At 45.1% G+C, this 126,906-nt stretch overlaps 2 protein-coding genes across 12 annotated transcripts; both read left to right on the top strand.

The window, feature by feature from the left end:
- The first annotated feature begins 30,330 nt into the window (after positions 1-30,330).
- Positions 30,331-102,766, top strand: WDTC1 (WD and tetratricopeptide repeats 1). Of its 6 annotated transcripts, none has more exons than XM_033840143.2 (16): positions 30,331-30,350; positions 49,657-49,804; positions 51,180-51,263; positions 82,337-82,383; positions 82,827-82,938; positions 85,709-85,899; positions 88,343-88,525; positions 89,690-89,784; positions 90,117-90,232; positions 91,545-91,620; positions 92,208-92,316; positions 93,112-93,285; positions 96,370-96,605; positions 98,038-98,218; positions 99,160-99,352; positions 100,760-102,766. In XM_033840143.2, the coding sequence occupies exons 2-16, from the start codon at positions 49,757-49,759 to the stop codon at positions 100,955-100,957; spliced, it is 2,043 nt and encodes a 680-aa protein (XP_033696034.1). In that variant the 5' UTR covers positions 30,331-30,350; positions 49,657-49,756; the 3' UTR covers positions 100,958-102,766. The 6 variants fall into 6 exon arrangements, with proteins under 6 accessions (XP_033696034.1, XP_033696044.1, XP_033696028.1 ...); XM_033840153.2 differs by lacking the exon at positions 30,331-30,350 and adding an exon at positions 30,777-31,196 and having other exon boundaries at positions 92,211-92,316; XM_033840137.2 differs by lacking the exon at positions 30,331-30,350 and adding an exon at positions 30,778-31,196.
- Positions 102,767-111,399: 8,633 nt separating this feature from the next.
- On the top strand, positions 111,400-123,544 carry TMEM222 (transmembrane protein 222). 6 transcript variants are annotated; one of them, XM_019938363.2, is made up of 7 exons: positions 111,400-111,612; positions 117,870-117,954; positions 119,251-119,282; positions 120,779-120,875; positions 120,961-121,082; positions 122,071-122,209; positions 122,452-123,544. In XM_019938363.2, the coding sequence occupies exons 1-7, from the start codon at positions 111,416-111,418 to the stop codon at positions 122,527-122,529; spliced, it is 750 nt and encodes a 249-aa protein (XP_019793922.1). In that variant the 5' UTR covers positions 111,400-111,415; the 3' UTR covers positions 122,530-123,544. The 6 variants fall into 6 exon arrangements, with proteins under 6 accessions (XP_019793922.1, XP_019793921.1, XP_073649730.1 ...); XM_019938362.2 differs by having other exon boundaries at positions 120,961-121,091; XM_073793629.1 differs by having other exon boundaries at positions 111,401-111,612; positions 122,096-122,209.
- The last annotated feature ends 3,362 nt before the right edge of the window (positions 123,545-126,906 follow it).

Genomic DNA, 126,906 nt, shown 5'->3' with positions numbered 1-126,906 from the left:
CGCACAGGCTTCAGTAATTGTGGCATGTGGGCTTAGTAGTTGTGGCTCACGGGCTTTAGAGCGCAGTCTCAGTAGTTGTGGCGCATGGGCTTAGTTGCTCTGCGACATGTGGAATCTTTCTGGGCCAGGGCTCGAGCCCATGTCCCCTGCACTGGCAGGTGGATTCTTAACCACTGTGCCACCAGGGAAGCTCCCTGAAGTACCTTTCTTATCACACCCTATAGGAGGTCACATGCTACCCACATGACATTACTGGTGATGTTATTACCTTTCATCACTTGGTTTAGTTGGTGTTTCTCCACTGTAAAGTTACTATTTTCCCCCTTTCCCTACTCTATTCTTTGGAAGTGATATCTAATCATTCTCATTTGCATTTCCCTCTGCAGTTGGGAGTTCCTGGGAGAATTACCTCTTCGTCCTTTGCTTATGTTTCAACTTGTTTGCTTGTCTTTACTTCTCACTGGCTTCTAGGTGTTATTTATATATAAATTGCAATTATCTTTTTCCAGAGAGTCATTTCGTATTTTAATTTTGTTCATAATGTCTTCTGCCATTTTTAAGTTTTTAATTTAATCATATTTACAAATGGTTTCCTTTAAATCTCTGTGCTTGCTGAACTAGCTTTTGAACACCCAGCCATGACTCAGCAATCCCTAAAAAATCGTTGGTTCTCCTGACTTGATTCATGTTGCCCTTTTGCCTCGAATGCACTTTCTCCTTTTCACTGCCAAACAAGCTCCTACTTATCTTCAATGCCATAAACCAAATAAAACCTTCTGTGGGAAGCCCCTCCCAATTCCCCCAGGTAGAATTGGTTGCTCTCTCCACAATGCTCTCACAACTTGTCCACACCTTTATTAAAGTACATATTGCGGACTTCTCTGATAGTGCAGTGGTTAAGAATCCACTTGCCAATGCAGGGGACACGGGTTCAAGCCCTGATCCAGGAAGATCCCACATGCTGCGGAGCAGCTAAGCCCATACACCAACTACTGAGACTGCGCTCTGGAGCCCGCGAGCCACAACTACTGAAGCCTGCGTGCCACAACTACTGAAGCCCGCGCACCTAGAGCCAGTGCACCACAACAAGAGGAGCCACCGCAATGAGAGAAGCCACTTCAATGAAAAGCCAGTGCACTGCAACAAAGAGTAGCCCCCGCTCGCCACAACTAGAGAAAGCCCACATGCAGCAACGAAGACGCAACACAGCCAAAATTAATAATTTAAAAATATAATAAAGTACCTCATATAAATGGAATCATACTTTTTCTGTCCTTTTGTGACTGGCTTATTTCACTTTAGCATAACATCTTCAAGGTTCATTCATGTTGCAGCATGTGTCAGAATTTTTTTTTAAGACTGAATAATATTTTATTGTATGAATATACTACATTTTGGTAAACCGTTCAACAGTTGATGGACACTTTGGTTGCTTCCATGTTTTAGCTATTACGAATAATGCTGCTGTGAACATGGGTGTACACAGTAGTGTGTCTTCAAGACCCTACTTCCAATTTTTTTGAGTATATACCAAGAAGTGGAATTGCTGGGTCATAGGTTAATTCTGTTTAACTTTTTTGAGGAAACTCCATACTATTTCCCACAGCTTCTGCATCATTTTGCATTCCTACCAACAGTGCACAAGTGTCCCAATTGTTCCACATCCTTGCCAACACTTGTTTTTTGTGTTTTTTTTTAACATCTTTATTGGAGTATAATTGCTTTACAATGGTGTGTTAGTTTCTGCTTTATAACAAAGTGAATCAGTTATACATATACATATGTCCCCATATCTCTTCCCTCTTGCATCTCCCTCCCTCCCACCCTCCCTATCCCACCCCTCTAGGTGGTCACAAAGCACCGAGCTGATCTCCCTGTGCTATGCGGCTGCTTCCCACTAGCTATCTATTTTACGTTTAGTCGTGTATATATGTCCATGCCACTCTCTCACTTTGTCCCAACTTACCCTTCCCCCTCCCTGTATCCTCAAGTCCATTCTGTAGTAAGTTTGCATCTTTAATCCCATCTTGCCCCTAGGTACTTCATGACCTTTTTTTTTTTTTAGATCCCATATATATGTGTTAGCATACAGTATTTGTTTTTCTCTTTCTGACTTACTTCACTCTGTATGACAGTCTCTAGGTCCATCCACCTCACTACAAATAACTCAGTTTCATTCCTTTTTATGGCTGAGTAATATTCCATTGTATATATGTGCCACATCTTCTTTATCCATTCGTCTGTTGATGGACAGTTCGGTTGCTTCCATGTCCTGGCTATTGCAAAAAGAGCTGCAATGAACATTTTGGTACATGACTCTTTTTGAATTATGGTTTTCTCAGGGTATATGCCCATTAGTGGGATTGCTGGGTTGTACGGGAGTTCTATTTTTAGTTTTTTAAGGAACCTCCATACTGTTCTCCATAGTGGTTGTATCAATTTACATTCTCACCAACATTGCAAGAAGGTTCCCTTTTCTCCACACCCTCTCCAGCATTTATTGTTTTTTGTATTTTTGATAGTAACCATCCTAATGGGTGTGAGGTGGCCAACTAATTCATCTTTGTAACTGAACACTGGGCATGATGCAGTCAATGTTTATTGAATGAATGAATGAGGCTATAACCTGGATCAGTGGTCTTCAGACTTTTTGCTCTTGTGCCCCCTTAAAGAATTTTTTTTAATTCCGCATTTGTGAGGATTCCAACAGGAAACAATGCACTCAAAGTAAGACAATTCAAGAAGGTCATATATGCAAAGAAGCTAATGTAGGAGGTGTGGTCAAGGTGTAGGGAAATGACAAGGGATTATGCAGGAAGCTGGGAAGGGCAGCAGCCAGGCTGTTACCACCTGAGGTCTAAAGGGCAATTTCTCTTCCTTAAGAGGAGCACTAACTTTCTGTCCAGGGACAGGGCCAGACTGACTAGATGTCCAGAGGTGGGAACAAGGGGAATAGAGACCCTAATCTCACTCTCTTCCCTCCCTCCTGTCTCCTACCAGGACTTCCCATTGACCAAATCCAAGCCAAGGCTAGAAGGCATAGAGCCGTTGATGACCCCCATCCAAGTCAGCCAACCAGGGGAGAGGAAGGAAGGAGTAGGTCGAAGAATGGACCTGCTGGTCCACATGCAGGCTATCTGGCACGTTTTAAAATTGGCAACTGAAACGTTCATCTTAGGGACTTCCCTGGTGGCACAGTGGTTAAGAATCCGCCTGCCGATGCAGGGGACACAGGTTTGAGCCCTGATCCAGGAAGATCCCACATGCTGCGGAGCAACTAAGCCTGTGCACCACAACTACTGAGCCACGTGTTGCAAATACTGAAGCCCGCGTACCTAGAGCCCATGCTCCGCAAGAGAAGCCACCACAATGAGAAGCCCGCGCACCGCAACGAGCACTAAATGCAGCCAAAAAATAAATAAATAAAATTAAAGATACTACAGTTTAAAAAACAGGAAAATAAAATGAAGGAATGGATATAGATCAAACTTTTAAAAAAACAATAAAATATTCATCTTAAATGTAAGGCATTGCAAAGGATATACTTGCTAGCATATTGAAAATATTTTAAATAAAACTGTTCCATCATCAGTTGAATGTAAGTATCATCATGGTTTGCTACTCACTGTTATTCATGTCAAGAAAATATCAGAACAAGCTGTACATTAGCAGGGAGAAATGCTACATCATTATTTGTTTTCTTCTTCAATGTATAGTTACATTTTGCTTCCTCTCACAGAATGTTCTCCTAGGGTAATATATTTTCTGCTGGAAAGTCTGTTATTGATTACCTAATTCATACTCCCAACAGAAATTTATATATATGATTGCACTTTAAGAAATTTTGAAATTTAAATAATTTAAAATTTCCTTTGACTCTAAAGCTCTACGTTTTAAAATTTCTTCTGGATTGAAATATCACTTTTTATTGTATTAGTACACAATTGATCAAAGCAACATAACATATATCTTTTGAAAAATGATTATTAAACAAAGAGTAAAATGATATTGGAAATGTATCTCTTACTGAAATAGATTTTTTTCAATTAGTTTATGTATTTATGAATAAATATTACTTATTGCTGGAATGAAGCTGGGTTCAGCATCAACTTTATATCTATTTCTAACTTTTATAAATAGAAACTCTGAGAAACCTTGTTCAAATAAATAAGTAGCTGAAAGCGGAGGGAGTTCTGTTACAATAATATCACTTAATTATTTGAATTCTTGGTGTTACAAGCCAAAAAATTACATAGTGACCTATCATCAAAAGTTATTTTTAATGACAAGAAAGTCAGAATCTCCTTCAACTCTATTGAAAGCAAAGTACCAGCAACTGTCCCACTTACAAAATTCCTTATTATCCAGTCATCACAGTTCTTCACCTTTGGTTGGTGCCCTGAAGGTGTTTAACCCCCCACCCCAACCCCCTGGGGTAAGGTTGTGGGTGAAAATCAGGGCTGAGAGCCTTTTGTAAAGTATGAGCAGGGTGGGTGGGAAAGAAAAAGGTGGACTTGGACTTCAGAGTATCTTCTCCAGAAAATGTGTCTTAGGAAAGAGCATGAATAGAGTTTGAGGATCTGCAGGTCAGTTCTTCAAAGTATCTGTGCCACACACCCTTGCCTTCAACGTACTTCCAATCTAGTAGGGGAGAGAAGTTAGCAAATTGCCAAAGTACAAAATGCACTGAGGGGTTGGTGAGTAGTGATGGAGGTATTCAGGGAGTTTACTTCCCTCTGTGGGAAAGGCTTCATGGGTGAGGTGGCATGTCAGCTGCTTTTCAGGTCGGGTAGGATTTTGACAGAAGAGATAGTGGAGAGGACATTCCAAATGGACCGCACTGGATAAACAAAGGCTCAGAGAGAAGCCATAGGGAAAAAAAAAAAAAAAAAGGAAGCCATAGGGCATGTTTGGGGAATAAGCAGAGTGTAGACAGAGGCAAAGAGTGGGAGAAAAGGCAGAGACATAGAATCAAAAACTCTCAAGCCTAAAATCTTAAGAATCACCTAATCCAACCTCCACAATTACCACCAGCACTGCACCAAAATCCACTCAGTGCTCCAAAACATCTAGTCACCAGGAGCTCTCTCTTTATAGAATACCCCGTCCAGTGGACATATAAGGCGAGCCACATATATAATTTAAATTCTTCTGGTAACTACCAAAGCGGAAAAAAAAAAGAAACAGGTGAAATTAAATTTTTTTGTCTTCTCAGACTTTTTAAATCCCCATTATTGATTTACATGCAATAAAATTAACCAATTTTAAATGTATAAGTTTTGTCACATGTACAGGGGCAATTAATTTTAATAATGTTTTATTTAACTCAACACCTCCAAAATATTATCCTTTCAACAAGCAATCAATATAAAAAACTGTTAATGAGATATTTTACATTCTTTTTTTCTGTACTATATCATCCCAATTCAGACCAGCCACATTTCATGTGCTCAGTTGCCCCATGTGGCTAGGGAATGAAGCACAGATCTAGAGGGAAACCATTATATCCTTGGACCACTCTTGGTGGTTAGAAATTTTCCCTTGGATGGTAGAATAATGCTGGCTTGGTTTCTTCTTTAAACATCTGCATCTTCAACTTGTTTACCATAGACATGTATTAATATAGAATTAGCATAGGAATAAGTACTAGGTGTTATGGTTGCTCATGTGAGGGGCACCCCATCCTGGCCTTGCAGGTCAGGGGAAGGTTTCAAGAGGAAGATACACAGGAATGGACATAATTAATGCTAAAAAACAGATTTGAGTATATTCAGCTTATAATTATTCTTTAAACCATACTTATATGTTTGATGTACTCTTCTGTATATTGTACATTTCACAATTTAAAAACATAGGTCTACTCCCCAGTAGCAATGAGCAATGATCCAGCGTCCAGAGTTTGTCTTCTAAAAACCATTCTCCGATAGAAAGAACCAGGGATCTTTGGAGAAGCAGATGATTTTAGGGCTGGGGTAGAGGAAAGACAAGATGAGCTTAGAGCATCTTGCAGTGCCAGAAAGTAAGGAAGTGTTCAAACACCAAAGGTTGGGGGGACATGGCAAACGCTCGGGAGTCAACCTGACGACCTGAAAGAGCTCCCAATGGGCAAAGCTGGACAATTTGAAAAACAAAAGAAGTGACATAGTATTGGATTATAACCCAAAGTGTAAAATCAATGTCACAGAGTCCCTACTGATAAAACTAAATGATTGAATAAATAAATAAATAGGGGAGAAGAGGCAAATCTTCTTTAAAGAAGTATTCCAAAGAATTTATATAGGTGCTTCCCCTTCTAGGAGGTGGAACTTAATCCCACTCTCTACCCGTTGAGTGTCAGCTGGATTTAGTGACTTGCTAAAGAATAGAAAGGTAGGGGTGGGGGTTAGGGAGTGGATGCAGTAACTTTACAGTGGAGAGGCCTGGCCAATATCACCAAGTGATGGTGGTTAACATCACCAGTAATAAGTCATGTGGGTAGCATGCAATCTATGACAGGATGTGATGAGAAAGGCACTTCATCTCTGGGCTATTTTTTCCCCCAAACCCAAAACTTCAGTCTAGTCATGAGGAAAACATCAAGTAAGTCCAAATTAAGGGACATTCTGCAAAATACCTAACCAGTGTTCCTCAAGACTGTCAAGGTCATAGGAACAAGGAAAAACTGGTAAATTGTCACAGACAGGAGCAGACTAAGGAGACAGGAGGACGAAATGCAGTGTGGTATCCTGGAATCTGATCCTGGAACAGAAAAAGTACATTGGTGAAATCTGATTAAAGTCTGGTGTTTAGCTATTGATAATACGTATATCAATGTTGACTCCTTAGTTTTGACAAATACACCTTGGTAACATAAGATGTTAATGTTAGGGAACTGTTGACTGAAACCATCTGCCTTGGCCAGGCCTGTGAGTTGTCTCACAACAGGGGTCCCGATAAGGAACATGGTGCCGCCGCTGAAAACTAACCGGGAGAATTCGAGAAGGGCCGAAAGGAGGGAGGAGACGATATGTCCTGCCCTAACCCCCCAGAAACACTCACTCTGGAATCCATCTTGGCTGAGAGATGCATGAGCCTCCAGTAAGGACCCTGAGTCACCAGATATGGGCCAAGCAAGATGATTGGCCAGAGACAACCCGGAAGCTAACGCCATTACCATAAAACCCGAGACTGTGAGCCGCTTGGCAGAGCAGTTCTCCTGGGTTCCCTTACCCTGCTGTTCTCTGCCCACGCGCCCCTTCCCAATAAAGTCTCTTGCTTTGTCAGCACGTGTGTCTCCTCAGACAATTCATTTCCGAGTGTTAGACAAGAGCCCACTCTTGGGCCCTGGAATGGGTCCCCCTTCCTGCAACATTAGTATTAGGGGAAACTGGTTGAGGGGTATACGGGAAGCCTTTTGACTATCTTTGCAACTTTTCTGTAAATCTAAAATTATTCTAAAGAAAAGGTTTAATTTTTAAAATATATCACATATATATGATATGTATATATGTATATCATATATGAAAGCAGGGGGAGAAAGGAGAAAGAAAGAAAGAGAGAGAGAGAAAGAAAGAAAGGAAGGAAAGAAGGAAGGAAGGAAGGAAGGGAAGCAAGGAAGGAAGGAAGAAAGAAGAAAGGAAGGAAGGTGGAGTAGCAGGTCCAGTGGTTACTATAAGTTGGGTCAGGGTTAAGCCTTTGGGACTTTATCCCGTGGCAGTGGGGAACCATTGAAGGTTACTGAGCAAGGGTGTGGCTGATTATAGAATGACTCAGCCAAAGTCACACAGTTTCAGCTTCCCCAGGCCCCTTCCTCCCACGTGCTCTTTATTCTTTGCCTGCAGAAGCCAAGCTCTGGCAGGAATCTAAGTCACTAGCACAGAGATGATCACCTCCACTGCCCACCGTCCCGCCCCCACCCTATCCTGGTTCAGTGGTCTTTAGAGGCTCAACATTGCCACACCTGGTAAGGACCAGAGCCACCTTTCAACCTTCCCTGCAGAGACCCCTGGGCAGGGAGGTGCAGGGCAGGGCCTCCTGTAAAAATCCCACAAGCTCTAGGTGGAGTCATTTCTACCATACCCTCCTTGCTCTCTCTCCTCTCTCCTCCCATAGTGAAAGGAAACTAGTCCAGCAGTGGGGGAAGGGAGCTCAAGGGCAGAAGAAGAGGCAGCTTCAAGACTGAATCTTCAAGACCGACACCAGGAAAATTGTCTGTTATCAGTCTTTCTTCCATGGCCTGCTTGGAAACACAAATATGTCCAGGTCAGAAGCTGGGGGGGAAGAAAAGAGGAGAGGAAAATTGTCAGTGTACAGTCTGCCCTCCATATCCACGGATTCAACCAACTGCAGATTGAAAATATTCAGAAAAAGAAAACTCCAGAAAGTTCCAAAAAGCAAAACTTGAATTCGTTGAGCACTGGCAATGATTTACATTGTATTTACAACTATTTACATAGCATTTACATTGTATTAGGTATCATAAGTAACCTAGAGATGATTTAAATCTTGTTTTATGGTAGATTTATGTTTTTATGCAGATTCACTCTTTTTTAAAAATTTATTTATTTATTTATTTTTGGCTGTGTTGGGTCTTCGTTGCTGCACGCGGGCTTTCTCTAGTTGCGGTGAGCGGGGTCTACTCTTTTGTTGCAGTGCGTGGGCTTCTCATTGTGGTGCCCTCTCTTGTTGCAGAGCACGGGCTCTAGGCGTGCGGGCTTCAGTAGTTGTGGCACACAGGCTTCAGTAGTTGTGGCGCACGGGCTCAGTAGTTGTGGCTCACTGGCTTAGTTGCTCCACGGCATGTGGGATCTTCCCGGACCAGGGCTCGAACCTGTGTCCCCTGCAATGGCAGGCAGATTCTTAACCACTGCATCACCAGGGAAGCCCCTAGAGATGATTTAAAGCAGGGGTCCCCAACCCCTGCCCCCCCCCCGCCCCCCACCGTCTGTAGAACAATTGTCTTCCACGAAACCAGTCCCTGGTGCCAAAAAGGTTGGGGACCACTGATTTAAAGTATACAGGCGGAGGGTGGGCTGAGGGTACGGGTAGGTTATATGCAAATACTATGCCATTTTATAAGGGACTTGAGGATCCGCAGATTTTGGTATCGGCAGGAGGTCCTAGAACCAATCCCTCACAGATACTGAGGGATGACTTATACACTTTTCCTGCCAGCGGTTGTAGCAGTGAGAGTTCAATGCTAGAATTTATCAGATTTCCACACATCAATTAAGCCAGTTTGGACTTCCCTGGTGGTGCAGTGGTTAAGAATCTGCCTGCCAATGCAGGAGGCAGGGGTTAGAGCCCTGGTCCGGGAAGATCCCACATGCCGCAGAGCGCCTAAACCCATGCACCACAACTACTGAGCCTGCGCTCTACAGCCTGCAAGCCACAACTACTGAAGCCCAAGTGCCACAACTACTGAAGCTTGCATGCCTAGAGCCCATGCTTTGCGACAAGAGAAACCATTGCAATGAGAAGCCCATGCACGGCAATGAAGAGTAGCCCCCACTCACCGCAACTAAAGAAAGCCCACGTGCAACAATGAAGACCCAATGCAGCCAAAATAAATAAATTAATTAATTTTTAAAAATTAAGCCAGTTTTCTCATCCTTTATCTTTTATCCCTCCATGGAAAAAAAGAAAACAAAAGGCTAACATTATTCAGCAACCTGTTCTGTGCTAGGCACTACGCATAACTTCATTCGGTCCTCACGGCAACTCTATTAGTATACCCATTTTATTTATTTATTTATTTTTAAATGTTATTTTATTTTTATTTATTTATTTTTAGCTGCATTGGGTCTTCGTTGCTGCTCGTGGGCTTTCTCTAGTTGCGGCAAGTGAGGGCTACTCTTCGTTTTGGTGCGTGGGCTTCTCATTGCGGTGACTTCTCTTGTTGCTGAGCATGGGCTCTAGGCACACGGGTTTCAGTAGTTGTAGCATGTGGGCTCAGTAGTTGTGGCTCACGAGCTCTAGAGCGCAGGCTCAATAGTTGTGGCGCACAGGCTTAGTTGCTCTGTGGCACGTGGGATCTTCCCGAACCAGGGCTTGAACCTGTGTCACCTGCATTGGCAGGCAGATTCTTAACCACTGTGCCACCAGGGAAGTCCCAGTATACCCATTTTATAGGTGAGAAAGCTGAGGCTCAGAGAAGGTAAGTGACATGCCCAAGGTTATGCAGCTAATCAGTGGCAGAGCTGGAAGAGAGCAAAACCAGTTCAAGTCTTCAGAAGCACGGGCCTGAAAATGATCTTGGGGAATTTTACCTTTCAGGGTAGAGGAAATGGTTTTATGGAAAAATCCAAATTTCTTGCAGGATACCTAGCCCCATTTCTTTCTCTTTTTTTTTTTTTTAATACATTTATTTATTTTATTTTTGGCTGCATTGGGTCTTTGTTGCTGCACACGGGCTTTCTCTAGTTGCAGGGAGTGGGGGCTACTCTTCGTTGCGGTGCGCGGACTTCTCACTGAGGTGGCTTCTCTTGTTGAGGAGCACAGGCTCTAGGCATGCGGGTTTCAGTAGTTGTGGTGCACCGGCTTAGTTGCTCCACGGCATGTGGGATCTTCCCGGACCAGGGCTCGAACCCACATCCCCTGCATTGGCAGGCGGATTCTTAACCACTGCACCACCAGGGAAGCCCATCATTTTTCATTTATTAATACCATGCCTCCAATTATGTACTCTTGCTCCTGTGTGGTAGCCTGCTGTTTACGTGCAGAGGCCAACTGGGATCATGTCTCTTACAGCTCTTCTGCATCCCCTAGAGTTCAGAGATCAGTGCCTAGCTAACAAAAGGTGTATTTTATTACTTATGACTGTGATTGTAACCAGCTACCATTTATTAGCCAGCTACGCCTATTATGCACTAAATACTCTATATTTTATTTCTCAGAACTACCTTAGAGATAGGTATTTTTATCTCCACTATGCAAACTGAGGCTCAGAAAAATTAAATAACTTGTCCAAGGTCACAGAGCTGTTAGGACCACGGGGGCAGGAGCCTTGAGAGTCTGGCACTGTCGCCAGACTGATGTTAAGGGGCTTGTGGCTTTTCACCTACTCGCTCTTCCCTTGACCATCAGCTGAGCTGTGTCTGGAGAAAGAGAAAAAAATATCAAACTAGAGGCTTGTCAGAGGAGGTGGCTGCCATGTCATGGACCAGACACAGGGACAGAAGACTTCTGACAAGTAAGTTAGGTACGACTGCACCAAAAGCAGTCACAAAGTCTTGTTCCTGTGGATGCAGGGGGTGAGAAGTGGTCAGGAAAAGCCCTGGGACATCTAGGAGTGTCAGCACTGGACAGCTGCCCACATCTACGTGCGGAGAGTAGAGAGTGGGATCTGATGGCCAAATCACTCACATCGAGGGGGTGATCAACTCACGAGGGTTTCCATCTTCCCTGTCCAAGAATTTGATGCAAGAGGAGGAAATGCAGGGTTCATAGTGCACCACTAGGTGGCACTGTGTGAGGAGGGCACAAAAATTATCCAATTACAACTTTTCAACATGAATAATTAGAAGGGATTTTACAGCAAGCAAACCATAAAGTAAACATCTCCTTTCACAGAAGGCATGTGAGATCCAGAGAAGTTATCCATGTTTCCCAGCTTTGTGGCTGAGCCAGTACCAGAGACCCAAGTCTGCCTCTTTCTAAGTTCAATGCATTTCATCTTTAACGCTCATCAAAATACATCTCGATGTCCATCTACTCATGTTGTGATCTTACTCAAGTCACTGATGTTTTTCTGAGTCTCAGTCGTCTGTGCATAGAATAGAGTATTAGTCTAGATCCATGATGTCAATAGCCACACGTGGCTATTTGAATTTAAATTAATTAAAACTTAAAATTCAGTTCTTAGCCACACTAGCCATATTTCAAGTGCTCAATAGACAATGTGGATAGTGGCTATCATATTGGACAGCGTAGATATAGAATATTTCCATTATTGCAGATAGTTCTAATAGACAGCATTGGCTGGTATTTAAGGTCCTTCCAGATTTAGTAACCTATGGATCCTCTGCGAGAGCATTGGAGGGTATAGGAGTAAATGCATAAGGTTTCCCAGCTCTCAGCCTGAGTTTTTATTTATTTATTAAATTTATTTATTTATTATTTACTTTTGGCTGTGTTGGGTCTTCGCTACTGCGCGCGGGCTTTCTCTAGTTGCGGTGAGCGGGGGCTACACTTCTTTGCGGTGAGTGGGATTCTCATTGTGGTGGCTCAAACCCATGTCCCCTGCATTGGCAGGCGGATTCTTAACCACTGCACCACCAGGGAAGTCCAGCCTGAGATTTTTTTTTTTTCCGGTACACGGGCCTCTCACTGTTGCGGCCTCTCCCACTGCGGAGCATAGGCTCCAGATGCGCAGGCTCAGCTGCCATGGCTCACGGGCCCAGCCGCTCCGCAGCATGTGGGATCTTCCCGGACCAGGGCACGAACCCGTGTCCCCTGCATCGGCAGGCGGACTCTCAACCACTGCGCCACCAGGGAAGCCCCAGTTGAGTATTTTTTTAATGACTCCATTTTATCTCCATTATTGGTTTATTAGTTATACCTCTTTAAAAAATTTAGTGGTTACTCCAGGATTTATAATATATATATTCAATTCATCACAGTTTACCTCCAAATAATATTCTACCATTTCTCTTATACAGTAAGAACCTTACAACAGTAAACTTCCAGTTCCTTCTGAGCACCTTTTATGCTGTTATCGTCATGTATTTTACTTTTAAATATGCCATGAATGCCATTATTGACTATCTTTGCTTTAGTCAGCCAATTTTTAAGAAAATTTTATTTATTTATTTATTTATTTATTTGGCTGTGTCGGGTCTTAGTTGCAGCACATGGGATCTTCATGGCAGTGTGTGGGATCTTTCATTGTGGTGCATGGGCTTCTCTAGTTGCAGCACACGGGATTCTCTCTAGTTGTGGCACGTTGGCTCAGTAGTTGCGGCGGCGGGCTTAGTTGCCCAGCGGCATGTGGGATCTTAGTTCCCCGACCAGGGATGGAACCCACGTCCCCTGCATTGGAAGGCGGATTCTTAACAACTGTACCACCAGGGAAGTCCTGCAATTATTTTTTAAAGGGATTGAAAATAAGGAAAATGTCTTTTCTGTTTATTTTTACCATTTTCTTTCTTTTTTTTTTTATTTTTTTTTACCATTTTCAATACTCCTCATTTCTTTGTGAAGATCCAGTTTCTCTCTGGTATCATACTCTTCCTGCCTGAAGAACTTCCATTATCTTTTCTCATTGTTAGGTCTGCTGACTATGGATTTCCCCAGCTTCTGTTTGTTGCCCCCTCAGCTTTCAGCAACACACAGCGGGGGTTCTTCTCCATGCTCTCACCCCTCTCCTTGCCGCAGCCTGCTGGTGCTTGTTACTTGAGGCTATGCTGATCATGGTGGCAAGACGTGGTGTGGGTTTCTCTGTTGTCCTGATCCATCCTCAGTCTTAGGCAAGCTCTATGCATCTGGGCCTCAGGCTGGAGACTTCTCACCATCCCTGTCCCTCCTCCCTGTTGCACTCAAATTCTGCCTTGTGTTTTTGGTTGGTCTGCAGTGTCAGCAGACCTCAGATTGGTATTGCTGGTAGGATCCTGAGCCTGAGCTGGTTTCTAGCCCCTCCTGGAAAGATAGAGGGTTTCTGCTTCTACTCTTCCCCCAGCTGCAGTGGGGTCTTGCTTGTGTCATGGAGTGAGAGTGTTTCCTACATCCCCACCACTCCAGGCAGATGGGCTTTGCTGCTACTCCTCCTGCAGAAGCAATAGATCTTTGCTGGGAGAAACACGGGCATGAGAGGTCTGCTTCCCCTACCCCAGAGGCTTAAGGATTTGCTTTATTGAAAAGAAGGAAGTGTCTGGAAAACTGGGAGGGACTTTATGTCCATCCTTCAGCAGCAGCCGATTACCTCCTACACACCTATGCAATGAGGGGACTCTCTGGTCTCCTGCTGTGCCTCCAATCTTTCTTGTGAGCACCCACTGGAGGCCCGTGGAAAAGAACCTAGAGTGAGTGCAAACTCCTCTTGTGTCTGGGCCCCAATCCATACCACACTGATATACTAGCCGACATATGGTCTTTAAAAATTTGTCAAAATTTTAGCTAATTTCTTCTTACCAGCTTCTCTGGCAGCCACCTCTTTCTCTTGTGCTTTGACAAAGGTGACACACTCTCTGTGTCCTAGCTCACCTTTGAGAGGCTTCTCGCTCTTTGGAATTCAGTTGACTTGGTTACTTTGCAGCCTGAGCTCTCTGATGGGCTGGAGAAAAATCATGACATTGTAGATTACCTGCCTTTTTCTCCTTATTAAGGTGAGAGTGATGTTCTTTGCCACGTTCTTCATCCAAAGTAGAAGTAAAAGCCTGTGGAATTGGGCTTCCCTGGTGGCGCAGTTGTTGAGAGTTTGCCTGCCGATGCAGGGGACATGAGTTCGTGCCCCGGTCTGGGAAGATCCCACATGTGGCGGAGAGGCTGGGCCCATGGGCCATGGCCGCTGAGCCTGCGCGTCCGGAGCCTGTGCTCCGCAACGGAAGAGGCCCGCGTACCGCAAAAAAAAAATGCCTGTGGAATTTCTTGAAACCTACCTTTTGTTACTGAACAACACTGGCAACAGTAAAGGATTTACATAGTAAATCGAGACTACTCTGGTGACAATGCAGTACCCCACACAGGAATGTTGCCAAAATTAATTCCCAAACCCTTAAGGGTGGGTCCATCTTTGCTGCATGCCCAGTGTTTGTGCCAGGCACTGTGGAGCAAAATATCTGTTGATCCATTCAATAAGTATTTACTGAGAGCATCCTGTGGACAGGTATCCACTAGGCTACTTAACGGAGATTCTGCAGAATCCTGGTCCTGGCCTTCATAGGGCTCACAGTATAGTGAAAGTCGATACTGAAAAAAAATCATGGCAGGTGTGGTAAGTGCCACAAAAGAGGAAGTAGAGGACGCTATGGGAGATCATGACCAGTGATCTAACCTAGTCCTGTCCAGGGAAGCATTTCAGATGAGGGCTGGAGGGGCAGTAGAAGTTAGCCAGGCAAAGAGAGGAGGTATTCTAGTTACTGTGGGTGCGTATCAGTTCCCCCAAATCTTATTGGCATTTATTATGATCACAAGTTCCCTGTGTCAGGAGTTCAGACAAGGCACCATAGGATGGCCTGTCTCTACACCAGTGTCTGGGGCTTCAGTTGGAAGACTTAAAGGCTGAGGCCTGTAATCACCTAAAAGTTTGATTACTCACTTGTCTGGTGGTGGATGCAGGCTGTAGGCCAGAGGCCTCAGCTCCCCTCCACATGGGCCTCATCAAGTGGTCTCTCCACATGGGCCAGTTCGGGCTTCCTCAGGTTCCAAGGGCAAACATCCCAAGAAAGAGAGCCAGGCAAAGGCAACACCATCTTTTATGATCCAACTTCAGAAGTCACTCAGCATCACTTCTACTATGTTTTATTTGTTGCAGCGGTCAAAACAATCCCACTCCACTTCAAGGGAAGGGGAAATAGACTCCCATTTCTTGATGGGGGATGGCAAAGTCCTAGAAGAGCATGTGGGACAAGAAATATTGCTATGGACATTTTTGAAAAACACAGTCTGCCCCAGTGGGAAGAGTGCTTCACTTGAGAGAATCCTTGAACAAAAATCTTCCGGTGGGAGGGGCTTCCCTGGTGGTGCAGTGGTTGGGAGTCCGCCTGCCAATGCTAGGGGACACGGGTTTGTGCCCCGGTCCGGGAGGATCCCGCGTGCCGCGGCCTACGGGCCTGCGTGTCCGGAGCCTGTGCTCTGCAACGGGAGAGGCCGCAGCGGTGAGAGGCCCGTGTACAGCAAAAAAAAAAAAAAAAAAAAATCTTCCAGTGGGAGAAAGCAGAGCCCATCTGAGGACCAAAAAAGCCTGGCATGTAGCCAAGAGAAGGAGGCTAGTATGAGGTCTAAGCGGTCAAAAACCAAACTCCTCATCCTTGCCCTTGAGGAGTTTGTCATCTTAACAGCCATAGTGCCTCCCTTCTGTTTAGTGCTCTACGATCAACAAAGCAGCACCTCAGTTATTTCCTCATTTGTTTCAATCAACCATCCTGTGAGGGATATATTATTAGCCCTATTATACAGATGGAGAAACTAAGCATCAGTTGAGGTGAAGTGGAAGGCAACACAGGAGGGTCAGGGATACTCAGTGATTTTAGTTGACACATGGATAAACATTTTAGATGTTAGTAGCTAACATCCATTTTCATAGAAAAATATGTCTAAGACATCAAACTTATCATTTCACTGATATAGCTTGGGACAAATTAAAGAAGGGAATTGATTTAAAGTGGATTTAAGGGAAACTTTTAAATGAATAACAGTATAGAAGGTTTGTGAATATGGTAATAACGATAAAGATGGAAGGTAAATGAGGAGAGTTTGAGAAATACCAGCAAAGGAGTAGGTGTGTTGGATCTGTCTGGAGTCAGATCAAATCCTGGCCAAGTCCAAGAGCCAAAAAAAAAAAGTCCCAAGAGAGAGCCGGGTAAATTATGCAGCATCCCTGTGCCTCAGTTTTCTCATTTTAAAAATGAAAATAATCATATGACTTCACTTCATAAGAATTCATGAAGAGTAAATTAGTTAATATTTGTAAAGTGCTTAGAAGAATTCCTGGCATTTAGTAAGTGCTATATGAGTAATTATTAAATAACTAAATTAAATCAACTTATTTAAGCATAAAAGGAAATGTATTGGCTCTTGTAACCAAAGAGTTCTTTGGTGTCTGTTTGTCTTCAGTCTGGATCCAGGGGCTCAAAGTGTATCATTAGTTCTCTCTCTCACTCGCTCCCTCTCTCTCTTTCTCCCTCTCCCTCCCTTACTCCTCCCTCTTGCTCCACATCTCAGCTCTACTGTGCTCTGTCTTGACTCATCTCCGGATGACCTCCCACCCAGTTTTGGCAAGGTAACCACCGGCAGCTCCAGGGTTAGAGGAGCCTGACATAGCTAACAGCTACCAGTCCAGAGGAAAGAGGCACCTCCTTTCCGCTGCTGTAGGAAAAGCCCCTTTATTAGTTCTGATTGGTCCTACTTGGGTCACATGACCACACCTCAACTGATCACTGTGGCCCATAGGGAGGACTACTTGGGCCAGTTTAATTACAAATGCAGCCCTGACCCCAAGAGATGGAGCGAGTTTCCCCAAAACCTTGGACTAAATGTGTGGGAGGGGTGGTTCTCTAAGGAAAATCCAGTGTTCTTCAGAGAAGAGAAAGGATTAGATACTGGAAGGGCAAACAAGCAAACAAAAAGTCTTCCATACTAAGTTAGCTTGTAAATTAAAGTTGCCAGGCCTCAGTTTCCATGTATGTCAAATGAGTACAATATAAGACACTGCCCACTGGGAATTCCCTGGCAGTCCAGTGGTTAGGACTCAGCACTTTCACTGCCGGGCTTGGGTTCAATCCCTGGTCGGGGAACTAAGATCCCACAAGCCTCGCAGCACAGCAATTAAAAAAAAAAAAAAAATTCCCTCAGAATAAAGTCATGGTAAGGATTAAATGACATAAACGTTTAAGAAAGCTTAGCACCATACTAGTCATACAGTAAGCACTCAATAAATATTAGTTATTATTAATAATACCCATGTCACAGAGTTAGTAATGATAGAGCTGGGAATTACACCTACATTTTCTGATTTTAAAGGCTACTGATCTTTATACATTTCAATCAGTTTTTTATAACAGCAAACCCTCTTATCTCTGTAGTATTTTACAGTATACAAAGAGACTTCACCTACATTTTTCTTACTTGATCGTCACAATAACCTGTTTGCCCTGTACAGATGTTTCATAGTTGGAGAACTGGAAGCTTGAAGAACAACACATCACTCCATTCACTTCCTCAGCAAATATTAAGTGTACACCACGTTCTGTTGAGAGGGACCTCTCCTAATGCTCCAGCTTTCTTCTGTATTTACAATGAAGAGAAGTGTTTTTCAAGTTGTAGCTCATTATCCATTAGTGGGTCATGAAATCAATTTAGTGAACTGTTACCAGCATTTTAATTTTTAAAGTGAAATAGAAAACACTGAGCGCATCCCAAAGAGTGAGCCAGAGTTTGTGAAACTCTCATTCAATTACACATCTGCATATATATGTGGCTAATGGACTATGATGAAAAGTGGAGTTTCCTCTGTGAGACCTTGTTTAAAAAGTTTGAAAGCCATTGACCAACAGAGGATCTCAAACTTTTTGATCCTAGGACTCCTTTACAACCTTAAAAATTATTGAGAACCTCAGAAAAATCTTGTTTTTGTAGGTTATATCTATTGATATTTACCATATTAGAAAATAAAACTGAGAAAAATATAAATCACAGGAACACACAGTGGAAAAGGCAGGTAAATTTTTTGCACTGTTATGGATATTGTTTTGAATTTGCAGACCCCCTGAAAGGGGCATGAGGACTGGTCTACAAGATATATGTTTAAATGTTTGTGCCAAATTCTAACTCACCCTTTCCAAAACACACTCATTGTTTGATCAATAGATCTTCCCAGGGTGACTGTTTAGTCATTGGCACTACTCTCTTTCAGTGATCCAGGATTCAAACTAAAGATTCTGGTTTTGGGGGGTTTGTTGTTGTTTTTTGTTTGTTTGTTCTTGCCATGCCTCATGGCTTGTGGGATTTTAGTTCCCGGACCAGCCATCAAACCCCGGCTCTCGACAGTGAAAGCGTGGAGTCCTAACCATTGGACCACCAGGGAGTTCCTTAAGGATTCTGTTTGAGCTCTGTTTTCTTCATCCATCAGACATCTACCTCTCTTCTCTCTTCCAGGTGAACCTGGAATTATTATTTGGGAGGTAGTGTAATGATTAAGATCACAGGTTGCAGTTACACAGACCTTGCTGTAGAACTTCGGGCAAGTTACTCATGCATGTGCAAAATTCAGAATTACTAAAAGATAGAGAATAAAAAGTAAACCTCCTTCCCTCCCCTGTCCCAGAGCCATCTTCTCCCTCACCTTGGAGGTAGCCACTGCTTGAATATCAGCTCTCAGAGTTTCTAATTTCATGTCATCCCTTAATTTTTCTGTCTGTCAAATTCCAGGCTCACCTTGAACCCCTCCTTGACGCTCCCCCAACAAAACAAACTTGGAAGGTGCTTTCCTGTTGGCAAACTCTGCATAAACCTCTACAAACTTACCAAATGTATTGCTTTGAACATAGACACATTTATCTTTCTCACTGTATTTTGAGTGAATAGAACAATCCCTTTTGCCTTTGTAAGCCTGATGTCTACCCAGTTCAATGCTTAATGCAGTATGAGTGTTCAGTGAATCTCTGATGACTTAGTGTATTTCCCCTGATCAAGAATTTTCAAAGACTCCGCAGTGCCTGTGGGGATGTAGGCTAACCTCCTCATATGGACTTTCCAATTTTCTCCATTAGTTCTCGACTTCCCTATCCAAACTTGTCCCCTAGGAAATGTGGCTGTAGCCAAGATAGTCTCCTAATTAGAGCCAGTCTGTCCTACTGCCAGGGCTTTGTTTGTGCTGTTGACGATCAGCTGAAATTCTGAAATCAAATATATATTTTCTAGGAACAGAAATATATCTAGGGCTTCCCTGGTGGCACAGTGGTTGGGAATCCTCCTGCCAATGCACGGGACATGGGTTCGGGCCCTGGCCCGGGAAGATCCCACATGCTGTGGAGCAACTAAGCCCATGTGCCACAACTACTGAGCCTGCACTCTGGAGCCCACAAGCCATAACTACTGAAGCCCGCGCACCTAGAGCCCATGCTCCGCAACAAGAGAAGCCACCAAAATGAGAGGCCTGTGCACTGCAATGAAGAGTAGCCCCCGCTGGCTGCAACTATAGAGGGCCCGTGTGCAGCAACGAAGACCCAATATACCCCAAAATAAATAAATAAAATAAATTAATTAATTTAAAAAAAGAAATATAACTATTTACTTACTCAATATGTAAATGTTTAATATTTCTCACAAGAAATTGTCTCGTTTGGAAAGTTGCATGGTATCAGTCTTATTGCAGCATTGTTTAAAAACAGCAAAAGTATCCCCCTCCTGGGAGAAAACCATCATCTGAAAGGACTCCAATGTTTATTGCATCGCTGTTTACAATAGACAAGGCATGGAAGCACCCTAAATGTCCATCAACAGATGAATGGATAAAGAAAATGTACATATATACAATGGACTATTACTCAGCCATTAAAAAGAATGAAATAATGCCATTTTCAGCAACATGGATGGACCTGGAGATTATCACACTAAGTGAAGTAAGTCAGACAAAGACAAATATCATGTGATATCACTTATATGTGGAATCTAAAAAAAATGATATAAATGAACTTATTTACAAAACAGACTCACAGACATAGAAAACAAACTTATGGTTACCAAAGGGGAAAGATGGGAGGGAGGGATAAATTGGGAGTTTGGGACTGACATATACACACTACTATATTTAAAATTGATAACCAAAAAGGACCTACTATTAGCACATGGAACTCAGCTCAATATTTTGTAATAACCTAAATGGGAAAAGAATTTGAAAAAGAATAGGTACATGCATATGTATAACTGAATCACTTTGCTGTACACCTGAAAGTAACACAACATTGTAAATCAACTATAGTCCAATATAACATAAAAAAATTTTTTAAAGAATTTTTAAAAATTTAAAAAAATAGCAAAAGACATTGGAAATACCCTAAATGTTTATCAATATAGGAATGGTTACTCAGTGACATACTATACAGCTGTTAAATGAGCTAGATCTAGATATGTTAATCTGAATAAATTTTAGATAGAATCTTACTGCATGCCAGGTTTCTTTCTACAGTGTTATGTTCCTGACGTTCATCTAGGTTGTTGCTTATGGCAGTAGTTTGCTCCTTCTCCTTGCTATATAGTATTCCACTGTATGAATACATACATTTTACTATTGATGACTGGGTTGTTTCCATTTTTCCATTGCTATGATTTTGTTGGCTGTTATGAATATTCTTGAGCATAACTTATGCACATATGTTCACAATCCACCCAGCGTGGAGGATATGCATGTATGTTCAGCTTTACTCAATACTGTCAAATCGATTTCCAAAGTGGTTGTACCATTTTACATTCCTACCAATAATGAATAAACTTTCCAGCTGATTCACACCCTCACCAAAACTTGGTAATGTTGGGAATTCCCTGGCTGTCCAGTGGTTAGGACTCCGCCCTTCCACTGCAGGGGGCATGGGTTTGATCCCTGGTCCGGAACAAAGATCCCACAAGCAGTGTGGTGCAGCAAAAAATAAATAAATAAAATAAAATAAAATTTGTTAAGAAGTAAAAAACCTTGGTAATGTCAGTATTTTAAGTTTTAACCATTTTTGTGGGTAAGTAGTGAGATCTCATGAAGTTTTTATTTTCATTTCCCTGATGACTGAGGTTCAGCAACTGTTCATGTTTGATGGTCATGTGAGTTTTCTCTTTCAGTATGCATCTCTTCAACCATCTTGTTTTTTGTTTTTTTTTAAACTATGCCACATGGCTTGTGGCCCCTGCTGTGGAAGCGCAGAGTCCTAACCACTGGACCTCCAGGGTAGTCCCACATCTTGTCTATTTTTACCTTACCCATTATTTTAAAGGTCATCTGTCCTTTCTCATTAGTTTATAATAATTTTTTTATATATCTGAACCAAGCCCTTTTCATTTATATATGTTGCGTATATCTTCTCTCTCTTTGTAGTTTGCCGTTTAATTTTAGTAGTATGTGACATTGCCCATGCTTCCCCACCTTTGTCAGCATCAAAATGTAATTTGAAAAAAACACAAACTTTTGCCCAAAGGTATCTCATTGTTATTTTTTAATAAATGGACTTTATTTTTTAGAGCAGTTTTAGGTTTATAGAAAATTGAGCAGATAGTACAGAGAGGCCCATAAACCCCATTAACATCCCCCCCATTCGCCTATTATTAATATCTTGCATTAGTGTAGTACATTTGTTACAAATGAACCAATATTGATACATTAACTAAAGCCCATAGTTTACATAAGATGCATTCTTTGTGTTGTATAGCAATAGGGGTTTTGATAAATACATAATGTCAGACTTCCCTGGTGACGCAGTGGCTAAGAATCTGCCTGCCAATGCAGGGGACAAGGGTTCGAGTCCTGGTCCTGGAAGATCCCACATGCCACGGAGCAACTAAGCCCGCTGGCCACAACTACCGAGCCTGCGCTCTAGAGCCCGCGAGCCACAACTACTGAAGTCTGTGTGCCTAGAGACTGTGCTCCACAACGAGAGAAGCCACCACAATGAGAAGACCGTGCACCGCAACAAAGAGTAGCCCCCACAACTAGAGAAACCCCACGTGCAGCAACAAAGACCCAATGCAGCCAAAAATAAATAAATTACATTTTAAAAAATACATAATGTCATATATCCACCTTTACAGTATCATATAGAATGGTTTCACTGCTCTACAAACCCTATTTCATCCCTCCCTTCCTCCTTCCTCCTCAAATTCCTGCTAACAACTGATCTTTTTATTGTTGCTGTAGTTTTGCTTCTTCTAGCATATCATATAGTTGGAATCATATAATATGTAGCCTGGCTTCTTTCACTAAGTAATATGCATTTAAGTTTCCTTCATGTATTTTTGTGGCTTGATAGTTCCTTTCTTTTATCACTGAGTAATATTCCGTTGTACGGATTTACCACAGCTTGTTTATCCACTCACCTGTTGTATTTATTTACTTATTTTTTAAATAAATTTATTTATTTTTGGCTGCGTTGGGTCTTCGTCGTGGTACACAGGCTTCTCATTGTGTTGGCTTCTCTTGTTGTGGAGCACAGTCTCTAGGCGCACAGGCTTCAGTAGTTGTGGCTCGCGGGCTCTAGAGCGCAGGCTCGGTAGTTGTGGCACATGGGTTTAGGTGCTCCGCGGCATGTGGGATCTTCCCAGACCAAGGCTTGAACCCCTGTCCCCTGCATTGGCAGGTGGATTCTTAACCACTGTACCACCAGGGAAGTTCCTTTACTCACCTTTTGAAGGACATCTTAGTTACTTCTAGATCTTGGCAATTATGAATTAAATTGCTGTAAATATCTGTGTGCAGGTTTTTGTGTGGACATACGTTTTCAACTCATTTAGGTGAATACCCAGGAGTACAGTCACAGGATCATATGGTAAGACAGTTTAGCTTTGTAAGAAACCACCAGACTCTCTTCCAAAGTGGCTGTGCCATTTTACATTCCCATCAACAATGAATGAGAGTTACTGTTGCTCCATCCATATCCTTACCAGCATTTGGTACTGTTAGTTTTTTGGATTTTAGCCATTCTAATAGGTACATAGCAGTATCTTGTTGTTTTAAGTTGCATTTATCTAATAACATCTAATTATTACTTGAGCATCTTTTCATATACTTCTTTGATACCTGTATATCTTCCTTGGTAAGATGTCCAGGTCTTTGTCCATTTTTTTTTTTTTTTTTTTTTTTGCGGTACACGGGCCTCTCACTGTTGTGGCCTCTCCCGTTGCGGAGCACAGGCTCCGGACGCGCAGGCTCAGCGGCCATGGCTCACGGGCCCAGCCGCTCCGCGGCATGTGGGATCTTCCCGGACCGGGGCACGAACCCGCGTCCCCTGCATCGGCAGGCAGGCTTTCAACCACTGCGCCACCAGAGAAGCCCTCTTTGTCCATTTTTAAATTGGGTTGTTTGTTTTCTTATTGTTGAGTTTTAAGAGATCATTGTATATTTTGAATACAAGTCCATTACCTGATATGTTTTGCAAATATTTTTCCCCAGTCTGTGGCTTATCTTTTTATCCTCTTAAGTGTCTTTGTAGAGCAGATTTTATTGTTGTTTTTTAATTTTTTGGCCGCACCATGCAGCATGTGGGATCTTGGTTCCCCTGTCAGGGTTTGAACCAGTGCCCCCTGCAGTGGGAGCATGGAGTCTTAACCACTGGACTGCCAGGGAAGTCCCCAGATGGTTTTTGTTTTTTTTTAAGTTTTTATTTTTTTGATGTGGACCATTTTTAAAGTCTTTATTGAATTTGTTACAATATTGCTTCTGTTTTATGTTTTGGGTTTTTTGGCCCCAAGTCACGTGGGATCTTAGCTCCCCGACCAGGGATCTAACCTGCACCCCCTGCATTGGAAGGTGAAATCTTAACCACTGGACTGCCAGGGAAGTCCCACCAGATGTTTTTTGGTGTTTTGTTTGTTTTTTTTTTTTTTTCCCGGTATGCAGGCCTCTCACTGCTGTGGCCTCTCCCGCTGCGGAGCACAGGTTCCGGACGCGCAGGCTCAGCGGCCATAGCTCACGGGCCCAGCCGCTCCGTGGCATGTGGGATCTTCCCGGACCAGGGCACGAACCCGTATCCCCTGTGTCGGCAGGCGGACTCTCAACCACTGCGCCACCAGGGAAGCCCACACCAGATGGTTTTAATGAAGTCCAGGTTACCAATTTTTTCTTTCATAGATCTGAAAACTCATCACCCAATTCAGGGTCACCTAAATTTTCTCCTTTGTTATCTTCTAGAAGTTTTATAGTTTCATGTTTTATATTTAGGCCTATGATCCATTATAAGTTAATATTTATGAAAGATTTAAGGGCAGTGTCTAGATTTTTTTTTATGTGGATGTCCAGCTAGTCCAGCAAGATATATTGAAAATATTACTTTTTCTCCGTTGAATAGTCTTTATTCCTTTGTCAACGATCAGTCGACTATATTTGTGCAGGTCTATTTCTGAGTTCTCTATTCTGTTCCATTGATCTATTTGTCTCTTCTTTCATTAATACCACACTGTTTTGATTATTGTAGCTTTATAATAAATCTTGAAGTTTGGTAGCATCAATCCTCTGATTCATTGGAGTTAAAATTTTTTTTTAACTTTTTACATTTCCATTTTATTTCTTTTAGTTGAAGTATAATTGACTTATAATATTATATTAGTTTTAGGTGTACAATTTAGTAATTAAATATTTTCATACATTACAAAATGATCACCACTTTTGGTGTTTAAAATTTGAATTTCATAATTTCAATGTATTCCACATGTATACTGTTAAGTTCAACTTGAAACTCTTGTCAAGTAGATGGTGGCATTTCATATACTCTATTTACAGAGGCATAAAGAGCCTAAGTAACCTGTTCATCCAACAGGTCACACAGCCTTGGCTTTTCAGTGCCTGGGTGCACTAACCTGCTCCCTGGGGGAAAAAACCTTCTCTACTCTCTACAAGGTTAACAACTACTCCTCGTTATACATTAAAACACTGGAATTCTATTTGACCTGTCTTTTGTGAGTTTGATTAGCAAAAGTCACTGCCCTAATTTTGACTGATACCAGGCACCCTGGCACCACTGAGAGTCTAACTGTATAGAACTGGGCTTGGCCCCTGGACTCTGAGTTCTGCCCAAAACTATCACCTTGAAAGTTTCTACAGCAGATTCTCCTGGCTGACTAGCCCAAAATCCATTCATTAATCTCTTTTTCTTTGCCTCTTCTTGCAATACAGAGGCTGGACATACTAAATAATTGTCTTCTGGAATTTTCCAAACCTACCTTGTAGGTAGTCATAAGACATAGTTCTGGCAAGTGAGATATAAGCAGAAATCGTTTGGGAGCTTCTAAAAAGCTTTTGCTTTTTTAATAAAAGACAGTGCTGTTTCCTTTTCCCCTATTCCTCTTGCCTTGAACATAGATATGATGCTTGGTGCTGCAGCAGCCATTTTGTTACTACATTGAAAAACTAAAACTGAGGATGCTGGAGCAGAAAAAATAGAAATAAATTATGTTGAACAGCTGAACTTATTACAACAGTCACCTACCTCAGGACTTCTTGTTATGTGAGAAAACTCGACTTCATGTGTTAAAGCCACTGCTGGTCAAGTTATTTATTACTGGCTGCTAAAACAGTCTCAATCAATCTGCTAACTATTCTTGTGGGGCCATCATTGCCTGTACATTTCTTTTGGATGCTTCTTTTGGAAATGTCATAGGATTCTTTGACATAGTCTCTTGAATGTCCCCTTTAGTGGCAATCTCTGTCCCTTTTTTGGCTGGATTAGAAAAAAATGGAGATATGTCATTTAGGAAAGTGGGGACATGAGAGCTGTATTCATTATCTAAAGCTTTTTTAAGAGCAAAAGAGATCATTTTGACGGTCACTCCTGCTCTTACCAAATTGACCCAAGCCTTTACAATTTACACAAGTATCACCTCATTTAATACACAAAATCTATGTTGCCACAGAGAACAGAATTGAGACAAGTAAGTGGAAGTAAGAACTTTATTACAAAGAAGAACTTTCTAATGATCAGAATAATGCAAACAAGGAAATGTGTTGCCCTGTGAGAGGGAGAATTGCTCTCCTGGGAAGGGCTGAGCAGAAAGCTGAGGATGCTGAGCAGGGAAGCAGATTAGGGCTCTCTTGACTCTAAGATTCAGACACAAACTTGGGGCATAAGATTGGCTAATTCTTTCTTAGTCTAGCTAAGCAGGGTTTTAAAGAAGGAACAGAAAATCAATAAGATAAATGGGAGAAGAATGATTCCAAGCGGAAGGAATAGTTTGAACACAGGTGCAGTGTGCTCAAGACGAGTTGGGATATTCTTTTTTTTTTTTTTTTTTTTGGCTACATTGGGTCTTCATTGCTGCGTGCGGGCTTTCTCAAGTTGCGGCAAACAGGTTACTCTTCGTTGCGATCCGTGGGCTTCTCATTGCGGTGGCTTCTTTTGTTGCACAGCACGGGCTCTAGGCATGCTGGCTTCAGTAGTTGTGGCACACGGGCTCAGTAGTTGTGGCTCACGGGCTTAGTTGCTCCTTGGCATGTGGGATCTTCCCGGACCAGGGCTCAAACCCATGTCCCCTGTATTGGAAGGCGGATTCCCTAAGAGTCGGGATACTCTTGATGAACCAGTTGGACAGGAGTGGACAGTTTGGGCCCTTGAGGATTTGTGACTTTAGGCAAGTCACCAGACTGTTCTAAACCAGTTTTCTCTTTGGTAAAATGAAGGGACTAACTAAAATCAGTTGGTCTCAACTTTTCTTACAGTGAACTAGAGTGTACTCCCAAAGGCTTTGCGACCACAAGTCCTAAAGAAAATACAGTGAGGGAATACATTTTAAAAAAATATTTAATTACAAACTACTTCAAACCTTCCAAAAAGTATGATAATAATATAACCACGAAGATAAAAGTGATGTTTAATATTTTGCTATGTTTACTATTGATCTCTTTTTAAAGAACTATGTTACCACTATAACTAAAACCCCATCACTCATCTCTTTTTTCTTCCTTTTTCTCAGAGGTAACCACTTTCCCAAATTGCTATGTGTTTTTCCCATTTAAGTTTTTGTACTTTTATTTCATATAAAAGCATTTATAATATGTGGTATTTTTCTGTTGTTTTACATCAATATCATACTGAATAGATCATTTTTCAACTTCCTTTTTTCCACATCTTACTATGTTTTTAAGATTTATCTATCTTGATAGCATGTAAATCACTGAATTGGTTGTGTAGTACTTCATGGTACAAACAAACCACAATTCACCCATCCATTCCCCTACAGAGGACAGTTGGGTTGTTCTGACTCTTTTTGCTATTGTGACAAGAGTTGGAAGACATACCCTTGCCCATGTTTTCTTGTGCACATGGGCAACAGTTCCTCTAAAATATCAGGAGTTAAGTTTCTGGGTTGTAAAACATGAGCATCTTCGATTTCAGCTCGAATATACCCCCTTCTGTCCAGGAGTCCAATCAGGAGGTGAAAACAGTGGGGTCAGTGAGTACCTCTGTAGAGCTGATCAGCTGGAGCATCAACTGATGCTTTTAGGAGAGGGGGGAGAAAAAGCTGCATTCACTGCCACAAGACTTATTTGAATAATCTTTGTCTACTTCCAAAACCTAAATCAGAGAATATTAGAATTGGTCATTTAATTAAATATCTATATAATACAATAATTTCTTCTAGAGTGTCCTGGACAGATGATTATACATCCTATACATGAACACTACCAAAGACAGAGAGCTCAAAACTTCCCAAGTAGCTCAGCTTTAATGGTTAGAAAGTTCTCTCTTGAACTGATCTGAAAACACCTATGGCTGGGAGGGAGTCTCATTCTGAACTAAACCCCTTGTGATTCTCTGTTTCTTCTATGTAAAACGAGAGTAAGAATAATACTTATCTCATAAGGTAGCGGTGAGAATCAAATAAGTTAGTGTGTGTTTGAATGTATATATGTGTGTGTACACAGAAAATGCATATACACACATATATGTATGCATATACATGCGTGTACATAGATATATGTATATATGTATGTGCATGTATACATATGCAATATATAAACATGTCATATATACATATATTCATAGATGTAGAAAAGAAAAAGAGTACATGAGAGAACAAGTGAGCTCCTTGTAGAAAATAATAACTAATAGAAGTAGCTATTATTAATATTCTTCTTCTTGCTGTCATCCACTCTCTACCAACAAAATTTCTTTCTGACAACAAATACTTACCGAGTGTCTGCTGTGTGCCAAAGACTGTGCTAAGAGTCACAGAAACATCAACCACACTTCCCTGTCGGTATTTCTAAGATCATCTGTGATATTGCCAGCATAGAACAAAGGTTTAAAATGGGGATTCTGGATTCAAATAATCTGGGTTTTAATCCCAACTGTACTAGCTATGTGATTTGTGAGAGTATTGCTTAATTCACTGATAAGCACTTATCTCCCATGGTAAATGTTCAATAAATGTTAGCAATTATTCAGTTGAATTGACCCAATGTTTCAGCCTGAACCTGGGGAGCCATGGATAGATGATCTCAAAGCTTTCTTCCAGTCCCAAAGTTTATAGTTTTTTAAATTTGGTGGAACATATATCTGTAGGAGAGAGATCAGGAGAAATAAACCATAACATTTTTAGGAGAAAGGCATTTCACAAAGCTGAATTTACAAGTGTAGGCCCTAACTCCTCCAAATGGGGAGAAATCACACGTAGGGAGCTTACACACTAATTCAACTCTTTTTTTTTTTTAAATAAGACTGTGTTTTGTTTTCTTTATAAATTTACTTATTTATTTTTGGCTGCATTGGGTCTTCGTTGCTGCCTGTGGGGGTCACTCTTTGTTGCGGTGCATGGGCTTCTCATTGCGGTGGCTTCTCTTGTTGTGGAGCACAGGCTCTAGGCGTATGAGCTTCAGTAGTTGTGGCACACGGGCTTAGTTGCTCCGTGGCATGTGGGATCTTCCCTGACCAGGGATTGAACCCGTGTCCCCTGCACTGGCAGACAGATTCTTAACCACTGTGCCACCAGGAAAGTCCCACTAATTCAACTCTTGATGTAAGCAGAAGCAGGAAAAAACAAGCAACTCATGGAGTGATAAACATGGGACAAACACTATAAATGCTAAGTATGTGTATACAGTTCTTCCTGAGGGTAGGTGCTGCCTGGTTCTCACTGGAGGGACAGGTAATGTTCAAAAGCTCAGACTCTAGGGCTACCCTGGTGGCGCAGTGGTTGAGAGTCCGCCTGCCGATGCAGGGGACACCGGTTCGTGCCCCGGTCCAGTCCGGGAAGATCCCACATGTCGCGGAGCGGCTAGGCCCGTGAGCCATGGCCGCTGAGCCTGCGCGTCCGAAGCCTGCGTGTCCAGCCCCCGTACCGCAAAAAAGAAGCCTGCGTGTCCAGCCCCCGTACCGCAAAAAAAAAAAAAAAAAAAGCTCAGACCCTAGAGTCAGACAGATGTGGGTTTGAATCTCAAATTGGTTCCTTATCAGCTATGTGACCCTGGGCAAGCTGCTTTTTAACTCTTTTATGCCTCAGCTTCCTCTACAGCAAAAATAGACATAGTAATATTAGAGTACCTATCTAAGGAACTGTACTCAGTACAGTGCTGACACAGTAAGTACACGCTCAACAAAAGCAAATTATGATTATCTGACGGATGACACCCTGTGGGTGAGCGACAAGTTTCCATTCTCAAAAGATGACCATGTCTTCCTTTTCTGACTCAAGGCTCCTCATGGGTGGGGCCTGGTCTCTACCTCCAGAAGTTAGGCATGATAACTCCCTTGTGACCTTGGGAACTTCCTTAGAGAGGAATTGTTTCCTGCATCAGACTTGGGACTGCACAAGGCTGGAACGGCCTCTCTTTTTCAGAGGTGGGACCAGCAGTCTCAGATGGAACTTTCTCCCAACAAACTGAGTGTTCCCAGAGTGTGTGTGTGTGGCTGGCTCCCCTCCAGGCCACCGGTGTAGACTGATTATCTTTTATGCTCTTCCTTCAGGCCGGGAAGCCAAGAGTGAGGAATGTACCACTTCAGCAGCCCCCCAGAGCAGGAAGAAGTAAGGTGAGACTTGGCTCTGGGGTGACCCTGGGGCCCCAGCCTGAAGAGTCCCCCAATTAAGGGGCTCTGAGGGAGTCTTGAGGAGGCTCTTAGGAGACTGTGTCGGGCTCTGGGGGCAATGGGTGAGGGGAGTGTCCCAGAAGCGACAGGAGGGAGCATTTTACGCTCACATAGGGTGGAAGGTGCGTCCGGGTAACTAATGGCAACTGGGCGGGGTGAGCCCGCGCTGCGGGAGCTCTTCGACGGAGAAAAACTACGACTCCCAGGTTGCTCCAGGCTTAGCCCGGCTTTTCCGCCCGCCCACTGGCTGCCGGTCTGGCGAGCAGCGAAGCGGATTGGCCGCGGCCATGCGGGGCTCCCCAACTAGCAGGTTAGTAGGCGCCACCGGCAGCAGACGTTGACCAGGAGCGGGGGGTGGAGGGGCCCCTGATCGCCATTCTGGAAACGGCCGGGCGCTGTCTCTGTAGCGTAGCCGCTGGCTGTGAGGCGCGGGGCGGGGGCGGAGACTGCGTGGCGCAGGCGCGGTGCTGGGCTTCTCCTGGGTCCCCAGACAGCTGGAGGAGATAAACAGAGGAGGAGGAGGGAGGGGAGTGCGTGTGTGAGAGCGCGCGAGGGAGTGTGAGTGTGTGTGAGCGCGGGTGTGAGGCGGTGCGCAGGGGCGGGCGGAGGCGCTGTCCGGCCCCGGCCAGGCGCCAGGCAGGGAGCATGGGAAGGGGCTAGAGCTGCCCGGGCCCTCCAGCCCCCTCCCCGGGATCCGCGCCCCCCTTCCGGGGAGAGGGGCCGGGCCCCCCGGACGGACATGGGCTCCTGAAGTTGCGCCGCCACCGGTCCTGGGAAGAGGCCTGACAGGTACGGGTAGCCGCCGCCCCCTGCTCTCCGCGGGCGCCGAGGCGAGGACCGGCTCCGGCAGCCTCGGCACACGGGCCGCCAGCTCTGGGCCGGCCCCAGCCCTGCCGGCCCGGGGGCCTGGACCCGTCCGCCTGAGGGCTCCGGGGTGTCCCGAGAAGGGGCAGGCCTCGCCGGGTCGGAGGGCAGAGTGGGCCGGGGGCGGGGTGGGGACGGAGGGCTGGCAGGGACGTGGAGGGAAGGCTCTGGGAGTTTGGGGAGGCTCTTCCGAGGGAGAGGTGGAAGTCGTCCCATCACGGGACTTTTTTGCGGAGTTTTTGTTTGACATCTGATCTGGCGCCGGTCTCAGGAAGAAGGGGGCAGGTGGAAGTGTCGGGAGGGCAACGTTGACCTGACCTGCTCTCTCTTAGTTTCCATCTGTGTGTGTGTGTGTGTCCGTCCCCGTGTCCAGTCCAGGCTTCTGGCAGCCGCAGATGCCTTCAGTGGCCCATCCTGGCACCAAACTGAACTCTGCCGAGGTGTTTCCACCAGGCGACTGTAGCGCCCGTACAAAGGGCCTTTACTTGGGAACTGGCTATTCAGTACCCACTTCAAAGGGCAAATGGGAAGTGTGGAGTAGGAGAGAGACTGCGACCCAGCAGGATCCAATTCTCGTTGCTGAAAGCTGCAGTGAGACGCCCCCTTGCCAGCCAGGTTGAATTCGCATAGTGCCCTCTGGCTCTCTCTTCTGCAGGTGTACTACTAGGGTCTCTAGAAAAGAGGCATCGGGATTTATGACTAATGTCTAACAACCTAATTTGACTATTTCCTCCAAAGGTCTTTCCTTCTATGACTTTCTTTAACTTCCTGAGGTAGTGGTAAAGCAACTTTAAAAAGTTTTCCTCTCAAGTTAGTGAGTTTAAAAGCATGGTAGGGTGGATGTAGCTTCCCCATTCTTCCCAAAGATGGGATAGATGATCAGGGCAAAGTGGCAGTTAAGTCTTCCCTTTTAATAAGGCCTGAAACAGTTTTGAGAAGAAGATTATTATTCTGAGGTCACTTCCTGACTCAAAGGCATTATGAAATCCCCACCTAGGGCACAGGTATGCCCCGTGGCCTCACTAAGCTTTTCTGTACATTGCAGTCCTCCTTGAGTGGCCAGTCTGTGTTCACTAAGTTGAAGGAACTACTAAAGGATATTTTTGGTTTGAATTCTGGCTGCTGCTTCTTTGTAATTATATTTTTAAAGGGATTGAATTGAATCTTGGCTATTGAGCATAGTGATAGCCAGATCCTCTATCACAGGCCAAGGAGTAATTAGTAGGGCTCCTTTGGGCCGAGTCTAAGACTAACAATGGATTTTTTCATTGCAGTTTGTTGTATTTCATCGGCAGGTGGGAAACAACCTTTTCTGCCATAGTTTGTGATCATGCTGCTTAATTCTGAAGTCCAGCTGTCCTTCCCTCTTAACCTCTTTGGGGACACTTACGTTCAGGTCACATCCCACTTTGTAGAAGCAGTGCTTTGGGTCAACTCTGAAGAGTAACTGAACAACAATTCATATTTCTGCCTGGGACTCCTTCCCTTGGGGTCACTGAAGGAAAGAGAATATGTGTAGTGATTGTGGTGATGGTGTTAACATTGATGATTTGCCAGTTTTGTGTTTTAAAGTTGTGAAACAGCTGACAGTTTTTCTAGCTGGTAAGAACTCATGGGACATCCTATGGAGGGTATTTTCACGCATGTGGGCTTCAGAATCTGGAAGGATACAACTGAAGAAGCCCTCTGCTAAAATCTGTGGCTCCTGAGGGGCCAACTGCTGGGAAGACCCAAAAGTGTGACTTTAATTATTCTTCAATTATTTTTATTTTTCTTCTCTCCTTTTTGAATTAAGGCGTATAGCCCACGTGTGCAGTCCTGGGTCTCAGAGAGGGAGTCATAGACAACGTGTAATGTGGTGATACTTAACCTTTTCATTTGGGCCACTGGTTTAATGATCCATTCTGTTTCCTTTCTTCTTTTATCCTCACCTTTCCAGATTCTCCACTGCATCTTTGGGCTGCCAAACCCATATAATTCTTAGGCTGTGCTTTCTTCTCAGCTGTCTAATAAGCTCTTCAAAAACCCAAGCCCTGACAATTGCCATCAGAAACCAGTCCCTTGGTGTTACGTTTAATTCTGGCTAATTTACTTTGAGGGATATTTACTAACTGGAATACATCCTAAAAAGTGACTGACATTTATTGAGGGCCTGGTATATGTCACGCTCTGTGCTAGGTAGTGTTCTTACTTTACCTAATTTAACCTTCATGACTACCGTGTGAAGTGAAAGTTTTTCCTATTATACATATGAAGACACAGGTTCAGAGAGGTAAAATAACTTGCTTAAGGTCACACAGCTAGTAAGTGAAAGGATCAGAATTCAGACCCAGGTCTGTCTCCTCAGGGACTGTGACACTTGAGCAAGGGCTGAAAGGACCAAAACTAAGAGCCTGGGGGAACACATACTTGAAGAACTGTCTTTGGGAAAGGAACTGGACTTTCTCTGTGTGATTCTGCAAGGCAGCACTAGGATCAAAGGATGGAAATTCCAAGAGGGTAGATGTTGGCTTGACAGGAGAGAATTTGGCTTTCTAAAAACACAATGGGCTGCCTTGTGGGGGAGTGAGTTACCCATCATTGGAGGTATTCAAGCAGAGGCTTTGCCACTTCTTATCAAGGATATGGTAGAGTAGTTCATACTTATGTAGTTAAATTGGACTGAGTTTTTTTTTCAGTATTTTAAACTCTGTTATTATATCAAATTCCTGTCATTTTGATCTGTAAAAATCTAATACGTATTGAATACTTACTTTGTGCCTGGCACTTGCTGAACACTTTTCCTACAATATTTCATTTAATCTTCAGAAGTCCCCTGAGGTAAGTATTATCACTATTTCCACTTTACAGATGAGGAAACTGAGGGTCCAGAAAGTTGAAAAATATGCTGGAGGTTACACAGCTAGTAGTAGTAGGGCTGATATTTGAACCTATGTCTGCACCTTCTTAGCTGTGTAACCTAGAGTAAAGCACATGTTCTCTCTGAGCTATACTTTCGTCATATGTGAAATGAGCACCTACATTACAGTGGGTATATAAGGACTAAATGATGTAATACATGCTTTTCACTAGATCTCATCTTTTGCCCCCAAGAGCCTGGGTTTGGGGGTAAAGGGCTGCCACTTTGGTTTCTTCAGGTTGAATTCAGGCCTGACTGAAACCCTGAGAGTCCTGGGGTTCATTCTTGGTGCTATTAGTAACAGCTGCTGACTCCACAAAGGGCTTTGTGGCATTAGTAACTAATACCTTAAAAACTTGAGGCCTGAATAAGAGGAGTATTCAGCCAACAGGTTGGAGTATTGGAGGCAGTGTCAGAAGCTGTGTGGAAAGAAAATTCTCACCCTATTGTAGAATCAGATTCAGGGATCACTGTTTGCATTTTTATATTTAATGTCTTATTTTAGGGTGAACAAGGTCACAACTGCTAGAGCTGTGACAGAGCGGGATGCCAAGAATAATAACCCTTAATCCTCCCTGTAGCCATCTGGGGAGGTATTAACCCCATTTTCTTGGGGAAGGGAGCAGAGCAGGATCAGTCCTTGCCCAGGTAGCTATCTACAAGCTGTCTAGAGACAGTGTTAGGGTCAGGACCTTGGTAAAGTTTTGTCCTTGTTCATAACCCCCAGATTCTGTTTTCAGAAAGCATAAAACTGTGCTTATTCCTGAACCTTTTAGAGAGCCTTTATCAGAATGGGAGGCAGGCTTTTCTGGTCAGGGAGCTTCATCAGTTGAGGCCTGAGTGTTTGGGTGCCAGTGGCTTACCTGGTTCCCTCTTGAGTCAGACATCTGGATGTAACACAGCTGCAAATGAATCAGAAAGGAAGCATTTCCAAATTGACTGGCTTAGTTTTCCTTGACCTTTCTGCTAGGAGTAAAGTTAGGGGGCAAAACTTAAAAGGCTCCCCTGTGAAAAGGTACTTTGAGTTGTGGCAGGATTTGGAAAGATGCAAGTTAAAGGCAAAATGCAAGACTGTGGATGCTCTTGAATACAATGAGAAAGGCTGGCATTATCGGAATATGCTTCCATTTCTCTTTCTGTTCCCTTCCATTACCTTAAGGTAATTGTGGCCCTAGGAGAAGGCAGATAAATTATCTATGATCACTGAAAAGCAAAGCTCTGAAAACATCAGGAAAATTTTTCACAAAACTCAAATCGCGATACAGAACCATACAGGCAGAGAAGACATCCAGGTGAGTTTTCATCCAGAGCCTCCCACAAGTGAAGCATTTCTTAGGATGGCCTTCCACAGAGAAAGCTTCAGTCAGCCCCATATGGAATCATTTAAGCCAGGAGCCTCAAAGATGGCAGAGAACTTTTCTGAAGATGCTTTGCCGATGGGCTTGTCCTACCATCCACACCTTTCTCAGATGATGTCCTTGTGCCAACTTAGTCCATGACCCTGAAATGCAATCTTTAAATTTGTGTTTAAGACCAGCAGAGTCAAGGTGATTTTGATTCCTTAGCCTAACCCTAAGAAACGGTAAGAGACAAAGTTTCTATTGGGGAAGACTGCTTGGATGTGGTCTGATTAAAGATAATAGTAGTAACTCTTTTTTAGTGGCCAACAGCCTGGGTCCTGGAGTTAAGCTATCTAGTTTGACTCTTCATTTAATTACTGTAACTTTGGGCAAGTTAACTTCTCCATGCCTCAGATCCTTTATCTATAAAATGAGGATAATAGTAGTACCTGTCTCACAGGGCTGTTACGAGGAGTCTGTCAGATAACACTTGTAAAATGTTTAGAATGTTCAATAAATATTATTTACTATGCTCAGTGTCAGGCATTTTACATATGTGGCTCTTCCATTCCTCATCAGTCTGTGAAGGTAGGCTTTATCATCCCTGGTTGGTTTTTTTTTTCAGTACAAGGGCCTCTCACTGTTGTGGCCTCTCCCGTTGCGGAGCACAGGCTCCGGATGCGCAGGCTCAGCGGCCATGGCTCAGGGGCCCAGCCGCTCCACGGCATGTGGGATTTTCCTGGACCGGGGCACGAACCCGTGTCCCCTGCATCGGCAGGTGGACTCTCAACCACTGCGCCACCAGGGAAGCCCAATCCCTGTTTTTCTTTTAATTAATTTATTTATTTATTTATTTTTGGCTGCTCCAGGTCTTAGTTGTGGCGTGCGAGATCTTCGTTGCAGCATGTTTAGTTGAGGCATGCGGGATCTTTAGTTCTGGCATGCAGACTCTTAGTTGAGGCATACATGTGGGATCTAGTTCCCCGACCAGGGATCAAACCTGGGCCCCCTGCATTGGCAGCATGGAGTCTTACCCACTGGACCACCAGGGAAGTCCCATCATCTCTGTTTTATAGATTGGAAAACTGAGGTTTAGAAATGCTGTCACACAGAAAGTGGGTGGCAGAACTGGATTGAACTTTAGGACTGTCGGACTCCACAGCCCAACTCTTTTTATTTTATTATACTAGTTCCAATTACCTTTATGCATTGGAAGTGCTTTTTTTTTTCCTATAGGATTGCTTCAGTAGGAAAACCATCGCAAATAGAGTGAAAGGAAACTTGCATACATCTTTTGCATAATTCAGAATGTTGAAAGGGGGTCAGCTGTCACTCAATGGGAGCACCTCCCTGCAGTGGTAGGCAGCAAGTCCAGAGGAAAGAGAATACAGATGACTTAGGTTCCATCTCCACTCTACTGCTACCTAGCAGTGTGTCCTTAGAATTATGGGATAAGGGCATTGGAACGGGTTTTGCAGCTCATCTCAGAGTCTACCTCTCATTTTACAGATGGGTAAATAGGCTGAGGGAATGAAATGTCATACTCAGAGTCACACAGCCAGAGTTAGAGGCAGATCTTGGCCTGGAGCACAAGACCCTAATCCCGGTTTAGTGCTTCTTCCTCAGTACCACATAGCATTGTGCTTCAGTTCTCCTTTGTTAAATGGGGATGATAATAACTTTCTAGCTTCCTCACAAGATTGTTGTGAGGTTCAAATGAAAAGCATGAACAAAAGCATTCTGATAGGTATAAAATACTGTTTGTATGCAAGGTAGTCATGCTGTTATTCATTCAGCAAGTATTTATTGGTACCTGCTAAGCCCACATCACTCCTTGGGGACCCAGGAGGATCAATAGGTGAATCAGATAAAGAGCTGGCCCTCAGGATGCTTCTAGTCTTTTAAGGAAGAGAAGCCACATAAATAACTACTGTTCAAGTTAGGAGACAGATGAAGGAAAGGGTGAGAACTAAATTTTCTTTTCATAAGTTGTCATTTTGAGGTAGAGAAAAGAAGAAAGTGTTTTGGGACTTTTCCTCCTTTACAATTGAGATATAATTTACTTACCATAAAACCTACCCTCTTAATGTGTGCAAATCTGCGCTTTTTAATATATTCACAAAGTTGTGCAACCATCACCAATATCTAATTCTGGAACATTTTCATCACCCCCCAAAAGAAACCCATACCCTTTAGCTATCACTGCCTACCCCCAATCGTCCCATCTTCTCCCTCAACACTAGACAACCACTAATCTACTTTCTGTCTCTATAGCTTTTTCTATTCTTGACATTTCATATAAATGGATTCATACAATATGTGGCCTTTTGGGACTGGCTTCTTTCCCTTAACACAATGTTTTCAAGTTTCATCCATGTTATGGATGAATCAGTACTTCATTCCTTTTTATGGAAGAATAATATTCCATATATGGATATACCACATTTTATTTATCCATTGATGGACATTTCGGTTGTTTCTACTTTGGGGATATTATAAACAATGCTGCTATGAGTGTTCATGTACAAGTTTTCATGTGGACATAGGTTTTCATTTCTCTTGGAGTAGATACCTAGGAGTAAAATTTCTGGGTCATATGGTCACTCTAAGTTTAACTTTTTGAGAGGAGGCTTTTCTTAAACGATTTTTTCTTATTGAAAATAATACTGTCACTCACACTTAGTATTTACAGTGTGCCAGTTATCCCGTGTAATCCTCACAACAGCCCTGAGGTAGGTACAATCATTATCTCTGTGTAACAGTTGAAAAAACAGCCAGTGTTTCTTGAATTATCACATGCCAGGTATTGTGCTAAGTGTTTTACAATGCATTACCTCATTAATGCTCCCAATAACCCTGTGAGATAGATATTATTACATATACCTATATAGCAGGTAAAAACAAAAATAAAACAAAAAACCCAGGAGCTTAAAAGTAAACCGTTTTGGGGGCTTCCCTGGTGGCGCAGTGGTTGAGAGTCCGCCTGCCGATGCAGGGGACACGGGTTCGTTCCGCGGTCCGGGAAGATCCCACATGCAGCGGAGCGGCTGGGCCCGTGAGCCATGGCCGCTGAGCCTGCGCATCCGGAGCCTGTGCTCCGCAACGGGAGAGGCCACAACAGTGAGAGGCCCGCGTACCGCAAAAAAAAAAAAAGGTAAACAGTTTTGCCCAAGAACGCAACCTAGTGTGTGGTAGAGCCAGATTCAAACTCAAGTTTCTTTCCATCCAAAGCTAGTTTCTAATGACTATTTCCACATTAACACAAAACAATAAAAGTTAACAGTAGAATACTTGGAAAATACACAGGAACAGAAAGAAAAATATATCGCCTGTTGTCCTACCAGAGACATGACCACTGGCTAACAATTTTGGTGCATATCCTTCTTGTTATAGCATTACATATGTACATTTTTTGGTTTGTATTTTTTCCCCCAAGGCTGGGATGGCTATATATATGTCTTAAACCTAATTTTTAAACTAAAATGATTAATGGTTTTTCCATTTCATTAAGCAGTCTTCCATGTTTTGAATGACTCTATAATAGGAAAAAAAGTGGGTTTTTTGGGGTTTTTTTGCCGCATCATGAGGCTGGTGGAAACTTCGTTCCCCAACCAGGAATCGAACCCGGTGCCCCGGCAGTAGAAGCGTGGAGTCCTAACCACTGGATGGCCAGGGAATTCCCAGAAAGAAAGATTTTTAAAAGGGCTTTATTAGAGAGAATTCCAAATGTATACAAAGTAGAAGAGTATAATAAACCGCCATGTACTCATCATCCTATCTCAATAACTGTCAACATCCTGCCATTCTTTTTTTTTTTTGCAGTACGCAGGCCTCTCACTGTTGTGGCCTCTCCCTTGCGGAGCACAGGCTCCGGATGCGCAGGCTCAGTGGCCCTGGCTTACGGGCCCAGCCACTCCGCGGCATGTGGGATCTTCCCGGACCGGGGCACAAACCCGTGTCCCCTGAATCGGCAGGCGGACTCTCAACCACTGCACCACCAGGGAAGCCCCCCATCCTGCCATTCTTGTTTCACCTATACCTCCCCTGCTTTCCACCCACTCATTCTATTTTTTAGGTGAAATTTAGAAACATGAAAACACACTAATCTTGATTGTATAATTTTAACAAATGGATATACCCATGTGAACATACCTCCAATATCCGTGAAATCATACTCCCATCAATATATAGAGAGCCTTCTATCACTCTAGAAAGTTCTCTGGTGTCCTTTTCTTGCCAATCTCCACACACCCAGGCAACATTTCTGATTTTTTTTAACTATACTTTGCCTGTTTTAGAATTTCATCTAGATGGAATCATACAGTATGTACTTTACGTCTGGCTTCTGTTGCTCAGAATCTAAGAGATTCTTCCATGTTGTTGCCTGTATTAGTAGTTCCTTTTTTTTTTTTTTCTGTACGCGGGCGTCTCACTGTTGTGGCCTCTCCCGTTGCGGAGCACAGGCTCCGGAAGCGCAGGCTCAGCGGCCATGGCTCACGGGCCCAGGCGCTCCGTGGCATGTGGGATCTTCCCGGACGGGGCATGAACCCGTGTCCCCTGCATCGGCAGGCAGGCTGTCAACCGCTGCGCCACCAGGGAATCCCTCCTTTTTTCTCTTATATAATAACTTTGTTGGGATATAATCCATATGCCATATAATTCATGCATTTAAAGTATACAATTCATTGGTTTTTAGTAGACTCACAGATGTGCAACGACCACCACAGTCAATTTTAGAACATACTTATCACCTCAAGAAGAAACTCCAAACCACAGTGACATACCACTTCACATCCACGAAGATGGCTATAATTAAAAAAAAAAAAAAAGTGTTGGTGAGGGTGTGGAGAAAGTGGGACCCTTATACATTGGCTGGTGAGACTGTAAAATGGTGCAGCTACTATGGAAAACAGTTTGGCGATTCCTCAGATAGTTAAACATAGAATTACCATATGACCCAGCAATTCCACTCCTAGGTATATACCCCAAAGAATTGCAAACAAGTACTCAAACAGAGACTTGTACATGAATGTTTATAGCAGCACTATTCACAGTGGATGAAGGGATAAACACAATGTGGCATAACAGTGCAATGGAATAGTACTCAGCCATAAAAAGGAACGAAGTACTGATACGTGCTGCAACATGGATGAACCTCAAAACATTATAATACGTGAAAGAGGCCAGACACAAAAAGGCCACAAATTGTAGGATTCCATTTATATGAAAAACCTAGAATAGATAAATCCATAGATACAGAAAGTAAATTAGTAGTTGCCAGGTGCTGGGGGGAGGAGGGAATAGGGAATGACTGCTTAATGGGTATGAGGTTTTCTTTGGGGTTGATGGAAATGTTTTGGAATTAGCTAGAGGGGGCGGTCCCACAACATTGTGAATGTACTAAATACCACTGAATTGTACACTTTAAATGATTAATTTTATGTTATGTGAGTTTCAATTCAATTAAAAAAAAAGGAAACATATCCTTTAGTTATCACCCCTCTACCTCCTGTCCCCTCCAGCCCCAAGAAATCACAAATGTACTTTCTATTTCTATAGATTTGCCTATTCTGGACTTTTTATATAAATGGACTTATATGATATGTGGGCTTCTTTCACTTAGCATAATGTCTTCAAGTTTCATCCATGTTGTAGACATGTCTCAGTACTTCATTCCTTTTTCTGGCCAAATAACTTTCGATTGTATGGATAAACCACCTTTTGTTTATCCATTGATCAGTTGATGGACATTTCGGTGGTTTCTACGTGTTACCTATTGTGAATAATGTTACTATGTGCATTCTTGTACACGTTTTCTTATGGAGTTTCTTTGTTTTGTTTTGTTTTTTTTACTGGTACGCGGGCCTCTCACTGTTGTGGCCTCTCCCGTTGCGGAGCACAGGCTCTGGACGCGCAGGCTCAGCGGCCACAGCTCACGGGCCCATCCGCTCCGTGGCATGTGGGATCTTCCCAGACGGGGGTACGAACCCGTGTGCCCTGCATCGGCAGGCGGACTCTCAACCACTGCGCCACCAGGGACGCCCGAGTTTCTTTGTTTTTAACAAAGTCACTTTTTTTTCCTCCTGACCTTTCATTTCAAAGCTAGCAGAGGTAATAAAGACATCCTATTCTCTGTGCCCCACCATCTGCAGTGGAATCCTCAGTGTCAGCTTTGTTTCTCTGGTAGGGAATGAAATATGGAAGAAATGTTGTAACCATGCCAGTGAGTATAGATAACAGGAGTTATCAGGTCTTAGTAGAATTCAGGTTTGGTGGAAGTCTATTAAGCACCTACCACGATCCAGGTATATATTTTGTACCTTCATATATATTTCATCATTTATTCCTCACAAAGATCCATTGAAGTAGGTTAGTATCCCTATTTTACAAATGAGGAAATTGAAACTCAGAAACATTAAGTAACTTGCACAACTACGGGGCTGAAATTCAGGCCCAGGTGCCTAAGTATTTCAAGTCTGCTTCTCTTTCTGCTGCGCTAACCAGAGCCTAAACAAGGACTATGGCACACCTGAAATGGGTGGTTCCTCATGTTTGTTTGGATATTACCAATTCAATCCTTGGTTCCAGATGAGTAATCTTCTCCAGATGTACTTTCTTCTAGGGTTTGGTAACCTTAGGCTCTTATATTACTGGTACCCTTTTCATTTTGAAGTGCGAGATTAACTCCTCCACATTTAACTGTTAGTTGAATTTTATTAGCTTCCTTTGTAACTATACAAAGATGTGCCCATTGAAGAAAGTTTCCCAGTAGCCTAAGTTTTTGGTTAATCATTAGAGAAATGCAAATTAAAACTACAATGAGATATCATCTCACACCGGTCAGAATGGCCATCATAAAAAAATCTAGAAACAATAAATGCTGAAGAGGGTGTGGAGAAAAGGGAACATTCTTGCACTGTTGGTGGGAATGTAAATTGAATGGAGAACAGTATGGAGGTTCCTTAAAAAACTAAAAATAGAACTACCATACGACCCAGCAATCCCATTACTGGGCATATGCCCTGAGAAAACCATAATTCAAAGAGTCGTGTACCAAAATGTTCATTGCAGCTCTGTTTACAGTAGCCAGGACATGGAAGCAACCTAAGTGTCCATCAACAGATGAATGGATAAAGAAGATGTGGCACATATATACAATGGAATATTACTCAGCCATAAAAAGAAATGAAATTGAGTTATTTGTAGTGAGATGGATGGACCTAGAGTCTGTCATACAGAGTGAAGTAAGTCAGAAAGAGAAAAACTACTGTATGCTAACACATATATATGGAATCTAAGAAAGAAAGAAAAAAAATGGTCATGAAGAACCTAGCGGCAAGATGGGAATAAAGACACAGACCTACTAGAGAATGGACTTGAGGATATGGGGAGGGGGAAGGGGGAGCTGTGACAAAGTGAGAGAGTGGCATGGACATATATACACAACTAAAATAGATAGCTCGTGGGAGGTAGCCGCATAGCACAGGGAGATCAGCTCGGTGCTTTGTGACCGCCTGGAGGGGTGGGATAGGGAGGGTGGGAGGGAGGGAGACGCAAGAGGGAAGAGATATGGGAACATATGTATAACTGATTCACTTTGTTATAAAGCAGAAACTAACACACCATTGTAAAGCAATTATACTCCAATAAAGATGTTAAAAAAAAAAAGTTTGTGGAAGGGATGGTGTTAAGTTCTAGGCATTTTAGAGCTCTGGGAATAGAATACCTTTTAGAAGGTGTAACATCTGCATAGCAGCTCATATTTTCTTTATAACATTAAATCAGGGCTTCCCTGGTGGCGCAGTGGTTGAGAGTGCGCCTGCCGATGCAGGGGGCACGGGTTCATGGCCCGGTCCGGGAAGATCCCACATGCCGCGGAGCGGCCGGGCCCGTGAGCCATGGCCGCTGAGCCTGCGCGTCCGGAGCCTGTGCTCTGCAAAACATTAAATCATATCTTTTCCTTTGTGCCTTAGGTATTTTTATATTTCTCGTATTCCTGACTCCTAGAAGCTGGCTTCCTTCTTCCTCTTTTCCATTTAATATCAGCTAGAGTTTGCCTGCAATATCCTGAATTACAAGTAAATGCCATTCCTAAACCTTTGTATTCTAGCTAGAGGAAGTCTTTATTGAGCTTTCACGTTCTGCCAACAAATTAGCCCTCAGTGTTATTAGAGCTTTAAGTGTGAAAATCAGGGTTTATTCATTAACTGTGCTATGCTTAGGATGAAGAAGATACATTAAAAGTTGCTTGTTGTCTGGGAATTCCCTGGTGCTCCAGTGGTTAGGACTCGGCACTTTCACTGTGGTGGCCAGGGTTCAATTCCTGGTTGGGAAACTAAGATCCCGCAAGCCATGTGACTCAGCCAAAAAAAAAGTTGCTTGTGGTCTGTTAAAGTCCTTATTCTTCATTATTGATTTCCCAGTTGTCTGTCTAGCTCTACTGTTATATGTTTAGTTTGTTTCCCCTACTGTCATTTTTGTGCTCTCTTCTAAGATGTGTGAATAAATGAGTATAAATAAAATTTAATTTAGTATTCCATGTTGTTCCTTCTGAATTTACTGTCCTAGCTATTCATTTTGGTCGTTTGGTTAAATTAGCCTTTTTCAGTCCCTCTTTGGAGCTCTGATTACAGTAGCCTTGGTGCCATTGATATACAATTAATGACAACTATATTGTGTGCTCTTGAAGAGACGGGTCTGTGTTCGGCTTGTTCTTTGCTGTAGTTTCAAAGTTTAGCGTAGTGCCTGGCAAAACAGGCATTGAAATTTTTACCTTAGGGATTCCTTTTTTTTTTTTTTTTTTTTTAATTTGGCTGCATCAGGTCTTAGTTGAGGCATGCGAACTCTTCCTTGTGGCATGCGAACTTTCAGTTGCGGCATGTGGGATCCAGTTCCCTGACCAGGGATTGAACCTGGGCCCTCCGCATTGGGAGCACAGAGTCTTGGCCACTGGACCACCGGGGAAGTCCCCACCTTATGGATTCTTGAAGTCACTTATTTCCGTCTTTTTGCCCCTCAGCAGAACTGAGCATTATGTAATTTGCATACTGCACCAGAGATAGAAATCCCCTTGATGTAGTCTTTTCTAGAGTTTAATCATATATAATATATATAACTTCCTTTTGCCAATTCCAGTCTTTCATTCGTATCATTTCATATTTATGAGTTCTTTATAGAATTGACTATTTCCTAACCTTCCTTAAAATAATGCTTTTAAAATTTGACCATGGGGCTTCCCTGGTGGCGCAGTGGTTGAGAGTCCGCCTGCCGATGCAGGGGACATGGGTTCGTGCCCCGGTCCGGGAGGATCCCACATGCCGCGGAGCGGCTGGGCCCGTGGGCCATGGCCACTGAGCCTGCGCGTCCACAGCCTCTGCTCCGCAGAGGGAGAGGCCACAACGGTAAGAGGCCCAAGTACCACAAAAAAAAAAAATTCTTTTTGACCATGATTAAATCTCCTAATATTCAAATAACTTTAATTTATTGCTCTGATCATTTGTATTTGAGAGACTTTGGACTGAAGTATGAAACTAGTTATGCCCCCTGTATATTTGAGCGTATTTCTCTCCTGAGGTGAGCCTTTATATAATCTCTGCTTAGAAGTGTTTCCAGTTATGCTTGTCCGCCTCTAAAAGTTTGTGGAAAGGCACTGTTGCCCTTAAGAGAGGAGAGGGTGGGCTGTGCTCCAGAATGAGCTATCTGCCAGTGTGCTATCATTTCTTCTCAGGATGGGAATGAAAATGTTTACCAAAATACCAACTGAGCAGTAGTTGTGTTAAATTTGACATTTTGGGTTTTAAACCTCTGCCTACCAGTCTGATATTGTTTTAAATCCCAGTTTCCATTTTATCATTTACTTGAATTGTAGTGGTTTTTGCTTGCCTGGTTTCTCTGCTTTTACCTCCCTTGTTCCTTTTAGTATTTCCAAGCCACACACCAATATTAGCTAAAGTCCCTTGCCTTTGTTTTTTTATTTTTTTCTTTTTTGTTTGGCCTCGCCATGCGGCTTGTGGGATCTTAGTCCCCCCACCAGGGATTGAACCCGTGCCCTCGGCAGTGAAAGCGCCAAGTCCTAACCGCTGGACTGCCAAGGAATTCCCTAAAGTCCCTTGCCTTTGATTCTTTGCTTTCTTAGTATAGGTACTATATCTTTCATCTCATTATTCCCTTGTGTCAAGCACAGTGCTTGGTGCTTGCTAAAAACTCAGTTTATGTTTTTAGAAAAATAATGAATGAGTAGTGACAAATTAGTTGGCTCTTTTGGGGATTCTCGTAGTGATCATTACTCTAGGAAATTACATACGGTAGTAATTTATTCATATATACTTAGTAATTAAGAGTATCCATACAGTTCTAGGTTTGAGTCCCAGCTCCACCTCCAGTTTACTAGCTGTGTGACATTGTGAAAATTGTCTCCCATCTATGACTCTGTTTCTTCATCTATAAAATGATAGTAGCATCTACCATACAGGCTTTTTGGACTAATCTTAGCACTAGTTGTCTCTCTCCTCAGAAGTGTATCCCCCTAGTTCTTTGCGATTTCTTGTCATTCACGGTTCAGCTTAAATGTCATCTTCTCAGAGGGCCCCTCTGTATCAGGCAGGATTTGTAGTTGTAAGCAACAGAAACCAATTCTAGCTGATTCTTGAAAGGATATTAGGGAAACTCACAAAATATCAGGGAAGGCCACAGAGCAGGCTTGAAGAATGGGCTGGAACAAGGGAAACTGGTTAGCATCCAGGACCCACAGCCAGAATCATTCACGGAACCAGTCCATGAGGTCACTGCTGCCACTGACACAGCTTACGCCACCACCAGCTGACTGGACCTTAATGGCCGCTATAGCGCCTCTTCCTGCCAGCATGGACTTTCCATGATCCTCCGATTCGTTGACAGCAGATCCCAATTAAAGTCTGGGGCTCATGTGTCTGTTGGCATAGCCTGGGCCATATGCGCACACTGTAGGTGTAAGGGAACCTCAGAAAGAGAATCTTGACTCCACCATTCTCACTTCATAGTGAGAGGGCGCTCTGCCTCCCGCCAGACGCGTTAGATGGGGAGTTCCCAAAATACAGGAAGGGAGTTCACATGCCGAGCAGCCAGAAAACTCCAAAATACACTATATCTTCTTTGACCTCAAGTCTAAAAGTAGCCCATCAATCACTCTCTGATCAACTTGTTTTATTTTCATTATAGCTCTTTTCACTACTGGATATCTTCTTATTTTATTTGTATTATTATTTGTTATCTATCCCCTCCTGCTAGAATATAGGTACCATGAGAGTAAGGAACTTGCCTATTTTGTTCACTGCTGTATCTCCTGGGCCCGGAATAGTACCTGGCATATAGTAGAAGCTTCTTGTGTTCACCTGTTAAATGAATAAGTTAATGAATGAATAAATATAAAGCACTTAGCACAATTCCTGGTACATAGTAAGTACATAATATTTGGCAACTTACTATTTCTTAGCAGATAAAAGTATTTATATTCTTTTCAAAATAAAATTAAAGAAAAAACTTTATACTTACATTATTTTATTTGACCTTCCCAGTAATCTTCCAAGGAAAAGGTGTTGGGAGTAAAAAATGAGCCTTTTTCTGGTGAAGCATGCATGGCCCATTCAGTGTTTGTACCAATGCTTCCTGTGCCTGTGAGTCACAGGAATGAGGGCCTACTTAGAGAGATTAAGAGACTTGACCAAGGCCACATCACTGGCCTTACTTTTTTTTTTTTTTTTTTTTTGCGGTACACAGGCCTCTCACTGTTGGGGCCTCTCCCGTTGCGGAGCACAGGCTCCGGACGCGCAGGCTCAGCGGCCATGGCTCATGGGCCCAGCCACTCCGTGGCATGTGGGATCTTCCCGGACCAGGGCACAAACCCATGTCCCCTGCATCAGCAGGCGAACCCTCGACCACTGCACCACCAGGGAAGCCCACTGGTCTTACTTTATATCAGATATACTCACTGACTTTGGTGTTTTCCATTGTAATAAGCCTCACCCCATATTATTGGTGATTGTGGGGCAGTTACTGTTATTGTTTTGGCTTTGACCATTATATCACAAATCAGAGCCATAAACACAATTGCAGGCCAACGCTTAATTTATGTCAGTTTGTTCAAATTCATAATTTTAATTTGATGGCCAAGGGCCCCTGGAAAAGCTATTGTGGAATTGTAGTTTTCAGATGGCATCCCTGGATGTTCTTGGTGCTTGTAGGTTTTGTGAGCCTAAGTAGTGCCAGTGACTTCCATATATCCCTGTTAATGCTCCCTAAGATGCAATGCTGGGTGACTTCCACACTGTAAGGGAAGGTTCTTGCCCTTTTAAGAGCTTTTAATCCCACAATAGACCATGGTCTATTGTGTTCTTCACACACACACCCATTTTCTAGAGACCAAAGAACTCAAGCTGAATGGGAACATCTAATCAGGCAGCAAGTTTTTTATAGTCCCACTGTGTGCCTAGCACTAAAGGAAAAAAAAATCTGCAATAACATAGTGTTTATAAATAGAGTCTCCTTTTGTGGTTAAATGCCAAAAGGAAAGGAAGGAGTCTGCTCACAGCTCAGGTGGAGAAGGTTTGGTTTTCGGAGGGTGAGCTAGGAATCTGCAGGAGGCCAGTTGGAGGAAAGCCAGGGCCAGGAGGTCCAGAAGTGGCCTCGGGAGGTCCTATTGACTTGGGAGGGTTAGCAGAGAGGCCTGATGAGCCTTACGAGCCATCATTAGAGGGCCATCATGGAGAAGGAAGACTAGACCTCCTGTGTGACTTCAGAGATAGAAACAGGACCAAAAGGTGGACATAACAGGAGGCAGAACTTTCTTTTAAAACATAGTGGTTTAAAATGTAAAATAGATAGCTAGTGGGAAGCAGCCGCATAGTACAGGGAAATCAGCGGTGCTTTGTGACCACCTAGAGGGATAGGGAGGGTGGGAGGGAGGGAGACGGAAGAGGGAAGAGATATGGGGATATATGTATATGTATAACTGATTCACTTTGTTATAAAGCAGAAACTAACACACCATTGTAAAGCAATTATACTCCAATAAAGATGTTCAAAAAACAACCCCAAAAACAGTGGTTTATTTTTTTCTCTAGTGGTTTTTTTTTCTGATTGTAAAATAAAATTAATGTGCTTTTATAGAAAAAATTTGAAAACATCAAAAAGTAGAAGGAAAAAATCAGTCATACTATTTATTATCCAAAGATGGCAATTGTTATTTTTTATATTTCCTTTTTTAAACATAGCTGTGACAATAGTGTTTACTGCAAAAGCAAAATATAAACATTTGACATGATGTAAGCATTTTTCCTTCATAAGTAGCATTTCTAATGCTACATAATATCATATGACTATACATTATTTAGCCATTCCTCTATCATTGGAAACTTGGGTGGTTTAATTTTATTGCTTTTACAAACTCGATGATGAATATGTTTCAGTATGGAACTTTTTTATTTCTCCTATTTTGTGCTTTCTTATGGCAAATTATCAGAAATGAGATGACTAGGTCTTTCTAACAGAGTTGTGTAATAAAGGAATAGTTTGCTTAAGAAGTTCGGAGTCTGAAAGCCTACATATCAGGGTATTGAAGAAGGATTTCTTTATGTTGGACATGGTCACCATTACATTTCCTGTCTGCTCTTTGATGCTGTGAATCTGTTAGAGGGTTGAATGTTCTGTTTGTGATACTGATTTGGCTTTGGGGAGGGCCAGGCTGAAGGTCAAGGATTTTGAAGCATAATTAAAAGTTTCAGACTGGTTGCCACAGATGCATACTGAGCAAGTGAAACTTGACATCTTTCTTGCTGTATGCCTTGTTCTTACTTTGGGATGTGCTTCCATCTTCCTTCATACTCATATCCACACACACACACCCATTTTCTAGAGAAGCACACATGACTGGCTCCTTCAGTGTTTGTTCCAGTACTTCCTGTGGCTGTGAATCTTTGTCTCTCCACCCCCCAACCCCCTTCACCCTCCAGAGGTTCTTCAACACTATGGAGCAGGGCCAGCACACCATGTCATAAATCACGGGCAATAGCCAGTTTACTGGGTGGGCTGGTGGGCTATTTTAGGGGTGGAATCAGGGCCCTGAAGCCACCTTACTCCATCCTCCAAGGTTTGATTATTTTTTTTCCCCCAGGTAATTAAATGTGTGTCTTGTGGACCTGGGCTTGGCTGGAATGCTCAAGGGTCCTGAAGATCCTTCTATAGCTTCCTTCTGTTGAATCCATTAAGAGAAGATGGCAAAAGTCAACATAACTAGAGACCTCATCTGTAGGCAGATAAAGGTAAGCAACCCAGACCTATGAACCAGAGCATGAGGTCCTTTTTCCCCACAGATTCATGTTATAGCTGAATAAACTGAGGACTAGAGTCTGTGACTTGCCATTAACTAATTAATGGCAGACACAGGCCTAGAACCAAGGTCTCTTGACTCTGGTCTTCTTTTATCCAAGAACATGGAATCATGGAGACTCCTCTATCCAAGCACTTGTACCTGGGCTGCTGAGATTGATGGAGTCTGGTGGAGGAGGGGAGCACGTATGTGCACACCTGTGGAGGAGGCGGGGTGTGCAGCAGAAGGAAATAGAGCTTCTTCACGTTGCTCTGGCTACTCAGCTGTACATATAACAGAACCTGGGGGAGTCTTAATCCCAGTTTAGCTTAGACTCTTTCTTCTCTTCTTCGAGGGTCTCCTATACCAAAGCCTGCACCTTTTCTCTGCAGTTTGTACCTGGAAGACACTCCAATACTGTGAGATGAATAGATGACTGGGCAGTCAAGCTCATTTAGCGAGGTAGCCCAGGCTTTGTCAGGGAAGCCCTCAGTAAAGGAGCATGGGGGTTTAATGGAGGAGATTCAACCAAGACAAGATGTGCTTTTGAAGTAAGAAGCCCAGGCTGGGGTCAGGGGCTTAATCTCACCACTGCCCTAATTAACTACCTATAAGACTTTAGTGACTTTGCCTTTCTGTGCCTCAGTTTTCTGTTGTTAAATGATAATAATGTCTGTCTGCCTGCAGGCTTATCTTGAGAATGAAATCCGAAAGAACCTGAGAAAGTTCTTTGTAAAGGTTAAGCGCCAAAAATCTTTTAAAAATTAAGTGGCATGCGCATAAGCTGTGGTCACCATCCAGAAGGATTGGTGACACTTATGCCTATGCACGTTAGTCTGTGTTTTGTATATTTTCCCCTGCATCCCTGAATCCTTTTGCAGCTTTGTCCATTTGTGGGGGGGTTTGTGTGTGATTTCATTAGACTGCGTGGCCCCAAGGGCAAGGACCAATTCCTAGAGGCACAGAATCATAGAATTGGAGGGACCACTCAAGTTATTTTTCTCCTTTATATATACCCCACAATATGTGTCCTAAAGATGATGCCCACCTTCTCTAACCTAAGTATGGAAACATTCCCTATTTGTTGTTTCAATTTTTTTTTTTTTTGGTAACCCAACAATTACAACTTAGTGCTTAATTATATCCTCTCTTCTATCGATATTATTCTCTAATCCCTGCCCAAGTATATTGTAAACTCCTGCAGGCCAATTTCTTGTTCTCTTTTCTAGCTCCTGTGGGGCCCAGCACAATGCTGCATATGTAATAGGAACATAGTAAATCATGTTAAATCGAATCAATGAATCTATGAGTTTGTTTCTCTTCCCCAGGAGCGGGGTGCCCTGAGCTTTGAGCGGCGCTACCATGTCACTGACCCCTTTATCAGACGGCTGGGCCTGGAAGCAGAGCTGCAGGTAAGAGATCCAATTTGCACCCTAGATGCAGATGACTGGCTCTCCATTCTCTGCCTGCAGAGAATCCTCTTTGCACTATTCAAGGCATAAACAGTTTTTCTCTGCAGGTCATACCTGAAGGTTACTTCTCCTTTACAGCGGTTTTATTAGGCACATAAATCTGAATCAAGATTAGTGATTGACATGGTCACACAGAAATTGTTTTATCGCCATATTATTTCCTTTGTGCTTGGAAAAAGACTATTGAATTTCATACCACTGTTTTTACTATTGGCTTGGACAGTAAAGATTCTTACCTTTGTATAGGAATTTAGAGTTTACAAAGTGTTTTCACACACACACACACACACACGCACGCGCACACACACACACACACACACACATACACACACACTTGCATTTTAGCTTCAAAGAAATGCTGTGGGTGGTATATAGGAAATAGGTATTTAAAAAAAGGTTTAGAAAAACCAAGCACCTTGTCCAATGTTGTCCTGTCCAATCCAGGGGGAGTCAGGCCTACAGTCCAGATGTTCAGCTTTTTCTGTCTGACACAGAAACACTCCCCAATGTTAGCTCCATTCCCTTTCCTTCCTCAGAACTGTGTTTTGAATCCAACTTTTAGCTGTCCTCTCCAACTAAGTGTCATCTGCAGGTTGAATAAGAATTCTCTTTGGTTCCTTCACGTTAATGTTTGTAAGTAATTGTGTTGATCTTAGAAAAAGACTAGAAAGAAATTCACTGCCTACTAACAGTGTTATCTCGAGTTAATGAAATTATAGATGATTGTTATTGCTTTCTTTTCATTATAAACTTTTATCCGTTATAAAATATAATTACATTAATAGTAATATGGAAAAGATAAGTAAAAATTACTTGTTATTCCCCCCTCCCTAGTATAATGACTATGTATATACTTCCTTTTATCTTTTGCATATTTTTACATAATTGTAATCATACTTTACATTGAATTTTGTATCTTTTTTATAATAATCCTCTTCTCCATGTTACCAAGTGGTATTCACAACTTTCACTTAAAATTTTTTTTCTGATTATATAAGTAGTAAATATTATAGTAGAAAATATGGAATCGACAGAAAAATATAGAGAAGAAAACAAAATCAGTTTTAATTCTACCATCCAGAGATAAACATTGTTAATGTTTGGTATATTACTTTCATGTATTATGAAGCAGAATGCTAGTTAAGAGATAGGCATTAGAGCTGAATAAATTTAGTTTCAACACCTATCTTCTCTACAGCTATATAGCCTTGTTCAAGTTACCCTTAGTTTCCTGATCTGTAAAATGGATCAATAACTGAGAATTGTTGTGATGATTAAATGAGATGATTTTTGAAGTGCTTAATACAATGCCTGGATCATATAAGCTAGTTCAGTAAATAACAATTATTATTATGTCTTCCAGTGTTTTTTCATGCTTATGTAATTTTTTTCTGCAAAGTGGAGCTCATACCATTTACACAGTTTGCTAAACCCTTTTATACTTTTATGTCATTATTGTTTCCCCATACCTCTAAAAAGTCTTTGAAAACATGATTTTGTAAATATATTGTATTATTTATCCTTTACTCTATTTTTTTTGAATTTCTTTCCATATTTCCTTGAAACATAAAGTACATCCCTTTAGTGCAGTTGGAGGTGGGGCATGCAAGGTTTTACCTCCAAGGGGACATTTGGCAATGTCCAAACAGTTTTGGCTATGAAAACTGAAAGGGTACTACTGGCATATAATGAATAGAGTATAGGGATGCTGCTAAACATTCTACAGTCATAGTACAACAAAGAATGTGCAACAAAGAATTATGCAGCGCCCAATGCCAATAACGCCGAGGTTGAGAAACCCTGCTCTGGTGGATGCTGAGTGGACAGTTGAAGGCCAGTCTTCTCCTTTTAGCTGTGCCTCCACCCAACCCATATTGTCTCTACTATCTCTTCCTGGTTTTATAACTTTGTCCACAACAGACTTGGAAACCTCTGTGAACACAAAACAGGATTCTAGCTATTATTTCCAAAGATTTGGCACTCAAATACAAAAATATGTTAAGGTGGATGCACTGTCTGAATTTGCACTTGGCTGAAGGCCACCTTAGCTGGGACCTATAGTAACAGTGCACAATATGAAGGAATGCCCACAGGTTTAGGTGTTAAAGCAAAGACCTAGTTTGGACTTCCCTAGTGGCGCAGTGGTTAAGAATCCGCCTACCAATGCACAGGACCCAGGTTGGAGCCCTGGTCTAGGAAGATCCCACATGCCGTGGAGCATCTAAGCCCATGTGCCACACCTACTGAGCCTGTGTTTTAGAGCCCACGAGCCACAACTACTGAGCCCATGCACGTAGAGCCCACGCTCTGCAATAAGAGAAGCCACTGCATTGAGAAGCCCGCGCACCAGTATGAAGAGTAACCCCCACTCGCCACAACTAGAGAAAGCCCGCGTGCAGCAACAAAGACCCAACAGAGACCTAGTTTAAATCCCAGCTTTGCCACCTGTGAGGCTTAGAGAAGTGAGAGCAGATGGAAAGAAGACTGGGAGAAAAATAGGTTTGTGAGAGAATCGGGGTTGGACCTGTAAAGTTTGAAAGCCTGTTGGATAGCTTTGTGGAGATGTCAGGTGGGCAGTTGATGGTCCTAATCAGGGGAGAGCTCTGGACTATAGGGAGAAATCCGGAGACTTCAGCGATCCATGGAGCCTTAGAGAACAGGGTCCAAGACCTAGCTCTGGAGATACTCCAGCTTTCAGAAATTGATTACAAGCTAAGGAGATAAAAAAAAGTTAACCACGAAAGAGAGTCAGTGAAGTAGAACGGAAACAAAACCAGGAGAGTGTAAGGAGAGTATTTCAAGAAAGGAGTGGTCAGTTCTACTCAATGCTTCTGAAAGGTTGAATAAGTGAGGACAAAACAGTGACTGTGGTCTTGACTAGAGCAGTTTTATTGGAGTGGTGAGAATAGATACTAAATTGGAGGGGTTGAGAAGTGAATTGGAGGTGAAGGAGTACAACAGCAAGTAGACAACTCTCTATTTAAAAAAATTTTTTTAGAGAATTCCCTGGCAGTCCAGTGTTTAAGACTCAGCGCTTTCACTGCATGGGCCTGGGTTTGATCCCTGGTCGGGAAACTAAGATCCCACAAGCCACACGGTGCAGGAAAAAAATAAAAAAATTTTTAAAGAGGGTGATGAAAATTTATTTATCTATTTAGTCAGTTATTACAAACTTTTCCCCTAGATGAAAGGAAAGATAGGATGTAAGCAGTAAAAAGGGTAAACTGTTGCAGGAAGGGGGACCCCTTTCCAGGGCCCGAGATTGGGGTCTTATCTAACACTCAGGAATGAATTGTCCAAGGAGACACACATGCTGACAAAGCAAGAGACTTTATTGAGAAGGGGTGCCTGGGTGGAGAGCAGGAGGGTAAGGGAACCCAGGAGAACTGCTCTGCCACGTGGCTCACAGTCTCAGGTTTTATGGTGTTGGGTTAGTTTCCAGGTTGTCTCTGGCCAATCATTCTGACTCAGGGTCCTTCCTGGTGGTGTGAGCATCACTCAGCCAAGATGGGTTCCAGTGTGAAGGATTCTGGGAGGTTGGTAGGACATATGGACTGGCGTCTCCTCTCTCCTTTTGACTTCTCCTGAATTCTTCCGGTTGGTGGTAGCTTGTTCCATGTTCTTTACCAGGATCTCCTGCTGTAAGATAACTCATGCAGCTGGTTACTATTGCCCCTGGCCAGGGTGGGTGGTTTTGGTCAGTGATTCCCCTAACAAAACTGTAAAAGATACCTTTTCTTGCTTTTCTACATCTTCTTCTCACCTTTCTTTCTTCAGCTAACTACCTGGGCAGCTGACTGGCACAGATGTATCAATAGTCTCTCTTGTCCTCTATCTTCTTGTTGGCTTTAACCAATGAGGAATCATTTCAGGAGACTGGAGGAAGAAGGACAGCTTTTTTTATTCCCTTCGCTGCCATCCTTCAGAATCACTTTATTTTGTTTTTGTTTTTGTTTTCCAGCTTTATTGAGTTGTGTAGACAGTTCTTGAAAGACCTCGTTTACAAAAGGAAGCAGAGAAATGGGGAAGTAGCTGGAGGGGCCTTCGGGATCAAAGGAGGGATTTGTAAGAATGAGAAGAGGGCTTCCCTGGTGGTGCAGTGGTTGAGAGTTTACCTGCCGATGCAGGGGACACGGGTTCGTGCCCCGGTCCGGGAAGATCCCATATGCCGCAGCGGCTGGGCCCGTGAGAGGCCCGCTTACCGCAAAAAAAAAAAACAACGGGAAGAAATACTAGAGGTTGTTTGTATGTTGATGAGAGAGAAGGTGGTTGCTGATAAAGGATTAGGACAGAATAACTGAAGGAGCCACGTCCTAGGGAAGGTTGGAGGGGATAGGATTTAGAGTTGAAGCAGAGGGCTTGACCTTTGGTAAGTGCAAAAACATTTCTATCATTGTTACAGGGTCCAGTGGGTTTGGCAAAAAAAGAAGCATAGACTGGGATAAAAACTGGAAAGTCATTGTAATAGTCTATAGTAGCAGTTCTCAAAGTGTGGTCTGCAGACCCCTGGGGATCCCCATGACCTCTTCAAGGGAATTCATGAGGTCAAAACTACTTTCATAGTAATACTAAGACATTATTTGCAAAAAAAAACTAATTCATTTAAAAATTTGCAAAAAAAAAGTGGTAAAACTACTGTCATTTTAGCATGAATCAAGGCAAGTAGCATCAAAGTCATTGAATTATTTACCCCATGCATTTGCAGTGACCCCCCCCAAAAAAAAGCCAGTCTTACTTAAAATGTCCTTGATTTTTACATCAATAAAATAATACAATAAAACTTATTAATTTAAAATTTCAACCCTTAAATACAGATCTCTTCAGTATTCTTTATTATGAGGTGGGAAGAATCCATAAAGTACTGCTGCTGCGTACTGAACTCTGGCGGTTGTCTTGAGGAAAAGCAGTTGTTCAATTGTTTTGAGTTGCAAGCTCAACGGGACACTTTTTTCATGGAACACCATCTGAAAGAATGGCTAGCAGATGAAAACTGGTTATTCAATTATGGGTATTTGGCAGACATTTTCTTTGAAATGAATGAAGTAAACTATCACTTCAAGAAGAACAACTGACAGTATTTGTTGCCAAGGATAAAATTTGAGCTTTAAAGCAAAGGAAAAAAAAAAAAGAATATAGGAAAACTTGTATCTGCCACCATGAGCTTGATAGCCTCTCAGTACTTCTTAAAAGTCTTTTTGATGAGATCTGTAGTGATATTAACAAATGTCAACTTTATTTTATTGTTCAAATTCAGTGAGTCCTTTTTTTAAAAAAAATAAATTTATTTATTTTTGGCCGCATTAGGTCTTCGTTGCTGCACGCGGGCTTTCTTTAGTTGCATCCAGCGGGGGCTACTCTTCGTTGTAGTGCGTGGGCTTCTCATTGCAGTGGCTTCTCTTGTTGTGGAGCACAGGCTCTAGGTGCGTGGGCTTCAGTAGTTGTGGTACACTGGCTCAGTAGTTGTGGCACACGGGCTTAGTTGCTCTGCAGCATGTGGGATCTTCCCGGACCAGGGCTCGAACCTCTGTCCCCTGCATTGGCAGCTGACTTCTTAACCACTGTGCAACCAGGGAAGCCCCGTAAGTCACTGTTTTGAAAACATCTGTAAAAGACCCAGGCCTAATGTAAAATCAACTAATGTTTGTTTTTTGTTTTTTCTTTTTTTTTAATTTTTGGCTGCGTTGGGTCCTCGTTGCTGCACATTGCGGTGCTCAGGCTTCTCATTGCGGTGGCTTCTCTTGTTGCAGAGCACGGGCTCAAGGCGCGCGGGCTTCAGTAGTTGTGGCACATTTGCTCGGTAGTTGTGGCTCACGGGCTCTAGAGCGCAGACTCAGTAGTTGTGGCGCACAGGCTTAGTCGCTCCATGGCATGTGGGATCTTCCCAGACCAGGGCTCAAACCCATGTCCCCTGCATTAGCAGGCGGATTCTTAACTACTGCACCACCAGGGAAGTCCACAACCAATGTGTTTTAATGTAGCAGGATACCAACAGCTCATTCATGTGGTTTCTGATTCCACATTGTAACATTAAGAAACCGTTATTTGTCCAGTTTTGGTGTAGTATCAAAGAAGGATACCTACAGTGATCTAAAAAGGCCGTTAAAATACTGCTCCCTAGTCCAACTATAATACTTATCTTTATGAGGGTGGATTTTCTTCATGTACTTCAACCAAAATAACATCTTGCAACAAACTGAATACAAAAGTAGATATGAGAACCCAGTCATCTTCCATTAAGCTAGACAAAAGAGTTTTGCAAAAATGTAAAGCAATGCCATTCTTCTCATTAAATTCTTTTGTCTTGGAAAATATAGTTAGTTTTTATTTAAAATGTGTTAGCTTATCTTTTTATTATTTTTAAATGAAATTAATTTTATTTTCATTAAATTAAAGTTATAATTAATAATGTTAATTTTAAATGAAGTTAATATTTCAGTTTTTATTTCTAATATGGCAGATACTGATAACCTATATTAAAAAATTCTTTGGGATCCTCAGTAATTTTTTTTTTTTTTTTTTTTTTTGGCGGTACGCGGGCCTGTCACTGTTGTGGCCTCTCCCGTTGCGGAGCACAGGCTCCGGATGCGCAGGCTCAGCGGCCATGGCTCACGGGCCCAGCCGCTCCGCTGTATGTGGGATCTTCCCGGACCGCGGAACGAACCCGTGTCCCCTGCATCAGCAGGCGGACTCTCAACCACTGCGCCACCAGGGAAGCCCCCTCAGTAATTTTTAAAAGTGTAAAGGGGTCTTGAGATTAAAGTTTGTGAACCAGTGGTCCATAGAGCCATGAAACTGGATGACTGGATAATATCACTGGGGAAAAAAGTAGGAGGAGAGAGAAGAAGGCCCAAGACCAAGAACCAAGGTGTTTCAGCATTTAGAGATTATCTGTTTCCTCTCTTCCTCTACCCAGAGGAGACAGAAAGAATAGCATAGAGGTGGAAAAACATGGTATTATGGAAGCCAAGGAAGAGGAAAATTCAACGATACTGATTTCTTACAATCCTGATCTCAAAAGGCTATCTTATTTCCCTCTTTCCTAGTTGGAGGTTGGAGGGGACACCTTTTTTTGACACCCTCACCCCCCCCCCCACTATAGTAATAAAAATGCCATTATAAGCCATATCACCATGTATAAGCCCTTTAACTTCTAGGATCCATTTTCTCATCTGTAAAATAATGTACACATCCTGTTTGTCTCTTAGTTTTAAGAGGAGGAATAAATAAGTTATTTTATGTATGTAAGGTACTTAGCACGGAGCTCAGTATATTGTAAAATTCATGGTACTCAAATATTAGCTACGGCTATTGTTGTTGTTATTTACAGAAAGCTTTTAAAGTTTCCTGAGATGCTGATTTGATGGCGTCCAGCTTTTTAAAATGCTTTATGGTCATTTTCTTCCCTTGTTTTATTTGCCACGCATTGTCACATATGGACCCCATTTCGGTTAACAAGAGTTGACTTTTGGAATTAAGATGAGGTTATATAATAAGGGTTGGGGGGGTGGGATAAAAGAGGTAAAATCAACAGTAAAAACTCCTGCCTTTTTGTGGTTATTGATTATAATGTTTTCCTCTATATTATCTGGGGGAATTTTTTCCCTGGATTTCCTAATTTACTACTTTGTATAGTTTTGAAAAATGCAACATGAAACTTAAAGAGAACTCCTAGAATACAGTACTGAACATTTAGTAGAGGCTCACTAAAAGCCTGTTGGTGTGATTGGCTTTTAAAATTTTCTATATTAAAGTTAGCTTAAAAGTTTAAAAAGATTGTCTACTTTCCACTCTTTTTCCCAGCCACCAAATTCACTTTCCTGGAATCAACTAACATATTCAATTTCAGTATCCTTCCAGAGAAATTTTATGCATTTTTATGCAAAATTTTATGTAAAAATTCTCACCTTTTCTCACAAATGTTAGCCTAACATATTTACTGCTTTGTACCTTACTTTTGAATTTAAAAATATACTTTCATGATTTTACCACATCAGTACATAAAGATGTTTCTTTCGTCCTTCCTTCCTCTCTTTCTTTCTTTTCTTTCCTTTCTTTCTTTCCTGCGTCAGGTCTTCCTTGCTGCATGCTGGCTTTCTCTAGTTGCAGCGAGTGGGGGCTACTCCCGTTGCGGTGCGCGGGCTTCTCATTGCAGTGGCTTCTCTTGTTGCGGAGCACGGGTTCTAGGTGCGTGGGCTTCAGTAGTTGTGGCACACGGGCTCAATAGTTGTGGCTCATGGGCTCTAGAGCGCAGGCTTAGTAGTTGTGGCGCACGGGCTTAGTTGCTCCGTGGCATGTGGGATCTTCCCGGACCAGGGCTCAAACCCGTGTCCCCTGCATTGGCAGGCAGATCCTTAACCACTGCACCTTCAGGGAAGCCCAAGATGTTTCTAATATCTAATCCTTTCATGGCTTCAGAGCATTGTGTTGTATGAGTGTACCATAATTTATTTAAATTTTCCCTGTTGATGGATACGTAGATTACTTACAGTCTTTTGTATGTACAGTGTTATTCCTTGCAACATCATTTGGCATATGTGGGTGTATATTTTTAGAATAAATACCTACAAATGGAATTAGTAGTCAGAGAGTATATCCATCTGTGATTTTAATAAATATTAACAAAATTGTCTTTCATGGAGTTTGTACCAATTTATACTCTCATCACACTTCTCCAGTCTTAAACATAGTGTTCAATAAACATTTGTTCTCTCCCCAGCCCCAACCTCTTCTCTCTCACATGTCCATCATTATTCTGAGAAATTTCACAAATGAGTGAAACGTAATGTGCCAGAGAGATCTCAACTTGGCTTCCTAAGAGAAATGTAGTCTAGGCTGATACCTGAAAGATGGATGGGAGGAGCTAGGTAGATTTGGAGGAGATAAGGAGAGAAAAAAATCCTAGGCTGGGGGAATAGCATATGAGTGATGCAGGAGAGAGTAGAGGGTACTTGGTTCAAGAGAACAGATGGTCCCAGGATACAAGTGGAAGAAGGATGATAAGTGAGGTTGATGAGGTTGGGATGTTCATAATGAAGGATGTTGTAAGCTGTGTTGAAGACTGTTGATTTTATCCTAAGGGCAGTGGAGAGCTGTCAAGTGGTCTTTACCATGTGAGCAATATGATCACAGTTAAGGTTTTTGTTTTTGTTTTTTTAATTAAAATTGGCTTCAAAATGAAGATTGCAGAAGTTTAAAATGTGGACAGCTAGATCACTTAAGAGATGGTGTCAGTGATTCCGGAAGAGGTGATTGGTTACTTGAACCTAGATAATGGTAATTTGGATGGAGAGAAGTCAGTGAATTTGAAAGACATTTAAGAGGTAGAATTAACAGAATTCTTAGTGACTGAATGTGGAAAGTTAGGAAAAGAGAGGAGTCAAGGATGAAAGTTAAGTTTCTATTTGGCAGGGCAAATGGTAGTATCATTCACAGAGTTAGGGAGCGCTGGAGAAGGAATAAGTTTGAAGGAAAAGACGATACGCTTGGTTATGGATGTCCTGGAGCCATAGGCCCATGCGTTGTCTAGTGCTTTCTAGGCAGGGAGTTGGAATACTTGGGTCTGAGCTTAGGAATGAGGTACACACTGGAGATGTTGATTTGGGAGCAGTGAGCAGCATATACATTGGAACAATGAAAGTGAGTTGTGATTGCCTTCGAGGAGTGTGTATAGTAGGAAGAAAGCCTAGGATAGAGCCATAAGGAACAACAGTATAAGGGCCAAGTGGACAAAGAGTTTGCAAAGGGTATCAAGAAAGAGCAACTAGAGGAGTAGGAAGGAAAACAGAGAGGGTGATGCCACAGAACCCAGAAGAAGAAAGTTTCATTGAAGACGAAGTGGTCAGCACTATCAAGTACCGCTGGGGACCAAGTAAGATAAGGACTGAGAAGTGTCCCTTTGATTTAGAGCAAGGAAGCCATCATGGTCACCTTGGCAAGGGCCATTTTTGTGGTATAGATAGAAGTGGGTTGAGGAATTATTGGGAAGTGAGGAAGTAAAAATACCCAATATAGACTACTCTTTCAGTATGGCTGTGAAGGGGAAGAGAACTGGAAGGCCACAGCTAGATGTGGATTTGGCATCAAGGGAGGACTTTTTAGTTTAGAGAAACTTGAGCATCTTTAATCCCAAGGGGAAAGAATCAGTAGAGAAAGGGAAAGTTGAAGATACAGGAAAGCTAAAAGATCATGTGGGGTTCGGATTTTGTCAGATGAAGGTTGCAAGAGAATGAGTGTAGTAATGAATCATGGATTTTTAGGTGGATGAGAAGGAAGTAAAGACATGAGGTAGCATGTAAGGAGAGAACAGAGTGACTGACTGGACTTGGAGGATTTGTTGAGGATAAGAATCATTGAGGAATGATATATATTCTCCTTTTTCACTTAACTAATATATCTTGAAAATCACTCATCAGTTCATAGAGTTCTTTTTTTTTTGGCCTTACTGCACAGCTTGTGGGATCTTAGTTCCCTGACCAGGGATAGAACCCAGGCCCACAGCAGTGAAAGCGCTGAGTCCTAACCACTGGACCACCAGGGAATTCTCCACAGAGTTCTTTTTCACAGCTGCATAGTAGTCTCATGTGTTAATAAAACAAGATTAATCAGTGAATTTCCCATGTATGGGCTCTTAGAGTTATTTCTAATAGTTTGTAATTACAATGTCATAATGAATAACCTTGTACATATGTATTTTAGTATTGCTAGAGATATATCTTCAGCGTAAAAACCTAGAAGTGGGAGTGCTGGCCAAAGAGTAAATGTATATATGTGGTTTTGTTAGATATTGCCAAATTTCCCTCCGTGGGAGTTGCGCCATTTTGCCTTCCTGGTAGCAATGCCTGAGAGCGCCTGTTTCTCCACAGCTCACCGACAGACTAGGGGGTTAAGCTTTTGAATTTTTTTTACCATTCTAAAAGATGAAAAATGGTATCTCAGTAGAGTTTTAAATTACATTTCTCTTATGAGTGAAATAGAATATCTTTTTCATATATTTAAGGGCTGTTTTACTATAATTTTGCCAAGTTTGGTGTAACAAAGGAGGGAGAGTAAGAATTTTTATATGTACCTGCATATTTTTACAAACACAAGCATAGTATGGATAAGCAGAAACTAGTGAAGTTGGTCACCTCTAGGGGACAGAAGGCATAAAGTGGAGAGGTAAAGAAAAGGGAATAACCCTTCTGGACCTTTTTGTAGAGTTTTTCATTTTATAACCACTTTGAGGTTTTACACATTCAAAAAGTAAAATTAAGTCAGCAGAGATGGGGAAAGGGCTGCCAACTAACTCAAGTAATTTTCGACACAGTACTTTGACTATAAATATTCTTTGTATGTATTTTAAAGACAAGCTAAAGAAATCTTGATTGAACTCTAGTTAGTAAATTTGTCATTTGTAGAGGTATTCCTATAGCAATTCTGTAACTATCAGTATTTTGTGTGTATTGTAGGATTGAGCAAATGAGTAAATATATCAGTGTTGTTGGGATAAATTTATCAGTTAATATATAATAAATATATTTATAATATTGATATAATATACCAATGACGTTCCCTTCTCACTATGGGAGAAGGGAAATTCAAATATGGAATAGGCAACAGAAGAACTTTGAGGTATTGGATTGGAATTAGCAGTATCTCTGTGAATTCATGGTTGTTTGTTTGTTTTGGCTGTGCCATGTGGCTTGTGGGATCTTAGTTCCCCGACCAGGGATTGAACATGGGCCCCAGCAGTGAAAGCGCCAAGTCCTAACCAATGGACCGCCAAGGGATTCCTGAATTCATGGTTTAAAAATACATATATTTTAATATAAATTTATATATTATTTCCAGCTCTGTCTTCTGAAAGGGTCCAGAAGCAATGATACCTCAATAGCCATGAGTTACTGGTTTCTAAATACCATTCCCCACTAGAAAGAACCAGGGGTCCTTGGAGGAATAACTGATTCAGGTCTGGGACAGCGAGTATACGAGATGAGCCTACAACATCTTGTGGCAGAAGATCAACAGAAAGTAAAGAAAGAAAAATGACAGGAACATATCATAAGGACACAGAAGCCAGCTTGAAAGGCATGCTACTGGCCAAACCCATGACAATTTGAGCATCAGAATGAATAATGACAATAATGAATTAAAACCCACTGAATTAAAAAATACCTGATTTTGCACTGGTAAGAAAGAGAGGGAGAGAAAGAAGGGGTGGGGAGAGAGAAAAGCACTTCATTCTAGTAGATTGCTGACCACTAAATGAAGAAATGATAAAGTTGGAAAAAATCACCATTTTATAACTGTCACACCACATCATACCAGTAATTGATTCAGGCAAGAATAATCAATGAATGATTGAACAATTGGGTGAAAACTTGATGGTGGACAGGATGTTTGCACAATGTAGAACTATTTCCTCACAGATAGCAAAGGGGAAAATAGTAACATTAGAGTGGAGAAACCTGGTAGATACCACCTTAACATCAGGTGACACCTGATAGTGTGCACTGAGGAGGACACAAAATCACCTAGGTGGTATTTCTGTCAAAATGCATTATCTAAAACTAATCACGAGGAAATAATCAGACAAATCCAAACTGAGAGACATTTCTCCAGAACAGCTGACATATTCTTGAGAAATGTCAATGTCGTAAAAAACAAAGGACTGAGGAACTGTTCCAGATTAAAGGAGACTAAAAAGAAAATGGCAGCTAAATGCAGTGTGCGATCCTGGATTGGATCCTAGATCAGCAAAATCAAAGGGATAATATTGGGACAGTTGGTGAAATGTGAATATAGACTGTATATTGAATAATAATTGTGTCAGTGTCAAATTTCCTGACACGGAAATTTAAGTAGGTAAAGGGTCTTGAGGTCTGTAACTTATTCTCAAATGGTTCAAGAAAAAAGTGTGTGTGTGTGTGTGTGTGTGTGTGTGTAGAGAGAGAGAGAGAAAGAAAGAGGAGGGGGGAGAGAAAGAAATGTTAGCAGTTAATGAAATAGGGGAAAGGTATATATGGGTGTTTTTGTACTATTCTTGTACCTTTTTATATGTTTGAAATTGTTTCAAAATAGAGAGTTAAAAATGTTCATTAAGAAAATATAAAGAAGTGTTGTAGTGGCAGCAACTGAGTAAGAGGGCCTGAGGGAGGTTGAGATTACAGGATTTAAGTTTAATGTTGATTAGGGTAATTCTAAGGTGTTCTGGTATATAGACCAAACTACTTCTCTGTATTCCTTGGACATCTTTGCTGAGCATTTCACATCCCCTTTAGTTATATGCTCTAGCTCATCTTGTCTCAGTGAGTTTTATTGTCATAACCAGACAGGAGCCAAATATCCTGCGATTTCAGTTTGTGGCCTGCAGTCCTCACTTCGGAGGCAGGTGGTACTTGCTTTCAACATCCCTATGGTTTTCAAAGTCCACCTTAAAGTTCTAATCTCACTTTGATCCATTCTATTTCTTCCACTTGTGGATTTCTTGGCATAGTGTTAGGCATTAACACTGAGAGGTAGAGAGAAGGAGAGGAAAGTAACCTCACTTTACAAATAAGGAGAGTAAAACAGCACTTGCAAGGTCACATAAGTGGTAGAAATAAGATTAATAAGATTTATTTCAGGGGGGACTTCCCTGGTGGCGCAATGGTTGAGAGTCCGCCTGCCGATGCAGGGGACACGGGTTCGTGCCCCGGTCCGGGAAGATCCCACATGCCGCGGAGCGGCTGGGCCCGTGAGCCATGGCCGCTGAGCCTACGCGTCCAGAGCCTGTGCTCCGCAGCAGGAGAGGCCACAACAGTGAGAAGCCCGCGTACTGCAAAAAAAAAAAAAAAGAAAAGAAAAGAAAAAAGATTTATTTCAGGCCTGTCTGGCTTTAGAGTTCACATTCTTTCCACCTCAACCATGTGTCTACTTTTTTAAAGGGCTTAACAAATGGTTCTTGGCTTGGTGGGTTTATTCTCTTGCCTTATTAGTTTTCTTAATATTGTCCTTAAACAAGTTGAAAACATTATATGTCCCACCTTCACAACTGGCTTGATGGCTTTTTTGTTTCTTGTATAATTTGAGCATAAATTCACTAGAAACAAGTCATATCAAACTAGATTGGTTTTCTTTTTTAATATAATTAGTATGGTAGACCAGGGCAGTTTCATAGTGTAACCTGATTCTAACAAAGACTTGTCAGAGTTTTATTACAATATCAGTTGAGAGAAGTAAATTAGATAACAAGTTCATCAAATAGCCTGTAAGAAACAGATGGAGCAGAGATCTGACTTTGTGAGAGATTTCAAGAACTATCCTTTAGATCAGGGGTCAGCAAATTATGACCTGCAGGCCAAATCCAGCTTGCCACCTGTTTGTTGACTTAGTTTTTTAAGATCATTTTTATTTTATGTAAGTGTACAATTCAGCATTTTTTTGTTTTTTGTTTTGTTTTAGTATATTCACGAAGTTGTACAACTATCACCATTACCTAACTCCTGACATTTTCATCACCCCAAAATTGAAACTCTTTTAGCAGTTACTCCCCATCCCCTACCCCTGGCTCCACCCCTGGCAACCACTAATCTATTTTCTGTCTCTATGGATTTTCCTATTCTGGACACTTCATATAAATGAAATCATACAATATGTAGCTTTTTGTATCTGACTTCCTTCACTTAGTATGATAATTTCAAGATTTATCTATGTTGTAGCATGAATCATACTTCATTCCTTTTTATGGCCAAATAACATTCCATTCTATAGCTATACCACATTTTGTTTATCCACTCATCAGTTAGTGGACATTTTGCTTGTTTCCACTTTTTGGCTATTATGAATACTGCTGCTATGAAGAATTTGTGTAAAAAATTTTGTATGGACATATGTTGTCAGTTCTCTTAGTTATATACCTAAGAGTGGAATTGCTGTGTCATATGGCAACTCCAGGTTTAATTTTTTGAGGAACTGCCAAACTGTTTTTCAAAGTGGCACCACCATTTTACATTCCCACCAGAAATGTACAAGGGTTCCAGTTTCTCCATACCCTTACCAATACTTATTATCTGTCTTTTTTTATTATAGTCATCCTAGTGGGTGTGATGTGGTATTTCATTGTGGTCTTGATTTGCATTTCCCTAATGACTAATGATGTTGAGCTTCTTTTCATGTGCTTATTGGCCATTTGTATATCTTCTTCTCTGGAGGAATGTATTCAGATCCTTTGCCCATTTTTAAATTGTTATTTATCATTTTATCATTGAGTCATAAGAGTTCTTTGTATGTTCTAGATAATAAACACTTATCAGATATGTGATTTGAAATTTTCTCTCTCATTCTCTGGGTTTTTTTCAGTTTCTTGAGAGTGCTTTTGACACACAAATTTTTAATTTTCATGAAGTTCAAATTATTTTTTTTCTTTTGTCACTTATGCTTTTGGTGTCATATTTAAGAAACCATTGCCTAATACAAGGTCACAAAAATTTACACCTGTGTTTTCTTCTAAAAGTTTTATAGTTTTAGATCTTATGTGTACATCTTTGATCCATTTTGGGTTAATTTTTATATATGGTGTCATGCAGAGGCCCAGCTTCATTCTTTTGCATGTGCATATTGTTATTACAGCACCATTTGTTGAAAAGACTATTCTTTCTTTCATTGAATTGTCTTGGCACTCTTGTCGGAAATCAGTTAACCTTACATAAATGTAAGGGTTTATTTGTGAACTTGTTACTCTATCCCATTGATCTAAATTTCTGTCCTTTATGTCAGTACCACATTGTTTTGATTACTGTAGCTTTGTAGTAATTTTTGAAATTGGGAAGTGAGTTTTCTAACTCTGTTTTCTTTTTCAAGATTGTTTTGGCTATTTTGGGTCCCTTGTATTTACATATGAGGTTTATGTTCAGCTTGTGAATTTCTTCAGAGAAGGCAGATGGGATTTTCATAGGGATTGGGTTGAATGTATAGCCACTTATTTTTATAAAAAAAATTTTATTGGAACACAGCCACACTCATTCATTTATGTATTGTCTATGGCTGCCTTAGTAATTCAACAGCAGAATTGAGTAGTTATAACAGAGACCATATGGCCTGCAAAACCCAAAATATTTACTGTCTGGCACTTTACAGAAAAAGTGCCAACCTCTGCTTGAGATGATGGAGTAAACTTATGCTCTGAAGCACCAGAGGGCAGAACCTGGGAGTCATTCATTATTTCAGTCATATGTTCAAGCGTATATTGAGTGCCTACAATATGCCAGAAATGTTCTAGACTCTGGGAGATGAATATAGCAGAAAATAAGACAACACAGTTCCTGGCCTCATGAAGCTTCTTGCTATGGCCTTTATGACACCCTTAGAATATTGCCTCTAGCCACCTCCCTGAGCTTATCTTGCCTTACTCTGTCACTTTTATCACTATGTTCTAGCCACACTGACCTTCATTCTGTATCTACAGCATACCAAGCCCTTTCCTACCTTTGTACTTTTTCTTTCCTGTGCCTGGCATGCTTTTCCTTCTCAGCATTAAAATTTCTCCTCAAACATAGCTATATCAGAGAGGCTTTCCCTGACCACTGTATCTAAAGTATAACCTGTCACCATGTTTTATTTTCTACATAGCGTTTATCACTAGCTGAACTCATTTTATTGATTCCTGTGCTTATTTTTTTTCTCTCCCCCACCACTAGAGTTCTCTATCTTATTTAGCACTGTAGCCTTTGCATGTATAAGAGTGCCTAGCACATAAAAAATAAAAATAAGATCAATCAATCAAATAAAAAGATTGAATGAATAAAGAGAATTTGCAGGGATAGACCGCAGATATAGGTCAGCATAAGGAAAAACTTTCTGACATGAGTTATGGTTGTTGACTTGCCCCACTATATTTATACTTAGATTTTTAGCTAGAACATATAGAAGTTGAAATATATTTTAAATCATTCCTTTTCATGACTTCTAGGAGGATTTTTCCTTCCCCAGTAATCATAGTTCACATCAGGCTATACTATAAGTTTTGAATTATCATCGTGCAAGGGAAAGAACATACTTGGATTTGATTTCCAGTTTTGCTACTCAGCTATCACAGTGCTTTACGACTATTGAATTGGTTCCCACAACAACCCTATGAGGTTATGTATATTATCTCCTTTTTTAGAGATATAAAACCTGAAGCACAGAGAGGTTAAAGAACTTGCTCAAGGAAACACAGCTTGTGAACATGAAAACACATTAACTGTCCTTTATGGACAGTTTAATGGATTTTGAAGGGTAATTATGTGAAGCAATTAGGACAGGGCCTGACACATAGTAAGCTAAGTTTTAATTATTCTTGTTACTCTTATTGCTCCATTTAGTAATTCTAAGGCACACTAAAATTTGAGAAACCATTGAACTAAGTTAAAGAAGCAACAAAAGGATGTTATGGAGATGTCTGGGTAGTCTGATCATTCTGCCTTTAAGATAACTATCAAATCATTAAGTGAATGGAGAGCAAGTGAAGAATTGTCGAGTTTTATTTGCCTTCAGGACTCACTCCATTCTGTCATATTACAACTATGTAATCTCAATACATGCTAATAAACACGTGTATTGTGAAGTTTAAATGAATTGATATACGCAACAGCTTAGCACTTACCCTGGCATTTAGTAGATGCTTAATTAATGTTTGCTGGATTTTCATCTAAATCTTCCTTGCTCAGACTCATATTCACACTGTCAAGGAGTTATAGAGAAGCACATGGCCATCTGTTTCCTCTCTTTCCGAGTTGGCATTTCCTGTGGAGGGTCCACTGAACATCTCTAACTCTCATGCTCTTTGGCATTGATCTTTTCAGTGGAACTTCATTATACAAACGTTTAGGTCTGAAGTCAGTGGGTATGTTAAACATGTATGTGGTTTGGGTTGCAGTTAAGAGAGGGCCCTTACATGTATCCATGCAAACTGGGCCACAGTTATCTCCAAGCTAGACTATGTCCTCAAAGATCGTTTAATCTTGCTCTTAAAGCCTGATGCTCCTGTCTTCTGGGTTTTTTTGGTACCTCTCTCCTTCTTCTTTTATGGTAGACCTTAGTCTCATGTCACCATAGACATGGACCTGTCTTTGTTTATTCTACTGTCTATTCCCTTTTCTCCCAGTGCCTTATACCTAATGGGTGTGGAATAAATGAGTTGTCCGTTTGGTCAGAGCTTAGGGTAACAATTTAATAGCTGCAGAAATAACCCTTTAGAAAAAGTTAGTAAATAGGAAGGAGTCCAGTTGTTCAAGATGTATACCCTTTGTGAGTATTCTGGCCACGTGGAGGGGTCTTTGAGAGTCGGATCTGGAAGAACACACAGAGGTTGGCAAGAGAAGATACCTGAAGATGAGTTCCACGAATGGGAGCCAGCATTTACCAAAGTGTGCTATAGGCACCTTGCATATATTACATCATTTGATCTCCACAGTGATCTTGTCGGGATGACATTATCATCATCTCCATTTCCCAGTGAAATATCTGAGGCTCTGGGCATCTTAAGTGACTGCCCATACACCTAGAAAGAGGCCAAGCTAGAGCTGAACCCAGACCGTTCTTTCACTTTACAATTCTGCCTCATATGTGTGACCCAGCTTCCTCTTGTAAAAGAATAAATCTGGACAAAAGGATCTCCAGTCCTTTGGGTTATGCCAGGATACACATTGGTTGGCAGACTTCCTAGCTCTTTGCTTCTCTTTTCTTATTCCCTTAATGCAGTGTGTCCCAACTTTTTCCCCTATCAAGAATGACCTTTATTATTTTTTTCCCTGTAGGTCCTACATTTTGATAGATTGTTGTCTCCTAAATTGTATTAATTAATAATGTTTCTTATTTTAATATACTTCTCCACACCGTGACTGCACAGCAGAGCTCCTGAGCAGCATTGGCTATACCTAACGTTACAACACAGATTGTATATATTTCCAGTCAAATGCAAAGAATCATGACTTTGTGCCTAGTCTGGGTTGCCCAGTCACCTGTAAATGGTCTTTTCCCACTGGACTTTTTTTTTTTTTTTTTTGTGGTACGCGGGCCTCTCACTGTTGTGGCCTCTCCCGTTGCGGAGCACAGGCTCCGGACGCGCAGGCTCAGTGGCCACGGCTCATGGGCCTAGCCGCTCCGCGGCACGTGGGATCTTCCCGGACCGGGGCACGAACCCGTGTCCCCTGCATCGGCAGGCGGACTCTCAACCACTGCGCCACCAGGGAAGCCCCCACTGGACTTTTAACTCAGGACTTCCCTGGCAGTCCAGTGGTTAAGAATCTGCACTTCCAATGCAAGGGGCACGGGTTTGATCTCTGGTCAAGAAACTAAGATCCCACATACTGCATGGCACAGCCAATAAATAAATAAATTAATTAATTAATTAAAATACATCAACTCACCAAAATTGGAACTCATCTAAGTGTACAATACTAAGGTAGAGATGAATATAGTTTAAACTTTGGAGGAATATTCTATAACCATTTGAAGTGATGCTTATGAGATCATAATAACATGGGGAAAGGCTAATGTTATAAGTTTGGAGAAGAGGAGGAGAAAACAAAACCTCATCAGCTCCTCCAGAGGACAGGAGATGTGTCTGTCTGACTCAGTTATATCTCTCTGATCCAGTACAGTACTGGCAGACACATAGCAGGCGTTTAAGTTTTGAGGGAAATACCCCGAAATTTAAAAAGCCAAAATGGAGCTTCCCTGGTGGCACAGTGGTTAAGGATCTGCCTGCCAATGCAGGGAACACGGGTTCGAGCCCTGGTCCAGGAAGATCCCACATGCGCCACAACTACTTAGCCTGTGCTCTAGAGCCCATGTGCCACAACTACTGAAGCCTGCACGCCTAGAGCCCACGCTCTGCAAAATAGAAGCCACCACAATGAGAAGCCCACGCACTGCAAAGAAGAATAGCCCCTGCTCGCCACAACCAGAGAAAGCCCGCGCAGCAATGAAGACCCAACAATGCAGCCAAAAATAAAAATAGATAAATAAAATTTTTTTAAAGTAGATTGTAAAATAATATTTTAAAATTAATTAATTAAAAAGGCAATATGACACCATGGTTAAGAGCCAAGTTCTGGAATCTGTCAGACATGAATTCACATTCTTACTATACTGTTTATACAGTATGGGGTATTAACCTTTTCCTCATCTGAAAAATGAGAATAGTAGTGGTGTTTCCATCACAAGGTAGTTGTAAAGTTTAACTCAGAGCATAAATGAAGGGCACAGTATTGTTCCTGGTAGATGGTGAGATAGCGCTTATTATATATCAGCTACCACTATCACTATTATTATTACTACCTTGTTTCTTCCCTCTCTTTATTGAGGTATGATTTACATAAAAATAAAGTGCGTAGGTCTCAAGTGTTGAGTTAGATGAGTTTTGGCACTTGAGTAACTACCACCCACGACAAGATAGAGAATACTTCCATCACCCTGGAAGTTCCCATGGTGCCCTTTCCAGTCAACACTCCTACCTCAGAGCAACCACATTTTGGCTTCTGTCTCCATAGATTAGTTTTGCCTGTTCATATACTTTCTGTAAATGGAATTATATAGTATACATATTTTTGTGTTTGGCTTCTTTTGCTTATCATGACGTTTTTTGAGTTTCATCCATGTGGCTGCATGTATCTATGGGTAGTTCCTTTTTATTTCTGAGTAGGATTACACTGTAAGAGTACACTACTTTCGTGTATTCATTCTCCTGTTGATGATCATTTGGGTTATTTCCAGTGTGGGGCTTTAAAAATTAAAGCATCTATGGATATTCTTATACCAGTCTTTAGATGGACAAATGTTTTCATTTCCCTTAAGTGAATACCTAAGGAATGGAATTGCTGGGTCATAGAGTGGATATAAGCTTAACTTTATATCAGACTGACAAACAGTTCTCTACAGTGATGGCAGCAGTGAGATCTCTTTTTAATACAGGTGGGAATAAGGGTGACATTTGAGGTAATCCAGCACAGCCAGAGAAATACTTTGGAGTCATATGGACCTGCGTTCCTATCCGGGCTCTGGTGTTTACAATTTGTGTGACCCTGGCTAAGTTATTTAATATCTCTGAGACTTGGTCTCACCTGTAAAAAGGGAGTGATAATGAGATCAGGTATATTAATAGCTAGTATTCTACCTAGCAGTGGCATGCCAAATTGGGGGCAGTAGTGCAGGCTTGTAAGGGGGTGCATGGTCTGTAAGGAATTTAAAAGCAGTAAGAAAACCACCTAAAAGTCCATTTGCTTTTTATCATTATGCACCTACAATTCTAAGCAGTGTCAGTGGTAAAACGCTTCTCCCTGCCTCCTTTTCCTCCTGTATACCATGCTACCTAGAAATGTATAGGAACTTATAATAAATAGTAATTATAATCAATATTTAATAAAGTTAAGTAGGAAGTAAGGGGTTGTAATTTTTAACTTAAGTGAGATTTGTAGCTTTTATTCCAGGTACTTTCTCTGTGCACTTTCTGTTTTCTCCAGATCCCTGGTGTGGAAGGCTCACCCTAAGTGGAAACATTTCCTGGGTTCCAGGGAGGCACACAGAGGTCTATTCCTCTTTAGGAGCCATCTGTAAACAGTCCCTCCTCTCTGTTCCTTTAAAGTTTGAGGTTTTCTCCCCTTTTTACCCAGTGTTTAATTCTGATATGTCATAGGCATATTTTCTTCCATTGTATTTGTCAACGTAATTATAGATCGTGTACCTAATCTAAGCCAGCCTTATTTATCAAGTCCAGAACAAGTCCTCTTAAACAGGCTGTGCCTTGTAAATTAGCTTCCCAAACATACATTCTAACTTATGGAGCCCTTTATTAATGTTTTTTGTCAATAGTTACTTTGTATTTATGTAGAATCTGGTTTGGGCTTTCTCTCTACACTTTCTCCAACTTACCTGCCTCTGAGCTATTTTTTTACTATGTAAAAATGAATCATAAATATCATATTTGTCTACTGTGGCCTGTCTTCTATACTTTGGATGGGCTACTGATTTGAGGACAAATACAGTAGTTCTGGAAGCATTAATACATCTCAGACGGTGCTTAAGAGCCTGAGCTCTTGAGTTAAAATGCTTCCTGATACCACTACTAGCTGTGCCACATTAGCCATGTCTAACATGTGGGGGGGGGGGGGTGTTTGTTTGTTTGTTTACACCACCAAGCAACTCGCTGCTACCAGCTGGGTTCCCTACGATGTAACTCAATTCTGACAGGATCTACCTGGAGATAGCATCAGATCCCACAGGTTAAAGGTTCAGTCCTACAAGACTGCCCTGCTGTTCCCTACCCCCAACACCTACTTCAGACGGCAGTGGCAAATCCAGGTTGTCACCTGTGCTTTGGACCAACTGGCTATAGATTAGAGGTTCCAAACACCTTCTCCTTTGGTTCAATTAATTTGCTAAAGTGACTCACAGAACTCAGAAACATTTTACTTACTAGATTACCGATTTATTATAAAAGGATATAATTGAGGAACAGCCAGATAAAAGAGCTGCATAGGGCAAGGTATATGCCGCTCTCCCCAAATCTTCACATGTGTACGAACACAGAAACTCTCTGAACCCTGTCCTTTTTGCTTTTTCTTCACATTGGCATGGTTGATTAAATCATTGACCATTGGTGATCAGTTCAACCTCCAGTCCCTCTCCCCTCCCTGGAAGTCAGGGAGGTGGGACTGAAAGTTCCCGCCCTCCAATCATATGTTTGGTTCTCCATCCTTAGGTGCTTTCCAAAAATCACTTCATTAACATAAACCTCAGGTGTTAGTTGAAAGAGGTTTGTTATGAATATCACGAAACCTTTATCACTCTTATTACTTAGGAAATTCCAAGGGTTTTAGGAACTCTGTGCCAGAAGTAAGAATGAAGACTAAATATATCTTTCTTAAGTATAAATATATATATAAATCACAGTATCGCAGCAGATTACCTAACCTCTCTGAGCGTTGTTTTTCTTATCCATGAAATGAGTAATGATACCTGTTTCTTTTTTTTTGACATTCACATTGTATTTCTAGAATATAGATGATCATTCAAGTTAGAAGTTAGTTAATTTTTTAATTTAATTTAATTTTTTTATACAGCAGGTCCTTATTAGTCATCCATTTTATACACATTAGTGTATACATGTCAACCAATCGCCCAATTCAGCACACCACCACCACCACCCCCTGCCGCTTTCCCCCCTTGGTGTCCATATGTTTGTTCTCCCAATTCATCACTCCACCTCCCCGCCATTTTCTCCTGTTGGTGGCCATACATTTGTTCTCTACATCTGTGTGTCTATTTCTGCCCTGCAAACCAGTTCATCTGTACCATTTTTCTAGGTTCCACATATATGTGTTAATATATGATATTTGTTTTTCTCCTCTGACTTACTTCACTCTGTATGACAGTCTCTAGATCCATCCATGTCTCTACAAATGACCCAATTTCGTTCCTTTTTATGGCCAGGTAATATTCCATTGTATATATGTACCACATCTTCTTTATCCATTTGTCTGTCGATGGGCATTTAGGTTGCTTCCATGACCTGGCTATTGTAAATAGTGCTGCAATGAACATTGGGGTGCATGTGTCTTTTTGAATTATGGTTTTCTCTGGGTATATGCCCAGTAGTGGGATTTCTGGGTCATATGTAATTCTATTTTTAGTTTTTTAAGGAACCTCCAAACTGTTCTCCATAGTGGCTGTATTAATTTACATTCCCACCAACAGTGCAAGAGGGTTCCCTTTTCTCCACACCCTCTCCAGCATTTGTTGTTTGTACATTTTCTGATGATGCCCATCCTAACTGGTGTGAGGTGATACCTCATTGTAGTTCCGATTTGCATTTCTCTAATAATTGTGATGTTGAGCAGCTTTTCATGTGCTTCTTGTCCACCTGTATGTCTTCTTTGGAGAAATATCTATTTAGGTTTTAATATTGAGCTGCATGAGCTGTTTACATATTTTGGAGATTAATCCTTTGTCTGTTGATTCGTTTGCAAATATTTTCTCCCATTTTGAGGGTTCTCTTTTCGTCTCGTTTATGTTTTCCTTTGCTGTGCAAAAGCTTTTAAGTTTCATTAGGTCCCATTGTTTATTTTTGTTTTTATTTCCATTATTCTAGGAGGTGGATCAAAAAAGATCTTGCTGTGATTTATGTCAGAGTGTTCTTCCTAAGTTTTCCTCTAAGAGTTTTATAGTGTCCAGTCTTACATTTAGGTCTCTAATCCATTTTAAGTTTATTTTTGAGTATGGTGTTAGGGAGTGTTCTAATTTCATTCTTTTACATGTAGCTGTCCAATTTTCCCAGCGCCATTTATTGAAGAGACTGTCTTTTCTCCATTGTATGTCCTTGCCTCCTTTGTCATAGATTAGTTGACCATAGGTGCGTGGGTTTATCTCTGGGCTTTCTATCTTGTTCCATTGATCTATATTTCTGGTTTTGTGTCAGTACCATATTGTCTTGATTATTGTAGCTTTGTAGTATAGTCTGAAGTCAGGGAGTCTGATTCCTCCAGCTCTGTTTTTTTCCCTCTAGACTGCTTTGGCTATTTGGAGTCTTTTGTGTCTCCATACAAATTTTAAGATTTTTTGTTCTAGTTCTGTGAAAAATGCCATTAATAATTTGATAGGGATTGCATTGAATCTGTAGATTGCTTTGGTTAGTATAGTCATTTTCACAATATTGATTCTTCCCATCCAAGAACATGGTATATCTCTCCATCTGTTGGTATCATCTTTAATTTCTTTCATCAGTGTTATAGTTTTCTGCATACAGGTCTTTTGTCTCCTTAGGTAGGTTTATTCCTAGGTATTTTATTCTTTTTGTTGCAGTGGTAAATGAGAGTGTTTCCTTAATTTCTCTTTCAGATTTTTCATCATTAGTGTATAGGAATGCAAGAGATTTCTGTGCATTAATTTTGTATCCTGCAACTTTACAAAATTCATTGATTAGCTCTAGTAGTTTTCTGGTGACATCTTGAGGATTCTCTATGTATAGTATCATGTCATCTGCAAACAGTGACAGTTTTACTTCTTCTTTTCCAATTTGTATTCCTTTTATTTCTTTTTCTTCTCTGATTGCCATGGCTAGGACTTCCAAAACTATGTTGAATAATAGTGGTGAGAGTGGACACCCTTGTCTTGTTCCTGATCTTAGAGGAAATGCTTTCAGTTTTTCACCATTGAGAATAATGTTTGCTGTGGGTTTGTCGTATATGGCCTTTATTATGTTGAGATAGGTTCCCTCTATGCCCACTTTCTGGAGAGTTTTTATTATAAATGGGTGTTGAATTTTGTCAAAAGTTTTTCCTGCATCTATTGAGATGATCATGTGGTTTTTATTCTTCAGTTTGTTAATATGGTGTATCACATTGATTGATTTGCATATATTGAAGAATCCTTGCGTCCCTGGGATAAATCCCACCTGATCATGGTGTATGATCCTTTTAATGTGTTGTTGGATTCTGTTTGCTAGTATTTTGTTGAGGATTTTTGCATCTATATTCATCAGTGATATTGGTCTGTAATTTTCTTTTTTTGTAGTATCTTTGTCTGGTTTTGGTATCGGGGTGATGGTGGCCTCATAGAATGAGTTTGGGAGTGTTCCTTCCTCTGCAATTTTTTGGAAGAGCTTGAGAGGGATGGGTGTTAGCTCTTCTCTAAATGTTTGATAGAATTCACCTGTGAAGCCATCTGGTCCTGGACTTTTGTTTGTTGGAAGATTTTTAATGACAGTTGCAATTTCATTACTTGTGATTGGTCTGTTCATATTTTCTGTTTCTTCCTGGTTCAGTCTTGGAAGGTTATACCTTTCTAAGAATTTGTCCATTTCTTCCAGGTTGTCCATTTTATTGGCATAGAGTTGCCTGTAGTAGTCTCTTAGGATGCTTTGTATTTCTGTGGTGTCTGTTGTAACTTCTCCTTTTTCATTTCTGATTTTATTGATTTGAGTCCTCTCCCTCTTTTTCTTGATGAGTCTGGCTAATGGTTTATCAATTTTGCTTATCTTCTCAACGAACCAGCTCTTAGTTTTATTGATCTTTGCTATTGTTTCTAGTTCATTTATTTCTGCTCTGATCTTGATAATTTCTTTCCTTCTGCTAACTTTGGGTTTTGTTTGTTCTTCTTTCTCTAGTTCCTTTAGGTGTAAGGTTAGATTGTTTATTTGAGATTTTTCTTGTTTCTTGAGGTAGGCTTGTATAGCTATAAACTTCCCTCTTAGAACTGCTTTTGCCATATCCCATAGGTTTTGGATTGTCCTGTTTTCATTGTCATTTGTCTCCAGGTATTTTCTGATTTCCTCTTTGATTTCTTCAGTGATCTCTTGGTTATTTAGTAATATATTGTTTAGCCTCCATGTGTTTGTGTTTTTTACCTTTTTTTTCCCTGAAATTGATTTCTAATCTCATAGCATTGTGGTCAGAAAAGATGCTTGATATGATTTCAATTTTCTTAAATTTACTGAGGCTTGATTTGTGACTCAAGATGTGATCTCTCCTGGAGAATGTTCCGTGCACACTTGAGAAGAAAGTGTAATCTGTTTTTGGATGGAATGTTCTATAAATATCAATTAAATCTATCTGGTCTATTGTGTCATTTAAAGCTTGCGTTTCCTTATTAATTTTCTGTCTGGATGATCTGTCCATTGGTGTAAGTGAGGTGTTAAAGTCCCCCACTATTATTGTGTTACTGTCGATTTCCTCTTTTTTTTTTTTTTTGCGGTATGCGGGACTCTCACTGCTGTGGCCTCTCCCGTTGCGGAGCACAGGCTCCAGACGCGCAGGCCCAGCGACCATGGCTCACGGGCACAGCCGCTCCGCGGCACGTGGGATCCAGACTGGGGCACTGGGGCACGAACCCGCATCTCCCACATCGGCAGGTGGACTCTCAACCACTGAGCCACCAGGGAAGCCCCAATTTCCTCTTTTATAGCTATTAGCAGTTACCTTATGTATTGAGGTGCTCCTATGTCGGTGCATATATATTTATAATTATTATATCTTCTTCTTGGATTGATCCCTTGATCATTGTGTACTGTTCTTCCTTGTCTCTTGTAACAGTCTTTATTTTAAAGTCTATTTTATCTGATATGAGTATTGCTACTCCAGCTTTCTTTTGATTTCCATTTGCATGGACTATCTTTTTCCATCCCCTCACTTTCAGTCTGTATGTGTGCCTAGGTCTGAAGTGGGTCTCTTGTAGACAGCACATATATGGGTCTTGTTTTTGTATCCATTCAGCAAGCCTGTATCTTTTGGTTGGAGCATTTAATCCATTCATATTTAAGGTAATTATCAATATGTATGTTCCTATTATCATTTTCTTAATTGTTTTGGGTTTGTTTTTGTAGGTCCTTTTCTTCTCTCATGTTTCCCACTTAGAGAAGTTCCTTTAGCATTTGTTGTAGAGCTGGTTTGGTGGTGCTGAATTCTCTTAACTTTTGCTTGTCTGTAAAGCATTTGATTTCTCCATCGAATCTGAATGAGATCCTTGCTGGGTAGAGTAATCTTGGTTGTAGGTTCTTCCCTTTCATCACTTTAAGTATATCATGCCACTCCCTTCTGGCTTGTAGAGTTTCTGTTGAGAAATCAGCTGTTAACCTTATGGGAGTTCCCTTGGGAACTCCTAGGGGAGTCGTTTTTTCCCTTGCTGCTTTCAATAATTTTTCTTTGTCTTTAATTTTTGCCAATTTGATTACTATGTGTCTCCTTGGGTTTATCCTGCCTGGGACTCTGCGCTTCCTGGACTTGCGTGGCTATTTCCTTTCCTATGTTAGGGAAGTTTTCGATTATAATCTCTTCTAATATTTTCTATGGTCCTTTCTCTCTCTCTTCTCCCTCTGAGACCCCTATAATGCGAATGTTGTTGCATTTAATGTTGTCCCAGAGGTTTCTTAGGCTGTCTTCATTTCTTTTCATTCTTTTTTCTTTATTCTGTTCCACAGCAGTGAATTCCACCATTCTGTCTTCCAGGTCACTTATCTGTTCTTCTGCCTCAGTTATTCTGGTATTGATTCCTTCTAGTGTGTTTTTCATTTCAATTATTGTATTGTTCATCTCTGTTTGTTTGTTCTTTAATTCTTCTGGATCTTTGTTGAACATTTCTTGCATCTTCTCGATCTTTGCCTCCATTCTTTTTCCGAGGTCCTGGATCATCTTCACTATCATTATTCTGAATTCTTTTTCTGGAAGGTTGCCTATCTCCACTTCATTTAGTTGTTTTTCTGGGGTTTTATCTTGTTCCTTCATCTGGTACATAGCCCTCTGCCTTTTGATCTTGTCTATCTTTCTGTGAATCGATACCTGTTTCTTAAGATAATGGATGTAGAATGCTGTATTAGTTTTCTATTGCTACCACAACAAATTACCACAAACTTAGTGGCTTAAAACAACACAAATTTATTATCTTACAGTTCTGTAGGTTGGAAGTCTGCCGTGGGTCTCACCAGGCTAAACCCTTGACAGGGCTATTCTCCTTCTGGAGGCTATAGAGTAGAATCCGTTTTCTTGCAATTCCCGCTTTCTAGAGATTGCTGTATTTCTTCGCTCGTGACCCCCTTCTTCCATCTTCAGAACTGGCAATAGCAGGTCAAGTCCCTTTCACACCTACATCTCTCTACTCTCTGCAGCCAGGAGAGGTTCACTGATTTTTTTTTTTTTTTTTGATGTGGACCATTTTTAAAGTCTTTATTGAATTTGTTACAATATTGCTTCTGTTTTATGTTTTGGTTTTTTGGCCCTGAGGTATGTGGGATCTTAGCTCCCTGACCGAGGATCGAACCTGCACCCCCTGCATTGGAAGGCGAAGTCTTAACCACTGGGATGCCAGGGAAGTCCCAACGTTCACTGATTTTAAGGACTCGTGTGATTATATTGGGCTCACCTGGATAATCTAGGCTAATTTCCCACCTCGAGGATTTTAACCTTGATCATATCTGCAAAGTCCCTTTTGCCACCTACCATAACATATTCATGGGTTCCAGAGGATCAGGACATGGACGTTTGTAGGGGGGCCGTTGTTCTCCCTACCCCAAGTGCAAGGTACTGTGCCTCGCTCTTTGTAAACCCTCAGTAAGTGGCACTCGTTCAAGGCCCTCGGTACTCTGGGAAGTTGCAAACTGAAGACTGAGCCCTGGGCACAAGTAATTTAAAGCCTGGTAGGAAAATGAGAGGGGTGAGGACAGAAATGATTCTGATCCAGAAAGAGTGAACAGAGTCATGTGTGGGGTGTCCACCAAGTGCTGTGGGAAAGTGAGAAGCCTCAGGTCAGTAAGTGGTCTGGCGAGTTTGAACAGAATGAATGTGTCAATAATGTATTTAAGTGCAGAACCCAGAAAGAAATGAGGATCAACTCAAATGAGAATCTTTTGGGGACAATGGGTAAGAAGGAAGGAGAAGGCAGAGGAAAAGCCTCTTCTGCCTCGAGAGTCAGGGAATTAGATTTGTTCATGTCTCTTGATTCTTCCCACTAGTCCCCCTGGACTCACTTGTGCATTATGCAGCAGATATGTGCCAGGCACTGTACCTGGCCTAGAGGATATAGTGAACACAGTACACAGAGGCCACTTCCCTGCAGCTCAGTGTGGTGAAGCAAAATAACCATGTCAACACAGAGCCATAATACAGTGTGGCAGGAGGAGCCCACAGGAAGGATGTGCCTCCTTCCCAGATTTACAGGGTGGGAAAGGCATCTTGAGGGAAGTGCTGATAAACTGCGACCTGAAGAATGAGTTAATCAGGATGCTCTGGGCCACAGGTAACAGCCCAACTCAAGTGACCTTAAACAATAATGACTGGAAGCCCAGGAGTAGGGTAGGCATCAGGGTTGGTTACTCTGGTCACTTTGGCTCCATTTTTCTGTGATTCCCTTGGCTGGGCTTTCCTCTCTCTGTTTATTTCACTCTCAGGCTGGCTACCCTCGTGGTCCCAAGTCCCGGAGTCACATTAGGACACCCAGCATCCAGAGGAAGAAAGGCATCCCTTTCATAGACTCTCTCCTGAAAATGAGAAAACTCCTTTTCCACACACTCCCAGCAACTGGTCCCCTTGCATCCGATTGGGGTCACAGGCTCATTTCTGAGCCAGTACCTGTGTCCAAGTGAATGCCGTGTCCAATTTGGCTTAGATCTAAGTTCCTGAACCTATCACTGTGGAAAGGACAGTGAACTTACACATGGTCTGATTTGGGCTGGGCAGATAATGAAATGAAAATCAAGGTGCCATTAGGAATGAGGGAGGGTGAGGGAAAGAAAGAACAGAGTGCAGGAATGGAAGTGACTTGTTCTCTCCTTCTCCCATGTAAGACTAGTTTCTGCCACTTCATACCTTCTGCTTTCCATGGATTCTGTTTCCTCTTATTTCTAGCTTTGCCATGACTTCTCTCCGCACATGCTTTCAACTTCAGCATCTGTCATTAACTGCCTCACTTCTCCATGTCTCTCAATTCAAATCCCCAAGCTTAATTTACCTCACTATACCAGTCTCCACCTACTTGGAAGTAAGCTGCAGAAGATCTAAATACAAGATTTATTTTGTATACTGCTCTGCCCCCAGCATCTGAACAGTACTTGGCATGCAGTAAGTGCTCAATGAATTAAATATGTGCCAAATGAATGGAAGATCAGCCTTCTAGCTAATCGGCTGCCTTTCAGTCAGTTGCCCTCTGCCAGATTTTCTGTGGCTGAGGGGGTGTCCCTTGAAGGGACTGTTGACATGTCCCCTCTAGTGGTAGGAGCAGAAATTTGTTTGGATATAACTTCTACTACTATTATCTGAACTTCAGTTTACTTTTCTGCAAAATAGGATCAATGAAATCTGCCCTTTATGGCTCAGAGGGGTTCAGTATCAAGTGAGATCATGAATATGAAGGTACTTTATATATTGTAAAATGCCAGGCAGTTTAATTCAATCCTGGTCACTCACATACGCCTGGAAAACACTGATGACAGAAAGGCTGTTTTACCTGTTCACTTCCACTTCTTGATGTTGAGTGATCCAGGAGAACCTCTAATTGACTCTCTTCTTGTCCCTCTCCATTTGCTCCCCCAGGGTCACTCAGGATGTGTCAACTGTCTGGAGTGGAATGAGAAAGGAGAGTAAGTATGAGCTCTGACACCTAGGGGGTGCTGGAGAATGGTATGGGGAGGTTGGGAGAAGGGGACTTTCCTTCCTCTTTGTAGATCTAAGGAAAAGAGTGGACCCAAGAGTGGAGACTGCTGCTCTGTGCTATGTACTTAAGTTTAGTTCATCATTATCAATACACAGTTAAACAATGAATTCCAGATAGATGGAAAGTTGAATGACCTTCCAAACCCTGTTTTTTTAATAAGCTATTGTATTTAAGGAATGATGAGAAATTCTCAGGACAAAATAGAAGAGAATCAATCACTGTTTACAAGATAACCTTATATTCTGTGACATCTACTGTTCTTCAAGTTCTGTGTAGCCTAAGTCCTTATCAACTGGGAAACATGGGATAGAGGAAGTGGGGGCAGGAACTTGAGGAGAGGTCAGAACTGTTCTTTCTCTCTACTTGCAGCTTGCTGGCCTCTGGTTCTGATGACCAGCACACGATTGTGTGGGACCCGCTGCACCACAAGAAGCTGCTTTCCATGCACACAGGACACACTGCAAATATCTTTTCTGTCAAGGTGAGCAGGATAAGCCACAAAGCAAGTGGACAGTGTGACTGGGCTGTGCACGTGGTTGTGTTTGCATGTGTGTGTCCCATGTATACCCTGGGGTCACAGACATCTTTGTGATCTGAGCATCTGCTGGTGATTCCTGAAATTCCGTCTCTTTTCCATGCTCTGCTTCTTCTCTTAGAGCCAAGAGGCCAGCTCCAAATAAATTTATACTTATGTGAGTGGTGATGATGGGAGGTATGGTTCTGAGCATGAACTTCAGTAGCAGGCAGACCTGTGTTTGACTCCCTCATCTGCTCCTTGGAAGCTGTGTGAACTGGGAAAATCACCTGACCCCTCTGGGCCTGTTTACCCATCTGTAAAAAGGAAGTAGCTAAGGAAAATCCCCCACGTTAATGAATAAATGAGTAAATAAATAATTTAACTAAAAAAGGAAGTAGCAATCCACAGCGCTGATGTTACATTACAGTTCAATGAGATGATTGATTTAAAAAGCACCTGTCACAGGTGATTTTAGCTGTTCTACTTTTCATAGGAAATGAGTCTCTGATTGTTGGTCTAGGGGAGTTGAGCTGAGAAGAGGGGAGGCAGGGGACTTAAAGGACTTCAGACCTCTGAAGACCTGTTACGTGGAAGTGACATGAAACTTGTGCCTCTCGGTCCCAGAAAACAGACCTAGGAATAGTGACTTAAGTTTTCAGAAGCCAGTGTAGGCCTGATGAAGGAAAGGATTGTCTAATGCTTAGAGATATTTGAAAAAGGTAAAATGGGCCTTCTGAGGATGTAGTAAATGTCCTAGCACTGAGGTATTCCTCACTGGGCACTTCCATCTGCTAGGTTGAAGGCTGAAGGAAATGACCTTTAAATCTTTCCAGCTCTGAAATTCTGTAATGGATGTATGTGAGAGTGAGGCTGTCCTTTGGAAAGCCTGACTAATCTAAGAAATGTTTTCCTAATTAATATCAAGATGAATTACAAGATACCTGAAGAAGAAGATTCAAGAGCTCAAAACCAACTTATTTCACTCATCAGAGCTTCTTTCCTAAGCTCTGATTCTCATCTCCTGTTCCAGGGACCAATCCTAGATGAATTTCTGTGATTTGAGAGACAGAACAATGCTGATTGACCTCTTGCATGATGAACAGAGACTGCTTTCCTCCCCTGAAAAGTGTTAGGTCCAGTTTAAATCTGTGGGGTCAGATCTGGGGAAGGGACCTAAGCTATCAGTTTGGCATCATAGAAAACAAAATGTTGAGTTCAGAGACCAGAATTGGACAATGACCTTGATACTCCCTGATAGTAAGACCTTGGGCAAGGCACTTATATTCACAGACTCTCAGCCTTCTCTTCTGTTATAAAAAGGTATAGAAAAGGGTTCCTCTCTCTTCTGGTAATAAAACACCACAGATCTATTTATTTAACCGACGAGCTCCCCCTGGTGGCATCTATAGTGTGGAACGAGTATGGCAGTGGCCACAAGCTCTTCCCAAGGGTTCTCCTGTTTATTTCTATTGCGCGTGGGGTATATGTTGTCTCCAGCCAGGATTAAAGACTACTAGTTGTCCCTAAAAATGATCAAATTCCATCTGTGTCATCTAGCCCTTATGCTGGTGAGCTATTAAAGAAGTGCATGTGGAAAGAGTGAATTGTTAAAGTCAAGTGGGGCTTTAGCTACTTAAATGCAGGAAAATGTCAACACCCTCTCCCCCACCCCCCCAGACCCCAGCACCCATTCAGCCTTGTTGTGCGCTGGGAGAAACTTTTCAACTAAGAAAAAAAGATAATTCAATCTTTCAAACTTAAGAAAGAAGAGAATAACTCAACTAACACCACACCCGAATATTTTTCTTCCTCAACACTAGGTGATAGAACTGTATACGTTTTAAAAATTATTAATCAAAGTTATGTTTGTGGCTATTTTGACCTTGCCATATGTGATCTGGAATATTTTGTTCTCAACTTCACCAGAATGATGGGGTTGTCCTTTTGAATAATGGCCACATAAAGATGTATTCTTCTGATGCTCAGCCCTTCCCCAAGTTCTGACTTTTGAGCCATTTCCAGCACTTGCCATTATAAGGAGCGCTACTTGGAGCATTTCTGCATAGGCCCCTTTTTTCTTTTAGAATTATTTCTCAGAAGTGGAAGTTTTAGGTCAAAAGATAGAAATAGTTTTTATGTTTCTTACCTATTGCCAGATTGTTCTCCAGAAATATTTGAACCAATTTAAAACACCCACTCCCTTATAACACTGAAAGTCCTTTTCATTTCAAGACTAATTTATTTCTTAACCCCCAGGTTATTAAGTAGCCATCATGAGGCATATAGGAGTCAGACAGACTTGAGTTTGAATTGACAGTCCTCCTGAATGCTAGTACCGAACCTTAATTTTTAATGGGGTTATTGTAAATATTAACAAGATAAATTACCTGCTCGATGTCTAGCACATGGTAAATGCTTAGTAAGTGGTAACAGCTATGATTATCATCCATTCAGCTCTTACCTGGGGAAGAATCAGAGGAAGAGGGTTCCTTAGGTAGTCCAGCTTGGCCTAGGTCAGGACCGCTCTGGCGAAATAAAGGTGTACATCCTGATTTTGACCTTTGGGCCTACAGGCTGATGCTCGAGATCCAAAGTTTTCTTGGCGGATTGTCTTGGATGGGCTCGTTTTCTTATCTGATGTGGAGAGGGGAAAAAAAGGTGCTAACATCCAGGCTGGTCTCCTTCCGTGGCCTAGCCCCACCACCTGCCAACCTCTTCTTCAATCTCTCCCAAGCAGTTCCTGCCTCACGCTGGGGACCGCATCTTGATCACAGGGGCAGCTGACTCCAAGGTGCATGTCCACGACCTGACAGTAAAGGAGACGATCCACATGTTTGGAGACCACACAAACCGGGTGAAACGCATCGCCACGGCGCCCATGTGGCCCAACACATTCTGGAGCGCTGCTGAGGATGGGCTTATCCGGTGAGGGCCTGAGGCAGGGAGTGGGGCCTGTGCCTCCCCGGCTCCCACTCCATGTCGGTTCCCCCATCCTATCTGCCCTACTGCTTCCTTCCACAGGCCTGGCTCCTTCCCTCCAACAGAGTTCCAGACTCATTTGTCTGCCCAGCACAGTTAGCAGTGAACAAACTCCACTGATTTACTTACCCTATTCTTCACCTTCCCCACTTCTTACCCTCTCCTGAGCAACATTCAAGCCCACTGGCTTTCTCACCATCTCAGATGCACCGTCTGCCTCCTCTGGGCCTTCATACTTGCTGTTCCCTCTAACTGGTTTTCTCAGTCCCAGCTCTTTCTCAACTCTTTCTTACCCTAAGGAGACAGCTTAAGGGTCACCTCCCGAGAAGCACCTTCTCTGACCATCCTATCTAAAATAGATCCCCCACCATTGTTCTTTGTCTCCGTGCCCTAATTGTATCCTCTATAACTCTAATCACCCTCTATAGTTCTTTTATTTTATTTACTTGATGGTTTACTTTTTTGTCTGTGTCCCTCACTGAGTAGTAAACTCCCTCAGCATTTTGTCTGTCTTGTCCATCTTGTCCATGTCTTTCTTGTCCTTGGTTGTGTTCCTAGAGCCCAGCACAATACCTGGCACGTAGAGGCACTTGATACATTTCCCTTGAACCGTCGCTCAATGGGCATATTCCTGGGAGGGGCATAGCCAGCCAGAAATGGTTAAGTGGACTCTCCCCCTTTTCACTGGCCTATATCGTCACACCTTTGCCTCTACTTCCCTTCTTCTTAAAATGGTCTCATTGCCTTTCTTTAGCTCCTTTCTTCACATATAACCTTAGAACTTTTTCCTTATCTCCACAATCTGCTTTAATATCCTTCCTTGAGATGCTATGGGACTTTGTGCCCTCTTCCCTGTTACAGGGGAAGAGGGGTGTCTAAGTCATACATGAACTAGAACTCAGACAGATCAAGTCAAGTCCTCCCTCTGTCATTCAGTGTCTGGGGCAAATCACTTCACCCCCCGGACCTCAGTTTCCTCATCTATAAAATGGGAATTATCATAATATCTCTTTTGTTGGCCTGAGCATTAAAATTGAGATAGTGCCCGTAAAACTTTAGCCACAGTACTTAGCAGACACAATGCATTTGGTCGGTGGCGGGTCCAACTCTCTGTTGCGCTGGTTGACCCTGACTGACTAGACTGTGCCGGGGCAGCAGGTAGAGGCTAAGAACCTAGGGCATGGGGCAGGAGCCTAGGCACTTAGGGGCAGGCACAGTCCGGGGAGGAGTCCTAGCAGAAGGTGAACACAAGCTGGCCTTCCAGAATACACAGGATTTGGATGGGCAAGGGAAAGCAGAGTGGACTCCCCAGCTTGAGCAGAGTCTGTGAAGGCACGGGTAAATGTGCCACATACAGGACACAGTTCTGAGGCTGTAACTGACCCACACTTAGAAAACTGAGGAGCAAGGTTGGAGAGGTATGTGAAATCATGTCTTGAAAACCAGACTGAGTAGTTTGATAGAAGTAAACAAAGAGTAAACTCATGCGAAAAGTATTGAGGAATCTCTGCAGTTTTTTGAGCAAGAAAGTGATGCAACAAAAACAATATTTTAGGAAGAGCAGTCTGGTGAGGATGGCTTAGAAAGATAAGTGAACAATGAAGAAATTATTGGAGATGTTTAGGCGGAGGTGGGTGAGCACATGAATGATGCCCTCGCCATTCTCTGGATGTGCCTGTGTCCCAGCATCAAAGCAGTTCCCCAGTAGGAGTGTGCTGACGCTGGGTGGATGTTTTGGCCTGACTTTACCACCCGGATGGGACTTGGGCTTGTCCTGGCAGTTGGTGTTTCTAGGTAGCTCTTAGATGATCTCCAGATTTTCTTTTCTGTCACCTCTATACTTCTTTCATCTCCTGCAAGAAACTAGGTTAAGAATAGAATTATTCTTAATCAAGGATCAGAGCAGAGGGGTTAAAATGCAGTCTTTCCAGCTCTGCACTATCTCAGTGCTGCACTTACTGCAGTGTCGTCCAGGCAAGTTATTTAGCTTCTTTGAACTTCTAGTGGTACCTAGGGATGGTGTGAGAATTTAATTAGATAATACATGTATAACACTTAGGAGCAATACTGGACACAAAGCAATTTCTCACTAAGTGTTAGTAGTCAGTAGTAATAGTACTTAGTAACAATAATATTGATATCTGTTACAAAAAAAAAGGGGGTTAGTAGTATCTACCTTAAAGAGTTATGTTAGAATAAAACAGAATGTGTGTGAAGCCTACTACAGGTGCCTGGCACACAGTGGGCACTCAAGAAATGGGAGTAGTTTTTGACATTATTTACAAACAGGTTCAAAGCCACTCCCAATTCCTTTGCATTTGGGCCTTGGCTTCTCCCCTGCCTTCCACCCATGGACACAACCCCCAACCCCCTGTGTCCTCTCTCACAGCCAGTATGACCTTCGGGAGAACAGCAAACACTCGGAGGTGCTGATTGACCTGACAGAGTACTGTGGCCAGCTGGTAGAGGCCAAGTGCCTCACCGTCAACCCCCAGGACAACAACTGCCTGGCAGTGGGGGCCAGTGGGCCCTTTGTGAGGCTCTATGACATTCGCATGATCCATAACCACAGGTATGAATAGCGCGGCCTCCCGTGGGCAAGGGGACCCGGAACCTGCTGCCCCTTTCCCTCATTGCCATGCCCTCTTCTTTTTGAGGTGGGTTGTTTTTGCTTTTTGTTTTACATTTTTTATTTCTTTAATGTTGTATCTATTTTATTTATTTACTTGTGGCTGCATTGGGTCTTCGTCGCTGCGTGCGGGCTTTCTCTAGTTGCGACGAGCGGGGGCTACTTTTCGTTGCGGCACGCGGGCTTATTGCGGTGGCTTCTCTTGTTGCGGAGCACAGGCTCTAGGCGCGTGGGCTTCAGTAGTTGTGGCACGTGGGCTCAGTAGTTGCGGCTCGCGGGCTCTAGAGCACAGGCTCAGTAGTTGTGGCGCACGGGCTTAGTTGCTTCGCGGCATGTGGGATCTTCCCGGACCAGGGCTCCAACCCATGTCCCCTGCATTGGCAGGCAGATTCTTAACCACTGTGCCACCAGGGAAGCCCTGAGGTGGGTTTTTGTAATTTTGTGATTCTTTTTTAAAATTTAATCCATGCTTATTTTGGAAAATATGAAAAGTATATTAAAGAAATTACCCATACTCCATTACCTGAAAGAAATCACTGTATATAGTATTTTCTGCTTGTTCTTTCACTATGAGTGTGTGTACAGAGTATACATCTTATACATGTAATTCCTTTATTTGTACATATAATTCTACTTTATTCTTTTTTTTTTTTTAAACAAAAGTAGAATATACTCAGAATCTCCACAGAAGTCCCAGACCTGAGCGGCTCCGCCAGCCTGGGTTTTCAGTGGACTCCTGGGACAAGTGCAGAAACTTCTGGCCTGCATTACTTTCATTTGTGGATTTGGGTGACCACTATTGCTCTGCACACACTGCATGACTTAGGGCGGGCCTTGAGCTTTTAGCTTCCTCATCTGTAAAATGGGAGTAATAGGGTGGCCATGAACCAAGACAAGTAGGCGGGACCTACTTATAAAGCACTGTAATATATGTGTCCACAGCTGTCTAGTTGGTGGACCTTTGGGGGTGCTGAGATAAGGAAGAAAGGTACCTCCTCCTGTATCTCTCCAGGGATATACACTTGGGTTTTTCTCCAGGAAGTGTGGTATGGTCTAGCCAGGAGTACTGTTAGGCCTTATAACCTATATGGTTTGCCTTCCCACCAGAAAGAGCATGAAGCAGAGCCCTTCAGCAGGTGTGCACACCTTCTGTGACCGGCAGAAGCCCCTTCCGGATGGTGCAGCCCAGTATTACGTAGCAGGTAGGGCTCAGCCCAACTCTGGCCCTAAACTCTTGGCAGGGTGCTGATTGTCTGTGGGGCAGTGCAAGGAGGCGGCATGGCATGGTGACCAAGAGCAAGGGGTTTAGAATCAGACAGACCTGGGCTTTGATGACTGTCAGTGACCAGCTATCCTACAACCTTTGGTAAATTACTTACCCTTGAGGAGTCTTAATTTCTTTTCTGTAAAATGGGGTTGTAATGACTCAATGAGATAAAGCATATAACACAGTTGGCCCAGTTCATATAGTAAGGGCTCAACATTGGGAGGGATTGGAAGCCTCACACTAGGGTAACAGGGCTGTTCCCTGCAGGTCACCTGCCAGTGAAGCTGCCCGACTACAACAACCGTCTGAGAGTGCTGGTCGCCACCTATGTGACCTTCAGCCCCAATGGCACAGAGCTGCTGGTCAACATGGGAGGAGAGCAGGTATGGATGGCTGCCCAACGTGGCCCTGCCCTTCCCCCTCCCACCCTCGTACCCAGCAGCCAGGGCTGTGTACCCCACACCCCCTACCATGAGGCAGACAAGAAGCCTCATTGTAAATGACGTTACTGTGAAATGTGGAAGCGCCATGGCATCTTTGCAATATTCCCAGAGAGGCGTCAGGCTTAGAACTGACAGACTTGTCTCCAGATGCTGGCCTTTTGTTTACTAGCTGTGTACTGTGACTTTGAACAACTCTCTTCATTTTCCTGAACCTTGGTTTCCTCATCTTCTATCTTCCTAGGAGGAAATCCTGGGGCTCAGAGCATGCAGCCAGGCTGCAGTTTGGGGCCAGCTTTGGGAAGTGTTCTTTGATAACGGCAGGTTGCTAACCCTTCTGTTTACAATCTCTCAGTCAGGATATTTAGTAAGCCTTGCAAAAATTCATTTACTCTACAAAGTCACTGAGTACTTACTCTGGGGGTAGCATTATCATGAACACGAGGGAAACAAACGTGAAATATGATCCATCCTAGGCTGATGGGAGCGACATGGCAAGTGAAACCGTTGATGACATTTAAAGTCAAGGTGTGACACAAGAGAAATGGGATGGAGACTAGGTGAGCCCTTGAGTTCAGAAGAGGGCTCTGGCTTCAGGTTGCTTAGCTGTCACCTGGCTTAAAGGTAGCATAAAGATGAGTTGGCGAGGCAGTCTAGCAGAGTGGTTCGGAGCCAGACAGACTCGGTTTTGGGTCCTGACTGTGCCACCTTCTGCTTTTATGGCCCTGGATAAATTAATTAAACACTGAGCCTACATTTCTTCATCTGTTCAGGGGGTGATGATAATAGTACCTTTTCGTGGGGCGGGGGGGCAGTTCTAGGATGAAATGAAAAAAAGCCATATAAAACACTTAGCAGAGGTCCTGGAGCAAAGTAAGAATTCAATAAATAGTAAGTAATAATAGCTAATATTTACTGAGGGAAGTAACTAGCAGTGTTAGTTTGGGCAAATTGCTTCTCTGCTCTGAGGCTTCAGTTTTCCCATCTATAACATGAGACCTCTGCGGACCTTGTCGACCTAATAAACATGTGATTCGAAGTAATGACAGTATTTCAGGCCATCCACCCTAAGGGCCAGGAACTGGCGAGATTTTCCTGCCTGAGGTTTGCTCCGTAGAAACACCCCTTCTCCCTCACTTGATGGTTCCCTGCTCAACACTCAGCTGTGTTCCTGGGAGCCACCCAGGCCTCACTCACAGTCCAGCCACATTCTTGCCTCACAGTGTCCATTCTTTTCTTGACCCCTGCACTCTAGGTCTATTTGTTTGACCTGACTTACAAGCAGCGGCCGTACACCTTCCTCTTGCCTAGAAAATGCCACTCCTCAGGGGGTAAGTTCTCCCTTCGGGTATCCTTTAGGGCATCTCTGCTGGGGAGCATGAGTGTACAGTGCCTCTGCTGAGAAGCCTGCCACTTACCTTGTGCTGGCTGTGATCCTGCAAAAGGAGTAGATTCTCTGAAATAACCCTGTACAGTAAGAAGGAAGGTAATATTAGGTCAGAGAGGTCTGTCAAAGGGGTTTGCGTCACAGCCCTTTTCACTTCCCTCCGAAAAAGCAGGTTCTTTCCGTGGCTTGGCTCTTGAGGGCCTGAAGTAATTGTCTTTCCCTTCTCGTCCTGGACCAGTCTCCTCATTGATTTCTTCCTGGGGCCTACAGTTGTTTTAGGCACCTCCTCACCCCCCACTCCATCCCCACCCCCAGCTAATGCCAAGTTGAAGTTGTGTCCCGCTTCAGCCAGCAGAGGGCGCACAGGCTTTTCTTTATGTCCTTGCCTGCTTTCTGGGAATAGACCTACCCTGGGGGGATAGCCCCACAATGGAACCATCAGACCCTGTGGTGGAAGCTGGAGGGCTGCTGAGGAGAAATGAGAACCTCCTCCTAAGTTGTTGCTGTTCCTTTCTGCCCACCCCCTCCCAGAAGTTCAGAATGGCAAGATGTCCACCAATGGTGTGTCCAACGGTGTGTCCAATGGCCTGCACCTTCACAGCAACGGCTTCCGGCTGCCAGAGAGTAGAGGACATGTCAGGTGAGGCCAGCCTGACTTTCCCAACCTTCCCAGCCCCAGTTACACCCCACTGGACTGGAGGGAGGGCATGTCCTGTAAACCTTCCTCCTGACCCCCACCCAGGCATACACCCCAGAGTCAGGGGACTGGGGCAAAGAGGCTTCTGGACTGTGGCTAGTGGTCCCAGTGCCACTTCTTCCTGGTAGGACTCCAGTCATGCTCAATCTGAAGCTCTGGTCCCTTGATACCAGTAGCTGGCGCCAGCACCCAGGGGCTAGCTCCTCTTAGCACTGGGCTCCCTTCTATAAAGGGGTCCCACACAGACGGGCCTCCCCCATTATATTTTCTCCATTCATAGCATCTTCTAGCCTCTGTTCACTTCCAGGCCCTGTGCTGGGCTTTGGATACAGAGGTGTCCAGATCCTCTAGCCCTTGAGAGAAACGTAATTATCTATAGAGAGATCCATGAGAGGCACTTGGATGGTAACGAGGTTCGGCTCAGCATGGAGGCTGTAGGTGTCAGCTACTTTCATGCCCAGGAGTTTGATTAAGAATTCCATTAAACCTGTCCAGGACAGCTTCATTTCTCCCTGTTTCCGCCCCGCCCCCCCGCCACTGGCTCAGAGCATCTGGAATTGTGACCATTACCTATCACAATAACCCAGGCCAAGGATAGGAGTGGTACCCTCTTTTAGATGACAGTGCAGATCCCAGGGACCGGGAAAACCTGAGTGGCCTTCAGGCAGGGCTACAGACTTCCTGAGAGGCTCCTCTGGCCTTCCTTGGTTGGCCTGACTTGGCTCTGTTCCCTCACAGCCCCCAGGTAGAGCTGCCCCCATACCTGGAGCGTGTGAAACAGCAAGCCAATGAGGCTTTTGCCTGCCAGCAGTGGACCCAGGCCATCCAGCTTTACAGCAAGGCCGTGCAGAGGGCCCCTCACAACGCCATGCTCTACGGGAACCGAGCTGCTGCCTACATGAAGCGCAAGTGGTGAGTGGGCCTGATGGGAACAAGCTGCTGAGGCATCCATGGAAGGTAGCAGTGACATCCTGCTGCCTCTTAGGGCTTCTTAGGCCCAGGCTTCTCCTCCCCACCTCCAGGTTAGTGGTGGGCAAGTGCCTGACTCATTAATCAGGAAGCCTCAAACACCAAGAAAGCTCACAGTTAAGTGGAACATGTTCACAAGTAGCTTCAACATGGTGCTTTGTTAGGAAGTGCTGTGACCACTGGAAGTAGGAATTGGGAGAATGGTTAATCCCCACTCTTGGAGAATTGCGCCTTGAATTGGACTTTGAAGGAGCAGTAGAATCTTGCTAGATGGAAATAAGGCATTTGGTGAATTCAGTTGGTATCTGTTTGAAATGATTCTGCAGCTCCTTGACCTTGGGGCTTGCTTTCCTATGCTCTTGGACCGTTTGGACCAAACACGAACAAGATCCTAGACATCCAAAGCTGTCTGTGGGTCTTGCTGAGTTGTAGTGGCTGGTGGTAAGGGAGTAGTAGGTCCATATCCTGAAGAACCCTTTATCTTTGGAGACCACCAGGGCCCCTGGCCCTTCTGCCTGCAGCACCAGCAGGCAAGCAGGCAGGCAGACCCCATCCCCCAGCCAGGGCCAGGATGGGAGATGGATAAAGCTGGGCCCACAGCCATTTCTGCTCCGTCTGGCATCCCTTGGCTCTGCCCAGACAGACAGGCCAGCTGGTGTGCCATCGTCTGGCTGCAACTAGTCAGGCCAGAGAGGGAAGCTTAAGAAACCCACCCAAGTCAGCAGGATGGTGGATGGGGGTTCGGAACGATGCTGCCCCCACGGGCCTTAGCTCAGGCATCAGGAGCTTGCCAAGGGCTCAGATGGCAGCCAACCCCAGGAGACAACAGCTTTGGGGCCATCCTGAGGTGTGTTGCCCCTCTTTCCCAGCAGGTGGGTAGAATGCAGTGGTGTTCAATCAGGCTCTAGGCTAAGAGCTGCCTCATTCCTGCATTCTTGCTAAGAGAGACTGATGATTTCCCAATCCATGGGTATCCTCACCATGTTCTCTGAATTCCTACTATGCACTAGGAACTAGGGACACAAAGTTCTGTCACTCTGAGTTCTTGTGCTCCGGAGTGCCCAGTCTCTGGACAGGGGATAAAGATGTGGACATGCTTCATCACCAAAGAGGCAGGAAGCAGTAAGTCTTTGAATGATCAGGTGAAGTGCTGTGGGCATCAAGAAAAGTTAGGTCACTTTAACTGGGGATCAGGGAAGCACCAGGAAGATGTGATGTCTGAATGGGCTTTCCGTGTCAGCAGGCTTAGACGGAGACGCAAAGAGGAGGGGACTGTGGGGGAAGGACATTCCCAGGGAGATGAAATGGTGTGAACAAAGGCGTGGGGGTGGGGGGCTGACTGAAGAGCTTGTTTGCAGAACAACAAATCCATTTGGCTGGAGCAGAGGGTTTGGGCTGGGACTGGCAGGAGATGAGTCTGTGAGGTAGCCTGGGGCCAGCCTGGGAAGGACTTGGAATGCAGAGCAGTGGCGTTTTGGCCTTGATTCCGTGGACGATGGGCAGCTTCTGAAGAGTTTTGAGCAGGAGAGGCTGTGCTGAGGGCTGTCTTTTCAGGGAGCTTGATCTGGCAGTAAGTCTGGGTGGGTGAGCCCTGGGCCCAGCCTGCTCTCTCCCCAGCCCCACATGCCTGCCAGTGACCCCCAGAATGTCACATTCTGTCCCGGGCCAGTCTCCCCAGGGCTGCCATCTGCTCCTGGATGCAGTGGGAGCGGTCACCCTCTGGCACCTGGCTGCTCTCTGGTCTGGCTCTCTCCAGGAGCTCTGAGGGCCACCTTGCAGGCAGTAATTGGCTTTCCAAACAGCGCCTGCTCCTTCGTCACAGCCACCCGTTCTGACGCAGGCTGTGCCGTTGAAGCACTCTGTCTCCTGCCTGCCCCCACCCTGGCTGCGCTGCTTGCTCCTGGTCTGAGCATGGCTGCTCCAAGGACCGGCTGCTTCCTCTGAGCGCTGTAGGAGAAGGAGGGTCAGGAGGATAGCTCCCATGTTGGGCCTGCTCTGGCCTCGTGCAGGGGAGCTGTGAGCTGTGCCTTGGTGGAGGGAACGTCAGCTCTAGGGAGTGCTGCGTAGCACAGTTGGGTCCTAGGCCCACCTCAACCCAGCAGGAAAACAAAAAAAAACCCCACAGCTCCCAAAGGAGAAGTGGCTCCTGTGACCCGCCTGGCTCTCCAGATAAGAGGTGGGAACTGGTCTGTGGAGCTGGGGGAAGGTGTATTTTATATTCCGGCACAGGGTGGGAGAAGGGGGGGCTTTTTCTTTGGCCCCTCCCCACCCCCCCAAAACCATTCCCACTTCCCCGTATCCATGCTTCGGGAGTTTGGAGAAGTCAGTGTGGGTGATTTGGAGCTCCTGGTGTTTGCCTGCCCCCCACCCCACCCCCGCCATCAGCTTCCAGAGGACTGACTCTGCCAGACTGTCAGGCCCCATCCTCCAGCCCTGGGAGGTAGAGGCCACAGCTGCTGTGGATCAGTCAGCCAGGACAGAGGGGGGTCTGGCTGAGCGCTTGCTGCCTGCTGGTCAGACCCTGAGTCCCCAGCCTGGCCCTTCTGGCTTCCCCGGAGCACAGAACTGTCCTTGAGGGCCCCCCGCCTTGGACATGGCTTTGAAGGCCAGCCGGGGGCATTTGAGTAGGTGGATAGAGGAAGGGAGAAGGAGAGCTTGGGGAGCCTGAGGCGGGCAAGATGCCAGGCCTTCTGCTGCAGAGCTGCGGGTGCCTGGGGTGAGAGGGTGCGCAGTTGCACGCTGTGTCCAGCAGAGGGCAGCCGGACACTGGTTTTTGCCTCACACCCACCTCCCACCCTCTACATACCCTGCCAAGACCTCGGGGCTCCTGGCTTGCCTTCTTAACGTAGTCTGTCTCCTGGGGAGCAAGGCCTGGGCTGAGCAGGATTCTCTTCATCCCCAAGTACCCTTTCCCTGAGATCTCTCAAAGGTGGGCTGGGGTGGACGCAGGAAGCGCAGGAGACGGAATGGGGACTCCCTGCTTGCTGCGTGGCCCCACCTCCAAGCCACGTTCCCCTGCCTTCCCAGGGATGGTGACCACTACGATGCCCTGAGGGACTGCCTCAAGGCCATCTCCCTAAACCCATGCCACCTGAAGGCGCACTTCCGCCTGGCCCGATGCCTCTTTGAGCTCAAGTACGTGGCTGAGGCCCTGGAGTGCCTGGATGATTTCAAAGGGAAGTTCCCGGAGCAGGCCCATAGCAGCGCTTGTGATGCACTGGGACGCGACATCACGGCTGCCCTCTTCTCCAAAAATGATGGTGGTGAGTCGGCACTGAGGCGGGGTTGCTGTCACTCTATCTATTTGCGGTGCTACAATGACATTCTGGAGAGGACATAGTTCTGAGATAGGAGAGGCCTAGGCTTACGTACTGATTGAGAAGCCACATGACTTTGAGACAGTCACTTGGTCTCTTTGAGACAAGGATTAGCAATAACATGTTTAAGGCACCTGGTGTATTCCCCCCGGGACTCAGGATAGGAGTCAGCTGAGCCCAGTGTGCCTCGCAGGTCATTCTCTTCTGCTCACAGACAGGGCCTTGGCCATTCCATTGGGATCTGAGTTCAGGGTAACTGGCTGGGGTGCACTTGCTCCAGTTTGCCTGGGTGCAAAAGAAACAGCAGCACAGGGCAGCAGAAATGCCTTGGGCGCAGGTGTGGAGCCTCAGTTCCAATCTCAGCTCTGCCATGTGAAACCATGTGACCTTGGGCAAAGCACAGCCTCTCCGAACCTGCTGCCTACTTGCAGAGAGCATTCGAGGCCCTGCCCAGGTCACCTGGGTAGCACTGGAGAGTAAACTAGGTAGTTGTGTGGTCTACAAACACGAGAGGGGAGCTCACTGAGGGCAGACATGGATCCTCCCTGTCTCCTTTGCAGTTTACTAACCATGGGCTGATTCATTAGTCTGAACAGTGCCAGGAACTGTGCTGGGTCCTGGGAATATATCTGGCAACAAGTCAGATGGAATTTCTGTGTTCATGAGTCTGTAGCCTAGTGAAGGAACCAAGCGATGGAGGAATAAAGAATGCCCTGCGGCCCTGCTAGGGTGCAGGTGTGGCGGGGAGGGCTTGATGGCATCCTGGGGTTCTTGGGGAAGAGACATTCAGGCTGAGACCTTGAGGATGCAGGGGAAGAGTTAACTAGATGCAGAGTGTAGCTGTGGGAGGTGAAGAGTTCCTGGCAGCGGGACCAGCACGTTCCAAGTCCCTGAAGCAGGCAGGAACAGGGCACTAAGAATACAGGTAGGATTTTAACCGGTTAGTACCTCATTTGGATCCATGATAACTTGTCTGCGAGAGAGGGAGGGCTTGGACCTTATGCCTTCAGAGCTATGGATCTATTTAGAAAAATCACCCCCTCGAGGCTCTCTTGGCAGTGCTTTACCCTCCCCTCCCTGCCTCTCACATCCACAGAAACAGACCTTGGGTCTGTGCATCCTTGGGGCTTCCAGACGTTATTCAGGGACCTAAGCCAAGGCCCTCTTGGCATCAGAGGTCTCCTCTTGAACACCCTCAAGGCCAGGATCCAAAGATGCTTCTTTCTCATAGTTGTTCCCAGTTTTCCAGGGAAGAGGTAGAGACGGGTAGCCCTACATTGCTTACTGCTTGGACCGAAAACCGGGTCAAGGGTGGGGAAAAAGTGGGGGAGGCGAGAGAGGGACAGGACTCTCACCTTTCCTTGTTCTCTGCCCTCAGACGAGAAGAAGGGAGCTGGTGGTGGTGGCAGCGGCCCCGTCCGCCTCCGCAGCACGACCCGCAAGGACTCCATCTCAGAGGATGAGATGGTGCTGCGGGAGCGAAGCTACGACTATCAGTTCCGCTACTGTGGCCACTGCAATACCACCACAGACATCAAGGAAGCCAATTTCTTTGGCAGGTCTGAGGCCCTGAAGAGGAGGAGGGCACAGCCCAGTTGGCAGCAGGAGGTTGGGGTGGGGGTGGGGGGCATGGGGACACAATGCTTTCAGAAAAGGCTCACATCCCAGCTCTGCCTTTGTACCCTTGGGCAAATGGCTTCATCTCAGTGGGTCTCAGTTTCTTCACCTATGAAATGAAACCAGCCCTCCCCACTCAAGGGGCCATAACAAGGACTAACGAGGTGACCCAGAAAGCATCCAGGGCAGCACCTGGACTCTTCCTTACCCGCACCTCCTGCTCCCCGTGCGCCCACGTGCCAGAGCTTGGGTTCTTTATCTGGTTGCTTGGAGCCTTGGGCAGGCACCCTCATAGGCTGTCAGTCTTGGCAATCTTTTGTGCCTAGAACTGTGCCCCCAGTACTGAGGGACCTAGCCCATGTCTCAGACACCATCACTCCCAACCCTCCTTTGTAGATGCTGTACTTTCTTTGGGTAGGCGAGATACACGAATGTGAATTAAGAGTCTCCGTCAAGATCCCTTCTAAACGTCAATGGTGTATCAGGGGCAGATGTGCTGTAGGATTTCAGGGTCTGGATCCAGGAAGGCTAGGACTACTGAGGGAAGGCTTAGGCAGGAGTGTTCCCAGAGACCTAAGAGATGCACCATCTGGTCCTGGCACCCAGGGTGCTTATAATGTACTTCGGGGGAGAGTAAGTAGGAGAGACCTAGGCAGTCCCTGACCCTGAGTTTAAGAGAACAGTTGAGCTGTGACACCGCTCTGCAGTGTGGAGAGAATTGCCGTGTGCATGGGAGTTCCGAGTCAGGTAAAGACCCCAGAGTTCGGGGGGCCGAGTGGCTCCAGACTTCCCTGCTCTCCCTTTCCCTAAGCCATGCAGCCTCTGCTTGAGGCCACAGGGCAGTACCCCACCTGACCTCCCTGCCCTTTCCCCCCCCCGCCAGCAACGCTCAATACATCGTCAGTGGCTCTGATGACGGCTCCTTCTTCATCTGGGAAAAGGAGACCACCAACCTGGTCCGCGTGCTCCAGGGGGACGAGTCCATCGTCAACTGCCTGCAGCCGCACCCCAGCTACTGCTTCTTGGCCACCAGCGGCATCGATCCCGTTGTGCGGCTGTGGAACCCCCGGCCAGAGGTGAGGGTGCGGCAAGGTGGCAGATGCCAGACAGGGAGGAAGGTAGGGATGGACCCTACGTGAGGCCTCCAGCTGAGCCCCTGAGGGTTGGGAAGGGCAGTGAGTCACACAGAGGCTAGGAGCTGCTAGGATGAGTGAGCTCTCACCCCAGGGCCCCAGGCTGCATCAGGGTGGGAGCCAGCAAGCTCTGAAAGCTCCACATGAAGTGGGCAATTCCAGGGGCAAGACTTGTCTCCTGCCTTCCAGGGGCATATCCTCGAGCCAGCTGGCACAGGTGAGACTCACATATGGGAAACAGCAACCGAGGACTGGGTGCGGGAGGGCTGGGAGGGAACCAGATCAGCTCCAACACCACTTGATGAGAACGGTACCTCAGAGGCTCCCTAGGTACCCTGCCCCTCGTATACCACTGCCTTGTGTCCCCCAGAAGCTGTGCGGAGGCCTGTCCCTCAGTCACACGAGAAGTACGTAGGTTTTAGAGTCTGATGGGCCTCAGTTTGAATCCTGGTCCCTCCACTTACTGCCTGAGGGACTCAACCATCTCTGATCCAGGTTTTCACCATCTGTACATTGGAATGGGAATGACATTACCACCTCAGAAGGTTGCTCTGAGGATTAAAGAAGTGATGCCTGTGGTGTGTCCGGCCCACAGGGACACTTAGGACGGTGTGGTAGTCAGTGTGGGTAGTCAGGTGGCCTGGCCCCCTGCCCTCTGCCCCACCTCCTCCCCCTTCCCAGCTGGCAAAACAGAAGTCAAGAGCTGTGTCTAATTTTCTATGAATTTTAAAGAGAGAAACCCTATAGGACCCTTCCTTGGGGGGAGAGGAAAAGGAGGATAAAGGAATCCTCTTTGGGAGTGGGGTGGGGGGAGTTATATCTGTGCTCCCACCTCAGGTATAGAGTTTGTGTGCCCAGCATATCCTGGTGTGAATCCTCCCTCATTTATGTCCATGTATGCCACCCCCGTATATATAACCCTACGTGGTGTGCTCCCCGTATATGTCTTGATGTGGTATGTCCTCATCATTTTCCAGCGTGGGGTCTCCAGTGTATACCCTGCTATGTGTATTCCCCCCAGTTTATATCCCAGTGTGTTGTGTCTCCTCCAAGTGTATATTACCACGTGCCCCCCAACCCCAATATGTACAGCCCCGTGTGGTGTGTCATCTCCCTCACATACAGCCTGGGGTGTGTGTGTGTGTGTGTGTGTGCGCGCGCGTAGGCACGTGTGTGTGTGTTTGTCCCATACATATCCCAGGATGCATTCCCCTCTATGCATGGACACACGTGGATATACCCATATACATCTCCTGGCATGTACATACCCTCTCCATACGTATAGCTCAGTCTGTGTGTGTGTCTCCCCTGCACATATGTCCCAGTAGTATGTGTGCCTCCCCCCCACAGAGTGAAGACCTCACAGGCCGAGTTGTGGAGGACATGGAGGGTGCTTCCCAGGCCAACCAGCGGCGCATGAATGCGGACCCGTTGGAGGTGATGCTGCTCAACATGGGCTATCGGATCACAGGCCTGAGCAGTGCGGGTGCTGGGGCCTCTGACGATGAGGACAGCTCCGAGGGCCAGGTGCAGTGCCGGCCCAGCTAGGCCCTCCTAGCCCTGGTCCCCAGCCCCTGCTACCGGCTGGGTCCTCCGCCCCTGGGCAGGAGGTCAGGGGGTTCTGTTTTGGTTTGTCTTCCCCTTCCCCCCATTTTTTCCTTTTCCCTGTTTTGTTTGTTAGTTTGGCATTGGGGGTGGGGATTGCTACAACTTGCTGGCTTTTGGACTTTTGGGCAATTGCCCCTCGACTGGCCCCAGCCCTGAGCAGAAGAGCAGGAGGAGAAGCCCCTCCGCATGCCCACCACCACCTTGCACTTCCGTGTCCCTGGAGGGCTCCGGCCTGCCTCGGGTGGGGAGGCAAGGGCTGAAGCTGTCTTCAAGGACTGCCCTACCCTTCAGTTGGCAGCAGAAAGGGGAGTGGAATTCTCAGTCCATAAGGGCTAGCCTTGACCTGTTACCATTCTCGCTTCTGGTAGGCAAGGCTAGCTCCCTCCCGGTCTTCAGGGAAGGTTCTGAAAAAGCATAGGGTGCCCCCTTCCTTGCAGAGCCACTCTGTCAGGGTGGAAACAGAAGTAAGGATGGGAGCCCTGGAGGGGCAAGGTCAAGCCACCGCTTCCTTGCAGTACAGCGTCCCTGCCCTCCTCCCAGGCACTGGCTCTGGGTCCTGCGCCTGCCCTCGCTGGCCACCCCGGGGGCTTAGCCTTTCCCAAGGGCCCTGGCAGTGTGGGGCGCCCCACCATTCCCCACCCATCCGTGCCAGCCCTTCTGCACCCTGGAGGCCACTCTTCCTTCGGGCGCTCTTCAGCCTCACTGTGACCTTCCTGCCAGAGCTCCCAGCCAGGCCTCCTCTTGCTGAGATGGAACTCCCTGCTAGGAGCCTTCCAGGCCCTCCGTGCCCTCCCTCCCATCCCACATGCTGAGCCGCCACAAAGACCAAAGAAGTGATGGCTTTTCTCTGTCCCCTGCTGCTCTGGGGGGAGGGGGTGGGTCTCCTGAGCCACTCGGGTGGGGAAGCCCCTAACTCAGCCCCTCCCTCCTCAGCAGCCTGAGCTTTACACTGGATGCAGCGGTCACCCCACCACTCACCAGACCTCCCTCTCTGCCCCCTTGGCTCTCAGCTCAGGAGCTGCTCCCGCAGTTGGTTCATCCTTCCTCCCCTCTCCCTCTTCACTCCCCTCAGGGCTCACTTGGCTCCAGCCCTCCAGCTGCAGCCTCTGGGGAGAAGCAGCCTCCCTCGCTCCCTCCCTCCCTCCCTCCCTCCGCCCTGACTCTGCCAGGTGCCTCCTCTCGGCCAGGCTTCAGAAAAGCCCTGTAGACAGCAGGGCCATGTTAAAAGCTTTTTCACAGTTTTGAGAAGATGAGGGGTGGGAGTGGGGGGTGGTGAGGATAGTGGTGGGGGTCTGGCACCATCTCGTCATTGCTTTAATCCCAGCAACACAGGTGGCAGCCTCTCCCCCTTCCTCTCCCCCCCACCGTCCCTCTTCCCACCCTTCTATTCTAGCTTGGTAATGAAGTATATTTATTGGTGAAGGAAACAGCTGCTGCTGCTTCTCCTGCTGCTGGGACTTGCTCCCCTGTCTCTTCTCCACGACCTTTCTCCAGCCGGGAGGGGAGAGCGGGAGTACTGGGGCTGGGCCCTGGGGCCCAAGGACTAGCAGGGGCCCCTTTGCTTTCCTGTGTTCGAGCCACCCGCCATTTCCTCTGTCCCTGCCTCCTGCCTGCCCAGCCTGGGCCCTGCCGTGTGGAGAGACACATAAGCCTTACTGTCCTCTGGGGGCAGGAGCCGAGCCTTTTTGTTGCTCCGCTCCCAGGAGAGTGAGGGTGACGCAATTGATTAAAACCATTTTGTTCTAGATGTGGCTGGTGGCATTTGTGGGGTGCAAATGCGTCTTGGGATCAAAGTGAGAGTATCTCACCTCTGTAGCTCTGTGACTTTGAGTAACCACACCTCTACTGGGTAGAATAGGGCCTGCCTTGGAGGGTCACCAGCCTAGCAGGGCCAAGTGCAGAGCCCGGCACTGGTGGCTGTGATTTGCAATAATAATCAGCTTTCACTCTCTGGGCTGTTTTCTCATCTGTAAAATAAGGAGGTTGAAGTCTTAGCGGTTTTTCAAACTTTTTAAATCACAACCCAAACGAGAAATACACATTTTACATTGTGACCCAAGACACCCACGCTAATTTGTATGTATATACTGAACATAAGTTTTACACAGTAATACGCTTGCTACATGCAATGTGTTCTGTTAAGGAGAAAAAAATGCTGACTATAACCCACTAAGTTGATTTCACAACCTGCAGTCTCTTGATGGGCCCTAGATTAGAGGATTTCTTAGACCAGAGGTTCCCAAACTTTCTCAGCTCACTGAACCATTAGTGTCTCAGTAGTTTTTTCATGGACCCCCTAAGCCAAAAGAAATACCTAACATTTCAGTGTGTTAGTTAAGCCCGGATCACTTAAGAAGAATTTATGTCCTACCAAGTTAGTCATTTAAAAAATTAATACATATAAGTTAGAGGAAACTTTTTATTTCATTCTTGAAGAAGTACAATAACTAATGGAATCTGTGTGCTTGTGGGGTGCTGTAAAACTTTGTCAGACTTTCTAATCAGATTGGACCGCACCACCCTCATTTCCTGTCCCACATTGACTTTCATTTGCTTTATATCACAGCAACTGCTAAAAACCCAGCTTCTCAAAGATGACATAATCAAAGGAATGTAGTGCAATCTAATGATAAAACTCTGAACCACCTTGAGCCAGTAGTTCTCTCGGTAGCCAACAGATGCTGAGTAACTCTAAATTTATAATATCCTACTGTGCTCCTGTGACTTTGCTGTGGCACCCTAAGGTGCCCTGATGCACAGTTTGGGAACTGTGGTTCAATACTGTGGGAACAATAGTTTCACTAGTGAGATTTTGTGATTATTCTGTTTGTTTGTGCATTTGGAGAGAACCAGGCTGAGGCCAGCAGGGTATACTCAGTTTAGTACAGGAGACAGAAAGGGAAGAGGTCCTGTCAGAAGCACAATAGGTGATGTTATGAAGCAGGTGCTTATTCCTCTGTGTTCCCAAATTGAAATCTGCCGAAGCTTCTTCAGGACATTTACGGACCAGGCAAGGAAGGGACGATGTACAAGGCCAAGGGAGTAGGGCATAGTCCCAGGTGCCCTCATGGACCCTGAGTGATTCAGTTCAGCTGCACTGTAGAGGGTGGAGTGGCCCATGGACTCCAGGGGCAGCCAAACTGTGGAGGACTCCTGTGCTTGATGAGGGAGCGTAGGCTTGATCCTGTAAGCAAGGAGGAGCCATTGGAAGACTTTACGAGGGGCTCCATTCCATTTGGAATTGGTACTTTTTTTTTTTCGGTACGCGGGCCTCTCACTGACGTGGCCTCTCCCGTTGCGGAGCACAGGCTCCGGACGCGCAGGCTCAGCGGCCATGGCTCACGGGCCCAGCCGCTCCGCGGCATGTGGGATCTTCCCAGACCGGGGCACGAACCCGTGTCCCCTGCATCGGCAGGCGGACTCTCAACCACTGCGCCACCAGGGAAGCCCTGGAATTGGTACTTTTTTATTAAAAGACTATTTTTTTTTTAGAGCAGTTTTAGGCTTACAGAATATTGAAAAGATAGTACAGAGAGTCCCATATACCCCTCTCTCCCTGGCTTAGTTTCTCCTATTATTAACATCTTGCATTAGTGTGGTACATTTGTTACAATTCATGAACTGATATTGATACATTATTATTAACTAAAGTCCATAGTTTACATCAGGGTTCATTCTTTGTATTGTACAGTTGTATGGGTTTTGACACACGCATAATGTCCTGTACCCACATTGTCAAAAAATAGTTGCACTGCCCTAAAAATCCCCTGTGCTCCACCTGTTCAGCCTCACCAGCACGCACACACACACACACACACACACACAAACAAAAGGGAAGAAGAAAAAAGGTACTAAGTACTTAGGAATAAACCTAGCAAAGTATGTACAAGATATTTATGAGGAAAACTATAAAATTATGATGAGAAAAATCAAGGGAAATCAGAATAAGTGAAGAGATATTCCATGCTCATAAATAGGAAGACTCAATACTATTAGATGTCATTTCTTCCCAACTTGGTCCATAGCTTCAATGAAATCTCAATCAAAATCCCAGCAAATTATTTTGTGACTATCAACAGGCTGATTCTAACGTTTATATGGAGAGACAAAGACCCAGAATAACCAACACAAATAACAAAGAGAAAGAACAATGTCAGAGGATTGACCCTACCCAACCTCAAGACTTATCATAAAGTTACAATAACCAAGACAGGGTGTCATTAGCAAAGGAATAGACAAATGAGTGGAATGAATTAGAGAACCCAGAAGTAGATCCACACAAATATGGCCAACTGACCTCTGACAGAAGAGCAGAATCAATTCAGTGGAGAAAGGAAAGTCTTTTAAAAACATAGTGCTGGAAGAACTGGACAGCTACATGCAAAAATATATATATATATATATATATAAACACTGACTTTACACCATTCACAAAAATTAACTCAAAATGGATCACAGAACTAAATGTAAAACACAAATCGATAAAACTTCTAGAAGATAACATCGGAGAGAATCTAGGTGACCTTGGGTTCAGCAGTGAGTATTTAGATACAACATAAAAAGCATAACCCATGAAAAAAAGCTGATAAATTGGACTTCATCAAAAACTTCTGCTCTACGAAATCACTGTGAAGAGAATGAAAAAGACAAGCCAAGGATTGAGAGAAAATATAAGAATTCTTACAAGTCAACAATATGAAACAAGCAACCCAATTAAAAACTGGGCAAAAGATCTGAGTAGTCACCTCACCAAAGAGGACATACAGGCGACTAACAAGCACACGAAAGATGACCAGCATTGTGTCGCTAGGGAATTACAGATTAAACCAACAGTGAGATACCACTCCACACCTATTAGGATGGCGATACCAAATGCTGACAAGGATGTGAAGCAACAGGAACTCATGCAGTGCTGGGGAGGATGCAAAATGGTAACAGTCTGGCAGTTTCTTACACAGTTAGATAGTCTTATCATAGGATCCAGCAACTGCTGTACTTAGAATTTACCCGAATGAGTTGAAAATGTATGTCCATGCACAGACCTGTCCATGAATGTTTACAGCAGCTTTATGAATAATTGCCAAAAACGAAGCAACCAAGAAGTCCTTCAAAAAGTGAATGGATAGACAAATGGGTACAGCCATACAGTGGAATATTACTCAGTGAAATGAGCGGTCAAGCCACAAAGCCATGGAGGAAACGTAGGCGCATATTGCTTAGTGAAAGAAGCCAATCTGAAAGCCATACCGCATGATTCCAACTATATGACATTCCAGGAAAAGCAAAACTATAGACAGTAAAAAGATCCGTGGTGCTCCATTTTAGTGTGTTTCCACATGTGACTCAGCCCTGCTGACAGGGAGCCTGGGGCTCGGTGAGATAAGCCTGCGTAGTGAATGTGTAGCAGAACAGACATTAGAATTGCAACCCCTGTGTTTGTGGTGGGCAGGTGTGGCCCTGTGGCCCCCAGGGCCTGCTGCGGGTCTCTGTGCTAAGGAGCATGCTGAAATGCATTTGCAGAACTTAAAAGGTGATGAGAGATCAGCTCAGAGGATCCCAGCCCTGGCTATACATCAGAACCACCCAGAATACTCTGAGAACTACAAATAGGGACAATGAGTTCCAAAGAGGGGCAGGAAGAGGGAATGGACTGCCTAAAACCCAAGTTATTAGAAGCAAAACCAGGACTGGATCTCTAATCTCGGATTCCTGGTCCAGTTCTTTAAGAATCACTTTCTTATTTAATGTCATGGTATTTTTTGGGTTCCTATTGGCCTAGCACTGGCTTAATGGCAATGCATGCAACAGATGAGTCCCTGCCCTCCTGGTGCCTCCACATTCTCTGGAAGATGTGGGTAGCAAATATGGGGGTTGCACACAGTCCCTGAACATTAGATTTCACTAGAAATCTTGAGCCTTGCCCCATACATTCTGCCGTGGAGTGCCCCACTGCGTGCCAGGCTCTGTGTCTTGTGGACATGATGGCAGGCGTGAGGCACTCTGTTGTTCAGCCATGTTCTGCCTCCTGCACCCGAGCCACTTCTTGATATAAAATAGGTCCTAGTGATGGTCCTAGTGATGCCACAGTTTGCACCTTTTTTATGATGATTTACAGAATCTCAGGTCTCGTCCTCACCACTCTTTAATGGCCCTAAAGGGGGTCACCAGCAGAGATAGCCCAGGGTTAAGGTGCAGAACCCCAACTCTATCTAATTTATGCTTAGATCTTGGGAAAGTTCCTGAACCTTTCTGGGCTCATTTTTCTCATTGGGAAAATGGGTGCCATGATACCTGCTCTGGTTACTTCACTGCATCGTAAGAAGGCCCCAAATCACAGTGAGAGGATGCGCATCTAAGTGCTTAAGTGGTTAAGGGTCCTATGATGGTGATGAGTGGTTTGAATTGCTGTAACAGCCAACACTGAGTGTTCATATTGGGCCAGGAGCTGTTCAGCTATAGCCTATCAAATAAACTTTACAAGAACTTTGCAATCTTCGTTTCCCATTTTAAGGATGAGGAAATTGATGCCCTGACAGGTTCGGTTACTTTCCTAAGGTCTGACAACCACTGACAAAGCTAAGGGTCAATACTGGGCTTGCCGGCTGGAGTTCATATGCTTAACCACCATGCTTTACTGCCCACCTGGGTGCAGAACACTTAGATTCTGGTCCTAGCTGTGCTTTCTAATTTGTTGGGTAAGTTTGCCCATCTATAAAATGGAATGGAGAAGAAAGTCGTTTTGTAAAACTCTGATGTCTAAAGGGTCAGAGGGTCTGTTCTCAAATGGTTTCTTGCATTGTATCAGCCCCAGTGGTCCCCTCCCCACCACAGAAAGGTTTGCAGCCATCCAGGAAGACAGTTTAGGGCTTAATGGGGGGAATCCAATGGAGCAGAAGCAGAAAGCCTGCAGAAGAGAGGACACACACACATGCACACTGCATCACACCCAGCAGCTCCTCCAACCTGCGCTGTGATCGCCCCAGGCTCAGCCCTGCTTCCCTGGATTACTGATTGAGGTGATTCTTCACCAGAGCCATTAAGGCGACCAATCTATGGTCATCAAATAGCTCTGGTCCCATTCCCTGAGGACTTCCTATCTACCGGGTGCCATTCTGACTACAAGGTCCAATGGATCCAGTCAGTCCCCTTCTCAAGGAGTTTGCTGTCTCCTGGGGAAGACAGACATGTAAACAGCTAATGCTAATGCAAGTACACATGAATATGCAATAGGCAGAAACAGGCTCCGTGCTCTGGGAGCAAAGAGGGAGGATTTGCTGGAAACCCTGAAAGTGGTGTAGAGAGAAGGGGAAGGGTGAGAGTAGGGGAAGGAACTCTACTGAAGGAACAGTGTGAGCAAAGACATGAGGTATGAAGGGCAGGGCTCTTTCTCTGAAGGGCAAACAGGGCAGTGAGGTTAAATCCAAGCAAGTCCCAAGGGAGACAGAGAGAGAGATGAGGATGGAAAAGAAGGTTGGGGGTTGGGGCCAGACCATGGGGGCCTTGAATGCCAGGATGAGGAGTGAGATGGCCTGTGGAAGGACGTGTGTGAGCCCTGGGGACTTTTACATGGGGCCAATTGAGGGGGTGTCCTGACTCATACCAAGAGAGGACGTGCCCTGAGTTCACCCTTCAAACAAGCAGCATCTTACCCTTGAAGCTTTCCCAGCTTGACTGCTTCCAGCTCTGCCATCCTTCCCTCCCCCAGCCAGTCCTATAAGTGGATCCAGATGGTCATTCCTATTTTAGGTCGGGGTGTGTGTTGGGGGAGGGGTGGCTATGAGCTCTATCAATCGTTTCCTGAGCTCTGTTAGAGGAGCTTCTTCCAGGACCCTGCTGTGATCCTCTGAGCCTGGAAGGGACTGTTAGTCTTTGATGGAGATTTCCCATCTGTCTGTGGGTGATAGGGGTGGCAGCAGCACAGGAGGCAAGGGCACAGGCCAGGGAAGCTTTAACATTGGGTAAGAGAACCTAGGTGACGTGTACATGTGGGAGGGGGTCCTGTGAACGGGCTGCGAAGGGGAACAAGCCTGGGAGAGAGGCTCCAGAGGAGTCAGAGAAAGAGCTGGTTTCTCCCTCCAGGTACCTGGCCCTCCTCATGCCCCTGCTTCTGCAGCTGCCTAGGCCAAGGAGCTAGGGCTCTCTGGTCAGACCCTACTGAGCACTGTGCCTACCAACATCCATAGGTCCCTTAAAAATCTTGGGGCACTGCAAGGTAGCAGCTGACAAGCTAGGTTCCTGCTCTCAGACTGTCTATAGCTAGCATATGATACATACCAAGCTTATAACTATTTGCCATTCATTCAGTTTAGCAAATATTAAGCAAATGCTCTGTGCTAGACACTACTAGGCATTGGGTTTACAAAAGTGAACAAGACAAATACAGTGTCTGCCCTCAAGGAGTTTCCAGCCTAGTAGGGGAGTCCAACAATACACAGCCACAAATGTGCTACAAAGGAAAAGAACAAGGTATTCCAGGGGAGATTCACAGGAGCTTTCCAATTTAGATAGGGAAGCCAAGGAAGAGCTCTCTGAGAAAGTGACATTTAATCTGCTACTTGAAGGATGAATGAACGTTACCCAGTTTTGGAGGGAGAAAGGGCATTTCAGGCAGAAGGGAACAGTGTGTGCCACGTCCATGGGGTATACAAGAACACGGCACATGAGAGGAACTGAAAAGAGGCTGTAGGACAGTGAACAAGTTAATAAAAAAAAAGGGCATGATGCAGGGCCTTGTAAGCATGGTATATTTGTGTTTTATCCAAAGTACAATGGGAAAACACTGACGGTTGTCAGATTAAATGTGGTACTTGTGTTAGTACAACCAAATTTGTGGCAGGCCCTAAGAAAGACTGACTTTGGTTGTGTATTCATCCCTACAAACAATAAATGTTTAAAGGGCACCCACCAGCCCTTTGCTAGAATTTTGGGTTGACAGTGATGGCAGAGGAATGTCTAAGGTATAGACCTTCCTCGGAGACCCTCTAGAAGAGATGGGACAGCTATAGTGATTGAATCAAGATGTGATTTATTCATTCAACAAACAGGCACTGCACACTTAATCTATTCCATACATGTGCCAGATGCTGGTTGTTGCCCATCAAGGATCACACACATGGGTCACAGGAGAGGCATAAACATACTCAAAGAATTTTGAGTGGGTTAGAATCATTTTCAGCTGTGATATCTGTGAGGCCTTTATAAAACACCCAGTCGTTCTGTAAATCAGTAAACATCTAGTGGGCATCTGCTCTGCACTAGGAACAGTGCTAGCTACTGAAATTAAGGAACTTAGAGTTCCATAACAGAGATAGACATACCCCTCCAAAATGCATTAAAATATTAGGTTCTAAAAACAGGAGAGCAGGCTTTCTATAGATCAGTGTTGAGGGAGGGTAATTCAATGGAAGAAAAACCTTCCCCAAAAGGCATATCTCCCACCTTCCTCAGCGGATTTATCCATACCTCCCACTAGCATGATTTTTAGCTGCTGCCTTCCTTCTTTGTCCCCCCATTTTCCCTTCCCACACCAGCAGATTCCATTTTCTTTGTCTATCTTGGCATCCGTAAAAAAGCCCAAAGAATCCAAGATTTGAGCCTGGCTTCTTTATAGTGTGTGATCTCAGACAATTACTTTAACTTCCCTGAGCCTCAGTTTTCCCATTTGTACAATGAAGGGATCGGATCACATCTAAGGTTTGTGATTTACTCCAGCCAAGGTGATATTCACACTCCTGCACACTGCTCTGCAAGGCCTTTCTTTCTTTGCACGGCTGCACGCATCCCTCCAGCCCCATCCCCGAGCCACCTGGCAAACATCAAGGCTCAGCTCAAATATCTTCAGGCAAGTTTCCCCTATTTCTGCACACACGCCACACATTGTTTTAGTCTATCCTTCCTTTATGCTACCACTACCTCGCAAGAGACCACAGAATGAAAAAGGGATAGAGACTTGGGTTTGAGTCGTGGCCACTTACCTCACCTCTTAAGCCTCAGTTTCTCACTTGTAACTTGAGGGAAATACCTAAATTCGCACGTCTAAGCAGTTTATGGGGATTAAAACAATGTACGTCAAGTCAAGTGCGTGGCACCTAAGTCGCGCTCAATATATGGAGACTGTACCACACCTCTTAGGAGCCCTCAGCGTACTGAATTACGGAGCTCTAGGTCAGTCTCCCGCGCTAGACTGCGCGCTGCCTGAGGGCATCCCTTTCGCTGCGGTTCAGTGCTAGCGCGAACCCCCGTGGCTGGCGGGCGCAGAAGGAGGTGGGCCGGGCCAAGAAGGACGCGGCTCCTATTCCCGGCGGGAAGGCCAAGCCTGGCGGACCCCACCTTCCGGAAGTGACGCCACCGAGCGACCGGCGCTGCATCAGGGGCAGGCCGGAGCGGGGCGCGCGCAGCATGGCGGAAGCGGAAGGGAGTTCGCCACTCCTGTTGCCGCCGCCGCTGCCACCCCCGCCCGGGATGGCGGAAGTGGAGGCGCCGACGGCGGCCGAGACGGACAAGAAGCAGTTTAGCTGTGCTGGCAGCGGCGTCATGGACGTGGAGCGGAGCCGCTTCCCTTACTGCGTGGTGTGGACTCCCATACCGGTGCTCACGTGAGTCTCCTCCGGCGTCCGCCCGGGGACTGGGAGAGCCGGGCCCGCGTGGCGTCCTCCGGCGGCCCGGGGCCAGCCTCCGGCCCCGACACACAGCAAACCCTTCGCACGGGTCCGCGGTTCACCAGTACCCCGCCACCCGCGCGGTGCGAGCTCTGCTGGTGAATGGGCCAAGCTCCCCTCCCTCATTACACCTGGTCTGATCTGAGAGAAAGACCGTTGTTGACCGCGGAAAGGTACTGAGGCTGGGAAGCTAAGGACCTGTGGGCGTACAGAAAAGGGGCCCCTAACTGGGTGTGAGAGAGACATCTTCATTCACTCACTGGCTTATTCATTCGTTAAACAAATGATTGCTGGTCACTTCCTATACGCAAGACATCCAGCTGGGTCTGGAGGCAAGAGTGGGAGTTTGACTGGGACCACACCAACTCCTGGGATGTCGTCATTGGAAGGGCCCCCAGAGATCTGGGAGTCCAGTCCTTTGTCTCACAGATGAGGCTGAAGATCACACACCATCTCAGTTGCAAAGCGCATTTAGGTCCCAGGCTGTCTGCCTTCCAGACCAGGGTTCTTTCTATGGCATCAGCCTTTGTCAGAAGAGAAAGCAGGTGCTCCAAAACTGCTGGCGCCTTTTAGCAAGGAGCTTGGGGACGAGGAGGGGGGAGTAGGGAGCTGGTTTGCCCTCGTGCTTCAGCCTTGACAGCTGATAATAACCACTCCTCACAGTGCTGGACAGTTGGCCAAGCTCTTTCACACCCATTTCCTCTGAATTCCACAACCACTTTCTAAGGCAGGAATTATATTCTCGGATGATGAATTTGTACCATTAAATGTCTTGATCATGTTCACATGACAGTAAACGAAAGCATCCCAAACTCCGTTTTCTGACTCCATAACTTGCTCTCGTTCGATTACATCCTGTCCCCTCTCACCTGACGAATAGATTTGTTCCCGGTATCAAAAACAGCCAAGTGGTGTGGAGAAGGGATCAGTTTTGTTCTTATATGTTGCTGATCCTAAAATGAGCTTAATTCTTGTATTATGTTAAAATACTTCAGTTGTTCTGTTTTCAAATGCTTATGCATTTGTTTAAGAACACCCAAGTCTTGGACTTCCCTGGTGGCGCAGTGGTTAAGAATCTGCCTGCCGATGCAGGGGACACGGGTTCGATCCCTGGTCCGGGAAGATCCCACATGCCGCGGAGCAACTAAGCCCGTGCGCCACAACTACTGAACCTGTGCTCTAAAGCCGGGAACCTAGCTACTGAGCTCACATGCCTTGAGCCCAGACTCTGCAACAAAGAGACGTCACTGCAAACAAAGAGTAGCCCCCACTCACCGCAACTAAAGAAAGCCCGTGCACAGCAACGAAGACCGGACGCGGCCAAAAATAAATAAATAAGTAAGTAAATAAATGTATAATTTAAAAAAAGAACACCCAAGTCTGAGTCCTTTCAAAATAAAAATTTTAAGAAAGCATTTTCATTGATTAATTCAGTATTCTTTTTTTTAAAAAATAAATTTATTTATTTATTTTTAGCTGTGTTGGGTCTTCGTTGTGGCGTGCGGGCTTCTCACTGCAGTGGCTTCTCTTATTGCGGAGCACGGGCTCTAGGTGCACAGGCTTCAGTAGTTGTGGCTCGCGGGCTCTAGAGCGCAGGCACCGTAGTTGTGGCACACGGGCTTAGTTGCTCCACAGCATGTGGGATCTTCCCAGACCGGGGCTCAAACCCGTGTCCCCTGCATTGGCAGGCGGATTCTTAACCACTGCGCCACCAGGGAAGTCCCTCAGTATTCTTTTTAACACACCTGCTAAGTGACTCCTATGTGCCTAGAGTAGTTCTAGGTGATAAGAATATACAGTGGTGAGTAAAGCAGGTATGATCCTTGTTCTCACAGAGTTTAAATCATGGTGGAAGGAGATAGACAGTAAACAAGTAAACTAATAAAAGAACTGATAGTGAATCGTGCTATGAAGAAAGTAAAATGTTAACGTGAGAATAACTGGGAGGGAATGTATTGGTTTTGATAAAACCTGTCTTGTTATCCCAAGATCTCTTTGGTTTTTCCCTGTTCTCAAAAACACGTTTGTGGAGTCCTCTGCTCTTTGGAGAGCTGGTAGCAACATTGAGTGGAGGCACCACGATCCCCAGTCATCTGGGCCAGAAGCAGCACACCCCCATTTCTATTCAGATCTATTTACAGGTGTTCATAAGATGAATAAGGCCTACTGCCCCATCAGAAGGCTCATGTTCCCATCAAAGGACTCGCCTTCCAGCAGGAGAGAGACAGGTGAACTCACCATTGTAGTACATTGTGGTGATTGCTGACCTAGAATGCAGAGCTAGGAATAGATGTGGCACAAGGAACTGTCATTGATTTTGGAGGTGGTGGGGGTGGATCAGAGAGGGGGAAACTGAATCCAGAGATCTGTCTGTCCCCTCAGAAGTGTTGATAATTCTGCATGAAAAGCCAGATAACAGCTGTTGCTACTACTAAAAACAGCAAAGATTGGATACTTACTCTGTTCTGGGCTGTGTTCTAAACATTTTATATTCACTGTCTCATTCAGTTCTTTTATCAATGTAATGAAAATAGGTACTGTCATCCTCATTTTATAGATGAGGAAATAAAGGCTTAGAACCCAGCATAGGGCTTTTTCCACTGAAATAGTCTACCTATACCAGGTAGAGCTCCAGAGTCAATAACTCATTCATTCAATAAATAGTTCTTGAAGACCTATTATGTACTAGGTCTGAGTAGACAGTAGTCCACAAAGCAGCTTTGGAGCTTGCCTTCATGGAGCTTCCAGACTGACAAATACTTTGAGAGTTTCTTCTCTGGGGCTTCCCCAGGCGCAGACTTCTGTTGTCTCCAGCCTTTATTCTACTTCCGGGGAAGCCGTGGTATGTGGAGTATTGGTCAAACCCAGACCTCTCCCCAACCAGATGAAAGGAATTGAGGGTGGGAGGTGGAGATGGGTCTTGAGATTAGGGCCTGAGAAGCCAGAGGAGCTACTTTCCCATAGTTCTGAGTGTCCATCCTGTGGCCACTATGAGTCTAAAGCAACTTATTGTACGCCAGCCAATCAGATAGCAGGTATTTATTGTACACCTCATGATAACAACATTGGGCAACTACCAAGTGCAGGGAAGTGTCATAAGCATTTTGCAGGCATATCCTGTTTGATCCTCACAATTGCCCCCCATTGAGGTCATCATCATCATTGTTCACCTCTCACTGACAGATGGGAGTGAGTGCCTGCCCAAAACAGTCAAGACTCAACCCAGGTCTGACCTCAGAGCCTGACTCCACTCTTAAATGCATGATATTCATTCATGCATCATTTAGTCAGTGACTGCTTAGCTGCAGCTATGTGCCAGGCACTGCCCTGGGGACTACTCTAATCAATAAGAGAAAATCCCTGCTCTCTCAGCGTTTACATACTAGGGGGGAAAAACAGTAACCATATAAGTAAACAAGATGATTGCAGATAACAGTAGATACTATGACGAAATTAAAGCAGAGTCATGGGATCTGGGGTGCCTGGGGTCGTGTGTGGCTACTGTAGAAGGCACTGTCAAGGGAAACCTCCAAAGTTGACCATTAGCTGAGGCCTAAGTGATGAGAAGCAGCCAGCTATGTGAAGCTCTAGGAGAGTGTCTGGGACGAAGGCAAATGTAAAAAAAACCATTGAGGTGGGAGGATTTGGTGTGTCTGACGAACCAGAATTGGGCAGTGTAGCTAGAGAGAAGAGTGAGGTGACTTCAAGGATTAAGCAGGGCCAGACTGTTGGAAGGAGTTTGGAGTATAAGTGTAATAGGAAGCCCGTAATGGATGTTAAAGCAAGGGAATGACAGAATCTGGATCATGTTCTTAAAAGACCACTCTGGGGAATTCCCTGGCCATCCAGTAAGGTTGGGACTCGGCGCTTTCGCTGCCGGGGGCCCGGCTTCAATCCCTGGTCCAGGAACAGATCCCGCAAGCCATGCGGCACAGCCAAAAACAAAAAGACCACTCTGGCCCCACCATCCTTCCCGGTGCTCAAGCTGCAGACCTGGAAGAGCTCTATCCTATCGTCATAAAACTGCCCAGTCTTCCTCTTAAATATCTTCTCAAGCCATCTGCTTCTCACCTGACCAGTACTCTGGATCACCATCTTCTCTTGCCAGTATTCCAGAACAGCCTCTGAACTCCTGTCTCCCTCCCATTCTCCAGGCACACGCAGCACTTTGCTGCCTTGGAGTTTTGCTTTCTGCCTGTCAACATCCTGTGCTTCCACAGGTCAAGGTTAAAAGTTACCTCCTGTGTGAAGTCTTTGCTGACTCTGCCCCAGCCCCATGTAATTGTTTCTTTGGGCTATATCTCTGTGGCTTTTGCCTCCACCTCCCAGCAGGCAGCCTTCAAATCAGCACGTGGCTGCTGGCCCTGGGAGTCCTTTTTTCTTTTTTTCCTTGTGAGTCCTTCTTAAACTGGATCAGTCTCTCCAGCACCTAGTTCCTGTAGAGCCATGGTTCTCAGACTACAGACAGATCTGGAGTTCCTATGCGTTTTGCATATCAGGGTCCAACTGAGATTTGGGTTTTCTAAATAAATGCCCATGGCTTTTAAAAATTCAAACTTTCGACTTCCCTGTTGGCGCAGTGGTTAAGAATCCATCTGCCAGTGCAGGGGACACGGGTTCTATCCCTGGTCCAGGAAGATCCCACATGCCGCGGAGCAACTGAAGCCTGTGCGCCACAACTACTGAGCCTGCACTCCAAGGCCCGCGAGCCACAACTACTGAGCCTGCGTGCCGCAACTACTGAAGCCCGTGTGCCTAGAGCCAATGCTCCTCAACAAGAGAAGCCACCACGATGAGAAGCCCACGCACCACAACGAAAAGGTAGTCCCCGCTCGCCACAACTAGAGAAAGCCCGCGTGCAGCAACAACGACTGAACACAGCCAATAAAAATAAAAATTAGAATTAAAAACAAATCAAACTTTCAGTTCCTGGAATGCATCATGCTTTTGTCCTGATCTCTACCCTTGCACACATTGTTTCTTCATCGTTCCACACACACACACACGCTGGTTTAAGTGCCCCCCAACACTTTTTAAAAAACTTTTTAAGCCTTTTTTTTTGCAGTACGCGGGCCTCTTACTGTTGTGGCCTCTCCCGTTGCGGAGCACGGGCTCTGGACACGCAGGCTCAGCGGCCATGGCTCACGGGCCCAGCCGCTCTGCGGCATGTGGGATCTTCCCGGACCGGGGCACGAACCCGTGTTCCCTGCATCGGCAGGCGGACTCTCAACCACTGCGCCACCGGGGAAGCCCTAAAAAACTTTTTAATTGAGGTATAACATGTACCATAAAGTGTAAAAATCTTAAGTATACGGCTCAATGAATTTTGCATGTGTGTGCACTCATTCACCCAGGTCAAGAGAGAGGATGTTTCCAGTATCCATTGGGCTCCCTTGTGCCAGTCAGTTCTGCCACAGAAATAACCCCTCTTCTGCCCTCCAGCACAATAGATTAGTTTTGCCTTTTCTTGAACTTCACATAAACAGAATAATATGCATGCACTTTTGTGTAAGTTTTCTTTTACTCTGGCTTGTATATGTGAGAATCCATGTTGTGCGTAACAGTTTATTATTTTTCATTGTTACCTACTATTTCACTGTATGACTATACCCCAATTTACTTACCCGTTTTACTATTGTTGGACATTTGGATTATTTCTAGGTTTTTTTAGTCAACTTTATTGAGATATAATTCACATACAATAAAGTGCATACATTTTAAGTGTGCGGTTCAGTGAATTTTGACAACTGTTGTTTCCAGCTATTTTTTAATAAAGGTGCTGTGAACATTCTTGTCCACGGCTTTGGTGGACACAAGCATTTGTTTCTGTTGGATGTATACTCTGAAGTGGAATTGCTGAGGTAGAGGGTGTGGTACCAGTTTTCGAAAGCTGTGGAAACTCTCCCAGCAGCAGTGAGAAGAGAGTTCCAGTTGCTCCGCCTCCTCACCACACTCAGTGTTGCCGTCCTTTGAGTTTAGCTGTTCTGTGGGCTGCACCGATTCCTGGCTCTGCTGTTCACTTTCACTTGCCCCACTTCTGTACTTCCCCTCCCGCTGCCGCCACCCTAATGGACACTTTACCACACAACGTTATATTCATATGCTGTCACTCTGGATGGAGTGTTCCCAGCGTCTGTCTGACCAGCTGAAAGACACCCACAAGCTCTGCCCTTTCCCTGTCCTTTTTTTCACAGGTGGTTTTTCCCCATCATTGGCCACATGGGCATCTGCACATCCACAGGAGTCATTCGGGACTTTGCGGGCCCCTACTTTGTGTCGGTGAGTCCCCATTCTGCCCCCCTCTGGAGGGTTCCAGGGCTCAAGTGGAAAGCTAGCCTATCTTGCCCACAGGCAGCCTTCCTGTCTCCCCAATATGCAGGAGAATGCAGATGCCATGCAGTCCTGGTCCGGCCCTCTGCTTCTCACCAGTGTTTGACCCCTTTCCCCTTTCTCTTGCCTCCAGGACAGGCCAGGAGGGCAGTGTGGCCAGGATTCTTAAGTAACTGACCCAGCCCTTTGCCCACCCCGGGGGTACCAAGACATGGGTAGGGTTAGAGGCAAGAGTGGAGAGTCAGACCATCCTGGTTCCTTGGTCCAGGAACCAAGTGTCTGGACCTTCAGAAGGTGGGAGTCACAAGGCGGGGGCACAGGGGAGGCTGATGTGGTTCCCTGGGTGTGGCCATGGAGAAGAGGGGGCGGACCTTCTAGAATGAACCAGCTGTGTTCTCAGGTCTGTTCCCTGGGGATGTGCCCGAGATAGGGCAGTAGGCTTGCGCCAGGTGAGCAGGCAGCGTCCTGCCTATTTCGAGTTGCAGCTTCCTCTCCGTCAGGCTGGGATGAATGGGTGTGGTGGCACCAGCCTGCTTATGTTCGTATTTGTCATGATCATCTTAACACCACAAAGGTCTTTCATACCCATTACTTTCACTGCCATATACGTGTATGATAATTCATCTTTGACCAGCTCTGTCAGCAGATTCTGAACCCAGAATCTGTCCCTTTGTAACTCCTGTACCCCACATCTTGTGTGGCAGGTCTAGGACTTGGCTAAAACATCCCCCTCGTAGCAGGCCTCTTGAGGCCCAACCGCTGTGTCTACCCCACTCACCCCAACCCACCCCACATCCTGCTTTGACTGCAGTCACACTGCCAGATTCTGTGTGGGCCACCACTGTCAGGTCAGGAGGTCAGAGGTTGTCCTCATTCACACCATGAAGGAGACCACTCCCCTATGGACAAAGACCAGAGATTGACCAGAGAACCTGGAGAAAATAAGGCCCATAGAGGGTGAGAGAATTACTTGGCAGCCACAGAGAGAGGCAGTCATGGCTGTACCCCAAGTCTTTGGTCTCCGGGTACAGTGCTCTGTGCACTCCTGCCACACTGCCTTCCTCACACAGAAGAGCTGCTGCTGACCCTTCAGATATCCCACCAACCCCAGAGCAGGGCCCAGGCTCCACTTCTGCCCACCCACCTTACCTCCTTCTAAGTCACAACACTTCCACCACCAACCCAGGTCTGTCTGCTGGGCTGGATGCGGGCTCCCCACTGACCTCTGCTCTTGTCCCTCAACAGGAAGACAACATGGCCTTCGGGAAGCCTGCCAAGTAAGTGGTGAACATCCGTGTGATTGGCCCTAGAGCCAGGTTCCTCCTACCTGGAGCAGCAGGCCAGGCCTTCTGGGGCACAGCAGGAGCCAGCAGCCTGAGGATGGGGTGAAGGGGGGCAGCCAGGGTCTACCAGAGCATCTGACCTTGTACCACACATCTCCTGCTCCAGTCCCTGGCTGGGTCCTTTATCCACGGGCCATCTAGGCCTTGCCTCAGCCCTGCAAGGTCGTGTTGTCAGCTCCTTCGGAAAGGTGAAGATAAGGAAGGGACTTGGTCAAGATCACACAGGAAGTGGCAGAGCTGGGACTCACATGCAGGTCTGTCTCACTGCAAAACCTGGACTCTTTCTCCTGCCCCTCAAGGAACAAACACACCATTTAAGGTGTGAGGGAGGCATGGTTTGGAACTCTGCTGGAAAGTTCTGGTTGGAGAGAATAAAGGCAGTTTAGTCTCTCCTGGAGCTATTGCTGGTTTGCATGGGGTTTGGGGACTTCATTTTTTCTGTCTTGGGGGCCCACCTCAGTTGTGGTGACAGTGCCTCAGTCTTCAGTCTGCTCAGAACAGCATCAGATGCTCTGTTGCCCAAGGCAGCATCCAGGAGGGTGGAGCCCAAGGAGGAGTTGGTGTCCCACACAGCATAGGCAGCCTGGAGCTGGGCTCTCCAAACCCTGCTGACTCCCTCAGGCAGGTGGAGATGTGAGCCAGGGGCCTCTGGTCTGGGTGTCTGCTGCCAGACTGCTCCTCAGCGAGAGTTGTAAGGACACCCGTTTCCAGGCAGGAACCCCTGAGCAGCTGAAGTCCCGGCCACGGTGGTTTCTCACTGGTCCAGTCTGTAGGCTCCTCTGTCAAGCCATTCCCCACATAGCAGCCAGAGGGCGCTCTGACCTCCCAGTGCCCCCTGGCCCAGACCCTTTGGGGTGTCACCCAGCTTGAGGTTCACAGACTTTAGCTCCACCAGCTATTCTCCCATTCACCCTAGTCTCCCATGTGGGGAGATGGGGAGAATGCTTTCTGATGGATGAACTCCTCAGGATGACCTTCAAGTCCCCCAGAACATGGCCCCCCTGCATCTCCAGCCTCACCTTCCAACATCCCTCACCCCGTTCTTCCACCTGAATCCCCCAGCAGTGCCCAGTTTCTTAATTTCTGGTACACACTGCACAGTTCTGTGCCTCTTTCTCTGTTCAAACTGTTCCCTCTCCCTAGAATATTCACTCCCCATTCTGCGCCTGGCTAATCCTTCCTCCTTCACACTGGACTCGTGTCACCCCCAGGAAGCCCCTCACGTCCCCACTGAGTGAGTTCATATCCTCCCCAGGATCCACATGGCGGTGGGCATGTCACACTGTTCCAGTTGTCTGCTGTGTGGCCCTTTCCCTGGACCTGGCTCACCCCTGTAGCCTCAGCACCCGGCTCAGGGCCCTGCACAGAGCAGGCGTCAGGGGACATTCGTGGAGCTGAGCCAGTGCCCAGAACCCCTTCTCCCTCCTCAGGTACTGGAAGCTGGACCCTGCTCAGGTATATGCTAGCGGGCCCAACGCGTGGGACACGGCTGTGCACGACGCTTCTGAGGAGTACAAGCACCGCATGGTAGGTGGGCCACTCCTGAGGGCGGGAACGAGGGTGGGAGGTTTCCCCGCAGCCCATCCTGACCCAGCCCATCCTGCATCTCCAGCACAGTCTCTGCTGTGACAACTGCCACTCACATGTGGCCTTGGCCCTGAACCTGATGCGCTACAACAACAGCACCAACTGGAACATGGTGACTCTCTGCTTCTTCTGCCTGCTGTATGGGAAGTACGTCAGGTGCGCTGCCTGTCCCCCTGGCCGCCGCCACCCTCCCCGGGACCGCTCTCCCACGGATCCCAACGGGGCCATTTCTGGGGTCCTTCAGCCAGCAGGGACAAAGCAGGAAAACAACGAGCTGAGCTCCTGGTGGAGAGGGCGGTGCTGTCTGAAGCCCAGCTCTGTCCCTTGTAGCTGAGCTCCTGGTGGAGAGGGCGGTGCTGTCTGAAGCCCAGCTCTGCCCCTTGTAGCTGAGCTCCTGGTGGAGAGAGCGGTGCTGTCTGAAGCCCAGCTCTGCCCCTTGTAGCTGAGCTCCTGGTGGAGAGGGCGGTGCTGTCTGAAGCCCAGCTCTGCCCCTTGTAGCTGAGCTCCTGGTGGAGAGGGCGGTGCTGTCTGAAGCCCAGCTCTGCCCCTTGCTCACTGTGAGATCTTGGGTAGCTGCCTTGGCCTCTCTGAGCTGCAACTGTCCCTGGGAAAATGGAGATAATGATTCTGGCTCCTCAGGGATGCTGCGTGTGTACAGAGCCCTGTGCTCAGGTCCGGTGAACAGGTGGACCCTCAGAAGAGGATGGGTGACCCCATAGGGTCCCCTCCCAGCATCCCTCATCAGAGGCAGGGTTCTGGGCGGGTGGGCCCCAGTGGTGGCCTGGGAGGACCTTTAAAGTCCCCGCCTCATGACTTATGAGGTCAAAGGCCTTGGTCCCAATTCACAGATAAAGGGAGCTCAGAGGGGTGGAGTGACCCTCCCACCGGGGAGCCAGCACACACCTGGGCTAACCCGGCTGCCTCTCCAGGCTTTCTTCCAGCTGTGCTCATCATTAAGAGCTTCTGAGAAGGAGATTTTCAGGGTCTTTTTTGGTCCAAAGGCTTTTAGAGGTCTCCTGGGAAGACCTGTGACCTGTGGTCACACAGAGACTGAGGCAGAGGCGGGGTTGAAGCGGGCTGAGCCATAGCCCCGCCTAACTCTCACAGACCCCTCCCCGCCCACTGCACTGAGCAGAGGGCACTCTGGCTTCCCCACCCAGACTGAAGACTTCTGGGTCCTCTCGCTGGCGACCTCTCCCCAGACACAGGGGCGATCGTGGATGGAGTCAGGAAGGCCCAGAGGGTGGACGTGTCTCCTGTACCCACCCAGCGAGGTGTCACATCTCCACCAGGAGCCTGGAACAGCCCCTGCCCAGGACCGTAGCTGGTGCTCCTCCACAGCGGGCACCAGGCCTAACCCAGTCCCTTAGTTGACTGAGTTTGGGGGTGAGGGGGGTGGTTCCAGGAGCTTCCTTGGGGGGAGCGGCCCCGTCTGGGTTTGTGGGAGGACAGTGTGCTGGACCACACGCCCACTCACTGGCCCCTTCCCTCCCATGCTCCCCTCTCTCTCCATCAGCATCGGCGCCTTCGTGAAGACCTGGCTGCCCTTTGTCCTCCTGCTGGGCGTCATCCTGAGCGTCAGCCTGGTCTTTAACCTGCGGTGATGGCTGCCCCATGGCCCTGGGCCCGCCAGGCTCCTGAGGAGGCCGCCGCCATCACCTTTTGTTCCAGATTCTTCCTCCTCGCCCTGGAAGGCAGGGATGGGCCTGCTGGTTTGGGCCCAGGGGTCTGGGCTCAGTGGGGTAGGATAAGGGCTGAGGATGAGCGTGGGGTGGAGGTGTTTGCATTTTGTGTCTCACTGGTCGCTCAGAAGCTCCCTGCCCCCTCCTTCCCAGGCTTGTGACTCCCACCCTTGAGGCACCCTTTGTTCATCTGTTGGAAAAGCCTTAGCTTCCCTCTAGAGCTGTGTCTGCCACTGCCTGCTGGGCTCCCTCTGCCTCAGCCCAGTGCCTGGTGGGGGAGGGAAGGGTATTTGGACCCACCAGACAAGGCAGCACAGGGAGCAGAGCTGGATTTGAAGCCCATTCTCCTGCCAGGACTCTGGTCCCAGGGTGGAGGTACACCAAGAAGTCTGCATAAACTCAGCCACCCTGGGGCCTTCTCCACGGGCCTCTAGAATGGTCCAGTAGGGCTAACGGGCCCCCTCCAGATGTCTGCCAGAAGCTGCACTAGGGGTAGTTTGTGCCCCGCTCCTGGCGGCCGCCAGCCCGTGCAGCCCCCTTTTCCCGCTCTCCCAGGGCCTCCAAGTACTTGGGTCCATCTCCCCCCTGCAGTTTGGGGCCTGGGCTCCCCCAACCAGGCTGGAGAGATGAGTGACACTGACGTATCCAGAGTGACCCCTGCAGATCAGAGCGATGTAACAAAGCTTGTCCTTGGCCCCAGGTACGGGCCTCGCACTGGTGACGGCACCCCTTGGGTCCGAGATGTCGGGGGGCCGTCGGAGCATCCAGCGCCATCAGGGAGCTGAACGGGAGCTGTCTCCTCCCACCTCCCACAGCTCCCCCTTCACTTCAAGTTGTGGGACAGGCCTGTGCTGCCCCCCTCACCCCTGCTCCACGGATTCCTTTGTGCGGGGCTCCTGGGCAGGACAATAAAGAGTTTTAACTCCAGACCGTGCTTGTCCTTGATTTCTCCCTTCGGTGGTCCCTGGTTTCACTGAAGACATGCGCTCCCTTCAGCTCCTATCTTCGTGGTGAACTTGGGTTCCTCTGCCCCTGGCAAGGGGTCTGGTTGCCAGGGACATGGTTGGGTCCTCGTCCAGGGCCTGGAGCTTGCAGGAGCCAGCATCCCTCGGGTGTATCCTGCTCTGAGCAGGAGCGCTGCGAGTTCTCCACGCCTCGTCCACCATCCCAAAGCTTTCTCCTTGAGGCAGGCGAACATTGAAACCCCTCCCATATTCCCTGTTGGGAAGAACTTGGCAGTAGGATTGGGAGTCAGTGCTGACAGACCAGGGCCCTGGACCCGGCCCCCACCGTATCCACTGATCACGTTGCCAAGCTCCCCGTGCTCACCCCCAGTGATCCGGTCGCTGCCCTGCTCCGTGGTGCCTCTACTCCATGGCCCTCGGGACCCCACACTCTCACTCTCCACGCATCCCACTCTCTACCGAGATAGGGCAGCACCTGCTCTCCAACACCCACCCACTTCTGGTCCTTTGCTTCCCACCTGTTGAAGTCATGCCCTTCCTTCTCAAGGCCCAGCTTGAAAGCCACTGCCTTGGTGAAGTCTTTCCTAACCTTGCCCTATGCCGGGTGTCACTTTAGTTGAACTAGCAAAGGATTTGTTCTCTGAATCCTGAGAGCCCTTTGTGTTCACCCTGAGGATGGCCTTGGGGACAGCTCTAGCTGCGGCCCTCAGGGCCCTGGATCAAGTGTCCGTCAGCTCATCCCAGAGCCTGCGGTGCTGTGGTTTCCAGGCCTGGGGCTTCTCCAGGGCATGACAGAGGTGGCCCCTCCTCTCTTCAGAGCAATTCCATTTTCAAAACTCTGTTCTGCCTATGGGTCCACCTAAGGGTTGGGGTTAAATTGTGGTATGGAGGACACCACAGCAAAATGGCCAGAAAAGCTTTAAGGCCTGTTTTCACCCAGCAGAGCTTTAAAGCAGCCGTGTGGTGATGGGACATAACAGCTGCCATAAGAATCACCAAGTTACTGAGTGCTCACCACGTGCTGGTAAAGTACGTCATTTATCCTCACCACAGGCCCATGAGGTAGGTGCTCTCATCCCCATTTTAAGATGAAAAAATGCAGAGAGAGGTGACGTGGCCTGCTCGAGGTCACAGGGGTAGGAAGAGTGGAGCCATGTTGAAACCCAGCAGCCAGCCTCCAGAGCCCCCATTCGGAACCACCCTGCAAGGTGGCCCCACTGGAGCACACGAGGGAAAGTGGGGTGGGGCTGTGACCGACAAGAAGGGAGAGTGGGCGCTGGAGGCAAGAGAAAGGAATCTCCTTACGACAGTCCCAGGAGATGACTGCCATTGTCCCTGCTTCATAAATGGAGAGAGTAAGGCTTACAGAGATTGTCACTGATCCAAGGCCACAGGCCATGTGGCAGAGTCAGAATTTTAACCAGGCCTGGGAACTCTTAGCCAGGGGGTGTTGCCTGGAGACCAGCCGCAGTGCAGAGCATCAAGGCCCTGCAGGGGTTGCGACGGGTGGGGAAGGCATTCTGCAGCTGAGGAGCTGGGAGCACAAATGGGTCTGGGTGTTGAAGGGACAGGAAGCAGAGCCCGTAGGTAGGGCTCTAAGGACGTAGGAGACAGGAAATGAGGAGCAGCCAGAGCTAGGCAGGGCCCCGAGGGTTGGGTTGAGGGGGCAGGCAGCCCAAAGGATGATGGACTGTCTTGGGAGGTGAGACTCCTGCTGGTTTGGAGTAGATTTGGTAAGGGGTCAGGGGGTTCCCCTGGTTGTCTGCTGGCACCTTCCAAAGCTGAGGAATGACAGATAAAAGTGGGATGCTGAAAGGGCCCTCTGACAGCTGTGCAATAAAGGGCTGGGGCGGGGTGGGGTGCTGAGTGTGGAGGCCAGGAGACAGGGAGGAGGAGGCTTCCAGGAGAGGCTGGGCAGGGACTGAAACCTGGGCAGTGGGAGGGTGGCAGAGGTGGGGGACAGACGGGAGAGAGTCCAATGAGTGGCAGCAAGCTTTAGGAGGCCTGGGGGCCAGGTCATGAGGGCTGTTCACAAAAGTGGGAACTTGGAAGTAGGAGAAGGTTTCAGGTGGGGAGGACACAGAGGAGTTGGGGTTGAGAAGACAGCAGGAGAGGGGTCCAGGAGAGTCACAGAGGCAAGGACAGGAGATCAGAAAGAGGAAGGGAGTTTAGAAGCCAGAAGAATAGACAGGGAAGTTTGATGCCTTCCATGGTGAGAGCCGAGAGGTGGGAGGGTTAGAGAAGCATCCTGGGGAGGAGCCAGGACAGAATGATGGGAAGGGGTGAGGGTACTGTAGGCCACTCCTCTCCCAGTCCGGGAGACTTGACAGGAGGCGGACATCACAGTAGCCGTTCCCACAGTGGATGTTCAATGGCTATTGCATCTACAAATGCCTCTGCATATTTATTAAGGGCCGGTAGGGGTCTAACTGAACTGTAGTGAGAGCCATCTGAGGAGGGATTATTACCCCTATTTGATAGATGAGGGAAAAGAGGCTCAGAAAATAAGACTGACTTGCAAAAATAAACGGGGAAGACTGGACCTTGGGCTGGGGGTGGAGGAGGGACCCTCAGGGGCTCCGAGTGGTGGTAACCTTCCGAAGCCACTTCCGATGCTGGGGAGGAGGAGTGGGGTAAGTCCACTCCTTATCCACCTCCCCTCTTGGGGGTCTGTGAGGTGCCCTCTGATCTTTAAGCCATGGTGCAGGTGGGGCAAGACGGGCGGATTGAAATGAAGCAGACTTGGGGGCATCCGGAAGCTTTGCTGTGGCCTCGGCTCATGGTCCCAAAGCAAATGTAATCCAGGGCCCAACCTATTCTCAGGGTGGGGAAGAATCTGGGAGCAGAATGGAGGGGTGCTCAGAGGGACTCCCCACGGACAGAGGGAGGGTATGGGAGCCTCACTTTGGCCCTGGAAGAATCCAGGCCTCCTCAGACAGATGGGGCCCAGGGTGGCAGAGGGGACAGAGGGCAGCTCTGCTGAGGCCAGCACTTCCTGGGAGGCATATGTGGACATGGAGGGGACTCTGTTGGCCCGGGAACACCGGGTACCTCCTATATGCCAGCTTGTGCCAAGCACTTTCATTTCCCTCAGAGGCTCTTCACACTCTGCTGCCTGCAGTTTGCACGGGAGGAAAGTGCCGCTCAGAATGGTTGAGAGACCTGCTTAAGGTCACACAGTGGCACAGCAGGAACTATTCAGGGCTGTCTGGCTGCAAGCTGCAATCCTTCCACCACCCTGGTTCTCAGAAACGTTTCTAACTTTGCTTTCAAAGCAAGTTCCTATCAGCTCCTTAGTGGGCAGGGTGGGGCTGCTACCCATTC

The sequence above is a fragment of the Tursiops truncatus genome, chromosome 1 (genome assembly GCF_011762595.2).
Source record: "Tursiops truncatus isolate mTurTru1 chromosome 1, mTurTru1.mat.Y, whole genome shotgun sequence".
NCBI classification, from domain to species: domain Eukaryota; kingdom Metazoa; phylum Chordata; class Mammalia; order Artiodactyla; family Delphinidae; genus Tursiops; species Tursiops truncatus.
Note: the sequence above shows the minus strand (reverse complement) of the source record. Positions and strands in the feature narration are given on the sequence as shown.

Coding starts and splice junctions, on each gene's coding strand:
- TMEM222 (XM_019938362.2), top strand. CDS start 111,416: ATGGCGGAAGCGGAAGGGAGTTCGCCACTCCTGTTGCCGCCGCCGCTG. Junction 119,283..120,778: donor GCCTTCGGGAAGCCTGCCAA/GTAAGTGGTGAA, acceptor CTCCCTCCTCAG/GTACTGGAAGCTGGACCCTG. Junction 122,210..122,451: donor TCCTGTACCCACCCAGCGAG/GTGTCACATCTC, acceptor TCTCTCCATCAG/CATCGGCGCCTTCGTGAAGA.
- WDTC1 (XM_033840143.2), top strand. CDS start 49,757: ATGGCAAAAGTCAACATAACTAGAGACCTCATCTGTAGGCAGATAAAG. Junction 93,286..96,369: donor GCCTACATGAAGCGCAAGTG/GTGAGTGGGCCT, acceptor CTGCCTTCCCAG/GGATGGTGACCACTACGATG. Junction 98,219..99,159: donor GAAGCCAATTTCTTTGGCAG/GTCTGAGGCCCT, acceptor CCCCCCCGCCAG/CAACGCTCAATACATCGTCA.